This window comes from Lepus europaeus, chromosome 18, assembly GCF_033115175.1.
Source record: "Lepus europaeus isolate LE1 chromosome 18, mLepTim1.pri, whole genome shotgun sequence".
NCBI classification, from domain to species: Eukaryota; Metazoa; Chordata; class Mammalia; order Lagomorpha; family Leporidae; genus Lepus; species Lepus europaeus.
In genome coordinates this window covers 58746259-58884423 of record NC_084844.1, presented here as the reverse complement: position 1 = coordinate 58884423, position 138165 = coordinate 58746259, and the positions used below count along the sequence as shown (strand labels likewise).

Below are 138165 nucleotides of genomic sequence, written 5' to 3'. Positions count from 1 at the left end.
GTGCATAAAGCCAAATAAGAAAAGTATGTAAAAATACGACACATGATAGTGAAATCTAACTCTAAAAAAAAAAAAAAAAGGGCCGGCGCCATGGCTCACTTGGCTAATCCTCTGCCTGTGGCGCTGGCACCCTGGGTTCTAGTCCCGGTCTGGGCGCTGTATTCTGTCCCAGTTGCTCCTCTTCCAGTCCAGCTCTCTGCTGTGGCCCGGGAGTGCAGTGGAGGATGGCCCAGGTCCTTGGGCCCTGCACCTGCGTGGGAGACCAGGAGGAAGCACCTGGCTCCTGGCTTCAGATTGGCGCAGCGCGGCAGCCGCAACGCGCCTGCTGTGGCGGCCACTAGGGGTGTAAACCAACGGAAAAAGGAAGACCTTTCTCTCTGTCTCTCTCTCTCTCTCACTGTCTAACTCTGCCTGTCAAAAAAAGAAAGAAAAATAAAAGAAAAATTCAGAGACAGAACACAGATCATGTACAAAACAGAGGCTTGCAATTTTTTGAAAAAGAAATTGAATCTCTGTTGTCAAAAACGGTGCTTGACACTTTGTGGGCCCTCTACAAGGAATAATTGGAAAACATCTGATTTGTCAATATCAGCACCAACTACAAGGAGAAAAGGTAATGATACTTCAAAATTGTCAAAGAAAACATTTTGAATGCAGAATTTTGTATAGTTTTTACTTAAGGATCTTGCAAATGAGGCAAAATAAAGATAATCTTATGTTAAAACACCTTGGAAACACTATTGAAAGAAGTATTAGGGGGTTTCAGATAATCATGGAAAAAATGGAATTAAAAGATAATGTAAAGGGCAATTAGGAAAATTAAAGGCATTGAATTGGAAAGACAGTCAGAATATCCATGTTTGCAGGTGACATGATTTTACGTATGAAAAAATAAATAAATACTCTGTCCAAAAGCTGTGAGAACTGAGAGACCACTAAAGTTGTAGGATACAAAATCAACATACAAACAGCACTAGAATTTAAAAAACATATTTATTTATTTATTTATTTAAAAGGCAAAGGGGCAGACAGAGAGGGAGAGAGAGAGAGATCTTTCCTCTGCTGGTTCACTCTCCAAATTCCACACCAGCTCCAGCTGGGCCAGGCTGAAGCCAGGAGCCAGGAACTCCATCCAGGTGTCCCACATGGGCGGCAGGAACAATACTTGGGCCATCATCTGCTGCCTCTATGGTGCATTCGCAGGAAAGTGGATTGGAAGTGGAGTCAGGACTTGATCCCAAGCTCTTTGATGTAGGAGATAGGTGTCCCAAGTGACAACTTAACCTCCTGTGCCACAATGCCTGCCCTACAGTAGCATTTTTATACACCAATAATGATATTTCTTGAGAGGATGTCAAAGAAGCAATTTCATTCACAATAGCTACAAAACTCCAGAATATTTAGGAACACATTTAACCACAATGAAAGATCTCTGCAATGAAAATTATAAAACATGGATGAAAGAAATAATCAAGGACACAATCAATGAAAACATTTTCTGTGTTCATGAATTGAAAGGATTAACATTTTTTTAAAAAAAGATTTATTTATTTATTTGAAAGGCAAAGTTACAGAGAGGCAGAGGCAGAGGAGAAAGAGGTCTTCCATCCACTGGTTCACTCCCCAGATGGCCACAAAGGATGGAGCTGCGCTGATCCAAAGCCAAGAGCCAGGAGCTTCTTCCGGGTCACCCATGCAGGCTCAGGGGCCCAAGCACACTTGAGTCACCTTCCACTGCTTTACTAGGCCATTGCAGCGAGCTGGATTGGAAGTGGAGTAGGTGGGAATCGAACTGGTACCCATATGGGATGTCAGGATTACAGGTGGCAGCTTTACCTGCTACACCAAAGCGCTGACCCCAAGGACTAACAAAAAATATTTATGCTGCCTAAAGTGATTTACAGATTCAATGCAATCCCCATAAACATACCAATGATATTATTTACAGAACTGGGAAAACAATCCTAAAATGCATGTGGAACCACAGAAGCAATCCTAAGCGAAAAGCAAGCAATCCAGAGGCATCATAATACCTGAGTTCAAAGCAAACTACAGAGCTATAGTAATTAAAGCAGCATGGTACTGGCATGAAGACTGATGCCCAGGGGCCAGTTAAGCTGCCGCCTGTGATACCAGCATCCTATATTGGAAGGTCAGTTTGAGTCCCACTGCCCCACTCCTGATCCAGCTCCCTGCTAATGGGCCTGGGGAAGCTGCAGAAGATGGCCCAAGTACTTGGATCCCTACACCCATGTGGGAGACAAGAATGGCATTCCTGATTCCTGGCTTCAACCTGGCCCAGCTTTGGCCATTGCAACAATTTGGGGAGTAAACAGCAGATGGAAGAACTCTCTCTCTCTCTCTGTGTCTCCCTCTCTGTAATTCTGCTTTTCAAATCAATAAAAAAATCTTAAAAACAAAAGCTAACCCAGAGATCAATGGAACAGAATAGAAAACTCAGAAATTAATCTTTGCATGCACAGCCAACTGATTTTTTGGTAAAAGTGCCAGGAACATATAATAGGGAAAAGATAGTCTTTTAAATAAATGATGCTGGCAAAACTAGATATACGTAAGTATAAAAAATTAAATTAGGCCGGCGCCGTGGCTTAACAGGCTAATCCTCCGCCTTGCGGCACGGGCAGGCACACCGGGTTCTAGTCCTGGTCGGGGCGCCAGATTCTGTCCCGGTTGCCCCTCTTCCAGGCCAGCTCTCTGCTGTGGCCAGGGAAGGCAGTGGAGGATGGCCCAAGTGCTTGGGCCCTGCACCCGCATGGGAGACCAGGAGAAGCACCTGGCTCCTGGCTTCGGATCAGCGAGATGCGTCGGCCGCAGCGGCCATTGGAGGGTGAACCAACGGCAAAAGGAAGACCTTTCTCTCTGTCTCTCTCTCTCTCTCACTATCCACTCCTCCTGTCAAAAAAAAATTAAATTAGAACCCTATCTCTCACCATATATACATCAATTCAAGCTGGACCAAAGATCTAAGTGTAAGGCCTAATGAAACTGCTAGGAGAAAACACTTGAAGATATTGGTGTAAGCAATGGGTTTTTTTAGATAAGATCCCAAATGCACCAGCAACAAAAGCAAAACTAGACAAATGGGTTTATATCAAACTTACAAGCATCTGCACAGCAAAGGATATGATCAACAGAGTGAAGAGACAGGCCACAGAATGGGAGAAAATATGTGCAACCTACTTATCCGAGAAAGGATTAATATTCAGAATATATAAGGAACTCAAAAACTCAACAACAAAACAACAAATTCAGATAAGAAATGGGCAAAGGAGCAGAATAGATTTTTTTTTTTTTGACAGGCAGAGTGGACAGAGAGAGACAGAGAGAAAGGTCTTCCTTTGCCGTTGGTTCACCCTCCAATGGCCGCCACGGCAGGCGCATCGCGCTGATCTGAAGCCAGGAGCCAGGTGCTTCTCCTGGTCTCCCATGCGGGTGCAGGGCCCAAGCACTTGGGCCATTCTCCTCTGCCCTCCCAGGCCATAGCAGAGAGCTGGCCTGGAATGGGGCAACCAGGACAGAATCCAGCGCCCCAACTGGGACTAGAACCTGGTGTACCAGCACCGCAAGGCGGAGGATTAGCTTATTGAGCCGCAGCGCCGGCCAGAATAGACATTTCTTAAAAGAAATATAAATGGGGGCCAGTGCTGTGGCGTAGCAGGTAAAGCTGCCACCTGCAGTGCTGACATCCTATATGGGCACCGGTTCGAGTCCCAGCTCCTCTGCTATGGCCTGGGAAAGCAGTAGAAGATGGCAGGTTAAAGCACTGGCCTGAAGCGCCGGCATCCCATATGGGTGCTGGTTCTAGTCCCAGCTACTCTTCTTCCAATCCAGCTCTCTGCTATGGACTAGGAAAGCAGTAGAAGATGGCCCAAGTCCTTGGGCCCCTGTACCCACGTGGGAGACCCAGAAGAAGCTCCTGGCTTCTGCCTTCGGATTGGCCCAGCTTCAGCCATTGTGGCCATTTGGGGAGTGAACCAGCGGATGGAAGACCTCTCTCTTTCTCTTTCTCTCTCTCTCTCTGCCTCTCTGTAACTCTGCCTTTCAAAAAAAATCTTAAAAAAAAAAACAACACAATGAAATATTTATTATCTTACATCTGTCAGAATGGCTTTTATCCAAAAGAGAATGTAACAAATTCTGGCAAGGATATGGAGAAAGGGAAACTGTTATACACTGTTGGTGGACATGAAAATTAGTGCAGTCACTGTGGAAAACAGTGTGGCAATCCCTTAAAAAACTAGAAACAGGGGCTGGCACTTGTGGTGTAGTAGGTAAAGCCACCGCCTGCTGTGCTGGCATCCTATATGGGCGCTCGTTCGAGTCCTGGCTGCTCCACTTCTGATCCAGCTCTCTGCTATGGCCTGGGAAAACAGTAGAAGATGGCCCAAGTTCTTGTGCCCCTGCACCCGCGTGGGAGACCTGGAAGAAACTCCTGGCTCCAGGCTTTGGATCGGCATAGCTCTGGCCGTTGTGGCCATTTGGGGAGTAAACCAGTGGATGGAAAACCTCTCTCTCTCTCCTCTGCCTCTGCCTCTCTGAAACTCTGCCTTTCAAATAAAAAATAAATCTTTTATAAAAAATAAAAAAAAACCCCTAGAAACAGAACTGCCTTATGATCTGGCAATCTCACTTCTGTGAATATATCCAAAATACATGAAATGATTGTATCAAAGAGATACCTGCTCCACCATATCCATTGCAGCACTATTCATCATAGGTAAAATACAGAATCAACCAAGGTGTCTATCATCAGATGAATGGCCTGAGAAAATCTGTGATATATATATATATATATATATATACACACACATATGTGATATATACACACACAATCTGTGATTATACACACACATAAATGGAATATTATTTAGCCATAAAAAGAATGACATTCTGTAATTTAAAAGCAAAAGGAATGGAATTAGAGCACAGGATGTTAAGTGTTGTAGGTCAGACACAGTAAAGCAAGTACTATGTATTCTGCCTCATATGTGAAAGCTAAAAGGAACTCAATCTGAACACAGAATCCATTTGCTAGAGGCTGGGATGGTGGAGGGTTGGATGTAGAGGGAATTTGTTATTTCTATTTCCAGGTTACTGTGCAGGAAGGAACAGAGAAAAAATTGTGTGTGATCTTGTTGGAGACCCATTACAAGACATACTTATAAAAGGAATGAGCGATCAAAAAGATTTAATGACAGAGATAAGTCAGTAATTGTGGTAGGGAAGTTTTGCATACTCCCCAGAGAAACTGATATATCAAGTAGATCAAAGGCAGGAAAGCTTTAATAACAGGATTTAAGTTTTAATAACAGGATGTTTTAATAACAAGGTTAAGATTATCCAGGTAATAGATCTACATGCAACCTTACAGGCAACATAGAATAAACATTATTTTTAGTGTATGTGCAATAGTCACAAAAATTGACTATGTGCTAAAATATAGAAGATACCTAATAAATTTAAAATATTGATATCAAATATCTGTCTCTATATATTATAGGCTATTGAAACACAATGCAAGCCAGATATATACTTTAAAAAGTTTAAAGATTAAAAAATATGTTTGATAGAGAGAAAGAGAAAGAGAACTATCATATTCTGCCTGCAAATGCCTGCAGTGGCTGGGACTGAGCTGGGCTGAAGTCGAAAATTGGGAACTCAATCCAGGTCTCCCACATGTGCAGCAGGAACACAATTATTTGAGCCATCATCATTGTCTCCCTGAGTCAGCATTAATTTATTTAATTTTGCTTTGAGAGAGAAAGGAAAAGAAAGAAAAAAAGAAGAAAGAAAAAGGAGGAAGGGAAGAAAGAGAGAGAGAGAGAGAGAGAGAGAGAGATGGAGGGAGGGAGGGAGGGAGGGAAAGAATCTTCTATCTGCTGGCTCACTTCCCAGACTGGACCAAACCAAAGCCAGGATCCCTGAACTCCATCCTTTTGAGCAATCATGTGCTGCCTCCCAAAATGAACTGTAACAGGAAGTTGGATTGGAAGTGGAGGCGGAACTCAGAACCAGGCACTCCGGTATGGGATGCAGACATCTCAAGTGGTGTGGTGTCTTAACTGCTATGCCAAACACCTGCCTCCGGATTTAAATATTTTAGCAGCTATATTTAAAAAAAATTTTAAAGTTGTGAAACAATTACATATACTTATTTAAGCCAATTTTTTAAACTTGTAATCAATACTAACCTTAACGAGATACTTCATAATTCTTGCATGTCTTCAAAACCATTTGTGTATTTAACACTTATAGCTCTTCCCCATTTATCTTTTTTTAAAATTAAGAATAAATTATTTGAGAGACACAGAGAGAGATGGCTCTCCCATCTCTTGGTTCATTCCCCAAATGCCCACAACAGTCAGGGCTGGCCTGGGTGGGAGCCAGGAGCTGGGAATGCGATTCAGGTCTCCCATGTTGGTCCCTGCCCAGAGACCCGGATCAGTCGGACTACATTTCCCAGGAGCCTCGCCGCGCACTTCCGCTTCCGGTATCTTTGAATGGACGCGCTCTGAGCGCCTCCAATCGGTAACCTCAGGAGGTGTGTGTCCAGTAGGGGATTAGCAGATTTGAAGGCCTGGTATCGCCCGCCCTGGGGTCTCTGCCTAGTCTCTCAGATCTGACCGTGATCCCCTCTGCTGAAGCATGAGTTGGCCACCGTCTGGCATGGCCACCTTGACCCCGACCCTGACCCTAGGAGTGTGCCTCTGGTTTGTGTGTGTGCCTCACAGCGCCGTGTGTGCTTTCATGCCTGAGAACCTCTGGGAGTTTTTGCTCTGGTAACGAGCTGAGGGCCCGCAGAGCCTGAAGCACTTGGCTGGAAGGTGCAGCAGGTGGGGGCACAAGGCTCCCAGTGCTCGGGTCGGGTCAGAGAGAATGCGCGCGGGTCCGTGTGTCCGCACAGCCTACAGTGCGGTGGAACTGTGCACCAGGCTGACAGTGGTAACGTGGGAGGGGGTGGATGTGAGCGATGCCTTCCTTCATCCCTATTTAGACAAAGTCCTATGGCTCCGTGATGTGACCGTAAGGCAAGTTAATGAACACCATGCCTTATCTATAAAATAAAGTTTATGGTGCCCTGCCTTATCTGTAAAAATCTATGTTCCTTATCTGTAAAGTGAAGTTTATTGGACCTGCTTTTTAATTGTGGTCACAAGGATTATGTGGGATTTTGATATGAAAGAGATGACACTGGGCCACTCACCAAGTAAGGGTTCAGTCACTGGTACCCAATCATTAATGGTAGGCATCCATATCCCCCATTGTACGTGAAGAATAACTGGAACCCAGGAAGGAAAACGGACCTGTTCTGGGTCATCCAGCCCACTGGCACTTAGTAGAGGCTAGAATTCAGGTGCCCTTCCTCCCATCCCTACAGTTGTGTGTATGTAAGACATGTAAGAAGAGTATCTTTACCATTGTTTGTAATTGTCTGTGTTCATGGATCTTGACCTGTGCAGGCTCCTGGGGTAGAGGTATTGAGGCTTGCCTGTGTGTAGGACTTCTGAAGATGGAGCGACTACTGAAATTGTTGACTTTAGCCTCCATGAAGCCTCCTTCATGACCTTATGAGTAGAGTTCCAGAGAATAAAAAAAAATACAATGACAAAGAAAAGAAATTCAAAGCAGAACCTCTTGCCAGAGTTCCAGTTGCTGGGAAGAGACCTGAAGGACTTGGGAGAGGTTGCTATACACAAATGGTGATGCAAAAGCTGTGCTAATGGAGGACTGAGGCCGCAGATTTCATAACAAGGGTAAGAAGCGAGAGCGAGAGCGAGAGCAAGAGTGAGAGAGAGAGGATTCTGCCATTAAACCCAGAGCCTACAGTCTGCACACTTAGCCTCATTCACGTTTTTCTTCACAGCCGTTTTAAGATGTGTGTGGGCAGCTCTGAGACCTTGGGCAAGCTGTCAGTTCCATCATCTGTAAAAAGTGATTTGTGGAAAACTCCTCGCCCGTGGTAAGTGCTCGATAAGTAGTAGTAGTGATTTTGCTCTAAAAGTTTTACTTGAAGCTCTGAGAACATGAGATGCTTCCCTCTCCGTTCTCTTCCCCTTGTGCTAGCTGCCTCTCTGAATGAGGAGGGAGGGGGCAAGTCAGCCCCCCTGGAAGGAGAAAAGGATATGGGCACGGAGAAGTTGATGGTTTGATTTGGTGTCAGGGCACACGGGAGACTGGTCCGTTGAGCTTTCTCTGAACTCAGATGTGAAGCTGGGGCCGGCATTTGCAGGATCCATGGTCCTGTTGTCCTGTTCTGGTTCAGTTAAGAACCTTTCTCCCTGGCCTCCTTTCAGGTCCCTCTTTAAAGTTTCCTCTTGGCCGGCGCCATGGCTTAACAGGCTAATCCTCTGCCTTGCGGCACCGGCACACCGGGTTCTAGTCCCGGTTGGGGCGTCGGATTCTATCCCGGTTGCCCCTCTTCCAGGCCAGCTCTCTGCTATGGCCCAGGAAGGCAGTGGAGGATGGCCCAAGTGCTTGGGCCCTGCACCTGCGTGGGAGACCAGGAGAAGCACCTGGCTCCTGGCTTCGGATCAGCGTGATGCGCCGTCTGCAGCGGCCATTGGAGGGTGAACCAACGGCAAAAAGGAAGACCTGTCTCTCTCTCTCTCTCTCTCACTATCCACTCTGCCCGTCAAAATAAATAAATAAATAAAGTTTCCTCTTTATTAATGGATGACCTGGATTAGAAGGGACTCCATAGTCTATATTTAATTTCTCTGGATTTTCCATAATATCCTACTCTCAACCCCTCTGATTTCCCAAGGCCCTGGAACTTATCATTTCTGTCTCTACCTTATCCCCAACAGATTATCAGTAGTGAGTGCAGAGAGGAGGTGGGAATTTTATGGTGAAGTGTAGATTTGGGAGTATGACCACAATATTGATTTCACACTTTGTTTTTGTAAAAATAAAGTGTAGAAAGAAAGCACTATAAAATCTTGGTTAGTGTTGGTGTGAAGAACATATTGAGAATAACAAACTGAAAATGAAATTATCTTTATTGAGTGTTCTGTATCAGGTACTAGTTTGGGCCCTTCCTTTACACAATGCTTCAAGTTAGGTACCATTTTTTTTTTTAATAGAGAAACTGAAGCACAGGAAAAAAAACTTGCCTGTGGTCATTAAGAGCCAGGATTAAAATGTAGACAGGCAGACTCCAGAGCCAGTGTTCCAGTGGGAAGGAATTAGAGGAGGCATGGATTTTTAAAAAACTATGAAGCCCAGAATTGTATATAATGTCTGAGAGCTAGAAATATCTACCTTTCCCCCCAAATACACAAAGGACTGTTAAGTTTTGGTTTTTGGAGACTGAGGGGAGAGAGGACTAAAGAAATTATAAACTGCAGAGTATTGGGAAAATGTAGAATTATACATGGAGTAGCATGTAACCCTAGTATCCAGAGAGAAGCTCAAAGGAATGCTCAAAATTTATGTGATCAGTTGTTTTCTCTTCATGGGCTAAATGTCAGAGGGTTGCTTCTGATGGGCATGGAATCAGACAAAGGACGTTGGGATAGATCTTTCATTAATTCATTCACAATATTTTGGGTCTGCTGTCTGCCGGGTACTAGGTGTTTAGGATGTAGGGGTAAGTGGATGACACCCTGTAACTTAGTGGTGTGTGTGTGTGTGTGTGTGTGATGGAATAGACCTAAGACCGTATCTTAGTGTGTTTTCTGTTGCCCTAACAGAACGCCTCTTATAATGAACAGAAATTTATTTGGTCTTGGATCTAGAGGTTGGGAAGTTCAAGGACATGACATCTACTTAGCATCTGGTGAGGGTCTTCTCGTGGTGGAAGGTCTAAAGGCAAGAGAGTACGCAAGACAGACAGAAGATGGGGGCCAAATTTATCCTTTTGTCAGGAGCCCACTCCCTCAATAACTCACTCCTCTGATAACAGCATTAATCCATTTCCTGTGGGCGGAGTCTCAAAGGACCTTCAGGCCATAGCAGGTAGCCAGAGACTTCTGAGAGCCCAGAATCGTCACCATGGTGGCTAAAGGTCTCTGACTTTGATGAGCACTGCTGCCTGTTTGCCTCTGTGACTCTTTATCTTATTCTGTAAAGTGGGCAAGTTTCTCCATTTGTGAATAAGGAGTTGAGGCTAGAGGTCTTTTAGCTTTTCTCCATCCCTAACACTGAGTATTTCTTTCTTTCTTTTTTTTTCTTAAATCATAGGGAAGCTCATTCTCAGAACAGTGGCTTATGTAGATATTGAACCCAGTTAACGGTCTGAGGTTATCTTTCAGCCTTGTTACGTAGATATCTTCAAAATCCTCCAAACCCGACGCCAGCCATGGCCAAAGGCAGATTTTGTCATAAATATCTGGTTCTAATATATTAGGTCTGAGATACATAAACAGGATTCTTTTATAATGCGTTCCTCCCAGCTTTGCTGCCTAGGGACCACGCCTGTTCCCAAGAAAGTATGGCTGTTTGTTGCCAGGCAACAAAAGTCCCAGGGGAGCTGGGGGTTCCCCTCTTTGAGATCTCATTTTAATTCCTGAAGTAAATAGATTTCTGTCTTGTAGCATGAAGCTTTTCAGCCCCCTTAACAGCAGCAGTTTGAAAAGATAGAATCAAGTGTGTGGGATGGAATGCCAACGAGAGGGTGTTTTGGTGTTTCGCAGTTGTGTGAAAGTAGCGGGAAGGTCAGAAGACTTGGCGGCCTCTTTAGCACATCGCTGGGGAGGATGCTTCACAGAACATGGTTGGATGAGACCCCAGCTTCTGTTTGTTCACTGGGGACATTTGGTGCACAGATGAAAAGGCACACGGGGCATTTCATGTCCATCTGCTTAGAATCCTTTGGGGGAGGAAAAGCATGCATAAATCTATGTGTAACACATCAGCAAAATCGCTGAAGTCCTGCTCAACAATGGAGTGCTATAGAGGAAATGCTGTATGTATGAATTCAGAGGAGAGTGAACAGGTGTTTCTGGCAGAGAGAGATTTGGGAAGGCGTGGTTTATTCAATTAGTATCGTTGAGTCCCTTCAAACAGCTCCCAATGAAAAGCAGTGAAAGCAGTGAGACTTGGAGTGGGACTTGAAGGATGATTTGATTTTTAAGAAGAAAAATTTATAGAAAGTCAGTGACACAAATGACTTAGACTTGAGGAGAGAGACTGCATCCTTTGATACAGAGAAAAAGAAAGTACATGGAAATCAGGGGTACTATTCCACAGAAACGTAAAAGGCTTCTGATCGTTTGCCTTCAGTCTGTTATGTGCTAAGAATCATGTTCAAGTACCTTCCTATATAGAATTCCCTAACTTTCTACAATGCTTAGATCCTTACTTGCCACATCTTCTTCGTAACTTAATTGAGATAACCTAACGCCAGTTGAGCAAAAGGTTTGGGTGGGAAGGCCACATCCTTAATTATACCACTCCTACCTCCCTCCCCTTTTTTTCAGGACCATGTTCCTTTATTTAGCTTAAGTGTTTTAATGTGCCTTTGTTCTGCAAAACCTTGTTTCCCACTCTTTGAGATGTAGAAAATTAATTTTCCCAACCATGTGAAATCCAAAATTCCTGGATCCTGTAACCCATCTTAATTTGGCTTGAATACTGCCAAGTTCTTTCCTGAGGTCAACTTTAAAAAAAAAAAGATTTATTTACTTATTTGAAAGGCAGAGTTACAGAGGTAGAGGTAGAGGAAGAGAACTCCCCAGTTGGTTGCAACTGCTGGAGCTGTGCTGTGCCGATCCAAAGCCGGGAGCCAGGAGCTTCTTCTGGGTCTCCCATGCATGTACAGGGGCCCAAGGAATTGGGACATCTTCCACTGCTTTCCCAGGCCATAGCAGAGAGCTGGATAGGAAGAGGAGCAGCTGGGACTCCAACCATCACCCATATGGGATACTGGCATTATAGGCAGTGGCTTTACCCACTATGCCATTGCACCGGCCCCTCAACTTTTTATTTACCAAATGTATCCAGGAGCATACTGTACAAACTGACATTCTGGATTTTTCTAACCTATTTGCCTAAAGCCATTAGACTCAGTGAACCTTCATGTCTGCTGTCACGGTTACTAATTATTTTGCCTGTGTGTAACAAGAATCAATATCTGAACAGCCTTAAATATCCATTTCCTTGAAACCTGTCAAAGTCAATGCCATCTGTATATTTTACATGTCAGTTATAATACTTCCTACTTTAAGGTGCTAATTTCTGAATTGGTTAATGTTGCTAATGTCTGAATTGGTTAGAATTGCTGTAACCAATATGGCCCTCGCTCAACAGAAGTGTATTTCTTGGTCTTGTAACCATGTGATTGGGTGAGCAGGGACTTGAGCTATCTGAAGCTCTAGCATTTTTATCACATGACTTCCAAAGGAATCATGTCCATGCCAGCCAGCCAGCTGGAGAAACCAATATGGAGGAATAAATGTGAGTCAAGACTGGAAATAGGGCATATCCCTTTGCTTTTATTCCATTGGATGGAATGCAGTCACATGGCCACATCTACTATAAAGGAACTAGGGGAATGTTCAAATACCTAAAGGAGAGGAGTAAGTGTATTTTGGTGAATAGTTGGCAGTCTTCAACACTTTCTTTGAATACTTAGGATTTTTAGAACTATTTTGTTGTCATAAGTTATAGATATTGTTATTTCTTTAACTCTTTGCCCATATTTCTTTTTTAAAAAATTTATTTATTCATTTGAAAGTCAGAGCTACACAGAGAGAAGAGAGGCAGAGAGAGAGAGAGAGAGAGAGAGAGCGAGGTCTTCCATCCGATGGTTCACTTCCCAGATAGCCGCAATGGCTGGAGCTGCGCCTATCTGAAGCCAGGAGCCAGGAGCCTCCTCTGGGTCTCCCACGTGGGTGCAGGGGCCCAAGGACTTGGCCCATCCTCTACTGCCTTCCCAGGCCATAGCAGAGAGCTGGACTGGAAGTGGGGCAGCCAGGACCAGAACTGGCACCCATATGGGATGCTGGCACTTCAGGCCAGGGCGTTAACCTGCTGTGCCAAAGTGCCGGCCCCTTCTTTGCCCATATTGCTAATAATTTTCTTTATAAATGAGTTTAAGATATAAAATTACTACCAAGTTAAATTGCTATCAAATACAATTATGTCAAAAGGGTTATATACATTTTAAGTCAATGAAATCTTGCCTTTGATACTGTGAACGTGGTTAGACCCATTTCCTTTTCATCTTATCAATCTCCTCTAATTCCTCCTTATTCAATCTTTTCTTCAGAGCCCCCTGAGGGCATTTCAGGGCTTTGTGTCATTTGAGGATGTGGCTGAGTTAGAGAGAGAGGGAAAGGGATCTTCCTTCTGCTGGTTTACTCCCCAAATGGCTGCAATGGCTAAGGCTGTACCAGACCAAAGCCAGGAGCCTAGAACTCCATCTGGGTCTCCCATGTGGGTGCCATGGCCCCAAGCATTCGGGTCATCTTCTGCTCTTTCCCAGGTGCATTAGCAGGAAGCTGGATTGGAAGTGGAACAGCTGGGACTCAAACTGCTGTTTAAACCACTGTTTCACAATGGTGTCACCAAATCTATTTCTCATCCTACTTGAGTAGAAAATATTCAATTGCTTTTGACAATTAGCTATCCTATTTTCTGTTCTCTAAAATGCACAAAGTAAGCTTATAATGGGGTGTTTCTTTGTCTTTTGTACTTTAAAAAAATCATATCTTACTTTTGTCCCTTGAGTAGGATTTCTATTTTCTAAACCTGATATTGTCTCCCAGTTGGAACAAGCACTAAACCCACAAATACAAATACATGAGAGAGAGGTGCTAAGAAGCAGCTATACACGTAAGTGAGAAAAAGGTAGATATCATCCTTTGAAATATGAGTTAGAGGTTCTGTATCAGATATGCTAAGCCTGTGGAAAATGTTGGAACTCCCTGTAGACTCATATTCCCTTGACCATATCAGAGTCCTCTTATCTTAGCTCTGTACTTCTTCACAGATTCAAGGGTTACAACCCTAATCCAGATATCAATTTGTGTCTGGTACCCAGGAATTTCGTAGATCACTCCTCTCCTGTTTAGTAGGCAGAGTTTCTCCTTCGTTTACTTTATCCTCTTCATAGCTTTCTTTGGGTACCCCCAACTTATGAAAAGAATGAAAGAATTTGAAGAATTTTAAGGACGTGAAATTGTTTATAATTTGCTGATTAGATGTGAGAGGTGAGGGAGTAACACATAAAATTATTTCTCGGGTTTCTGGTGATGATGTGTAGGTGGATAGAAGTTCTTTTCCCTGGGATGGAAAGCACGGGAGAAGTAACAGGTTTGGGAGGAGAAAGATGAGCAGTGTGTCCTAAGTTGCTGGAAGTGTCCATAGCAGATCTAAACCAGTGATTCTCAACCAAAGGCATTTGTACTCACAGGAGGACATTTGGCAATATCCGTAGGCTGGGAGGTGTTATGGGAAGCTAGTGGATAGACACCATGTATGCTGATACACATCACACAGTGCCCAAGACTTCCCCCCACAGCCAAAATGTCAGTAGTGCTGCACTTGAGAAACTGGTGTAAGTGGAGGGTAGATGAGAATAAGAAGGATATATTAAGTGGATCCTAGTGAAGGAAAGAGAGCGTCACTGACAGTACAGATTTGTGAATCATCTGAGAACAGACGGTAATGGAGCCATGAGAAGAGACCAGATCTCCCAAAGAGCATGGAAAGACTTTCAAGAGAGCCTAGGACCCCAATGAACACAAACATTCAAATATCTTCTAAAAAAGTTATATGTAGATATCACTTGTGTAGTATGTCAAGTGTAAATACACAGGATAAAAACTGGTGGCAAAAATAACAAAATAGCAGTAATTTTAATGATAGGCCATGGCAATAGAATTGTGTTATATAACTTTTTAAAAATATTCTCAATATAAGTAAAGGAAAGGGAATCTAAAAGGCATACTCAGAGTGGACAGAGGAAGGAAGAGAATCAGGTTGGATTAATTGTCATGGAACCAATAATAGAGAGTATTTTAAGGAGAGAAGGGGCTTGTAGTTGTTATATACTAGAGAATAAAAATACAAGACTGGAAAATGTCCATTAGACCTAATGTTAATGGCCTGTTCCTTCTTTTTGGAACTTTAGCTTTATAGTGAATTATCACCCTGGTACCACTTCTGTTTACTTTTCATTACCTTTTAACTTTTACTTTCCTACATTATGTACACAAGGTTGTCAAATCCCCATACTAAGATTACTTGCAAAATAATTCTGAAAATAGTTTTCAACTTACAGTGACATATGGCTTATTTGTTTTATCCATAAGATTGAAAGAGTACTTACAGGATCCCCACCGTACAAAGCCCTACTTCACAACAATGCAAAGTCACGTGTGATTTGTCCATATTAAAGCTGACCTAGTATTCATAGGCGTCCTGATTCCCAATCCACTGAAAATTTCTATTACTTCCTGAACTTTGGCCCCCTTTAAGCCTTTGACTGGGGTGTGGGTATTTGTGTGTGGGTTGGTATGTGTGTGTTTTGAGAAACTCGGAAAAAATGTGGAGCCTGAGCAAACTCTTCATCAAATGGATAGCACACACGGTAGCAAAGGAAGTTACCAAAAAATGTTTTATTTTTATTTTTTTAAAGATTTATTTATTTACTTGAAAGTCAGAGTTACACAGAGAGAGAGGAGAGGCAGAGAGAGAGGTCTTCCATCCGATGGTTCACTCCCCAGATGGTCGCAACGGCCAAAGCTGCACCAATCTGAAGCCAGGAGCCAGGAGCTTCTTCCAGGTCTCCCACGCAGGTGCAGGGGCCCAAGAACTTGAACTATCTTCCACTGCTTTTCCAGGCCATAGCAGAGGGCTGGATCAGAAGAGGAGCAGCCAGGACTAAAACCAGCGCCCATATGGGATGCCGGTGCTTCAGGCCAGGGCATTAACCCACTGCGCCACAACGCCAGCCCCCAAAAAAGGTTTTCTTGAGTTAAATAGAAATCTTGGCAGTAATTATAGAATTTCTGGAGGATTTTATCAGTGGGAGTGGAAGATGCAGGCCTTAAAGGATGACCTTAGTTTGGATGAACTGTAGACAAAGGGGATGAAGAAGTGGTTTCAAAAGCCAGAAAAGATTCTAGAGATTCAGAAGCTAGGGTTACTTGCATTGCTATGTATGGTAATGATCATTCCCCAACTGAGATCTCCCTAATACCTTGCTTTATAACATTCATCATGCTTGAAATGATTTGATTGACACCTGTCTTCAATAGATTGCAAATTTCAAAAGAGCAGGTGCCGTATCTGTTTTGTTCATCACTGACTCTTAGTGAATAACACGATGCTTAGTCCATGATAGGAATTCAATCAATTACTTCTTGACTGATTGGATTACATTTTTGACTAATGGTATTTATAGAATGATTACTGCATTGTCACTGTAGCCATGTCCTCCTTCTAGCAGGAAAAGTTTATACTTTTTTTCCCAAGACTTGGAAAACCAGAAAGTCAAAACCAAACAAAGTATTTTTTGAAGAAGAATCACATTGTGAGATAGCTGTGGAGAGAAACACAATGGCTGTTACAAGAACCTCTAGTTTGAAAGAAGCCAGGGGATATGATAGTTACTCAGAGATCACACAGAAAACTCAAGCGAAAGAGACTTGGGAGACAAAAAAACTAATAGTTGTTAGAAAATAATTTCTTTTTTTTTAAAAGATTTATTTTATTTATTTGAAAGACAGAGTTACAGAGAGAGGTAGCGATAGAGAGGTCTTCCATCTGCTGGTTCACTCCCCAGTTGGCTGCAATGGCCAGAGCTGCGCCGATCTGAAGCCAGGAGCCAGGAGCTTCTTCCAGGTCTCCCATGCGGGTGCCGGGGCCCAAGGACTTGGACCATCTTATACTGCTTTCCTGGGCCAAAGCAGAGAGCTGGATCAGAAGAGGGGCAGCTGGGACTAGAACCAGCATCCATATGGGATGCCAGCACTTCAGGCCAGGGCTTTAACCTGTTGCACCACAGCGCCGGCCCCAGAAAAGCATTTCTGTAGTAGATAGTAACCCAAAACCTGCTGAATTTGGCAGATATGTTAATCTGAAGTCAGATTTAGTTATACAACCAAGGTGTCCTAAAGAAGAGAGACCTTATATGTATAATGCTTAGAGGAGGTGCTTCCAAATGAATGCAAAATTAACAAGAAATCAGAAAGACAGCACGCATGAGAAAGTTGTTCCACACAATGTGTGTGGTCAAATGTCCAACGATTATTCAGTTAATGTTCAACATTGTATAGTTCATACAGGAAAGAAAAATCTGGAATGTAATCAATATAAGATGGCAATTGGTCATAATGTTCACAACACTAGACATCAGAAAATCAATACTGGAGAGAAGTCTTTTGAAGGCAGAAAAGCCTCACAGCATAGTAAATATCACCAAAGTGTTCTCAGCAAGGAGGAATATAATGTGCATAAACGAGCCACCATTTGTTCAACATCAAATAATCCGTAATGGAGAGAAGCGACATGTATGTGGTGAATATCGAAAAGCGTTCAGTAATCATTTAGCCCTTATGGTACATCAGAGAATTCATACTGGAGAAAAACCCTATGAACGCCGTGACTGTGGCATTCACAGCTCATCTCTTCACCAACAGCAGAGAATCCATACTGGAGAGAAACCCTACGCATGTAATGACTGTGGGAGAGCCTTTACTCACAATTCAGCCCGTATTGAGCATATGTTTATTCATACTGGAGAGAAACCCTGTAAAGACAGTAAATGCGGGAAAGCCTTCCATCACTACTCTTCTCTTATTGTCCATCAGTTTATTCACACCAGAGAGAAACCCTATGAATGTAATGATGGTGGCAAGGTCCTCAGAGCTCACACCTCTGTCAGCATCAGAGAACTCGCGCTGGAGAGAAGCCTTACATCTGTACTGACTGTGGGAAAGCCTTTAGTGACGATCAGCTCTTACTTGACGTCACAGAACTCAGACAGGAGATAAGCCCTACAAATGTAAAGAATGTGGTAAAGCCTTCAGTCACAAGACGTGTAAAAATCCACACTGGAGAGGAACCCTACAGCTGTAAAGATTGTGGGAAAGCCTTCAGACAGAGCTCCGCTCCTCCCTTTCCCAATGTCAAAGGCTTCCTACTAGAGAGAAACCGTTCCAACGTTCTGTGTGGGAAAGCCTTCCATAGAAGTGGCCATCTTAGTCAACACCGGAGGATCTACACTGGAGAGAAACGCCGGGGTCTAATGAATGTGGCAGTTTTTGGGTGTAGTTCAGCACTTTGGGGTCTAATGAATGTGGCAGAGTTTTTGGGTATAGTTTATCCCTCCTCAGGCATCAGAGATTTCACAGTGGAGAAGCACCCTGAATATGTGGACAGATCCAATCAAGACTCTTCATTTTGTTACATACCCAAGAATCCCACATTCATACGTTGTTATACTTGTGAATTTTTTAAGATACGAAAATCTGCCTGTCTCCCATTTTCTCCTACAAAGTATTAGCTGCCAGAATATCATACATTCAAGTGAAGAAACAGATCTGAAATCTGGAATAGCCTAATAGACTCTAAACATCATTCTGTGTGTATATGTTTATTTTTATCTGCACCTAAAAATGCCCTGTGTCACCATACAACAATCTCCCCCCAATTCCTCCCTAGTTTTCAGGAATAGGCCAAAGAATTCCATTTGTTCAGAATTGAGTTAATTGCCCCTTCTTGCATGGATGCAAATAGTGCCATTCCCAAACAAAATAGAGGAACTCATGGTTAATTATATATCCTACTATCACCTTCGTGTAAATATTTGCTCTCATGTACAGTCATTCCTATCCCCAGCACATACCATTCCTCTGGGCAGCTGTTTGCTTTACCTTGTTCTGGTTTGTGACCACCCCTCAGAGGAGGATGCCTCCCCCCCCCCCAAGTAATACACTAGATTTCAAGACATGATAATTCACACGAGAAAATTTGAAAGCAATTTTACTACTCATTCAAAGGAGTTCTAGGGATAACAGGATCCAGAATGACCAAGAGCAAAGAGTAGATTGGGCCTGCTTAGTGGCTAGGGGCAGAGAGGGGATTACATCACCATGTACAGGCTAAGGTGGCAAGAGCTCAGAGGATGTACTTTCACTTATCTCAAAACTGTGTTTATCATTACTGTGTTTTCTGTTGGGGAAGAATCTGTTTTGCTTTTTCTACCTCCCATTTCTTAGAATTTTCTTTCTTTTCTTTCTCCTCAAGGCTGAAATAAACACCCAGGAAAGCGACAGCCTTTCACAGTAACTACTGTCTCATGCATGCTTGATGGAAGAGTTTGGAGGACCGAGGCAGCACTTCTAGAAAACATTTTAAGGGCAAAAAAATTAGCTTGTGGATTTGTATCAAACTATCATCAGATTAAATCACTTGTGGTTGGTCTGATGAACATTTCTTTTTTCTTTTTAAGATCTTTATTTTATTTATTTGAAAGGCAGAGTTATAGAGAGAGGTAGAGATGGAGAGAGGTCTTCCATCTGCTGGTTCACTCCCCAGATGGCTGCAACGGCCAGAGCTACACCAATCCATAGCCAGGAGCCAGAATTTTTTCCGGGTCTCCCACATGGGTGCAGGGGCCCAAGGACTTGGGCCATCTTCTACAGCTTTCTCAGGCCACCAGCAGGGGGTTGGATAGGAATTGGAGCAGCTGGGACTTGAACTGATGCCCATGTGGGATGCTGGTGCCACAAGTGGAGGCTTAGCTTACTCTGCCACAGTGCCGGCCCTGGAGATAATTTTTGAAATAACTCTAAATTCTTAACTTTCAGAAATTGAGAAGGGTTAGGGGGAAGAGTCATCCATGAGTGTCATTAGAAAGAGACCTCTTAAAATAATGTTTGTTAACAATTTAGGTAGCAGAGTCAGTTCGCTCAGAACATTTCTTTCCTGGAACTAGTTAGCTTCGGTGGGGAGAAATCTGCCCTTTCTTCAGTGGCCTCATCTGTGGTAACCATTTTTAGATCTAAAAACTCATGAAAGATGTCCTTGAACAGAAGCCCTGTCCTGGAATTGGCGGACTACATTGAGTTCGTAGATTTCACCTGAGTGAATTGGTTCAATTCTGTTGTACTCTAAATATAAATTGGATCCTGAAATATTAGATTTCTAGGACATTTGGGAATGAAATATTTGAAATCAGGACGGTTCTAGAAGTTTTATGATTTTTGGACTTGTAGAGGCTATTTTGTCTTGTCTGGTTTACTCTGTAGCCTTAGTAGTGTGGTTCTATGCATCTGCTTCTTGGATATTTCTAGTGGAATCTACTCTCCCTTGTTATACTGTAGACCACACTTGCCCTTCTTGACTATTGAGGTAAACTTGCATTAGAACTCGACTACAAAATCCAGAGGCTCAGCCTGTCTATTTGTATCTTGGTTTATTCTTCCTCAGTATTGTTGGCTTGGCAAAACTGACTATATCAGAAGATATGCCAATTCATCATAGTAGGAAGTTTGCCACATGGAAAAATTAAGAAGCACTTCTCTTAATCCAGTACCTCTACTCTACTTCTACCCAAAGTGAATTTCCCCAAATAAACCTGGGCTTGGGTATCGAGATAATTGCCTCAGTTTATAAGATATACCTAGCTTAATTCTCTTCTTTCCTAAACATAACAAAGAAAAGCTGCTGGGCTTTCATCCTTATCCAAGAATTACAACTTGGGATGCAGGCATTCATATTATATGTCTTTCATTTTTGTTTGTGAAGCAAGGCAAAATTCAGTGTATAGATGGCCTTTAAAAGAAAAACAAGGGGGCTGGTGCTTTGGTGCAGTGGGTTAACACTGTGGCCTGCAGTGCTGGCATCCCATATGGGCACCAGTTCTAGTCCCAGCTGCTCTTCTTCCGATCCAGCTCTCTGCTGTGGCCTGGGAAAGCAGTAGAAGATTGCCTAAGTCCTTGGGCCCCTGCATCCACGTGGGAGACCCGGAAGAAGCTCCTGGCTCCTGGCTTCGGATCGGCGCAGCTCCAGCAGTTGTGGCCATCTTCGGGGTGAACCAGCGGATGGAAGACCTCTCTGTCACTACCTCTCTCTGTAACTCTGTATTTCAAATAAATAAAATCAATCTGAAAAAAAAAAAAAAAAGAACTAAAGCTTTCCCCAACCCCTTGCCAGGAGCTTTTCCTGACATAATAATAGCTAACATTTACAAAGCATTTAATATGTCTCAGATACTATTCCAATCCTTTATATGCACCAGCTCATTCTTTTTTTTTTTTTTTAAGATTTTTATTTATTTATTTTATAGGTAGAGTTACAGACAGTGAGAGAGAGACAGAGAGAAAGGTCTTCCTTCCATTGGTTCACTCCTCAAATGGCTGCTACGCTGGAGCTGTGCCGATTCGAAGCCAGGAGCCAGGTGCTTCTTCCCAGTCTCCCACATGGGTGCAGGGGCCCAAGGACTTGGGCCATCCTCCACTGCCTTCCCAGGCCACAGCAGAGAGCTGGACTGGAAGAGGAGCTACCGGGACTAGAACCCAGTGCCATATGGGATGCTGGCGCTGCAGGCAGAGGATTAAACTAGTGCACCATGGTGCCAGCCCCCAGCTCATTAATTCTTTACAATCCTCTTAAGTAGGTACTCTTACATTTTCTAGACAAGGAAACCAAGGCCCAGAAAGGTTGTTACTGGCCTCCCTGTAAGCAACGTGCAGCTGAGATTTAAACCCAAACAGTCCATCTCAAGTCCTTGTTCTCAACCTTTTTGCTGTACTGCCGTTTTGCACATGGTGCATCTGTGTGCATGTGTGACCCCGTGACACGTGTTGAGTATTGTGTAGGCTCAAGTCTTTAGCGTCTGTTGTTTATTCCAGAGGCATAAGGTCTTCAGTAGAGGGAGAAAGTATTTGAAAGTCACAGGTAACTTGGGGGATTGGTGGCCTTACCTCCAAAGCTTATCTGAGTACAGCTGTCGCAGACACTGCCCTGTGACGCCTTGGTTCACTCTCATCCTGGGCACACTTGCCTTTCCCTTCACAACAGGCTCTTTGCATTTTAATTTGGTTACGAGGTACAAATTTGTCCACCTTTTCAGATGCTTGTGGGGGGCTTTTTTTTTTTTGTATTCTTAGCTCAATTTCTTCCTGGACTCTGAAAAAGGGTTCCCACTGGTTATTTTCGCTTAAAAAAGGTGTTCTTGGGGGGCCAGCACTGTGATACAGTGGTAGTTAAAGCCCTGGCCTGTGACGACAGCATCCTATATGCATGCTGGTTCGAGTCCCGGCTGCTCCACTTCCTGTCCAGCTCTCTGCTGTGGCCTGGGAAAGCAGTAGAAGATGGCCCAAGTCCTTGGGCCCCTGCACCCATATGGGAGACCTGGAAGAAACTCCTGACTCCTGGCTTCGGATGGGAGCTCAACTCCGGCCCTTGCACGGCCATTTGGGGAGGGAACCAGCGGATGGAAAAATCTCTGTCTCTACCACTCTATGTAACTCTGTCTTTCAAGTAAATAAAATAGTCTTTTTTTTTTTTTTTAAGTGTTCTCTGATTTTACTCCTACGGAATGTCCACGCACCCTTAGTTCCTGCACGTGTATTTCCGGCTTCCGTGGTACTTCTGATCCCACAGTAACCTCCTGTCCACTAATCCAGCGCCGACTTGAAAACCTTTACCTCTTAGCTGATGGAGGCATCCGAACGAGTCAGCTTTCTCCTGCCTCTCTCGTCTCTTGGCCCAGCCCCTTTTTGAGATTGACTGTGACGGCAGGAGGAGCGACGCTCTGGAGTTGTCATGGAGACCATTTGGGGGCGGGATGAAGAAAGGCTCTCGCTGCTGATTGGCTAGGCAGCCGCCCACCTGGCTACGCGCAGGCGCACTGCTTCCCGGGTCGAGCCCTCTGCGGCGCCGCTTGGCGGAGTGTGTGGTTCTGTAATGCCGGCTTAGGCTCCCCGGTGGTCGTCGACCCCAGGTTCGGGCCCGGCAGCCCTCTCCGGAACCCCCGGGCGAGGAAGAGCGGAGGCGGCGCGGCTTCACAGCCTTGTGGCCTGTGGGTCCCGGGTGGGCTGAGCGGCCCAGGGCTCATTTCCCGAGGAAATGCGTTCCGAGACCGAGCCGAGAGGGACCGCCTGACCCAGTGACTCGATCGGCCGCGGGACGCTGTGCTCTGTGAGGGAGCGGGGTGGCGGGAGCGAGCCGGCGTTTTGGCGCTCACGGCTTGCTGCCTGCTCTGGACGCCACGCGGGAGCCAGTCTTGAACCGATGTGTGGAAAATTCAGAGTGGTTCGGGCGCCTCCCGGCCAGGACCCCGCTCAGGACACAGGTGTGCCGTGCGCCACAATGAGATACTTCTTGACCATCCGTCAAGACATTTCACCTCAAAAAATAAAAATGGGAATCTTTTCTTTTGTCCCTCTCCCCACTTTTTTTTTTAAATTTTGGTCAAATATATAGGCTACTTTTTTTTAAAATAAGCTAATTCTTTAAATGACATTATGTAGCAGGAGGAAAATGTTTTCGAACCAGTATTTTTGGCATGAAAAATACTGCTACATTAATCCTTAGGATGATGGTCTCTAAATTTTTAAAAAAGATTTATTTATTTTATTTGAAAGTCAGAGAGAGGAGAGGCAGAGAGAGAGGTCTTCCATCCGCTGGTTCACTCCTCAATTGGCCATAACGGCCAGAGCTGTGCTGATCGGAAGCCAGGAGCCAGGAGCTTCTTCTGAGTCTCCCACGTGGGTGCAGGAGCCCAAGCACTTGGGCCATCTTCTACTGCTTTCCCAGGCCATAGCAGAGAGCTGGATTGGAAGAGGAGCAGCCAGGACTCGAACCGGCGCCTATATGGGATGCTGGCACTTCAGGCCAGGGCGTTAACCCGCTGTGCCACAGCACCAGCCCCAAAGGTTTCTAAATTTGATTTGAAACCTTCCGTCTCACGATCATGTTTGTTGAATGAACTGAGCTGGTTTATGAAACCGTTAAGGGTCTTGTTACTGAATCAGGATGTGTCAGTTCTTCCCCTGCCAAACCCAGAAGCCAAGGCCTTTTTGCACAGAGAAGCTTGATTGTGAGGTGGGAGTAGTGCTCAGATCTTAATGTTTGGGGATCTGGGAAGATTGTTTTTTATGAAATCGGGAAAGAGAAGTCGAGATGTGGAAGTCAGGATGTGGGCACACTAGGACAGTGCAATTTCTGGCTATTGGGGACCCCCAGGACCAGTTAAGGGTTAGGAGGAGGAGGTGTTGGGTCAGCTGATGTTATCTTTGGATGCCCCTTGCTTCCCAAAGCTCTCTGGCTCTTGTGTTTCTGTTCATTCTCCAGTTTTGGGTTTCTTGGTGGGGACAACTTTGGGTCTGACTGGTAGGTCATTGGGGCTCAGCTGGTCAATTTCCATCTAGTTGAAACTGATGGGGCTGGCGTTGTGGTATATCGGTAAAGCCCCCACTTTTTATGGGCGCCGGTTCGGGTCTCTCTCTCTCTCTCTCTCTCTGTCTCTCTGCCTCTCCTCTCTCTGTGTAACTCTGACTTTCAAGTAAATAAATAAATCTTTAAAAAAACTGATTTAGACCAGCTGGGTGCTGAAATCTGTAAAGCCAACTTCGAAAAAATAGTGATTTACTAACCAGTCCTTTATGGCTGGGACCTACTGTTAAAGAATAGGGTGAGGGCAGTTTTGGGGGAAGCAAGACAAAAACACCATGGGAGTATTGTGAATTTCTGGGGTATCAAGAGGAGACCTGGTTAAGGAGCCAACAACGTGGTTTCCCTTCTAATAGAAGCATGGAACTTGGTTTAAGGAATCAGTTTCAAGAAGGGTGCTCACCATGACCTCCAAGACTGAGTGTCTGACATCACAGAACTTACTTTGGGGAAAGTCACACTTACTGTCTTGGAAAATGACCCTCATTGTTTCCTTCTTTCTTCTCTTGCGAGAGGGGATTGTGGAGGGAGGGAGAAATCCATGTGAGGATCATTGATAATGTATAAATTTGGGCTTAAGCACCCCCCTCACCATACACACACACACACACACAGTATTAGCATGGGCTTCCCCAAAGACAATGGCGTGATCGATCGCCTCTTCAGGCAGAGGCAAGAGTTGAGTGCAAGTTAATTTGGAAGTAATCTGAGGAAGCTTGGTGAAGGAGTGGTGGAAGGGAGTTAATCGGCTCAGTGTTTCCAGGACCCCCCGAGAGAGACTGTGCCCAGTATATCTCAGAATCGACCCACTAGCGGCAAGGAAGCTGGGTGTCACCAACTCCCATTCCTCACCGGTTGAGGCTGGCACGTGGACTATTAGCTGCGGTGTGACTGATGATTTGCCTAAGCTGAAGGCCCCGAAGTAGAACTGCTAGGTCAAATAACGTGCATATATAGCGTCAGATTGCCTGCTGAAGGGGGCAGAAAATGGGAGGTAATATGGCCACAGCACGGAGGGCCATGCGGTGCTGCCCGGAGTCTGGGAGTGAGTGCGGGGCAAGTGTGTCAGGACTGCACCGTTCTTGCTTCTGCCAGAGACAACGGGAGATGCATTAGAGAAACATGGGTTTTCTTGTTACTAAATTTGAGCCTTGGAGTATTCAAAAGCTGTTCCATGGGAGAGCACCCTAGGGTTAGAGATCGCTCATTCCAACGGACATTAGAAAGTTATCCCGTAAAGGCTTTGCCTAGGTTTTATGAATGAATGAATGAACACGTTTTGTTTACATACTTTGCACCCAGGAGATGGTCAATCTCTTAGATCCGTGTTTCCCCACCATCGACAGTTTTACCAATGGTTGTGAGCAGCTGCCAGCATCTGAGGACATGTTTGGTTGTCACAACTTGGGAAGATACTGCTGCAGTCTGGAGGAGAACAGGGGATACTGTCAACATCCCACAATGCCTGGCATAGGACAGCCCCACAAGGGAAGATGTCCTGCCCCAAATGCCAGAGGTGGTGAGGTCTCCAAACCCCAGGATGAGGAATTTACACATGGCGGTGTGTCGCCACAAGATGGCGCTAACGCCTCCTGCTGAGATGTTGACTCAGGCTCCTGGATGGGTTTTCATGAACGGTTGATTGTAATCATTCTGTTTATAACACACACACACACATACACACACACCCCATGAAATATTCCTTGGGGCAGATTCAAATAATATAGAAGTGTATAAAGTAAGAGTTCCTCTGTCCCCTCTTCAAATCCTACCCTTTAGAGTTGATTGCTTTGTACGGGTACTGATGGTTTCCTTATGTATATGTGTGTATATTGTGTGCACATATGTATACACACACTAACTGCTAGTATGCTGTTCTTTGTCCTTCAACTCACTTTAACTCTCAGCGTATGCTGCAGATATTTAGTAATTTAGAGCTACCTCATTTTTAAAATGGTGATGTAGTATTCTGATGTGTAGATGCACTAAAATTTATATATTTTCTCATTGATGGATATTTGGGCTTCTTCCATTTTTTTCTGATACAAACAATTCTATGATCAGGCTGTTATTTCTGTAGGATAGATTCCTGGAAATGTGAAATCAGCGTTAGAGGGTACATAAATTTAAAATATTGATGAATTGGCTATGCTAATCTGTACTCCAACAGTTTAGGAAGGTGCCTATTTGCCCATACTCTCCCCAACATTTTATAATATCTATATTATTTTAATCTATGTTATAGTTAATTCTTAATGAAGTTGAATACCTCTTTATATGTTTAGCAGTTATTTGCACTTCTTTGAATTGTCTCCCTTTTCCAATTATATTGAATTATTTTCTTTTTATAAGTTTGGCTCTTTATACATTTTTTAAAGATTTATTTTTATTTATTTGAAAGAGTTACAGAGAGATGGAAACAGAAAGAGAGAGATCATCCATCCGCTGGTTCACTCCCCAAATGGCTGCAATCACCAGGACTGGGGCAGGCCGAAGCCCGGAGCCAGGAACTTCTTCTGGGCCTGCCAAGAGGGTGCTGGGGCACAAGGACTTGCACCATCCTCTACTGCTTTTCTAGGCACATTAGCTGGATCAGAATTGGAGCGGCCAGGACTCAACCTAGCGCCCATATGGGATACCAGTGCTGCAGGCCAAGGCTTTAACCTGCTGTGCCATAGCATCGGCCCCTCTTTATACATTTTGTTTACTAATCTTTGAAGTTTCTCCTTGGATATGAAGTGAATTTGGGATCACAATATTTTCTGAAATAGGTAGCCAGTGGATCTAACAGCCTTTGTTAGATAATTCCTCCCTTTCTCACTGAATTGAATTGCATGAGTACATGGATTTTTGTTGTTGTTGTTGTTCTGTATAAATATGTCAGTTCCACAGTGTTTTCTTTATTGTGAGAGCTGTGAAGATGGGCTGAATGTTAGGCTGTGGACTTTCATGTGCACAAGCCTAGTGATGGAGGAAGCATGGCCAGAGGCTGAGGAAGGAATTAGGCAAGAGGTGAATGGGCAATCATGATGTAGTGTAGGTGAGGCTCAGATCATATCCAAGACCCTGTAGGCCAGTTGAAAATTTGTGTCTTTAACCTTAAAGCCACGGAAGGATTTTAGCCAGATAAGTACCATGAGCAGATCTATGTTTTCAAAGCTTTCTTGAACCCCTGCTTCCAGCCATGATGGAGTAGTAGGTACCAGGCTAACCCTCCCACCAGAAGCTGCTGTGAAACATGACTGTCTTCAGGCAGTGAAGGACAGGCCGCAAGGGCTAGAGCTAGGGTCTGCTATTTGGCATCTTTCCTGGCACTTGGGGAGAGTGGGTCATGTAAGGTGCTTCTGGCTGGTAGGACAAGGGTAATTATACTAATTTGTATGACCTGAAGCCGAAAAGCAAGCAGCTTTAGAGTGAAACAGCTCCACAGTGTCGCCGAGGCGCTCTCCATCTTCTCTTCCACTATGCTCAGCCTAATGACTTGGTCCTTGCATAAGAATGTCGCTGCATGGGGCCAGACCTGTGGCATAGTGGGTGGGGCCACTGGCTGCAGTGCCAGCATCCCATGTGAGCACCGATTCTAGTCCTGGCTGCTTCACTTCCAATCCGGCTCTCTGCTATGGCCTGGGAAAGCAGTGGAAGATGGCCCCTGCGCCCTCATGGGAGACCTAGAAGAAGCTCCTGGCTTCGGATAGGCGCAGCTCCAGCTGTTGCAGCCAGTTGGGGATGGAGGACCTCTCTCTCTCTCTCTCTCTCTCTCCCCCTCCTCCTCTCTCTGTATAACTCTGACTTTCAAATAAATAAATAAATCCTTAAAAAAAAAATGTTGCTGCAACACAGAGATATCCACCAAGCTAGGAAGGTGGGAATCCAGAGACATCGTAAATATCTGTGGTCCTGGCAACTGTCTTTGTGGGCCGACAGTGTCACATCTTGTACTCTGTGTCCTACGTAGTATCTAGCATTCAGTGTCTACTGAAAGTAGAATAAATACTTAACAAATGGATAGAGGAATCCTGTGTGGAAATGTTTTCCAAGTTATCTCATCAAGCCAGACCCAGCTCTGGGACAGATGGATGCATCCCAGGGGGGTACTTGGGTGGCTATGAAAGAGTTAAACCGAGGACAGATGTTTGAGGAACTAGAGGAAGTCCCAGTTATTGGGGAGTGTTGTGTCCATTTCCTCCTCTCTCCTGGGGCAGGGCAGGGGTGGGGGGAGCTCCTGAGAACACAGTAGAAGGGTGGACAAGGGCAGCCCTGCTGTTTTACTGCTGGCCAAGTCAAAAGAAGCTTTTACAAAGCTTCAGTGAAGGGCCACTTCACTCTACACTGTGAGACAGAGATACCCAGGAGTGGCCCTGTCTTACCCAGGCATCAGCAAGAACGGTGCCCATAGCATCCACCCGGGATGAGTCATTTCCTGGCTTTGCAGTAACAAGTATGCATTGAAATTCTGACTCCATCATATATAAAATGTAGGGCTTTGGGCCCTTACTCGATCTTATTTTTTTAAAAGATTTATTTTTTTTTGTTTTTTATTTTTTAAAGATTTATTTATTTGAAAGTCAGAGTTACACAGAGAGAGGAGAGGCAGAGAGAGAGGTCTTCCATCCACTGGTTTACTCCCAAATTGGCTGCAATGGCCGGAGCTGCGCCAATCCAAAGCCAGGAGCCAGGAGCTTCCTCCTGGTCACCCATGTGGGCCATCTTCTACTGCTTTCCCAGGCCATAGCAGAGAGCTGGATCAGAAGTGGAGCAGCTGGGACCCAAACCGGTGCCCATGTGGGATGCCAGTACCTCAGGCAGAGACCTACTAAACCCTGGCGCCGGCTGCAACAGCTGACTCTTGCAGGAGTTATCAGAGTCTCAGAGGAACAAACCTTAATCCCTACTGAGGGTGATGTCGCCAGTGACCCACCATCTCCCATCATCTCCCGCCACCCCCACCTCTTAAAGCTTCCGTTGTGGGAGTTGAGGGTGGGAAGGTGAGGACCAGGTACAGGTTGTTTTGAATTCAGAGAATAAATTGAACAAAGCGCACCCTGGCAAGAAGTATAACAGCAAAGAGTTATTATAGGAAAAGAAAGTGCACCTCTCAGGAGAGTAGAAGCAGACCAACAATCAACGCTCAGATTAAGGCTGAGACTCAGGGCCCCAAAGATAACTGGGCTGTGATTTCACAGGAGTTGGTCTTGGGTGAGGGGCCTCAGTACGTTTTGGAAGTCACCAGGCGTGTAGGCCTCTCGGCCATTGTCAAATCTATATTCAGCTTCTGACTGGAGGTTTTTCAAGTGTGCCATTTCTTTTTCTCAGCTTCCTCAAGTAGCCTCTCTCTCTCTTTTAAAGATATATTTTTATTTATTTGAAAGGCAGAGTTACAGAGAAGCAGAGGCAGAGAGAAAGAGAGAGAGAGGTCTTCCATCTGCTGGTTCACAACCCAGATGGCCATATAACTGCCGGAGCTGCAGTGATCCAAAGCCAGGAGCCAGGAGCTTCCTCTGGGTCTCCCATGTGGGTGCAGAGGCCCAAGGACTTGAGCCATCTTCCACTGCTTTCCCAGGCTATAGCAGAGAGTTGGATCAGATGAAGCAGCCGGGCCTCGAACCGGCATCCATATGGGATGCCGGCACTGCAGGTGGCAGCTTTATCCACTATGCCACAGTGCCGGCCCCCCTTCTCTGTTTCTTGCCTCAGTGTGGAGGATAAGGACAGGGAGGCAGAGGCAGAGGAAAGGAGAAGCAGACTGAGACTAGAGGGAGTTTTGGAATTTGCTTTTCTCAGCTTCCCTGGTTAACACATAGCTGTCTTCTGCCTTGGTTCTCTCATCTCTTAATACTGCACATGGCAAACCAAGTTTCCACACATGCAGCTTTGGGGAACACACATAAACTGTTTCAGCCACTATTTGCATTGTGCTAAGTACTCCAGCAATAGTTATACCAACAGCTTGCTTATCAAAAGGGATGGCTGTGAATGAACATGGATGATATAGATCCACCTGCTCCACAACCTTGTGCGATCCAGCATCCTACATGGGCACTGGTTCAAGTCCCAGATGCTCCACTTCGGATCCAGCTCTCTGCTATGGCCTGGGAAAGCAATGAAGGATGGTCCAGGTCCTTGGGCCTCTTCACCTGCATGGGAGACCCGGAAGAAGCTCCTGGCTTCGGATCAGCACAACTCCTGTCGTTGCGGCCAATTGAGGAGTGAACCAGCAGATGGAAGACTTTCTCTCTCTCTCTCTCTGCCTCTGCCTCTCTGTAACTCTCCCTTTCAAATAAATAAATGAATCTTTCAAAAAAAAAAAAAAAAAGAGCAAAAGAGCAGAAAGGAAAATCATCCTCTGAACTTGACCATAAACAGTTCCCGGAGGGAGGGGCACTTTGTTGGCCTTACAATGAAAAATATTTTTTCCTTCCTTTATTTGATGATCTGGGTCTGTTGCTACTCATTAAAAAAAAGTAAGCCATAGGTTCCTTCTTTATAAATAAATATTGGGAAGGAGGAGTTTGGAGGGGCTGATTCCTTAAGGCTCCGAAGTCCCCTACTTTGCTACAGAACACAGAAGCCTGATCTGCCTGGCCGTGTGCCTTGCTAAGCTGCTTAACTGCCTCTTTTAACACCCGGGTGTGACAGTCCCACCCTGGCTGGGCTAGGCTGGCCCCAGAGAATTCTTTCCTTCTTGAAGGTGAAGTCAGGCTCCCTGGAACGTGTGATATCCCAGCAAACACCAAGATTAGAGGTGCTCATTTAGCTGCTCCAGTTCCTGGAAACCAGACAAGCAATGATTGACTTAGGGCTTCTGGGGCCAGCTGCCCTTGGAAACCATCTTCTGTTCCTGGGCAAGAGAGAACATTTGTTATGTGATTTAAAAGATTTATTTCCTTTGTTATATTTTAGGCATAAACTGTTGGATAAACAGTTTACTATGTGTAATTCCTTTAGCATTTATTATAGCATAGTTCTTAAGAGTTGTTACAGAGGTTGATATGGAGATTCAATAACACTCAGAGCTAATGTTCTGACCATGTGCTGTAAGCGTCATGCCCTTCCATCTGGAATGTTTTAAGAAGATTTATTTATTTTCATTTGATGGAGTGGGGGAGGAGAGAGAGAGAGATATCTTCTATCCACTGGTACCCTCCCCAAATGGCTGCTATGGCGGGAGTGGGTCCAGGTTGAAGTCAGGAGCCTAGAAATCTGTCTGGTTCTCCCATGTGGGTGTGGGAGCCCAGACTTTTGGGCCATCTCCTGCTGCTTCCCCAGGTGCATTATCAGAGAGCTGGAGTGGAAGTGGAGCAGCTGGGACTTGATCAGGCACTCTGACATGGGATGCCGGCGTCACAGGCAGCAGCTTAGCAATCTGTGCCACAATATCGGCCCCTGCATCTGGAATTGATTAAGAATGATGGAAACATGTGGTCAAATTCCCGAGCTCTCTATTTCCAGGGCACTGCAGACTCCCCCGGTAGGTTCCTGGGTGGTCTTCCTGCTAATTCTGGTCCAGTGGGCTTGGGTGGTTTGGAAAGAAGCAGTCAAGGTTATGCCTGGGCCCTATGGCCCTACCTCGCTGTCAAACAAAAGGGAACCTGGGAACAACGCTGGGCTGGACCCTGTGGCATCAGGAGGAAGGGATCCTTGTGCACCCTCTTACACAGCAGGTGCCTACAGCTGAAGTCACAGTTGAACCTGGTTCTGGCCACGTTTTTCTTCATCCAGCGTCAGGCACCCGTTAGGCTCTGAGTTCAGTGGTGAGACAGGTCTTTCCATCTTTCTGTGGAGCTGGCAGTCTGTCTTGTCTTCTGCAGCAAGGTGTGTGTCCTCCTGTCTTTGTGAAGGATTGGCAAGGTCTGCCTCTACCGCCATACAGAGATGTTGGAGGCCTGGGAGACAGGGTGCAGTCTTTTTTTTTTTTTTTTTTTTTTTACAGGCAGAGTTAGACAATAATAGAGAGAGACAGAGAAAGGTCTTCCTTCCGCTGGTTCACTCCCCTAATGGCCGCCATGGCCAGTGCTACGCCGATCTGAAGCCTGGACCCAGGTGCTTCTCTCCTGGTCTCCCATGCGGGTGCAGGGACCCAAGGACTTGGGCCATCCTCCACTGCCCTCCCGGGCCACAGCAGAGAGCTGGACTGTAAGAGGAGCAACCTGGACAGAACCGGCACCCCAACTGGGACTAGAACCCGGGGTGCCAGCGCCGCAGGCGGAGGATTAGCCTAGTGAGCCATGGCGCCGACCTAGGGGTGCAGTCTTGATGGTGTTCTGAGTTTAGCAATGATCCCTCTGAGTCTGTAATGTCCCATTCTCCTCACCTTCCTTTTCTAGCAATCATTAATTGCTAAAGCAATCCAAGAGTCCATCATCAGATTTTCGAAGAAAAACCAGGGCTGGGGATCTGTTTGCTGGCAGTGAACCCGGGTCAGGAAGTCTAAGGGGCCCGTGCCACAAGGCGAACCTGGAAAATTCTGGGCTGCTTTCCAGAAGAGTGAGGCAGCTGCAGTCCAGTGGTTGTCAAAGCTCGGGATTTCACCAGAAACAGCACAGAGTGAGGTGGAGGGCTGACTCAGATGAGACTTCCAGACAGCCCGCTCCTGCAGTTTCACTATTATGTCATAAAAGGCGAGGCTTTCATTCCAGAAAAGGAGGAAGCTTATGATCTCTATAAAATGCGATCCTCTTAATCAAATCAGCGTCAAGACTAGTTTATTATGTAATTTTATTTTCCTCAGTCTGGGTGGACTGATTTTTTTCCCTTCGTTTCTGCAGTCTGATGGGGAAATGGTAACCTGTATTTGTGAGTCACAGCTCTGTGTGACTCAGCAGAGAGAGAAATGAAAAAAAAAAAAATCCAGAGAGGTTTTGAGAAGGCAACCTGAAGGCTCTTGGTGTAGGAGAAAAGCTTTGGGGAGCCTCTTCAGCCAGGAAATGCCGGGTCAAGTCTTCGGATTAAGAAAGTTCTTTTCCTGAGTTAATCTAGATTCTTTTTTTAAGATATATTTATTTATTTATTTTTGAAACAGTTACAGAGAGAGAGAGGGGCATGCACACACAAGCGCGTGTGCACACACACACATATACACATACACACACATACACACAATCTCTTCTGTCTGCTAGTTCACTCCCCGGATTACCACAACGGCCAGCATTGGGCCAGGTCGAAGCCAGGGGCCAGGAGCTGCATCTGAGTTTCTCATGTAGGTGACAGGGGCCCAAACACTTGGGTCATGTTTTGTTGCTTCTCCCAGGCAATTAGCCAGAGAGCGATCGGGACAGGAACTGGCTCTGATGCTGGCATCACAGGCAGTGACATTATCTACTATGCCTCAAAGCTGGCCTCTAATCTAGATTCTGTGGTGTGATGGCCTTAAACTTCTAAACCAGGAGGGGATCTGGTAGCATGCATTTTCCTTAAAGGTCAACTAGAAAACAAACAAACAAAAAAAAAACAAATCAAGAGTCAGAGAGGGAGAGAGAGAGAGAGAGAGAGAGAGAAACCCCCCCATCTTCTGGTTTACTCCCCAAATGCTTGCAATGGGGCTGGGCCAGGCCAGGAACTCAATCCAGATCTCTCACATGGGTGGCAGAAATTTAATTACTTGAGCCAACACTGCTTGCTCTCAGGGTCCACATGAGCAGCAAACAATAGTCAGAAGCCAGATCTGGGTAAGGAACTCAGGCTCTCCATATAAGATGCTCAATTCTCACTCTGGCTTGTATGGGTTATATATGACTGCATTAGCCTTTTGTAACTGTAGCCAAATACCTAAAATGAGCTATTTGTGAAGGAAAGAGGTTTGCTTCGGCTCACTGTTTTGGAGGTTCACAGTCGAAGATTGGGTGGCTCCATTTGTTGTGCATCTCTCTGGTGAGACCACAGGAGGGCAGTGGCAGAATGGGTGGAGAAGGAAGCTCACGTGGTGAACCAGGAGGCTGTGAGAGAGAACGCTGGGCTAACTCATGCTTATGTGACAACCCTCTCTTGAGACCCCTCTTCCAATGGCACATCCCCAGTGACCTTCTGAACACCATAATTGGATCAAACCCCCATCTTCCTAGCACCACCAGCCCACAGCTTTGGAATTTAAACTTCTGCATGATAAGGCAGCAAAACCCCCTTCAAGCCATAGCCATCACTTTGATAGTTTATCAGCTATGAGATTATTTGTCACAAATTCAACTGGGTGGAAGACTAATAGTTATTTGTCTATCTATGTATCAATTACTTACCCCAAGTCTTTATTTTTTTTTTAACTTCAGGGCTTATTTATTGAATATCTTCCTCAGAAACCTTCTATTTAAGGAATATAAGCTTCATATATTTCTTTTTTTTTAAAGATTTATTTTATTTATTTGAAAGACAGAGTTACATTGAGAGGTAGAGACAGAGAGAGAGGTCTTCCATCTACTGGTTCACTTCTCAGATGGCTGCAACAGCTGGAGCTGTGCTGATCCGAAGCCAGGACCCAGGAGCTTCCTCCAGGTCTCCCACACGGGTGCAGTGGCCCAGGGACTTGTGCCATTTTCTACTTCTATTCCAGGCCAAAGCAGAGAGCTGGATCAGAAGAGGAGCAGCCGGGACTCGAACTGGTGTCCATATGGGATGCCGGCATTTCAGGCCAGGGCTTTAACCCACTGCGCCACATTGCCAGCCCCTCATATATTTCATAATTACAACTTTAGGAACATGGTGATTCTTCCCACTGTACCCGCCCTCCCACTCTCCTACCCCCTTCCTCCTCCCTCTCCTATTTCTACTCTTATTTTTTTTACTATGATCTATTTTGTTTTCTTTTTTTAAAATATTTATTTGTGTATTTGAAAGAGTTACAAAGAGAAGGAGAGAGAGAGAGAGAGAGAGAGAGAGAGAGAGGTCTTCCATCTGCTGGTTCACTCCCCAGTTGGCCACAATGCCCAGAGCTGCGCCGATCCGAAGCCAGGAGCCAGGAGCTTGGGCCATCTTCTACTGCTTTTCCAGGCCATAGCAGAGAGCTGCATCGGAATTGGAACAGCCAGGTCTCAAACTGGCACCCATATGGGATTCAGGCACTGCAGGCGCACAGCACTAGCCCCCAAGATCTATTTTCAATTAACTTTATACACATATGATTAACTCTATGTTAAGTAAAGAGTTTAATAAATAGTATAAAAAAACTGTTTCTTGAAAGTTGAGACAAGGGCTGTTCAAAGTCATTGCTTCTCAAAATGTCAATTTCACTTCTACAGATTACCTTTATGTGCTCTATTAGTTATCACAGGTCAAGGAGAACATATGATATTTGTCCCTTTGGAATTGGCTTATTTCACTAAATATGATGTTTTCCTGTTTCACCAATTTTGTTACAAATGACTGGCTTTCAAGTTTTTTTTTTTTTTAACTATGTGTAGTATTCCATGGTGTGCATATCCCATATCCCATATCCCATAATTTCTTTATCTAGTCTTCAATTGACTGGCATTTGAATTGATTCCATACCTTAGCTATCCTGAATTGAACTGCAATAAACATGGGGGTACAGATAACTCTTTCATATACAGATTTCATTCCTCTGGGGTAAATTCCCAGTAGTGGGATGGCTGGGTCATATGGTAGGTCTATTTGCAGATTTCTGAGGTATCTACATACTGTCTTCCATAGTGGCTATAGCAGTTTACATTCATACCAACAATGGATTAGGGTACCCTTTTTCTCACATCCTTGCCAGCATTTGTTGTTTGTTGATTTCTGTATGAAAGCCATTCTAACTGGGGCGAGGTGACACCTCATTGTGGTTTTGATTTGCATTTCCCTGACAGCTGGTAATCCTGAGCATTTTTTCATGAGTCCGTTGGCCATTTGGACTTCCTTTTTTGAAAAATGCCTGTTTAAGTCTTTTGCCCATTTCTTAACTGGGTTTTTTGCTTTGTTGTTGTGGAGTTTCTTGATTTACCCCAAGTCTTTCCATCAGTTCTGGAAAGGAATAACAAATCACAGTTTGGCCTACAGTTCCTGGTGACAGGGTTGACTTAGGAAAAAAAATACCTAGGTGAAAATGTTTTGGTTTGGAGAAGATGAGAGAGGCACTGCATTTCATGCAAGGCTGATTCCTTGGGGATAGATTAAGCTAGTGGTGCCCAGTTAACATCTGAGGAACTTGAAGCATTTTTCCCAAGGGGCATTTAAACAAATGGGTGATGAGTAGGGTAATAGAGATTTCTGGTGAATAAAGAACCCAGGTGTGAGGACATGAATGAAACAGAAGGGCATTATTGGGGCCAGTGCTGTGGCACAGTGGGTTAAAGCCCTGGCCTGAAGCACCGGCATCCCATATGGGAGCTGCTTTGAGACTTGGCTGCTCCACTTCCTGTCCAGCTCTCTGCTATGGCCCGGGAAAGCAGTAGAAGATGGCCCAAGTCCTTGGGCCCCTGCACCCATGTGGGAGACCGGCCGGGAAGAGGCTCCTGGCTCCTGGCTTCGGATTGGCACAGCTCCAGCTGTTGCAGCCATCTGTGGAGTGAACCATCGGATGGAAGACACCCCCCCCCCCACCTCTCTGCCTCTCCTCTCTCTGTGTAACTCTGACTTTAAATAAATAAATAAATCTTTAAAAAAAAGAGGGCATTATGGCTAGTAAAATAAGCCCATCACAGTGCTGGTTTGATCCAGTTCTCTGCGAGTGTGCATGGGAGGCAGTAGATGATAGCCCTAGTGCTTGGATCCCTGCCACCCATGTGAGACACCAGGATGGCGCTCCTGGCTTTGGCCTGGCCCAGTCCTGGCTATTGTGGCCATTTAGGGGGATGAGCTAGCAGATGGAAGATCTCTCTCTTTCTCCCTTTCTCTCTCTTGCTCTTTCTTTCAAGTAAATAAATACATCTAAAGAAAAAAATGGTTACAATGGTATATTTTGTTATATGTGTATATGTGCATTTTACAATTAAAAGTCAAATGAAATTTAGGCATATCATAGGGTGGGTGGCAGGAGCGTTTGGAAGGAGAAATTCTGAGAATGAAAACAGAGTTGGGGATTGGAAGGGGTGGGGCTGTGGTGCAGGAGCTTGGCTCTTCCATCACTAAAGTGAGTGACCCAGAGGCTGGTAGAAGATAGCCAGGTTGGAGGAGAGGGCAGTGTGAGCTGGGGTGGGGGACTCTGGGTGTTTCCACAGGGTGTGGGGAGGACTCCCTTACCCCTAGTCTGGGCTCTGAGATATGGAGGAGGTGAGAAAAGGAACAGCCCCAGTTGGGAGTGAAAGGAGAACCTGTGTCTGTAGGGGACAGTCAAGTTTCAGATTAGGCACAAGGCACCACAAAGCACCCAGGTAGAGACTAAGACCACCACAAGGATGCGCCAGGGCCCTGGTTGCGGGGGGTGGGAGGTGGGGTCGGGGGTGGGTGGTTGTGGAGTGCTTGCATCAGCAGGGAATTGGGTTGAAACTTGCCAAAGTACCCTCCTGTATCCTCCATCCAGGAGGCATGCCTTGGCTCTCCTTTCAAAGAGTCAGAAGCTACCCATCTCACCCTGGCCATGCCCAGCTCACCCCGGCCATGCCCATCTCAGATCCCCCTAGCCATACCCACCTCACCCTGGCCCTGCCTGACGAGCTGAATTGTGTCCCTTCCACCTCTCAGCCTCCTGTGTTAAGGTCCTCACCTCCAACGCCTCAGCATGTGACTTGGAGAGAGAGAGTCTTATTTTATTTTTAAAGATTTATTTATTTATTTGGGAGACAGAGTCACATATGGGGGGTGGGGGGGGAGATCTTCCAACCGCTGGTTCACTCCCCAAAAGGCCACAACAGCTGGAGCTGGGCTGATCTGAAGCCAGGAGACAGGAGCTTCTTCCAGATCTCCCACGTGGGTGCAGGGGCCAAGCACTGCTTTCCCAGGCCAGTAGCAGAGAGGTGGACCAGGAGAGGAGAAGCTGGACATGAAACAGTGCCCAACAGGGGATGCTGGCACTGCAGGCAGAGGCTTAGCCTACTATACCACAGCACTGGCCAGGAGACAGGGTCTCTAAACAGGCTAGTAAGGTGAAATGAGGTCTTTGAGGGCGCGCCTTAACCCAGTCTCCTGGGTGTTCATGTAAGAAGAGATTAGGATACTGACAGGTGCAGAGGGAAGCAAGTGTGAAGACACAGGAACAGCCACCTGCAGGCCAAGAAGGGGAACTCTCAGGAGAAAGCAACCCTGCTGACACCTTGGTCTCAGATTTCCAGCCTGCAGGAACGTGAGAAAGTAAGTTTCTGCTGTCAAACCAACCAGTCTGTGTTACTGTGTCCCGGCCGCTGGAACAAAGGAACCCCACTGAATAGCCAGGGAAAGGCTGATCCTGGAATGCTCACGGGAAGCTCAATGCAGGGGAAAGTCAAGGCCAGAGGCAGGCATCCTGTGCACACCCACTTCTAGGAGACAGGAAGGGGCAAATAAACGTCTGCCCGGAGGCTGGAGCCCTGGCATCTTGGATCCCTTTGAAAGAGGGAAAACGAAACCTTTCACCTCGTGTCAGCCCACAGGGAGCCTCGCAGGCTCACAGCAGAGCTCAGGAATCTCCAGTCCTTTCTGGAGCAGCCACAGACGCACAAAGTTGTCGGCAGCGCTGATGGGCGGATCCCCAGAAGAGAAGTTTCAGGGGGTGGGTGGACCGGAGGAGGGGCCTGAGCCAGGGAGCCGGACTTCCTGAGCCGCCGTCCGTCCCGAGCAGGAGCGGTACAGCCGCCTCGTCACTGCAGCTGGCTGCCGTCCCAGCCCCGTGCACGCTCCTAACTCACTGGGCTTCCTTAGGGAGGGGGAAACAGTTAAGCTCTCCGGGCGGCTGCAGTCATCTGGGCGTGGTTCTCTTGGCAGACCTGAGCCGCACAGATTCCTGGTGCCAGAGGGGCAGAGGAAGGCGCTCGGGCAGCAGAGCCTCCCAGATGGCAGAGTTGGATCTGATGACTCCGGGGCCCCTACCGGGGGCCACCGCTCACCCTCTGGTCCCCGTCAGCCCAGACTCTGGATCGGCCAGTCCCGAAGAAGAGGAGGATGTGGGCTGTCCGGAGGAGGTGGACAGCAGCCCTGGGGAGCAGGGGGCTCCTGGCGGCGAGAGCGAGGAGGGGATCCTGTGTGACTTCTGCCTTGGGGACCGTAGGGTGAGAGCGGTGAAGTCCTGCCTGACCTGCATGGTGAATTATTGTGAGGAGCACCTGCGGCCGCACCAGGAGAACAGCAAACTGCACAGCCACCAGCTGACCGAGCCGGCCAAGGACCGCGACCTGCACACTTGCCCTGCCCACCGCAGCCCGATAGTCGCCTTCTGCTGCCCGGATCAGCAGTGCATCTGCCAGGAGTGCATCCAGGACCAGCACAGGGACCATGCCAGCGTGTCCCTGGACGCAGCCCGCAGGGACAAGGAGGCAAGTGCTTGGGGTCCGTCCACTGGGGAGAGGGTGGACGGAGATGGGGTCCCCAGCGGGAGGCCAGCCATGCTGCCACTCCTGCGTCTGCTAATGTCACTTCTGCGTCCTGGCCTGTGGAACTATCTGTGACCCTAGGCTGTGGAAGCTGGTTAAAAGTGGGTCACTCTGGCCCTACCTCTGTCCCACTGTCCCTGTTGCGTCTGTCTCTCCTCCTGCTGTTTTCCCATGAAGTGCACACTTGAGCAGACATTCAGGAGAAAAGACAAAAGCTCTCCCTTCATCTCTTGGTGCTAGAGATAAGTGGTGTGGAATTCCAGAGCTTTTGAGCAAGGCTAAGATGACACAGAACTTGAGACTCACCTCCAGGCGTAATGCCACGGACTGTTTAACTTAGGGAAAATAGAACTCCCAGGTATCAGGAGAGCCTGTGGTTTTCTTTCTAGCAGATAAGGAAATGGAGTCTAGAACAGCCAGCTTGTCTCTGCCCTTAAGCTGAGAGCCTCAAGGAGTCTTGGGAATTCATGTGGCCACTCCCTGGGTTGGCACTTTGTGTTTTCCAGAGGGACCGGCTGCTGACATTTGTCCCACATTCCTTTTATTCTCTCTCTCTCTCTCTCTCTCTCTCTCTCTCACACACACACACACACACACACACACACACACGGCAGCTTCCTGCTGGCCCTGCGCACTCACTCCCGCACTCCCCCGGCTCACTCACAGCAGCTGCTTGACAAATGTTCTGGGAAGAGGGGTTTCCTCTCCCGGGGCTGCCCGTGCATGCCTATCCCTGGATGCGGGTGCCAGCCGGTGCGGGTGGGAGTTGTTCTAGAAAGCTCTGTATTCCAGATGCCAGGGAGCCACCAGGTCTGGCCCAAGAAGCCACTTGGCTAGCTGCTTCCCGCATTTCTGGTGTGAGGGAGCGTCCCCGTCAGGAGAGAAGACAGGTCAGCAAATAGATCGGGGACAAAGCTCCACGTCGCTGAGGAAAGCAGCCGTCCTTGACCATGGCTGTGAGCGCTATGCTTTTTGTGCATTTCCTCGTCCAACCCTGGAATAACTTATAATCTCCACTATGCTTATCCAAGCTCACGCTGTCCACTGAATCACGGAATGAGCCATGGAAGTCTCTAGAAGAAAGATCTCCAAACTCCCAGTATCTAACTTCTTTTTTTTTTTTTTTTTTTGACAGGCAGAGTGGATAGTGAGAGAGAGAGACAGAGAGGAAGTTCTTCATTTTTGCCGTTGGTTCACCCTCCAATGGCCGCTGCGGCCGGCGCATCATGCTGATCCGAAGCTTGGAGCCAGGTGCTTCTCCTGGTCTCCCATGCGGGTGCAGGGCCCAAGCACTTGGGCCATCCTCCACTGCCTTCCCGGGCCATAGCAGAGAGCTGGCCTGGAAGAGGAGCAACCGGGATAGAATCTGGCGCCCCAACCGGGACTAGAACCCGGTGTGCCGGCGCCGCAAGGCGGAGGATTAGCCTGTTGAGCCACGGCGCCGGCCAAACTTCTTTGTTTTTTAACACCAGAGATATTAAGACAAATGTATTGCTATTCCCTTTTATCCACTTTGGGTGTCGTATCTGAATTTCGCATTTTTTAACTGCAAAAGGGATACACCAAGATGTTGAAAAACAGCCACAGAACAGCATGATAAATTTTCCTAGGAAAAGAGCGTCTGCTGCCCACCCTGGCTCCCTGCATTTCCCTGCTCTCGTCAGGGGTGGGCGCTGTGGACACTTTCCTGGCTCCTTTCAGAAATGATCTGTGCTTGTGCCAATATAGACGCGGCGCGACTTTTAAAGGAGCGATTGTCGTTCTGAGCAGGGGGAGCTGTGTGTGGAGCAGGCGCAGCACCCCAAATGCAGATGTCCTCGCAGACAGCTGTGCACCGTAAAGTAAGGACACCGGGAGAGGGACTTGAGGGCAGCATCAGGGCTGAGATGCAGCCACCAGCAGATACAGCACCACAGCCCCGAAGCCCACACTCCCCAACCTCAGCTCAGGGAGCACCCGAGTTCCGGAAGTGCAGCCGTATCCCAGGGAGCGCCACCACATCTTAGGCATCAAAACACTCCTTGCAAGGGGCCCGAGCTGAGAAGGCACAGCCCTGTTTTCAAAGTGTCGTCAACAGAGCCAAGGCCCCAGAAGCCCTCGTTCCCTTCAGCTAGCCCCTGCCTGCTGTGGTTTCTTGCTGAAGGTCACTTTGGAGCGTGTTAAGGGCTGATTATTTAGGTAGGCACGTTGTGTAGCGGAAACTGGACACGGCAAGGTCAGCCACAGGAGCACAAGGCAGCTGAGGCTCAGCTGAGCGCCACAGAGTGACTTACAAATTATTTCTCAGCTCCCACGGTCTCTAGCCAGGCCTGGGGACAAGACTCTGGGCTTCGAGAGGAGGCAGGTGTTCTTGACGATTTGTTCTACGCAGCTGACATCCCAGAATTCCTTACTGGGACCTGTTCAACCCTTCCCCTTAGCCCAGCTCCTGAAGCCCCCTTTGGTCATTTTAAATTTAATTTAATTTTAAAAAAGATTTATTTGTTTATTTGAAAGGCAGAGTTATGGGGTGGGGGGGAAGGTGGGAGCAGATTGAGAGAGAGAGAGAGAGAGAGAGAGAGAGAGAAATCTTCCAATTACTGGTTCATTCCCCAAATGGCAGCAATGGTCATTGCTGGGCCAGGCCAAAGCTAGTAGCCAGGAGCATCATCATCCGGGTCTCCCGTGTGGGTGGCAGGGATCTAAGTACTCAGGCCATCTTTTGCTGCTTTCCCATACGCGCTAGCAGGGAACTGGACCAGAAGTGGAGCAGTAGAACCCACTTTGTTCTTAACAGCAGCTGGTCTGACCTGCAGCTGTTTACTCCTCCCACCTTCTCTGAATCCCAAGAAATGAGGTCTTGGGGGCCTGCACTGTGGTGTACTAGGTAAAGTCGCTGCTTGCAGCACCGGCATCCAATATGGGCATTGGTTCGAGTCCCAGCTGCTCCACTTCTGATCCAGATTCCTGCTAATGTGCCTGGGAAAAAGCAGTAGAAGATGGCCCAAATCCTTGGGTCCCTGTACCCACATGGGAGACCCAGAAGAAGCTCCTGGCTCCTGGCTTCAGATCGGCCCAGCTCCAGCCACTGCATCCATTTGAGGAGTGAATCAACAGATGAATGATTCTCTCATTCTCTCTGTCTGTAACTCTGCCTTTCAAGTAAATCTTTTAAACAAAAAATGAGATCTTGTACACGTGGGGTGTGTGTAGTAAAATTTGGGCTCCCTCTGTGACCCCCTTTCCCGTTTGTTCTGACCCACGAAATTCTTCATTATTGAGGGCTCAGTGTCCGCCCTCTGGGAGTCTCCCTGTAGTAAGGACACTAAAGCGCGTACCCTGCTCCTTGGGGGTGTCCGAGAGCCGGGGTAGCACAACGGTCACGTGGTCAGAGGAGGGAGCTGTCTGTGGGAGTGAGGTCAGGACAAGGTTCTCAGAGAAGGGAAGACCTGCGCTGGCCTTGTCGAAGGTCTTTGGGAGGAGCACTTGTGCCAGCCTACCACCTTCAACCTCAGCGTTGGTTCCAGAACCAGACTTGGCACTGGCATCTGGAGTGGGCTGATCCGAACTGGATGCTGGCTGTGTGGACACTTTTTTTTTTTTTTAAATGTAGAGCCAAGGGTCTCCATTCTTGTCTGGGGCACAGTTAGCCAGCATCACTCCCGGTCCCTTTGCTGGCGACCAAAAGGCACATCAGTGTGGCCACTTCGGGAAGGAAGTTCTTGCAGAAATTCAGAGGAATGTATATAGCTTTTTTCTTCTTTTTCTTAAATGCTTGACCAGACTCTAAGCATCTCAAGAGCAGGGAGTGTGTGTCTTATTTGACTGATATGGCCAATTCATCAGGAACGGTGTCAGGGTGTGGGTGGAGCTGGATGCCACCAGCTCTCCAGGAGGGTTAACCTCACATGGTTGGAAATATACGACAACTGCAGGTGGATGGTTAGCCTCGCTGTTAAGGCTCCCGTGCCTCCCATCAGAGTACCTGGGACACATAATGAATATATATATATATATATATATATATAAAATATATATATAATTGACATAATCTGGGATTTTCTTATCTCTTCTCTTTCCCTCTGACCCCATGGCCACCAGGTCTTAAGTGCCCCCTAAGTTCCGTTGTCAGGCAAAAGAGCAGTTCTTTCAATGCATCCCTCAGCCTTGCACCAGACAGTTAAATTGTAAGGAAAAAGGGGCACAGAACAGAGAGGAGACAGGATACAAGCTCCAGGCCAAAATGAATTTATTCAAGGAAAATAAATTCGCAGAGGTGGGTGACCGACGACCAATGTGCACACAGACCAACCATGTGGCAGAGATGGGCTGGGGGTCTAGAGGGGAGGTAGGGAGTGAGGGATGGAGGTGAGTTTCTCCATATAGGTTTTGCAAGTTTGGCGCTGGCTTATGTCCTTGTTCCATCATAAACGATCAGACAAGAGCATACAAGAGCTAGTGACAGATCTTCAGATCCGAACATTGTGCCTTGTGCCCATTTCTCATCGCCTTGTGGCCATGGATGGAACTCCCTGAGCCCCTCCCTGCAGGGCTGGCCACACTCATGGGCACCACAGTCCGTGCTCCAGGCGGGGCTCACCCTGGCCTGAGATGTGCGTGGGACCGACATCGTGGGAAACCCTGAAGCCGGAGGCGGAGGCAACCCCCTCATTTTCTAGGGACTGGAATAACCGGAGAGTCGGGTCTCCCAGGGCGGCTCCACCTTGTGTGGTCACTGGGAGCGCCTGCCTGGGGGTGACTCACTCCAAGAGGTCCCCATTCAGTGCTCAGGAGGCCTTCTCTCCTTTTATGGTCATTTGCAGACAGAAGAGAGAAGGCTCCATGCTGGGTACCCTGGGTGCCTCCTGACCATTTGTCCTGGGGCCAACCACTTTCTTTAACTTGTTATTGAGTCTTTCTTGGGGCCAGATGAGTCCATTGGCCGGGCGTGTTCTTCTGTGCCCTAGGCCACCTTGAAACAAACAGTTCTTGTTTCTTCCTTCTCCCCAGGAGGCAGGGAAGCTGCATAAGATTCCAGCATGGCCAGCCCTTCCTCGTTGCTACTTCCTACCCCCAGGTGTCTGATCTCAAGTCTCACAGTGAGAGGTCCTTGGGGTTCCCTCAGCTCCAAGGAAGCAACCTAGAGCCTGAGCAAGGGCTGTCTGCCTTCTGCAGGGTGTCCTGGTGAAGCGAGTCCCTTACCCACAGCTCTGTCCCTCCCTGGGGGCCTGGAATCCCGCCAGGCTTCAGCAGGACAGTGGCCAGAGAATCTATGCCTTCTGAGGTCTCTTGGGGCGGAGTGACTCACAGCTTTAAATGGAGACAGAAGCTATGCAGAGCAGGGAAAGCTGCTTTGTGTTATTTGGCTATCTCCTGCCCTTGGGTAAGAGGGCCGTGGACTTTGGAGCTGCTAACGGTGAGGCTTCGTGCCTGGGCACACTGCTTGGCAGAAGTGGTTTAGTGAGTCCTAGGAGGCAGGACTGAAGCAAGGTCAGGGCAGGGAGACCCAGGGTTCTCAGGCAGGCACTTGCCTTGGCGGGGAAGGTTGGCTGTACCAGACTTCAGGAGCTAACACAGAGTGCGAATGGTCAGAAGGCATGCAGCAAGAATAATAATAAGAACCATGAGGGTGATGGCAGGTGCTGTCATTTGTGGAGCACTTACGATGTGGTTAATACTATACACAGTCCCTGTTAACCCCCATTATCTCATCCAGTCCACTACCTTGCAGCCCCAGGAAGGAGGCACAGTATTCATTCCCGTCTCTAATGTGTAGAGACATGCACTTGTGACAAGCTAAGACATCCTTGTTTGCTCTCTGGCTCCATTTGTTGGCACACAGCTCTCAAAGCCCTGGGAATCTCTAAAGTGGTGCGGTCTTCTTCTGGACGCCAATGACCTTGGGTTCCTGAATGGTGGCAGGATGGGGCTGGTGCCAGGAGGACTTCACCCTAGGTGAGAGGCTTGGGATGTTCAGCCTCACCACCAACCTCCAGGGAGGAGGACCTTCAGATGCTCACCAGTGGACAATGGTGTGTAACCAACTGTGACTGTATAATGGGGCTTCCATGGAGTCCCGAAGGATAGAGTGGAGGTTCCTGCAAGGAACCAGAGAGGGCACAGGAGCTCTGCAGCCCCTTCCCCAGGCCATGCTCTGTGCATCTCTCCACTGCCCAATCCCCCCGGCTGCTACAGAGTCCTGTCCTCTCGTAATAAACGGGTCACTGAAGTCTTGTAAAGTATTTCCCTGTGCATAGTCACACCCAAGGAGGTGGTGGTGGGAACCTGCACTTTATACCTGGTTGGGGTCAGAGGCACAGGTGGCCCCTGGACTTGGGACTGGCCTCCAGAGTGGGGGAGGGCACAGTGTTATTGGATTTAGTCCAAAACGGTGAGATCTGACCGTCTGACACCAGGTCGATGGTGTCAGAAGTGAGTTGCATTGTAGGACACCTAGTTGGTATCAGAGAACTTCTTTGTGTGGAGAAAAAAAAAAAACCTACACATTTTGGTCACAAAAGTATTCTATGTTGAGGTCTCAGTTACTGAGTATAGGGCCTGGGCTCCTGACCTATCCACCCATGCACCCACCCATTCATCCATCTACCCACCCATGCACCCACCTGTCTATCCATCCATCCATCCACCATCCATCCAGGTCTAACCCCACACTCATTGTTAGCCAGGTGCCCCAGGATCATCTCCATGGATGAGCTTTGTGACCTTGGACAAGTGGCTCTATTTTGGCATCTCTCATAGGGTGATAATAAACTTTTTTTTTAGTGAGGATAATATTATAATATTATAATTATAATATTTAAAATCCTTGTAAATACTATACTAAAATGATGACCAGCACCAGGTATGTGATCACTACATTTTAGCTGACTCATGCTGAGTGTAGCCCCAGGAGGGCGCTGGCACAAAGCCCACCCTTTGCATGTCTAGACTGGCCTCTGAGATCAGCTTCAGAGGTCAGACTCTCCTTTTCAGGAAAGAAGGGTGGGGACCTACAGGTTGGGAAGTACCCTTGTCCTTGGGGACCTTCTGGGTACATTGGGCTACCTCCTTAACTCTCTCTCCTTTCTGTTCTTAGGCTGAACTTCGGTGCACCCAGTTAGACCTGGAGCAGAAACTCAAGTTGAATGACAACGCCATTGCCAGGCTTCAAGCCAACCACAAATCTGTTTTGGTAAGGCTGGTTTGGGGCACCTCTCAGGTGTTGGCACACATGGCTATTTATCTGGAGTCATAGGACACAGCGCTTCAGATCCAGCTTCCATGTCCCTTGGGACTTCTCAGCAAGTGAGAACTGCAGGTGCAATTGGCTACACCATGGGGTAGCCTCACCTTGATGCCAGAATTTGTTATGAAATTAGTTTAAATTTCACAACTGGCAAGTGAGTTTTTAAAAATTAATATAGAGTAGAACCCAGACTAGTTGTGTAATAATAATCTTTTATTTTTACATTTACATATGCATTCTTAGCCAGGATATGTATGTGTTTTTGGAGGATATTTAGTATGTATTGGGGATGTTTTGTATGTTTGTGTGTGTGTGTGTTGAGTGTTATAATAATGTCTGGGAGTATTTAGTTAGAGCTTCAGGAAATATACATAACCTTGGTTTCTTCTTGGGAAGGTGTTTTGCATGTTGAGTTTCAGCAGTCTGAAGTCATGAAAAAAAAAAAAGAGTTGACAACTGCTGGGTTAGTGGATGATATTTGATAAAGTTAATGTTGTGCCAGGCTGCTTAACTTTAGTCTTTCTGGTTTATGGCCACTTTCCAAATAGGCTCTAAGAAGGCTCATGCAATTCCATACATGCTTCTCATTAGTGGCCAGAAAATAGCCACCATCTAGAGGAGTATGTAAAACACCTAGCCCATGGCAGTGAGTCCACAGCATTATCTTTGTGCACTGAGAAAGAATGACTCCATTCATCCACTCACCTATGAACCCATGTGCTCACCTGTTCATCCATCTACTCACCCATGCACCTACCCTTCTATCCATGCATCTACCCATCCATCCCTCTATCCACTCACCTGTCCTTCCACCCATCCACCCACCTACCACCCATCCATCCATCTATCCACTCACCTGTCCATCCATCCATCCACCCACCTACCACCCATCCATCCATCTATCCACTCACCTGTCCATCCATCCATCCACCCACCTACCACCCATCCATCCATCTATCCACTCACCTGTCCTTCCACCCACCCACCCACCTACCACCCATCCATCTGTATCTAATACTTATATCCATTTCATCCTATTTTCTATCTCCTTGGTGTTTACAACAAACTGGCTACTGAAAGCTGAAACTTCTTCCTTACCCACAATATCGGTTAAAGGATGAAAAAGAATTATCCCTGTAAAGCCTTCTAAACCTTCAGAGATTGTTGGTTTCCCCCATCCAGATGACCTAAAGGACTGCATGAAATGTCATCCTTTCTCCAGCTCTTTAATATTCAGGCCCTTAGATCACTACTCAGCTCTCATAACGACATGGCGCCCAGGAGAAGTAGTTGTTATGATGACTGCCATCCATGTACAAGGGATATGAAGCTACAGAGAGATAATGAGACTTGTCTAGGGCCCTCTGGATTGATGGAACAAGAGATCCTAAGAATGTCGCTGCCTTGACCTAAGAATGACTCAGTACATCGACAGGCATGTGCACCATCCTCATAGCTACTTTGATGTGTTTACTGCCCCTCCTCTCTGTACTATTTGCATGTCATAACATGCGCCTGAATGAAATCCTCTGCACATTCCATTTGTATGCAAGAAAGAAGTAGCTCTCAGTGGGCAGGTTTAGGAATGACAGGTCACAGCAGAAGTCAGTCAATCTACCAGCATCACTTGAGGCCTCCCTTCCTCCATCCTTCTTCAGGATGTCCTCAGTGTAGGGGGGAAGGGATTTGGACCCTAAATTTTGTCTTTACACTCATGGTCTCATATCCCTACAGGAACCTACATTGAACTATAGAGAGCAGATGGGTCCTGATCCTTTCCCATGGCACCCTCATGTTCCCATGCTTGTTCTGTCCTTGTTTGCTGGGAGTGATCGGGAGTGGGCAGGGCAGGAAGCACCTGCTGGCCCGAGTGACTCATGGAGCCAGAAGGGAAGGAAGGGTGAGCCAGCCCGGGTGCCAGAATGCATCACTTAGCACAGAGCCCTGGTAAAACACGAGCAACAGTACTTGCCCCTGGGGTGACTGTAACCCAAACTGGCCTGCCTTCTGAGACTGCTTTCTCCATCTTTACTTCTTCTTCTTCTTCTTTTTTTAACAGGCAGAGTTAGTCAGTGAGAGAGAGAGAGAGAGAGACAGAGAGAAAGGTCTTCCTTCCGTTGGTTCACCCCTAAAATGGCCGCTACAGCCGATCCAAAGCCAGGAGCCAGGTGCTTCTTCCTGGTCTTCCATGGGGTGCAGGGCCCAAGCACCTGGGCCATCCTCCACTGCCTTCCCGGGCCACAGCAGAGAGATGGACTGGAAGAGGAGCAACCAGGACAGAATCTGGTGCCCCAACTGGGTCTAGAACCCGGGGTGCCGGCACCGCAGGCAGAGGATTAGCCTAGTGAGCCGCGGCGCCGGCCTCTCCGTCTTTACTTCTTTGCCACGTGGAAATACAATGACTTAAGCCCACTGAGGATGCATTGCCTCAGAATTGGCAGTATGTACAATGACAATTACTTCTTTGCAACTGGAAGATATAATTTTATGTGTAGATTTCAATCCACTTGGTTGTTCTCTCAGAGTCTCTACAAGGACAAGGAGGTGACACATGTAAACACCTGGTGCAGGAATTGCTGGCGAGGCTTGGTGACTGTTTCATCTGGTCACCTGCTCAGCTGCAGGCTGAGTATTTGGTCCAGGATGGGCGTAGGTGGTGCCCCTTACCTGGTACCCCCAGTGACCACGAGGCTGAGTTCTGTCAACCCCCTGGTTCTGGGAGGGCTTCATGTTAATGGCTGAGTCCCAAGGTCCTTCTTGGAACCCTCACCTGCAGGCTGAAAGCTCAGCTGAGCTACCCAGTTGCCCCTGGGGCTTGGCCCAAGTTGCCAGTGTCCCTAGGGGGAGGGTTGGGCCCTGCCTGCTGAGCTGCTGGACAGCAGCATTGTGGGATCCCCAGTCTCTGGCCTTTCCTTGAGGCAATGGAGAATGGTGGCCGAAGGGATGACCTGGCAGACCGGCTGATCTCAAGGCTTAGCAGGCTTGTAGGCGGCCCCATTTCCATAGCTAAGAACTGGGGATCATTATGTTACTTAGCTTTTAGGGTTGCTAGGAGGTAACTGAGTAATGTTTAGAATAGTGCCAACTCTTACGTTGGTTGTTACAATGATTATTATGTGATATCATTAAAAAGTGACTGTTCCCGGAATTGGCGTGGGGGTGCAGTGGGTTAAGCTGCTCCATATGGGTGCTGGTTCGAGTCCTGGCTGCTCCACTCCTGATCCAGCTCCTTGCTAATGCAACTGAGAAAGCAGTGGAAGGTGGCCCAAGTGTTTGAGCCCCTGCACACACATGGGAGACCTGGATGAAGCTCCTGACTCCTGGCTTTGGACTGGCCCAGCTCCAGCCATTGGGGAGTGGCCATTTGGGGAGTGAACCAGTGGATGGAAGATGTCTCTCTGTCTCTCCCTCTCTCTCCATAACATCTGCCTTTCACATACATAAAATAATTTTTTTGCTTCCATCACGTTGGCCAGTGGCTAACAGGCTCTCGGCTTCCTCCCAGGTGTCAGTGTCAGAGGTAAAGGTGGTGGCGGAAGAGCAGTTCGGGGAGCTCCTCGCTGCTGTGAGGAAGGCCCAGGCTGACGTGATGCTGTTCTTGGAGGAGAAGGAGCAAGCAGCCCTGAACCAGGCCAATGGCATCAAGACCCACCTGGAGTTCAGGAGCGCGGAGATGGAGAAGAGCAGGCAGGAGCTGGAGAGGCTGGCAGCCATCGGCAACACAGTCCTGTTCCTGGAGGTAAAGGGGCCCAGGCCAGGCGGGGTGTCCACCCAGCTGACCGAGGAGCTTCTTGGCTCCACTGGGCCACAGGCAGACCTGTGAATGGGACTGCTCTTCAATGAATGGGGCTCCCGGGAACAGCGAGAAGCAGGTCTTGGTTCAACAGAGTTCAGGAACACGGGAAGGGGAGGGCAGCAGGGCCGCTCAGGCCAGGGAAGCTTGGAGCAGACTCTGGAAGAGAAGTCAAGTTCAAGGTGCAGGATGTTCCAGGTAGAGGCAACAGCATGTGCAGAGACAGAGGCCTGAGGAAGCAAGGCACAGAGATGGAGCACAGGGTACTGGGTGTGTGGCGGTGGGAGATCAAGGCCTCTGGCTGTGGGGGATTTCAGCTGGGGCGGTGCTGAGAGCAGATGAGGGTATCTGAGGAGCGCACTGGCAGTGGTGTGAGGGCCACTGGAGCCAGGGCCGCAGGGTGCCTCACCAGGCAGGGAGGGAGCAGGAGGCTGGGGGGGAAATGCCTTCACCCTGCATCTTCCACTAAACAGCTGTATCGTTTTTCGCAAGTCACGCAAGCTCTCTGTGTCTCAGATCCCTCCTTTATCAGGTTGACAGATTAGAGAGGATCACTGTCGAGGCTCCTTCCAGCTCTTGTATTCCGAAGAAGAAATCATTTTTCTTATTTGCAATGTCGACACATTTCCTTTTAGTTTCCACAAACAAAAATGTTTACTGTGAAAAATCTTGGAAAAGACAGAAATGAAGACAAAAATCCATAATGCCAGCATCCAAAGACAGCCATAGATAAGTTTTAAAAAAATATATATTTTAGACCGGCGCCGTGGCTCAATAGGCTAATCCTCCGCCTTGCGGCGCTGGCACCCTGGGTTCTAGTCCTGGTCGGGGCACTGGATTCTGTCCCGGTTGCCCCTCTTCCAGGCCAGCTCTCTGCTGTGGCCCGGGACTGCAGTGGAGGATGGCCCAAGTGGTTGGGCCCTGGGAGACCAGGAGAAGCACCTGCCTCCTGGCTTCGGATCAGCACAGTGCGCCGGCCACAGCAGCCATTGGAGGGTGAACCAATGGCAAAGGAAGACCTTTCTCTCTGTCTCTCTCTCTCTCACTGTCCACTCTGCCTGTCAAAAAAAAAATATGTATTTTATTTATTTGAGAGAGAGTGACAGAGGAGAGGCAGAATTTTTGCACCGGAATAAACTTATGGTTTAAATTCCATTTTCCATAAAATTGTTTAAGTACCCTCATATATATATATATATATATATATATATATATATATATATATGCATTCAATGGATAAAGTTGTGCTGCCTTTCGGGTAACTACAGATTTTTCTTCTGGAGTTGTGTGAGTTTTTTTCTCTACAAATTTTTTTTTTTTTAAATATTTCTTTATTTACTTGAAAGGCAGATTTACAGAGAAAAGGAGAGAGAGAGAGATTGAGATTGTTCACCTGCTGTTCACTCTCCCAGATGGCTGCAGCAGCAGGAGCCCAGGACTCCATCTAGGTCTCCCATGTGGGTGGAAGGGACTTCATTACTTAAGCTGTCTTCCACTGCCTTCCCAGGCTCATTCCCAGGCAGCTGGATTGGAAAGTGGAATAGTTGAGACTCAAACCAGAGCTCCAATATGGGATGCTGGTGTCACAGGACCAGGGTTAATCCACTGTGCCACAATGTCAGTCCTTCTTTTTTTTTTTTTTTAAAAAAATTTAAGACTCATTTATTTACTGCTTTATTTGGAAGGCAGAGTGACAGAGAGAGGGAGAGACAGAGACAGAGAAAGAGAGCAAGTGAGTGGGCGAGAGGGATCTTTCATCCACTGGTTCACTCCTCAAATGGCAGCAATGGCCAAGGCTGGGTCCAGCTGAAGCCAAGAACCTGGAACTCCATCAGGTCTTCCACATGGGTGCAGGGAACCAGGCACTTGGGCCGTCTTCCGTTTCCTCCTGAGGCGCATTGGCTGGGAGCTGGATCGGAAATGGAGCAGCTGGGACACGAACTGGTGCCTATATGGGATGCTGGCATGGCCAGCTGCTTAACCAGCTGCACCCCAGTGCTGGCCCCTTTAGCTGTATTTCGATACCCATTATCCACTGTGTCTCTAACCCTACTCTGAGAGGAGCGCTTAGGTCACTGGAAGCTAAAAAATGCCTTCTTTGCTGTAAGTCCCCGAGCCGGGCACTTTTCGGGCATTTTCTGCGAATGACAAGTCACTCTCAGCTCGTTTCACACGTGCTGCAAGTGTCCTGATGAGCAGAGCAGCCCGCCGTAAGAAACACAGACACCCAAGGCAGCTCTGCTGCTTCCTCTTCTGCAGGAGTACGGCAAGTTCAAGAGCACCGAAGACAACGCCTTCCCCAGCGTGTACATAGGGCTGAAGGATAAGCTCTCGGGCATCCGCAAGGTCATCGCCCACTCCACTGTGCACTTGGTCCAGCTGCTGCAGAGCTACAAGGAGAAGCTCCAGGCGTTCGCCACGGAAGGTGAGGAGGTTTCAGGGCTGTGGGCTTTGGTAGGGGTGGCTGATGGCGAATGCGGGAGAGGATTGGGGAGGGAGGGAAACTCAGGGGGAAGCTCCGATTTTCAAAGCCTCGCTTCTGGTTAGGCCATACTAGCAACGAGCCCTTATCCTCATGGTTTGATTTTACGTCTGTGACTCGGTGAGGGTAAGACCGTCATGTTGTGCTATTGGCCGGTCTTTCTGTGAGCAGCTTCTCAGGGTTGCTGATAGTTGTACATTTCAAGTGAACTCCAAATCAGCCTGGGATCTCTGCCAGCCCCTTCTGCCTCCTGGATTGGACGTGCTTCTCTGAGATGTCCCCGGGCCCTGGTCCCTTCTTGCCCCAGGAAGCCCAAGGAAGGGTGGCTGTGGGAATGGTGGCAGTGGGGTTGGGGGGGGGGTGGTGTTCCTACCCCCCAGGTTCCCCAGAACACCCGGGCAGGTGTGCATTCCCAACTCTCCGATTTTCCAGAGGAGTATGACATCAGAACTCAAGTGTCCGCCATCGTCCAGCGCCAGCATCGGACCTCCAAACCTGAGCCCAGCACCAGGGAACAGTTCCTCCTGTGTGAGTACTGAAGGGCTTCCCTGCTTGCCGATATCAGAGAAATGTTTTTGCTCAAGCAGGAGCCATCATGTCCTGTATGGTATCCAGGTTCTTGTAGCTACTTTTCTAGCCCCAGACGATCTATTTTTTTTTTTTTTTTTGGACAGGCAGAGTGGATAGTGAGAGAGAGACAGAGAGGAAGGTCTTCCTTTTTGCCGTTGGTTCACCCTCCAATGGCCGCTGCGGCCGGCGCATCTCGCTGATCCGAAGCCAGGAGCCAGGTGCTTCTCCTGGTCTCCCAGGCGGGTGCAGGACCCAAGGACTTGGGCCATCCTCCACTGCCTTCCCGGGCCATAGCAGAGAGCTGGCCTGGAAGAGGGGCAACCGGGATAGAATCCGGCGCCCCAACCGGGACTAGAACCCGGTGTGCCGGCGCCGCAAGGCGGAGGATTAGCCTGTTAAGCCACGACGCCGGCCGACGATCTACTTTTTAACAATTTAATTTAAAAAGATTTCAGGTTCACATTCTGAAATAATAGAAAGCTTACAACCACATGGCAAAAATAGACAAAGGATTCCCATATACCTTTCATCCAGCCTCTCTCAATGTTAACGCTTCCCACAGTCACAACACATGGATCAAAACCTGGAAATTAACCTTGCGATAATGCTATCGCCCAATCCGTGGACCTGATTCTGGTTTCAGTAACTGTCCCTCCAACGCCATTCATTGTAGTCAGCCATGAGTGTCATCTCCTAGGAGAGCAAAGATCACATCTGGGCAGTCAGGACTCATTTTTGTGACACACTTTTGGGGTATGTCACTGAACACTACATATCCCTGTTTTCTGGGGAGACCACTGACTTTTTTTAAAGGCCTTATTTTTATTTATTTGAGAGATAGATTTACAGACAGTGAGAGGGAGAGACAGAGAGAGAGGTCTTCCATCTGCTGGTTTACTCCCCAAATGGCCACAACGGCCAGAGCTGCGCCAACCCGAAGCCAGGAGCCAGGAGCTTCTTCCAGGTCTCCCACATGGGTGCAGGGGCCCAAGAGCTCAGACCATCTTCTACTGCTTTCCCAGGCCATAGCAGAGAGCTGGATTGGAAGAGGAGTAGCCGGGACTAGAACCAGAGCCCATAAGGGATGCCGGTACTGCAGGCGGAGAATTAACCTACAGTGCCACAGCACCGGCTCCAAGACCACTGACTGTTGAACTCTTGGGCCCGCTTGGTCTCTGGTTTTCATGTGGAGCAGATTCTTATCACTATCTGCTGATCTTCCATGTTTCTATGTAGCCTCAGTACCTCCACTCTGGGTCAGTTCCCCAGTCTGTCTTTGTCTTTCTTGACCTTGATACTTTGAAGAGTCCTGGCCCAGGTACGAAATGAATGGCTCAACCCGAAGTCTGGCTTGGCCAGAATCACATCACTCATTGTCCTGTCATTAGGTGGTACTGATGTGGTCTGGTAGCATCTTTACAAGCATTGTATTTTCAATCAATTCTCCATTATAGAATCAACTCAGGGGGTCTTGTGTATGACATGGTGACTATAGTTAGTAACAATGTGTGGCATAGTTGAAAACTGCTAAGAGAGTAGTTTCTAAGTGTAGTCATAAAGAATGATATGTATGTGAAGCAATGCATGTCTTTCTTTTTTAAAGATGTATTTATTTATTTGAAAGGCAGAGTTCAGAGGCAGAGAGAGAGAGAGAGCAAGTGAGAGAGTCTTCCATCTGCTGGCTCACTCCTCAGATGGCTGCAATGGCTGGAGCTGCACTGATCCGAAGCCAGGAGCCAGGAGCTTCTTCCAGGTCTCCCATCCAGGTGCAGGGGCCCAAGGACTTGGGCCATCTTTAATGCTTTCCCAGGCCATAGCAGAGAGCTGGATCGGAAGTGGAGTAGGCGGGTCTTGAACCAGCACCCATATGGGATGCCAGCACTGCAGATGGTGGCTTTACCTGCTATGCCACAGTGCCAGCCCCAAGCAATGCGTGTCTTAATCAGCTTGATTTAACCATTCTTCAACGTGTCTGAGGGCACTTCAAAAGGTTAGTGGACAAAATGGAATGAAAAGATAAGTTTATTTTGGTGCAAATATTTTTTGAGATCTACGGATAGTTTTTTTAATAAGACCCATTTTCTGTGAACTTTTTGAAGACCTTTGTTACATCAAAGCATCATGTTGTACACTGCAAATAGATAATGTTTTTTTTATTTATCAATTAAAAATTACATTTTAAAAATTCTTTATTATAGTCAGCAACTCCATGAGGATTTAATACCTCATAGAGGAAAGATCGCATCTGGGGGTCGATGCTCATTTTTTTTTAAAGATTTTATTTATTTATTTGAGAGGTAGAGTTACAGACAGTGAGAAGGAGAGACAGAGAGTTCTTCCATCCGCTGGTTTGCTCCCTGCTGGTTTACGGCTGCAACAGCCGTAGCTGAGCCAATAATCTGAAGCCAGGAGCCTAGAGCTTCCAGGTCTCCCAAGCAGGTGCAGGGGCCCAAGCAATGGGACCATCTTCTACTGCTTTCTCAGGCAATAGCGGAGAGCTGGATAGGAAGAGGAGCAGCTGGGACTTGAACCAGCGCCCATATGGGATGCCAGTGCTGCAGGTAGATGATTAACTTACTGCATCACAGCGCCAGCCTCAATACCTTTTATTTTTAACATTCTAATAAAAATTAAACATATTATGGTTGATCTGCTTTTGCCTTATAAGTGTCCTTTTTTTTAAAAGATTTTACTTATTTATTTGAGAGTTAGAGTTACAGAGAGGCAGAAGCAGAAAGAGAGAGAGAGAGAAAAGGAGAGAGAGAGAGAGAGAGAGAGAGAGAGAGAGTCTTTCACCCACTGGTTCACTCCCCAGAGGGCCTCAATGGCTGGAACTGAACGATCCGAAGTCAGGAGCTAGGAGCTTCTTCCGGGTCTCCCACATGGGTGCAGGGCCCCAAACACTTGGGCCATCTTCCACTGCGTTCCCAGGCCACAGCACGGAGCTGGATTGGAAGAAGAACAGCCAGGACAGAACTGGCACCCATTTGGGATTCCGGCGCTGCAGGCAGAGGCTTAGCCCACTACGCCACAGCACTGCCCCCTCAAGATTTATTATTTGAAAGAGAGAGAGCTCTTCCATCTGCTGGTTCACTCCCTAAATGGCCACAATAGCCAGGGCTGGGCCAGGCTGAAGCCAGGAGCTTGGAATCCCACGTGGGTGCAGGGGCCCTAGGACTTGGATCAACTCTGTTGCTTTCCCAGGCACATTAGCAGGGAACTGGATCAGAAGTGGAGCAGCTGGGACTCAAACCCGCGCCCATATGGGATGCTGGCGCTGCAGGTGATGGCTTTACCTGCTGTACCTCGATGCCGGCCCTCAAGTATCTTTCTTATATGTGATATTAACTTCTCTCTTTTGAGTATTATCATGGAGGATAACGTACATTACAGTACCTGTTGAATCACTGCTATTGTTATGGACAGTCAGCAAGGAGTTAATTGCACTGGTCCAGGTGGGATGCAGTGGTGACTAGAGAGAGGTGCAGGCAGTCTACCACACTTGCTGCTGCCTGTGTGTGTTGGGGGGAGGGATGGGTCTGAAGATGAAGGCAAAAGAAATGTCAAAAATGACAGATTTGAGCAACTGGGTGCATGAAAGGTAATATTATTCTCTGGGTCTGGAGGAGAAAATGTTCAAGTATTTGAAAGCATATCTACTATAAGTTACACATTTTTAGATGAATGGATAAATAAAATATGAGTATATGATACATGACCCTTGACAGCACTGGGAAGCATAGTAATTGGCTTTGTAGCTTTGGATCCATATTGGGGAGGGGAGGGGCTTTGGCATTTTTGTAATGGGACGTGCATTTGGCCTAGAGGTTAAAATGCCTGTTGAGATGTCTCATATTAGAGTACTCGGTGTTTGTCCTGGCTCCACTCCTCACTCCAGCTTCCTGCTACTGCACACCTTGGGAGGAAGCAGGTGATGGCCCAAGTCCGTGGTTCCCTGGCACCCACGTGGGAGACCCAGAATGAGTCCCATTTCCCGGCTTTGGCCTGGCTCAGCCCCAGACATTGTGAACATCTAGGGAGTGAACCAGCGGATGAGAGCTCTGTCTATTTGTCTGCCTCTCCATTTTTTTTTTCCAGTTTTTGACAGGCAGGCAGAGTGGACAGTGAGAGAGAGAGAGACAGAGAGAGAAAGGTCTTCCCTTGCCGTTGGTTCACCCTCCAATGGCCGCCGCAGTTGGCGCGCTGTGGCCGGCGCACCGCGCTGATCCGATGGCAGGAGCCAGGTGTTTATCCTGGTCTCCCATGGGGTGCAGGGCCCAAGGACTTGGGCCATCCTCCACTGCACTCCCGGGCCACAGCAGAGAGCTGGCCTGGAAGAGGGGCAACCGGGATAGAATCCGGTGCCCTGATGGGGACTAGAACCCGGTGTGCCGGCGCCGCAAGGCGGAGGATTAGCCTATTGAGCCACGGCGCTGGCCTGCCTCTCCATTTTTAAAACAGTTCCTGGAAAATGGGATTTTTTAAAGTTCTGTTAAAACATAAGTTTATTTTGGTGCAAACATTTTTTTTTTTTTTGAAATCCATGCATTGCTTTCCCGTGGTACAGATTTTCCATGAACTTGTTGAAGACCTTCTTCCTGTGTGTTGAATGAATGAATGAGTAAGCGAATGTATTTCTTGATTCCATTCAGCATCGGAGGAAGGAAGTGGGGATGATTTGTGTGTTCACCCACCCTGGTTTAGGGGGAGCCAGGGCTTTGGGGAGACAGAACAGGGAGATGTCTGATTCCTCATGCATGCTGGGGAAGGGGGCTGGGTTCAGAGCTTTCTGTGTGAACCACTCTCCCTGCCTTCCGTGTCTGCCCAGATGCCTGTGACATCACCTTTGACCCGGACACCGCACACAGGTATCTCCGGCTGCAGGAAGACAACCGCAAGGTCGCCAACACGGCGCCCTGGGAGCATCCCTACCCGGACCTCCCCAGCAGGTTCCTGCACTGGCGGCAGGTGCTGTCCCAGCAGAGCCTCTACCTGCGCAGGTACTATTTCGAGGTGGAGATCTCCGGGGCAGGCATCTACGTGGGGCTCACCTGCAAAGGCATTGACCGGCAAGGAGAGGCACGCAACAGCTGCATTTCCGGAAACAACTTCTCCTGGAGCCTCCATTGGAACGGGAAGGGGTTCACAGCCTGGCACAGTGACACGGAGACCCCACTCAAAGCCGGCCCCTTCCGCAGGCTCGGGGTCTACGTGGACTTCCCAGGGGGGACCCTTTCCTTCTATGGTGTAGAGCATGACGCCATGACTCGGATACACAAATTTGACTGCAAGTTTTCCGAGCCAGTCTACGCTGCCTTCTGGCTTTCCAAGAAGGAAAACACCATCCGGATTGTGGATCTGGGAGAGGAACCTGAGAAGCCGGCACCGGCCCCAGCAGGAACTGCTCCCTAGATGTCTGTTCCAGACCTTTCACTAACCACCACCATGGGGCAGCAGTTTGCATTTTAAGGGTGCCTGGAGAGGGGAGCAGTGTAGCTGGCTTCAGTGTGTGGTTCTGTGACCGGGAGGTTCTTTGGCTGCTCACTTGGCGCCCTGGCAGCTCTGTTCTCTGTGTCTTTGCCGTAATCCTTAGATACCAGTCCCCCCCGTCATCCTCTAGCGACTTTCTCCCATCTGCTCAGGTGAACATCATGCTATGCCCAGAACTTGTGACCAGGAATCTAAAGAGGCCTAAAAAGTTTGCAGAGAAATCATGATCAGTTGCTAGCTTGACTGTGCATTTTCCATGTGCCGGACATGGCCCTGAGTGCTTTGTAGCAGATCCATGGGGTGGATATCATTATATCCATTATATCATTCCCATCTTGCATATGGAAAAACTGTGGTCCGTGCAGGTCCAAGAGAGCTAGAAAGTTACTCAAGGTCACTCAAGGTCACTCAGGTCACTCAGCGAGCAGCAGAGCTGGGCTTCAAGTCCCAGTGGGTAGGCAATGAACTTTGAGCCACCACATACCTAGTATCTTCCTGGTTAGATCATGATTGTCATGTACAAGAGAATTGACCAGATGATGAACCACAAAGCAGAGACGTTGAGCCCCTTACACCCGCCTCTTGTGGACTGCCTTGCATGCCTGGAGTCTGACCTGGTCATCCAGCCATGCATTGGCTGCAAGCTCACCACCTCACACAGCAGCTCTTTCTGTTCTGGGCCAGCAAGGATTAGGAAAAACAACTTCATGGAGCCCAAGTGTTAGACTCTGTGACCTCTGGGAAGGGGGTCACGCTTTTCTCTTCCAAAGCCATCTGGCCCACGTGGACTTGTCTGATCTCATTCAAGGGACAGTCAATCAAGTGTCTGAGGCCAGCTCGCACGGCCCCGTCCCCTTCTCCACACTGAACTTGACAATTCCCACTCCTTCCCCTTGCTCCTGACCATTTCATCCTTCCTTTGACAAAGACGCTCACTAAGGTTAATGGAGGGCCAGCACTGTGGCTCACTAGGCTAATCCTCCACCTGTGGCGCTGGCACCCCGGGTTCTAGTCCCGGTCGGGGTGCTGGATTCTGTCCCGGTTGCTCCTCTTCCAGTCCAGCTCTCTGCTGTGGCCCAGGAGAAGCACCTGGCTCCTGGCTTCGGATCGGCGCAACGTGCTGGCCTCAACGCACCGGCCATGGTGGCCACTTCGGGGGTGAACCGGTGGAAAAGGGAAGACCTTTTTCTCTGTCTCTCTCTCACTGTCTAACTCTATCAAAAATAAATAAATGAATAAATAAATAAATAAAGTACTGATACTTCTCCTCCTCTCTCCTTCACCCTCTTCCTCTCCCTCTCTCCCTTTCTCTCTCTTTCTCTCTCTTTAAAAATAAAAAAAGATTAATGGAGAACAGTTGTTAAACCTGGGAACAAATAACAAACTGTCTTTAAGTGGGTTTCCAAGGACATAACCTGAAGTCCTAGGTAGGAGTCCCCAGAAATATTTGCATAACTTCCGGGTCATTCTCCATGACCTGTGGGAAGGCAGATCTCTTCCTTGTTGGTCATCTGATGGGCCTATCTCAAGAGTGCATTACTTAAGCATTGTTTGTCTTGTTTCTGGTTCTCCCATGTGGGTGCAGGGGCCCGAGGACTTGGGCATCTTCTGCTGCTTTCCCAGGCCACAGCAGAGAGCTGGATTGGAAGTGGAACAGCTGGGTCTTGAACTGGTGCCCATATGGATGCTGGTGCTTCAGGACAGAGCGTGTGTCTCTCCAAGGTTTATATAGGAGGATTTAATGTTATTTTGATTTCTGCATGCTAGGGTAGTTTATCTTCAGGATTCTGTATCTAGTCGATCAGCTCTCCTTCCCAGCCTGGTGATCACCCACAGAATCGAAAACCTTTTCTTCTTAAATCTTTTCTTTTTTTAAAGATTTATTTATTTATTTGAAAGGCAGAGTTAGAGAGAGAGAGAGAGAGAGGGAGACACAGAGAGAGATCTTCCATCTGCTGGTTCACTCCCCAAATGGCCATAATAGCCAAAGTTGGGCTGATCTGAGGCCAGGAGCCAGGAGTTTCTTCCAGGTCTCCCATGTGGATGGCAGGGGCTCAAACACTTGGACCATCTTCCGCTGCTTTCCCAGGCACATTAGCAGGGAGCTGGATGGGAAGTGGAGCAGCTGGGACATGAACCGGCACCCATGTAGGATGCCGGCACTGCCGGTGGCAGCTTTACCTGCTGTGCCACAGCTCTAGCTCCTTCTTAAATCTTAACTTTGTTGATTTGGACTAGGCTAGCACCCAGCCCAGAGTCATGCAGCTCTCAGTCAATACCTACTGAGTTTAGTTAGCCACAAGCTATGCTTAGGGAACCATAGAAAACGGCAGCCTGCCCTTTGCAGGAAGGACTTTTTCAAAGGCAAAAATAAACATACATTATGTCTGAATTTGACCTCCCAGCCTAACAATGCTCTCAAGTGAGAAAACTGAGATCAACTCATCTTGCCTTATTTTTACTGAATGCGGGTTGTTTGTGATTTTCACTTTTATTTCTAAATGCTTACGAAATAATAATTTTAGGATTGTCTTGTGGGTTAGTATCAAGTTGATTAGCTTGTTATTTCTGGAATCTACCTTCTTTTTCTTCTTCAAAAAACTATTTTCAAAGATTCCTGCCCAATTTGCAGTCACCTTGTTGAGATGTGACTTGGTTAGACAAGCATTGAGACTGAGCGCATGTAAAAGGAACTCTTTAGGTGTGTCTTAGGAGCCTTGAACCCCACTCCCCTGTTAGCTACTGTTGTCTATTACTTTTCAGGTTGAATACCTTTCTTCTTGAAAGACCCAAAGCTGGCGGGGTCCTTGGTAGCACCCTGGGGACCCAGAAATTCGGACTCCGGACACTGGCGATGCAAACAGCAAGAGGCGGTTTATTTACGTTTTGCGCAAAACGGACCCCTCCCTCCTGAGAGAGTGAGGTGCTGGACGAGGGTTACAGGCAGTATTTAAAGGCAAAAACCACAAAATTATCTTAAGCAAGTGAATACAGAGAGGAAGGGGGTTTTTGTTTACAGTAATTTTACTTATCTCAGTATACAGCAGTTTTACTTATCTCAGTACACATCAGTTTTACTTATCTTAACCATTGCACAAGGGGGGTTTCCAAACTGCTATTCCCTGTTATCTGCTAAGTTGCAGTTTCCCAGAAACTGACCTTTCTTGAAACTTTCTAACTGACCTTTCTTGAAACTTCCTAGTTTTTTTAGCAGGTAAATTTTCAGAAGTCCTTCATTCTTAATATAAAAGATCAATACCACATGCAAATGGGCTGTTTTTGCTTTATTTCGTGTGATAAACCTATCATTTTTCTTCTTCTTGGCCTGTAAGCTAAAAATTGCCTAAAACAAATGACTAACAAATAATGAAAGGAAAAAAAGAGAACAAAAACCTATTATATATTTTTCTGGTATTTTCCCCAAGCTTTTGCGTGCAGCTCTTTTGTATTTACCCATCCTTAAAAAAACAGCGAAACAATAAAATCCCAAACCTGAACTCATCAAGAGCTCATTTCCCTGCCAGATCACTTTGTTCCATTCGAACATTTGTGTCTGCAGAGGCAGAATGTAATTTTAGCCACTATGTAATTTATTTTTGTCTCCGTGTTTTGAAATTCAAGGGCACACGGCATTCTCTTCCGGGATTCGGGCTATGAAATTGCCGCATTCTCCCAAGGTTCACGATGAAATGATGTGAGAGCAATATTGGCTCTCATCTCTTTGTCTCAGTCCACTTTATATTGCTATAACGGAATCCTACAGACTGGGCAAATTACCAAGGAGATACATCTATTTTTACAGTTCCAGGGGCTGGGGAATCCAAGGCCGAGGAGCCCCCGTCTGCCTTCTTGCTGCAACATCCCATGGAGGGAGGGCCGGAGAGCACATGAGGGGTGGGGGTAGGGAAACTCTGCAGCTGGAAGCCATAAGTCCTCTTCTGCTCAGCATTCATTTATCCATGAAGGAAGAATCCTCATGCCCTAAACACTTTCCATTAGTCCCCACCTCCCAAACTGTTCGGGATTAGGTTTTCAACACAGAGGGGTCAGACTCAGACCATAACACTCTTAGAGGGCTGGGGCTGTGGCACAGCAGGTTAATGCCCTGGCCTGAAGCACCCGCATCCCATATGGGCGCCGGTTGGAGACCCGGCTGCTCCACTTACAATCCAGCTCTCTGCGGTAGCCTGGGAAAGCAGGAGAAGATGGCCTAAGTCCTTGGGTCCCTGCACCTGCATGGGAGACCTGGAAGAAGCTCCTGGCTCCTGGTTTCGGATCGGCGCAACCACCCCCTCTCCTCCCTCCTCTCTCTGTGTAACTCTGACTTTCAAATAAATAAATAAATCTTTAAAAAAATAAAACACTCTTGGACTTGGACCTGGCTTAGCATGTTTTTGGAATGACTGTCCTTCAATCTGCATGGGACTTTTTTTTTTTTTAAGATTTATTTATTTACTTGAGAGGCAGGGTTACAGAGAGAGGGAGATTCAGAGAGGTCTTCTATCTGTTGGCCAAATGGCCTCAATAGCTGGAGCTAAGCTGATCTGAAGCCAGGAGCCAGGAGCTTCTTCCTGGTCTCCCACATGGATGCAGGGGCCCAAGGACTTGGGCCATCTTCTACTGCTTTCCCAGGCCATAGCAGAGAGCTGGATGGGAAGTGGAGCAGCCGGGACTCTAACGGTGCCCATGTGGGATGGCAGTGCTGCAGGAGGATGCTTAACCTACTACGCCACAGCTCTGGCCCCTCTACATGGCATTTCTAACATGTGAGGAGCTGTGCTAGGCCCAAAATAGAATAAGCCAGAAGATAGCTAGTTGTGTCTTTTGATCATGAAGGGGTGATTTATTTAGTTATAGGATAATGTTATTTATTTGAAAGGCAGAGAGAGAGAGAGAGAGAGAGAGAGAGAGAGAGAGAGAATTGTTCTACTGGTTCACTCCTCAATTCTAAAATACCTGTAACAGCTGCGGCTGGGCCAGGGCAGAAGCCAGGAGCCTCGAACTCAATCCAGGTCTCCCATGTGGGTGGCAGGGACCTGACTACTTGAACCATCATCTGCTGCCTCCCAGGGTGCTCATCAGCAGAACGCTGGAATGAGGAGTGCAGCTGGGACTTGGACCCAGGCACTCTGATATGAGATGTGTGCATTCCAAGTGTCGTGACTACTAGAACGAATGTCCATCCCTTGCTGTAAGCTATTTTAAAAGGCACGATGAGCCCCTGGTCTCTTTCTAGGGGTCGTAACTCTCAGCAGAAGGAAGCCTTCTGTTTGGGACTCCCCCAGGGGTCAGGAGTTTGTCTCTTATGGCTCCTGAATGTGTCAGGAGCCATAACTGAAGGGTAAAGATTTCAGGAAACAGGTAAGACTTTCATTTTCATGTCAGTTTTCTTTGAAAGACTACACACACACACACACACATACACACACACCCCTATACATGCATGTCAACATAAATATTGTAGTAGGCATTGTTTGTCCAAAACAGTCTTCCCAATGACTACAGGAGTTCCTGCCTATCTCTGGTTTTGCTTTAGAGATTTTTATGACCCAAAGTCAACCGTGGTCCAAACCGTGTCACGTGATTACAGGAAGGAGGCGAGCACGGTATAGCAAGGTGTTTTGAGACCAAGAGAGGACACAGCCACTTAACGTCTACTCCTAGTGTTACAATGGTTCTGTTTCACTATTAGATATTGCTGTATCTTACTGTGCCTACCTTATAAATCACCCAAATACCTTTTCCCATACACAGGTATGTATAGGAAAAAAATCACAGATACAGGATTCAATACTGTCTGAGGTTCCAGGCATCCTCTGGGGGTCTTGTAACATATCCCCCCCCAGGTAGGCGGGGACTGTCATAATGATGATGATTGGAACTGGCACGTGGTACGGAGGGTTAAGCTGCCCCTTGTGATCTTGGCATCTCACATTGGAGTGTCTGTTGGAGTCCTGGCTGCTTGGCTTCAGATGCAGCTCCAGGCAGCTCCTGGAAAGGCAGCAGAAGATGGGTCAAGTGCTTGGGCTCCTGCACTCACATGGATGACTTGGACGGAGTTCCTGGCTTTGGCCTGGCCCATACTGGCTGTTGGGGCCATTTGGAAGAGTGAACCAGCAGATGGAAGATTCTCCCTCTCTCTGTCTCTCTGTCTCTCCTTTTCAATCAAATTTAAAAAATGATGATGATGATGCTAGGACAGTAGTCAGCGTATGTTGAGAGCTGTATATGTATCAGGAAATTTTGTAAGTGCCTTGTATATAGTATCTCAATTAATCACACAACTCTGATTTAGGAGCTATTATTATGTCCACTGTACAGATAAGGAAACTGATGCACAGAGGATTAAGAAAACTGCCCGTATCCTCACAGCCTTGCAGGCAGCATGGCTGGGATCCAAAGCAAGGATTCTGGCTCCAGACCCCAGGCTCCTTGCTGCTAAGCCTGGGCACATTGGGGCATGTGTCACTGTGGCTGGAAGCTGACCACAGTATATACTCAGCAGAGGGAAATTTTCTCTACCAGAGAGTGGCTTCCTGGGGCCAGTGCAGCAGGTGAAAGTCCTGGCCTGAAGCACTGGCATCCCATATGGGTGCTGGTTCTAGTCCTGGCTGCTCCACTTCTGATCCAGCTCTCTAAGCTGTGGTCTGGGAAAGCAGTAGAAGATGACCCAGGTCCTTGGGCCCCTACACCCACATGGGAGACCCGGAAGAAGCTCCTGGTTCCTGGCTTCGGATCGGTGCAGCTCTGGCCGTTGCGGCCACCTGGGGAGTGAACCAGTGGAAGGAAAACTTCTCTCTCTGTCCCTACTTCTCTCTATAACTCTGTCTTTCAAATAAATAAAATAAATTTTTTTAAAGAGAGTGACTTCCTGCAGAGATTTCTGGTTAGCCTTCTGAAGCAATGACATACATTTATATTCAACAATTGCATTTTTACTATGATGATTACTTCAGAAAATGAATACCGACATATTCAGGATTATTGGGATGGCCGCCTTGTAACCGCACAGTTTACATCTAACTTATGTTCATGAACATTTGAAAGTCACGAACAACGACAACAACTGCAGCTCAACACCATGCTCCACATTATTTTATTTCCTTTCCAGAAGGCTCGTAGATTACTTCGACTCCACTCATGGAAGTCTTGTTCTAGAAATGTGATGACCGGCTCTTTCAGTATATACAGCAACTGCCTCCCCTGTCCTCCGCAGTGCTTGGTTTAGGAGATTTACGGTAAAGCCTTGTTTCCAAGGAGGTCGGGACAAAAAAAAAAAAAAAAAAAAAAAAAACAACCAACCAGACTTCTACCGGCAGTTAAGCTTTCCAACCATTCCAGCAATTTGTTCTCCGGGAGATGTTTATACCAGAAAAGGCTCAGCCGGGGGATCTATCCGTTTCCCCTGTGCCTCGGGTCTTTGGTGGGGTTGCTAAATGGCCCAGGCTAAGATGAGCTGCTCCTCTCCGGATCATGGAAAACCTGGAATCAAGGCTCAAGAATGCCCCCTATTTCCGCTGTGAGAAGGGCAGCGATCTGGTCCCCGTGTGCCAGAAGTGCGAGACGTGCGTGCTGGCGTGGAAGATCTTTTCCACCAAGGAGTGGTTCCAGAGGATCAGCGAGACGTGGCAGAGGAGGTTCCTCGTCAGCATCCTGCAGCAGCTTAATCACCTGCACCTGCTCCACTACTTCCAAACCATCCTTCAGAGCACCCAGGGCAAGGACTTCATCTACCACAGGGCCCGGGTCTCGCACAGCCGCAAGGAAGGCAAGGTGGTGAGGTCGTCCTTGAACCAGATGTTGGACAAGACAGTGGAGCAGAAGATGAAGGAGATCTTGTACTGGTTTGGGAACAGCACGCACCGGACCAAGGCGAATTTCACCCTTCTTCTGCTGCAGATATGCAACCACAAACTGCTGCTCACTGCTGCCAATGTGATCAGAGTCCTGTTTGCCAGGGAGTGGAAGAGGGTCTCAGGTAAACAAGGACCAGGGCGCCCCCTAAAGACCAGAAAGCGAGACTTCAGGAGCCTGCGGGTGTGTAGACAAGCGTAGGAAGAGGATTGTCCAGAGCACAGCACAGGGCTCTTTGAACTGGCACCCAACCCTGTTTGCCCAAGGTTCTGACTTCCTCCTAGTAGACTGTAAAATGATAGATGTACAAGGCAGAACAGAACCTTTAACCGTGGGGCATTTTAGTGAATTTCTGTACCCCTTTGCCCAGAAATGACTGGTCCCCCGCCTGTGGCTGGCTATGCAATGCTGGTGCCATTCCCGCAGTGGGGACTGCGCTGGGCTGGGCAGGAATCGGGTAAGGAAGAAGCCGCTCAGGCATTTTGTTCTTCAGCTGTCCTGCGTGGGAACCAGGCTAATACACATAGTCATTCCACCGAATTTCTTACCCATAAAATCAGACCTTGAAGTAGAGTTGATCCAACACTGGAGCTCAAGGGCAAAAATTAGCCCAAGGCAGTAGTTCCCAAGCTAAAGTTTGTATCAGGAGAATGGGTTAAATCGCAGATCTTTAGGCTCCAGCCTCAGGACTTCGGATTCTGCAGGTCTTAGATGGGTCCCGAGATCCTGTATTACTTTCTTTTTAAAATATTTTATTTTTTTACTTGAAAGGCTGAGAGAGAGAGAGAGAGAGAGAGAGAGAGAGAGAATCTTGCATCTGCTGGCTCACTCTCCAAATGGCCACAGGGCTGAAGCTAGGCCAGGCCAAAGCCAGCAGCCCGGAACTCCTTCCAGTTCTCCCATGTCTGGGGCAGGGACCCAAGTGCCTGGGCCATCTTCTGCTGCTTTCCCAGGCACAATACCAGGGAGCTGGACTGAGATCCTGTATTTCTAACAGCTTTCCAGATGATGTCGCTGGTCTGGAGAACCTCACTGATTGAGGGTGTTGGTGAGATCATCCTGGAAGTTGGTAGGCTTGTTTGAGAAAGCACAAGAAACCAGAGGCAGAAGCAAGAGGCCTGGGGTTAGGACTTGGGAGTGGAGGGTAGGCGTGGGGAAGCACAGGGTTAGCTGGGAATGGGAGAAGGCAGAAAGGGGGAGGTCCCATGGAGGAGTGCTCAGAATTTGATGGCTTGAAGCCGGGCAATTCCTATCACGAATGAGACTTGAGTTGTGGTCAGATATGTAGGAGGTGGGGTTGTGGCACAGCTCGTTAAACCTCCGCTGGTGACACTGGCATCCCACATCGGAGTGCCAGTTTGAATCCTGGCTACTCTGCTTCCAATCTAGCTTCCTGCTTATGTGCCTGGGAAGGCAGCAGAAGATGGCCTAGGTATTTGGGCTCCTGCCACCCATGTGAAGACCAGGATGGAGTTTATGGTTCCTGGCTTTGGCCTGGTCCAGATTTGCTCGAACCTAGATGTTACTGCTATTTGGAGAGCGAACCAGCAGATGGACGCTCTCTCTCTAGCTCTCGCCTCTCTCTGTTATTCTACCTTTCAAGTAAGCAAATCCTTTAAAAATAAAGGGTAAAAAATGAAAAAATGTATAGAAAATGGAATGAAAACTACAATTATTTTGCTGGAAAACATCTTTAAAATCCATGCATAGTTTTTTCATAATACACATTTCCCCTGAATACTTTGAAGAATTTTTTAAGAAAGCTTTTATTTAATGAATACAAATTTCATAAGTACAGCTTTAGGAATATAGCAGTTCTTCCCCGCATACCCACCCTCCCACCCCTACTCCCGTTCCACCTCCTACTCCCTCTCCCATCGCATTGAAGAATTTTTTTTTTTCTAAACTTTGAAACCCATTCATCCGAGAAGTCTTCAAAATATTCATGGAAAATGTGCATGATGAACAAATCCATGTACGGATTTCAAAATAAACCGATCTTTTAATTCTGTTTTTTTCCCCATGAACTTGTGGAAGGACCCTCGTGTATAGAACTCTCCTACCTTTTGCATCATAGGTGGGCTGCCAAACCTAACAGGGGGTTTTCTGAGATTTTTGCATGGAAACTTAGAGGCCCCAGATCAACACAGACATAACTGCGCTGGTCCCTTTTGTGTATATTTCAAAGAAGCAAGGAAAATGGAAACCATTCCTCTCCCTTTCAATTTCACCCACACACCTGTCTTGGTCTTTTGTCCATCAGGGTTCAGTCCAGACTCTTCTGATGTGCTTTTCTCCCCTGAGAAAGACTACAACTCCAAGTCTGAGACCTCACACGTCTACTGGGCTGCCAGACCCAGGCCTGTATCCTTCCCTTTGTCGAAAGGCTCAGGAAATCAACACACCCCCTCGGAGAATACAGTAAAAGCATTGGACACTGGTACGTCAGCTTTTAGCAAGAATGCTAACATAGGTTATCCTCAACTTAGATGGTTTGACTAACAGTTTTCTTGACTTCAGGCTGAGCATGTCTGAATATAATCCCATCATCAGTTGAGGCGTGTATGGACTTATGGACTTAAGTTGGTTTCTGATTTTTTTTTTTTAATCTAAAATTGGTTTATCAGGGTACTAAATTCATTCATGACTTAGCAGTACTTTTGACGTAACAGTGGGTTTTCTGGGGAGATATAACCCCTCGTAAGTTAAGGAGCATCTGTCTATATAAGATTGGGAATTCCCAAGAGCTTTGGAGGGGCTGGCAGGGCAGCAGCACCTGGGGATGGAGGATTTGGGGAACTAACATCCATTTAGCACCTACAATGTCAGGCTTTTTGATAGATATTTTCTCCTTCATTGACTCCTGAAGATTGACAACAGGAAGAGCCAAGATTAACATTGGTCAGTACTGCCCCCAAATCCATGTTTTAACATCTCTGCCGTGGTGCCTCCAAGAGACGCTGGAGAGAGGTAGAGATCTGAAGTCTCCCCTGCCCCAGGCCACAGTTCTGCCTCTAGCCTTTAAGCTCTGACAGGTGGGCACCTTTAGGTTCAGCCTACTGGTGTCTACTTTGACAGCATCGGATTCAGTCCCGAGGATGAGACTGAAGCATTTGGGGCATTTGGTCCCTGCCTTCAAGGCCCTCCTGAGTTTTTGAAGCAACAGATAGATGAAGGGTCTTCAAAAAGTCCCTGAGAAATACTCATTATGAAAAAAGCTATGCACAGACTTCACAATTCTTTGCACCAAAAGTAACCTTATCTTTTAATTCTAGTTTTCCCAGAGCTCGATGTATCACGACAAGAATGCCTTCTGAGAAACATGTCACTAGACAATTTTTAAAAAGATTTATTTATTTCCTTAAAGTCAGAGTTACACAGAGAGAAGGTGAGGTAGAGAGAGAGAGAGAGGTGTCTTCCATCCGATGGTTCACTCCCCAATTGGCTGCAATGGGTGGAGCTGTGCTGATCCAAAGTCAGGAGCCTGGAGCTTCTTCTGGGTCTCCCACATGGGTGCAGGAGCTCAAGGACTTGGGCCATCCTCCACTGCTTTCCCAGGCCATAGCAGAGACTAGTGGAGCAGCCGGGACTCGAACTGGCGTCCATATGGGATGCCAGCACTGCAGGTGGCGGCTTTACCAGCAACGCCACAGCGCCGTCCTAGACAATTTTGTTGTACTGTGAACAGCATGGAGTTGACTTACCGAAGCGTGTGTAGCATAGCCTTCAACCCATTTAGGCGGATGGATGCCATTGTAGATGCAGTCCAACATTGACTAAAACGTTACACGGTGCTTAACTGCACACGGAGTGACCACAGAAAACACAAAGCATAGACTGTAAGCCACTTAGGGACAATTTCAAATTCCCAAGATACAGCAGTATGATAAATACCCACACGGTCATCACCCAGCTTCCACAGTTACCAATATTTTACTCATTCTCCCTTGAAAAATTTGTCTAACATTCTTTCTTCCTGGAAACTCCAGACGATACCATTCCCTTTCAGACTTTGATGCTACTGAGCTGAAGAATCTGAAAAGAACTTGCGTGCCTGGCTCAGCAGTTTCCGCTTCTCACAGAGCCGAGGAGGTGGACTGTGATGAGTTTTATTTTGGGGGCTAGCTTTGCACGAGGGCTGATTCTTGGCCTGGAGTGACGGCAGGGACCACTCAAACATGCACCCTTCTCTGGCTTCACTCTAGCGGGACCATGGAGGAGTTCACTCCAGTGTATCTCGGAGATGAATAGGCTGTTTACTGGAAAAGCAAGCATATCCAAGCCAGGGTTCGACCCCTATAATCTGCTCATGAGCGTGGACGACATCAGAGACCTGTCTTCTGGGTGCAGCAAATACCGGGACTTTATCCGCTACTTGCCCATCCACCTTTCCAAGTACATTCTAAGTATGTGGGGGTGTCGTAGGGGGCTTCTCAGAGACCTCTAATCTGGACCCAGTTCTGGGGTTTCCGGGTCCATCTGTATCTCCCTTCCCTCTCCCCCAGGAATGCTGGATAAAAATACCCTGAACAAGTGTGCCTCTGTGAGCCAGCACTGGGCCGCCATGGCTCAGCAGGTCAAGATGGAGTTGGCCATGCATACTTTCATTCAGAACCAGGTTGCCGTGTTGCAGGTACTTGCTGGCTGGGAGGGGAACAGTGGGACACCAGCCTCATCCCCATGTTGAGGTTGACCTGAACCTGAACTTTTCTGTCTCCCTGGTAGACCCCTGGCTGTCCTCCGGCTCCACATGTGGCCTTTGTACCTTCTTTGGCTTCTGCAATCACTTTTAAATTCTTAGTCTGGACTGGACTTCCCGTGGATCCCCCTGTACTCTCCCTTTGTCATTGCATCTAGCAGGGACAACATGTATGGAAACCTCACGGGCACAGAGTGGCAGAGTCTTTCCAACACTTCACACAGCGGGGAATTACATCCCCACTCTCCCAGGATTTATATTACTATTTACACAATAAGAAAGACACAAATATGCCTCTGGATCAGTCTGATAGGATACACAGAAGTTTACAAGGCCTCCAAGTACATGTTTGGGTTAAAATGCAATTTTCTCCCTAATAGTAATTATCTCAAACATTTTTACTTCTTGGTTTCTTGGTCTAAGGCTAACCCTACATCATAGATTCCTGATGGCTTGGATTTTTTCCCAGCAGAGCTAGCTGACAGGGGATGAGAAGAAGCAGGCGTGGCGAGGCAGACTGTCATCTGGAATCTGCTGACCATTTCTTGCTGGTCTTCCGCCAGGCATTTGGTATCCATTATCCTCTGCACGCAATGTCTGCGTAATTGGCCAGGTCTTGGCCTGCCTTCCTTAGCCAGGGCCTATCCATCTTTCAGTTTTTGCCAAGAAATATTTTTTTTTCCTTCCTCCTGGGGAGTAGGAACAAAGAGTAACCAATTTTCTGTCTATTTAAAACTAATGTAAAATTTTTTCTTTAATATCGTCTATAGTTATCAAGTATGATATGAGGTTTTGAAAGTATATACATAGTGGAATGGCTAATTAGATAACCAACAAATGTATCATGTCACATACTTCTCATTTTTGTGATGAGAACACTGACCATCCACTCTTGACCCTTTTCAAAAATAGAATATATTGTCATTAATTGTAGTCACCAGGGTTACAACAGATCTCTTAAATGTATGCCTCCTATCTGACTATAATTACATATCCTTTGACCAACATTCCCCCATCTTTCGCTCCGGACCCCAACTACCCCAGGAATCATCATTATACTCTCTACTTGTGTGAGCTCAATGTTTTTAGTTTCAGCATGTAAATAAGATCACGCATTTTTTACTTCCTGTGCCTTGTTTATTTCAACTTAATATCCTCCAGGAACACCCGTATTGCAAATGATAGCATTTCCTTCTTTTTCAAGGCAGACTAGTGTTCTGTTGTGTGTCCACATCACATTTTCTTTATCCAGTCACCCACAGATGGGCTCTTTTTTTTTTTTTTTTTTTTGACAGGCAGAGTGGACAGTGAGAGAGAGAGAGACAGAGAGAAAGGTCTTCCTTTTTGCCATTGGTTCACCCTCCAATGGCCGCCGCGGCCAGTACACTGCGGCTGGTGCGCCGGCGCCGCTAGGCGGAGAATTAGCCTGTTGAGCCACGGCGCGGGCCCCAGATGGGCTCTTAAGTTGATTCCCTATCTTGGGTATTGTGAATGATGCTGTGATGAACACGGGAGTGCAGGTATCCAAAAGTAGCATTTTCTGTTTTTCGTTTCTTTCCAGGGATGCTTCATGAGAGGAGTAGATCGTAATTATGCCAACAGACTGTCTATCCCAGTTCCTAAAATGGTAGAGGATGGCAAGCGCACGCATACGAAAAATCCAAAATTGAAACTGAGGACAAAGGTGCGTCCCAGTGGGATCCAGGGCAAATTGCGGCGAAAGTCACATTTTTATGAGCCATTGGAAGCCTGGATTTCAGACTCAGCCTGCAGGGAAGGGCAGAGGATCCTAGCGAGGATTCCTTGTTCCCGAAAGGAGACCAGAAGTTCTTCCGTGTTGCTCTTCACTTGCAAGTCACTTCCGTTCCTTAAGTTTTGATTTCCTCATCCGGTAAATGAATGGATGGATTTCGCGTCCTCTCACGGTTTTCCCTTCCTTCAAACCCCATGGCCATGTCCCGTGTCTATGGCACCGGGTCATCCAGTGCAGAGTTCAGAGGCCAGGAGCAATGTCATCAGAGCTGGGATCCCGTAACCCCTGTCAGCCCACACATCTCATGCTACCCCAGTCTGTTTCTCAGGAATGAGCACAACATGGGGGCAGGATCAGGGTTTGGAATGAATTCAACCTCCTCAATTCTCACGGTCAGGTTCATCCTCTGGGATGGAAGAAGAGGAGACCTCCCCACCAATTTGGGGGCAATAACGACTACATTTGAGCTCCATGCTACGCCTATCTAGGAATGGTTGTTATTCCTAAAATAATCAGATTCCTGCTCCCTTTTCCCTGTTCAAATTCCTTCTGTTTTGAAGTCTATTTAAATGGCTGAAAAATGATACTGAGGGGTGGTCTGACTGTGGCTTTCCATAAGGTAACTGTATGGGATAAAATTTGAATTTGAGAAGTAGGAGCATCCAAGGAGACCTTCTATTTCATATGTCTGTACAGAATGGACAGCTCACACAAATGAGGGCGGGGCCATTGTGGGTAAAGGATGGTGAGATGGTGACGAACTGGAGACCTCACTCTCCAGCTGAAGGGGCTACTTGCTACTTAGGTGTAGCTAATTATTTCAATCAGGGACTATAGATCCTGACCTGTCAAAGCATACAATTATGCCTTCAAGAGAAGAGAAAAAAAATCTGAATTATCAAGTGAAATCATTTCTGAGATGCAGGAAACAAACTAAAACCATCAAGGAGGAAAAAAAACCAAAAACCCACAGGCACCAAAGAAAGCACAAGTTTGCATCTCATTTGACCTTCAATTTTTCATCTCAGACCTGGTCCATGATCTGATTTTACAGCTAGAACCTGAAGCTCAAACAGGCTGAGCTCTCCCAGCTAGTCAAGTGACAGATGTACAGGAGACCTGCTCGTTCCAATCTTGTTGCTGCTTTATGTATGACAAAAACGAACATCTGTCTTCCATAGGGGATGTAGTTCATAATGGCCCAACAACAACAAAAAACTACACAGGTGGGGTTGACATTCCAGGAACTTAGAACTTAAGAAAAGGAAGCAAAAGAGGCAAAGCAGTAGGGAGACTAGAAGAAAGCAGGTGAAGTAGCAAGACGGAAGCAGTGATGGGGTCTTTTAGAAAAGGGTGAGGCTGGATGCTTCTGAGGGGCGATACTCACAGTAGGCGCTCCACTGAGCCCACACGCTATGCCTGGAACAATGCTGAGATATTTGTATGCACCACTTACTTGATTTGACCACAAGCCAAGTAGATATCATTGCTCCCAGTTTATGAATATGGAAATGAGGGCCATGGTCTTAGAAGACTTGCTCAGGTTCATTAGCAGAGCTGGGACTTGAAACCAGGTCCTTTTCCTCTCAATGACTCCACCGCTCATAAAACTTAGGAGAGAAGCAAGAGCCAAGGGATTCTCACCAGCGAAGCCTCATTTAATTCCAGTGGGGGCTATGGGAAGCTTCCTGGACACTGGCGAGGAGGAAGACCGGCAGATCTTTCTGGGGAGAGAATTCTAGGTGGGCAGCACTCCTTACTTAAAGTTTGAGAAAGAGAGAGAGAGAGTGAAGGGCAGCGGTCTCTCCTGGGGGAAGAGTCTAAAGGCATGGAGGAGACTTCAGGGGTGTGTCCAGGGGGACTCTCAGATGCAAAGGTGGTGCCCTGGTTGGCTCTGCCTTCATGATAAGCTCAGGTTGCGCTTTATCTCCTGCTAGTCTAGTGGGAGTGTGCCTTGCTGCTGTTCGAGGGTGGACTATGCTTGGGCAGCACCTAGGCCAGAGTTTAGCATGGCTGGCGTGCCTTAGCTGCGCAGAAGGTGTGTGAGGGAGCAAGGCGGGTATGGAGGGAGCGTGGGAGGGAGTGAAAGAAGAAAGGAAAGAAGGGAGGAAGGATTGGGAAGCCAAGAAAAGCACCCCGATTGAGATGTGATAACACGTACTTCTCTGCCCCGAGTCCCAGACACCTCATCCGTAAAATGATGAGCACACTTTGTGGGTAAATGGTTTGTTTTGTGAGGCAGCTGTGGAGATCAGTGGCAACTGTGGATGCACAGGTGCACGACATTGTTGAAGCTCAAGTGTGCAGAGTGTGTGGCAGTCATTTCTCATGTGGCTGAAGTTCCTGTGAGCATGTTTTGTACCGTCAGGTGCACGCCTATAAATGTGAAATCTCAGCTTCACTGAATTGGCTTGTCGAAGGCCACCTATGACTTTGTTCCGTGAGCAAATCCCGGACAAGCTCATGTTCAAAAAGGCTGGGAGTGGGATTCAGCCTTGAAAATTCATGGAATCAGAGCGCATAGGAAATAGAGATGGGAGAAGAGCTAGGGCCTTTGACTCAATGTTTTCTAACTCGGGGATTACTTTGCTGCCTCGTCATTGGTCCTGTCCCATCACCACGTGGCGGCAGCCACCCTCTTCAGAGAACCATCCTTGTATCTTTGCCAGGGGAGATTCTAGGGGGCATGCAGACCCTGATAAATTTCCTACCATACTCTAACTCCACAAATTCACTTGTTAGAATGACTACAACCTGTGGACTGCGTACCAGAACCAAGAAACTCAGCAGATCCAGATGGAGGAGAGAAATGTGTTCTGCGGGACCTACAATATCCGCATTCTCTTTGACACGTAGGTACTGGGGTCACGATCTCCATCTTCAGGGGGCTCATAAATTACCCAACCCTTGTAGACATGGAAAGGTGGTCCTTGTCTCACCTCCAGCTCCATCCTCAAACTTGCATGAGATCTCATTTGGACAACAGGTATTTGATTTTGCATCATTCAGGTAGTGGGCAGAAGACACTTCCCTTTTATAAATTTTGGGGTATACTAACCAAGTCTTGTGATTGAGATCCTTTGTTGGAATACAAGGGCACTTCAAAATGCTCATGAAAAAATGGAATTGGAAGATAAGTTTATTTTGGTGTAAATTTTTTTGAAATCCATGCATACCTTTCTCATAACATGTACTTTCCATGAATTTTTTAAAACCCATTGTATATACCCACTAGATATTGGTTAAGATGGGAAATGCAATATGTATAGGGCTTTATAATTGTTCTTCTGACTTTTTAAAACAGATTTATTTATTTGAAAGGAAGAGTGACAGGGAGAGGAGAGAAAGAGACAGAGATCTTCCATCAGCTCTGTCTCTCCCAGATGGCTGCAACAGCCAAGCTTTCGTCATATCAAAGCCAGGAGCTGGGAACTCCATCTGGGTCTCCTATATGGGTGGCAGGGGCCCAAGTACTTGGACCATCTTCCACTACCTTCCCAGGAGCCTTAGCTGGGAGTTGAATTGGAAGTGGAGCAGCCAGGATTCAAACAAGAGCTCCTGTATGGGATGCTGGCATTGGAAGCAGCAGCTTAGCCTGCTGTGCCACATCCCTGGCTCCTCGTCTGAGCTCTTCCATGATAAAAGGTTTCCATGGCCAACCAAGTTTGGGAAACGCCACACATACTAGTCTCTCTCTTGGGAATTTAGCACACACGAGCAGATTAAGAAAACTTTTGTCCTGTATCTTTAGGCTTTAAATCCACCTGAAATGGAAGTTTGTTATGGGGTGAGATAGGGATCCACTGGGTCCAACTGAGACTGGACTTTGCCTTCTCTGGTTGAAAGGCCCTGCATTTTCCTTTATACCAGCGCTGTTGGTGAAGGTCACGATGCTAAGTTCCAGGAAGGATACTAACTCTTCTTTCGTGTTTAATTCTCCTCCTCTCCCCTGGCAACTCAGGTGGGACCAGAACAGAGTCATCCACTACTCTGGGGGAGATTTAGTTGCTGTGTCATCTAATCGGAAGATCCATCTTCTGGATATCGTACACGTTAAAGAGGTACCCGTCGAGTTCCGAGGCCACGCAGGGAGCATTCGGTCTCTTTTCTTGTGTGAGGAGGAAAACTTTCTCCTGAGCGGCAGCTATGACCTAAGTATCAGGTGAGCAGCCTAAGGAGATCACGAACCCCACGTGTCACCTAGGGCCTAACCTTCACAGCATAGTCTTTGCCTAATGGTCAACACTATCTTGGACATGTTTAAGATCCTCCCTACAGTACAGCCATGATGACTGTCCCCTGTGGCGCCTTTTTAAAGTTTCACTTTACACTCATTATTTCTAGTTTTACCTGTCATCCTTAGGTCTGAAATCTACCTAATACTGAGTTTTGTTATGGCATGAAGTAGGAATCCAGTTCCTTCTTTTTTTTTATAAGATTTATTTTATTTGTTTGAAAGGCAGAGAGACACAGAGTGAGAGGAAGACAGGAAGAGGGGGATCTTCCATTCACTGGTTCACTCCCAAAATGGTCACAACAACCGGAGCTGAACCAGGCTGAAGCCAGGAGGCAGGGACTCCATCTGGGTCTCCCATGTGGGTGGCAGGTGTCCAAGCACTTGGACCATCATTTGCTACATCAGTAGGGAGCTGGATCAGAAACAGAACATCCAAGACTGAAAACGGTGTTGTGACTTGGGATGCTGGAGTCACAAGTAGCAACTTAACCCACTGCACAACACTGGCCCCTTCCTTGGCTCCTACCTTGTGCATCCGCCTTATGTTTCCTTGAACATCCACGCTACCATCTAGTTGGGGGCTTCTAGGTCTGGGCACGCATTTTACTACTTGCTTCTCTACCAATGGATACTTCGTCCCCTACGCATGATGTTGGCTGAACATCTTCCTATTTGTCTCTGATTGCAGAGACTAAGATGTTCTCTAGGGATGTGCTCCCAGGAGTGGGCTAGCTGAGGCACAGGTTAGGCAGCACCTAACCTAACTAACAAGTCCAGAATGACCCACAGGTCTGCACTGTCTCGCAGCAGGTCTCCTGTGTCTGTGCGTCCAGACCTCATCCAGCTTTCACATTGCTGCCAGATGAATACGTGCACAATCATTTCTGTTGCTCTGATGCTGAAGAGCTTGCTCCTTTCCTGCACCATTATCTTCTTTTGTAATGTTTCATTTTTTAAAGATTTATTTATTTATTTGAAAGTCACAGTTACTCAGAGAGAGAAGGAGAGGCAGAGAGAGAGAAAGAGAGAGGTCTTCCATCTGCGGGTTTACTCCCCAGATGGCCACAATGGTCAGAGCTGTGCTGATCCGAAGCCAGGAGCCAGGAGCTTCTTCCGGGTCTCCCACGCAGGTGCAGAGGCCCAAGGACTTGGACCATCTTCTACTGCTTTCCCAGGCCACAGCAGAGAGCTGGATCTGAAGTGGGGCAGCTGGGACATGAACCAGTCCCCATATGGGATGCCGGCACTGCAGGTGGTGGCTTTACTTGCTACGCCTCAGCGCTGGCCCCGCAGTTATCTTCTTTTGTAAACTGCCCACTGTGTCCTCTGTCAAGTTTTCTACCCAGACCACTCAGTTTTCTTATCCATTTGCAGTTCCTTGCATTTCCTTATAGATCTTGGTCCCTTGTCAGTTTTAAAATATCATCTCTCGCTCTTCCATCTGTTAACTTTGTGATTGAGCCAGAGGGTTGTTTTGTTTTTTTTTTTTTTTTTGACAGGCAGAGTGGACAGTAGAGGGAGACAGAGAGAAAGGTCTTCCTTTTTGCCATTGGTTCACCTTCCAGTGGCCGCCGCGGTAGGCGCGCTGTGGCCGGCGCACCGCGCTATTCCGATGGCAGGAGCCAGGTGCTTCTCCTGGTCTCCCAGGGGGTGCAGGGCCCAAGGACTTGGGCCATCCTCCACTGCACTCCCTGGCCACAGCAGAGAGCTGGCCTGGAAGAGGGGCAACCGGGACAGGATCGGTGCCCCGACCGGGACTAGAACCCGGTGTGCCGGCGCCGCAAGGCGGAGGATTAGCCTAGTGAGCCGCGGCGCCGGCCAAGCCAGAGTTTTTACTACTGATGTAAGAAAATGGATGAGTTGATTAAACTAGTCCCCCTCCCCCCACCCTGCCAAACTCACATCTTCTCATTTCCAAGTCCCAGAGATCCTTTCCGATGTTTTCTTCTATTGGCTTTATAGTTTTGCCTTTTGCATTCAGTTCTCAATCCACTTGGAGTTCATCTTTGTCTGTCGTGTTAGTTAGGGTCTCCATTTTATCTGTTTACTTTTCAATAAAGTGAGCAGTTTCCCCACTCCATAGCAGCCGGCCGTGTCTCCCACTGCTTTGGGTAATCCCCTGACAATTTCCTATATGTGCATCAGCATGTCTGAGCTCTCCATTCTGGTCCATTGATCTGTTTCTGGTCCATTTTCTGTTCTTGCATCAAAACTATTTAAAAAATATTTTAGAATACTTATTTATTTATTTTGGAAGTCAGAGTTACAGAGAGAGGGAGAGACAGAGAGAGATCTTCCATCTACTGGTTCACTACCCAGATGGACACAACAGCTAGTGCTGGGCCAGGCTGAAGCCAGGATCCAGGAACTTCCTCCAGGTTTCCCATGTAGGTAGCAGAGGCCCAGATCCCTGGGCCATCATCACTGCTTTCCCGGGCCATTACCAGGGAGTTGGATTGGAAGTGGAACAGCCTATAAACTTTGTAATTCTATTGCTATTATTTTTTTTCCCACAGGCAGATTTAGACAGTGAGAGAGAGAGGGACAGACAGAAAGGTCCTCCTCCTTCTGTTGGTTCACCCCCAAAATGGCCACCACGGCTGGCATGCTGTGCTGATCTGAAGCCAGGAGCCAGGTGCTTCCTCCTGGTCTCCTATGTGGGTGCAGGGCCCAAGCACTTGGACCATCCTCCAGGCCACAGCAGAGAGCTGGACTTGAAGAGGAGCAACCGGGACAGAATCCGGCGCCCCAACCGGGACTAGAACCCCGGGGTGTCGGTGCTGCAGGCAGAGGACTAGCCTAGTGAGCCGCGGTGTCAGCTTATTGCTATTATTAATGGCATCTTACTTTTCTTTCTATTTTCAGTTTGGTTATTCCTGGTATAGAGAAAATGTTACTGGTTATTGTAATATGATCTCGTGTCCAGTAACTTTGCAAACCTTGTCTCAGTAGTTTTAAAACCTTGGATGTTGATTTGGTTTTTCTGTGTAGATGGTCTCATTAACTGCGAATAATGGCAATCTGCCTTCTTTTCTAATGCCTTTACTGCTGTCTCTTATTTCCTTATATCTTTGCTTAGCTTTCCTGGGCCCTGGTAACCAGTAGTGGTAAGAGTGGGCATGCTTATCTCGCTCCCCTTGAAGAGAATTCAGCTATGGTTTCTCTGTTAAGCACAATAGCTTGCTGTTATCACTTTGGTTTACGGGTTTCATTAAGTCAAAGGAGTTTCTTCTATTCTTATTTTTCTTTCTTTTTAAGATTTACTTATCCATTTTGAAAATCAGAGGGGGTGGGGAGAGAGATTCCATCTGCAGGTTTACTCCCCAAATGGTTCAAATGGCTAGAGCTGGGCCAGGCCAAAACCAGGAACCAGGAACTCCATCCAGGTCTCCAACATGGGTGGCAGGGGCCTAAGCACTTGAACCATCTTCTGTTGCCTTCTCAGGTGCACTTGTAGGGAGTTGGATGGGACTTGGAGCAGCCAGGACTCAAACTGTACTGCTATATAGGATGCTGGTGTTGTATATACACAGGAGAATATTTACTAATCATTTATTATGTGCCAAGCCTCATGATAACTCTACAAGTACTGTTATTATACCCAATTTGCAGATGAAGAAACTGAGGCACAGAGTAGTTCAGTAAGTTATCCAGGATTGCACAGCTAGTGAGTGATGGGACTGGACCTCCAGCAGCTGGTTCTAGAATCTTATTAGCGTACCACTGTCAAAAGACCCAGGCAAGCTCAAGTGGAAGTCTGTGTTAATGACTTGAGACATGGCAGGCATGTTTTCTTACTGAAAAACAGCACAGCTCATGTGTGTTCCCATGTGCCCCTTAGCTAGGTTTTAGATGCACATAAAGTATTTTCCATCTAAGTGACTGTTGTCACTCATTTGAGAACCAGCTCAGCCACTGAATCGGAGCCATGGATTCTAAGCCTGGTGGTCATCCAAGGCGGTGACGAGGGTCATCAGGGACCCTTCCCCCTGAAACCAACTGACACCTGTCAGGCATTGTCTATGTGCTGGGTATTGTTCTATTGCCACGTGCATTAGTGCAGGCCTTCTCTGCCTCAGCACCACTGACCGACACGTGGGGCTGGCGGGGTCTTCATCATGGGGGCTGACCCGGGTGTTGTAGGGGGTGCAGCAGCCCCCTTGGGCTCTATGCACTTCCTTCCTCACCTATGATCACAAAAAAGTCTCCAGACATTTCCAAAAGGCCCCCGGGGGTAGAAGTCACCCCTGGCTTACAATTGTGATATTGAATTCTACACAAAAACCCCTATGAGGTAGCTCTTATGACCATAATTCCCATTTTCTCAGGAGGAAATGAAGCTTACACAGGAATTAAGTAACTCTCCCAAAATTACGCCAAACAGATGTTGCAACTGAGATCCAAACCCAGGTCTCTGAGTTTAACCATGAAACTGCTGCCTTCCAGCTACCTACTGACCTAATGGGCCTCCATGTAGAATGATCTGCAAGTCCCTTGTAAAATCTCAAGAAACTTTTATTTTATTTTATTTTATTTTTTGCCCGATTCCTGCAGATACTGGGATCTGAAAAGTGGGGCTTGCCTCCGAATCTTCAATGGCCACCAGGGGACAGTCACGTGCATGGATTTATTTAAGAACAAGCTCGTGTCTGGAGCAAAAGATTGCCAGGTGAAAGGTGAGAGAAAGCAATGCCTTAGATTTTCAAAGAAGTTTCTCCAAACCCATGCGTTACCAAAATACTTGTGTCTACAGTTATAGGCAATCATTTATTCTTCCATCCACCCACCCATCCATCCATCTTTGCATATATCAATCTAGCCCATCAACAACTATTTGTTGAATACTTACAATATGTTAGTTAGACACTGTGTTAGATGTTAAAGAGAAAAAAATATGATATGGTTATTTAGATGTGTTTTTAAAAAAAATTTCACTAGGCTCGTAGTCTCCTAATGGAAGCATATATATATATATATATATATTTTTTTTTTTTTTGACAGGCAGAGTGGACAGTACAGTAGAGGGAGACAGAGAGAAAGGTCTTCCTTTTTGCCGTTGGTTCACCTTCCAATGGCCGCTGCGGTAGGCGCGCTGTGGCCGGCACACCGCGCTGTTCTGAAGGCAGGAGCCAGGTGCTTATCCTGGTCTCCCATGGGGTGCAGGGACCAAGAACTTGGGCCATCCTCCACTGTACTCCCTGGCCACAGCAGAGAGCTGGCCTGGAAGAGGGGCAACCGGGACAGGATCGGTGCCCCGACCGGGACTAGAACCCGGTGTGCCGGCGCCGCAAGGCGGAGGATTAGCCTACTGAGCCGTGGCACCGGCTTGGAAGCAGATATATTAATATATAATGGGGGACACAGTAAGTCCCTGTGAGGACAGCTACCATTTACTGAGCACCCATCACGGGATAGGCACTGGGCCAGGTGCTTTACTATCACTTTAATTCTCCCACGAATCCCATGAGGTGGCTATGGATGTGAAATCCAGAACCCAGAGAGCAAAACAACTGGCCCCCAATCAAAGATGTTGTATGGTGGAGAGGATTTGAACCCACGGCTGGCTGGCTTTCAGTCAGGGGTCCTAACTGTAGGCAGAGTTCTAAGGGACCACAGAAATAAGAGTCCATTAGGGGAGGCTCCATGTAGAAGTGTGGTCTTGAGATTGGGTAGTTTCACAGGCAGGGTGTTTCCAGAGGAGAGAACAGCAAAGGCAAATGATTGGAGTAGGAAGTGTAGTCAGGGAATTTCTCCCTGTGTGAAGTGGCTGGACTGCAGTGTGTGGTGTTGGCACTAAGGCAGGTGTGTGTGTGTGTGTGTGTGTGTGTGTCTGGGGCCATTCAGGATCATGGCACTAAACTAGACTTCACCCTGTGGGACATGGAAAAGCCATCAGTGCATTTGAGGGTGGGAATGGACACAATGGAGTGTGTATTTTCCAAAGATGACTCTAGTGAGAGTTGGGAAGAGGATTTGGAGACCGGGTGACCCACGTGGGGGAAGAGGGGACAAGGTAAGACACTACTCAGTCTAGAGAACTGTTGTGATGTCTCCTGAATTCCCGAGAGCAAACAAACAAACAAACCTCAGAGGGATGTGACTTAACGTTTGATCGCCCAGCCAGAGGAGAATTGGCAGAACTTAGCCACCAGCTGGATGGGAAAAGTGAGGAAGATAGGGGAGAAGATAGTTAGTCCAGGGGTTGGTTTTTATTTTTATTTATTTTTTTAAGATTTATTTTATTTATTTGAAAGGGTTACAGAGCAAGGTAGAGCCAGAGAGAGAGATAGAGAGAGGTCTTCTATCCGCTGGTTCACTCCCCAAATGGCTGCAATGGCCAGAGCTGAGCTGATCTGAAGCCAGAAGCCAGGAGCTTCTTCCCGGTCTCCCACATGGGTGCAGGGGCCCAAGGACTTGGGCCATCTTCCACTGTTTTCCCAGGCCATAGCAGAGAGCTGGATGGGAAGTGGAGCAGCTGGGACTTGAACTAGTGCCCATATGGGATGCCGGTGCTGCAGGCTACAGCTTTAACCCGCTGCACCACAGCACTGGCCCCAGACCAGGGGTTGGTTTTTAAAATGCTGGCCACTGGGTGTATGGAAATCCCATATTGGAAATAGAGTCTGCAGGGAAAGAGCAGGGTAGGGCAAGGAATGGGGGAGGAGGTCACAGGTTCGATTCTGGACATGCTGAGTGTGGTAGACAAGATACTGGCCAAAGATGATCCCATGTTAATGCTTGAAACCTGCGACTGTGCTACTGTGCCTGGCAAAGGAGCCCTTGCAGATGTGATCAAGGACCTTAAAATGGGGAGATTATCCTGGATTAGTGGGGTGGGGCCACTGTAATGGGCACATGAGCCCTTACAAACAAAGAAATGCTCCTGGCTGTGAGCAAAGGGAGCTGCGACCATGGAAGAACGGTCAGAGAGATGCAGCGTTGCTGGCTCTGGAGGTGGAGGAAGCCAAGGAAAGTGTGTGGCCTGCAGAAGCCTACACAGAGGGCGAGGAAATGGATTCCTCCAGAGTGTCCGTCCGTGGAGGAGCCCATCCCAGCCGACACCTTGATGTGTGACATCTTGGACTTCTGCAGGAGAATCGGCTCCTGCTGTTACAGCTGCTCAGCTTTAGGAGTTTGTTTTAGCAGCTGTAGGAAGCTGGCGTGTGTGGCTGACATTCCTGAAGACACTCAGGAGGCAGATGCGGGTGTGCTCATACTAGACTGGGGCTCTGCACCTGCGGATTTGGTACTTATCAATTCTGATTGATCTGGTTCCAGGACACGCCCCCCAAGCCCCTCAGATGCTAAATCCTCCAATGCTCTAGTCTTTTAACATAAAATAGCATATTATTTAAAAAAATTTTTTTTGTTTATTTATTTGAAAAGCAGAGTGACAGAGAGGGAGAGGGGAGATGAGAGAAGGGAGAAGGGAGAGAGGAGAGGGGAGAGGGGAGAGGGGAGGGGGAGAGGGGAGAGGGAGAGATATCTTCCATCTGCTGGTTCATGCCCCAAAAGGCCTCAACAGCAAGGTTTGGACCAGGCTGAAGCCAGGAGCCAAGAACTTCATCCAGGTCTCCCATACAGGTGGCAGGGGCCCAAGTACTTGAGCCATCATCTATTACTCTCCAAGGTGCTTTAGCAGGGAGCTGGATCGGAAGCAGAGGAGCAGGGACTTGAACCAGCATCTGACAGGTGTTCCCCACAATGCTGACTCTGCATAATATTTACATATAACCTATGCACACCCTCCTGTGTACTTTAAACCATCTTAATTACTCATAAGACCTAATGCATGTAAATAGTTGTTATACTGTGTTGTTCAGAGAGTAATGACAAGGAAAAAAGTCTATGCGTTAAGAACAGGTGCAATTTTTTTTTAAAAAAAGGTATTTTCAATTTAGGGTTGGTTGAATTGCATGCAGAAGGTCTGACTTATGATGAAAGGTGGAAGCCCCAGCTGTGGATGAGATTTCTCCAGCAAAGCAGGGAAAAGTGAGCAGAGAACAGAAGCAAGGAACCTGGATCGCACAGCACCTTAGAGGCTGCAGGAGGGAAAGGTGTGGGAAAAGGACAGTGGAGTGGGCTTACAAATGCAAAGACTCAGAACTAGGGCAGGAATATTGCTCCTCCCTGCCCATCTTCCTCCATTTGACCCAATATTGCCAGGATTACTTTGAGGAGTGCACCGGGTTGAGGGGGGGCACTGTCCAGGTGAGGGTTTGAAGATGGAATGGAGCCCAGGCTAGGAGAGTCTTTGAGACTCCATGGGGCCAGGACTTGGAAGAGAGGATTTTGCTTCAGGTGTAAAATTTAAGGGAGTACCAAACCAAACCAAACCAAAACCCCCAACACCAACTTAGTGGTAAAGATACTTCCATCTAGGGGCTGGTGCTGTGGCATAGTGGGCTAAGCCTCCACCTGCTGTCCCGGCATCCTTTATGAGTGCCAGTTTGTGTCCCAGCTGCTCCTCTTCCAATCCAGCTCTCTTCTATGGCCTGGGAAAGCAGTGGAAGATGGCTCAAGTGCTTTGCACCCCTGTGGGAGACCTGGAAGAAGCTCCTGGCTCCTGGCTTTGAATCAGTCCAGCTCCGGCCATTGCGGCCATTTGGGATGTGAACCAGTGGATAGAAGACCTCTCTCTGTGTCTTTCCATCTCTCTGTCTGTAACTCCACCTCTCAATAAATAAATAAATCTTCAAAAAATAATAGTACCTGTCTTTTGAAGGTGAGTTAATGCATGACAAACACTTTGAATGTTACTGTTAGTGCTATATGTCAGTGATGGCCATTATTCTGTTTGTTTTATGGCCTGCAGGAAAAGGTATTTTGGGGGTTGATGAAGCCGAATTCAATGTTTTCATCTCTGAAATTGTGATGCCCACCTATCTACTCTCCTCCCCACCCAACACCTATGGTACCCAGGCTGCTGCTCTCACACGAGCTGTGCTGAGCAGCATCAACCCACCCTGGCCATGACAATTCCCCCATAAGATCCAACATTCAGATTCAGAGATCCTGAAACATCTAAGTGAGGATAGGCAGCTTTCTTCTCCTTCGAGCCTAGATGGTACGGACCAGAGAGACAATAGCAGGGAGGAGTGGTGACATGAAACACGTGTCATGATTTGCGTGAAATCTACTCAGTAGCAAGCATTTTGCAAGCGTGAAGAGTAGGCTTCTTGGAGGTGAACTGTCTAGCACTTGGACTCCAAGGCTAAGTTCCAGGTTCATGGCCAAAGCCTTCTGCGTTGTCAGTTCTCCCCAGGGGTCAGGGAGCACCGCGTGGGAAGTACCTGAAGCTGCTACCAGGCCTGGTGCAGGCCTTCTGGGGTCTGGCTAGATGGGCTCAGTGGGACTTTGCTCCTGTGATGGGGAGTACAACTCCACTGAAAACCTCCTCCCATTCTCTCTGTCCCCTTCAGAATGGGATGTAGACACAGGAAAGTGCCTGAGGACGTATAAACACAAAGACCCCATCTTGGCCATCAGGATCAACGACACCTACATCGTGAGCAGCTGCGAGCGAGGGCTAGTCAAAGTGTGGCATGTTGACACGGCCCAGCTGGTAAAGGTGAGAGGGCAGTGGGCTGGAAGCGGGGAAGGTGAGGTGGTGCTGGTGGGGACTAGATCATCCCACAGCAGTTGGCTGAAGCAGGGAAGGCTCCATGGTGGGGGAGGGGTGTCATTCTGGCCCAGTATAGGGATCTACTCTCCACATCATAACCCACGCTGTCATGGGGTTGGTGGAAGAAGGCTTAGCTTGGCTTACGTGGGCCTTTTAACAGTAGCAGAGTATGTTGACTCCTTCTGGGTTATTCTACCTTGACTCTGGCATGTGTTGAGTAGGTGAACATAGCACCCTGCCCCCCTGGAAGGAAACACTGGAGGATGCATCAATGAGCAAACATTTTCCTCTCCTTATTCTCTAATGAAGTAAGAACACCAGCTGTCTTGGAAGTGACTTGGAGGTGTCTTAGCCCACTTTCTGTTGTTGTACCAGAATACCTGACATCTGATAACTTATAAAGAAATGAAGCTTACTTGGCTCAGTTCTGGAAGCTGGGCAGTCCCAGAGCACGGTGCCAGCATGTGCTTGTATGTGGTGAAGGCCCTCTGGCTGGGCCATGACATGGCAAGAGCATCATATAGGGAGATGGAGCCAGCGAGCCCGAGAGAGCTAACAAGACCATTCCATGAATCTATGAGTGGATTAATCTGTGATCATGGTTCATTCATGGAGGCAGAGCACTGCCAACCCAACCACCTCCCAAAGATGCCACCTCAAAATATCATTAACGTTTGACTCGGAGGATTGAGTCTCCAACAGCGTCAATTCTGGGGCACACACTTAAACCACAGCCGGCGTTCACAAAGCATGTTCTTGCCGGACTTGAAAGCCCTGGTCTGAGTGGGTGGTAGTGAGAAAGCATTTTGTGCCAGGAATACAGGATCACTGTGAGAAGGGGCTGACCTGGCTTCCCACCAATCTTGAGACTGCTGTAGAACCAGCATTTGCAGGCACAGGGATGGCCCTGGTGCCCTCCATCCAGGTCAAGTCCTGGTGAGGAGCTGGGTTGGAGTAGTTTACCCTTAAAGCAGGGGCAGTGGCAGCTGATCCTCCTGGGTTCTCTGGGTTGATAGGGCCTGCCCTAGCCACAGACCCAGCAAGAATAAGGCCTCTCTGATTTCCTTCTTCCTTAAATAGGGGGAGAACGATAGGGATAGGGATAGGGATAGGGATAGGGATAGGGAGAGGGAGAGGGAGAGGGAGGGGGAGAGGGAGGGGGAGGGGGAGGGGGAGGGGGAGGGGGAGAGGGAGAGGGAGAGGGAGAGGGAGAGGGGAGGGTCTTCACTTGCCTTGAAGAACAGGAGGAGAGGAGTCAGCTCAGGGACAGACTGAGTGATGGAATCAAGAACTGGCAGAGAGTGGCTTTGGGGTTCCCCTACAGAAGCCTCTAGCCTTGACTCCTTGTAGGAGTCAGTCTGAGTTGCAGAGGGGCTGAGAACGGTGGCATTGTTTTCTTGCAGACTCTCATAGGCCACGAGGGAGCCGTGAAGTGCTTGTTCTTTGACCAGTGGCATCTCGTCTCGGGAGGCAGCGACGGCCTGGTCATGGCCTGGAGCATGGTGGGGAAGTACGAGCGGTGCCTGATGGCCTTCAAGCATCCAAAGTAGGTGTTGGTGATGCCAAGTCCACCAACGCGGCATGGCCGCCTTCCACCGCCAGAGCTTAGCCGGCCACCTTTGGCACAGCTGTCCCTTCTGCTGCCCGCTGACCCCATGTTCTCTCTGCCCCTTTCTCATTTCATCCATCTGTTACCCACATTCTGCCTCCCCCATCTCCTCTATTTGGCCTTTCCCCTCTTCTACCCTCTCTTGATTCTCTTAAGAAATAACCACATTAGATTTGAGGGCCAGTGTTGTGCAGCCAGTTAAACAGTGGCTTGTGATGCCGGCATCCCACGTGCATGCTGGTTTGAGTCCTGGCTGCTCTACTCCCAATCTAGCTCCCTGCTAATGTGCATGGGATAGCAGCAGAAGATGATCCAAGTGCTTGGGCCCCTGCTACTCATGTGGGAGACATGGATGGAGTTCCTGGATCTTGGCTTTGGCTGGGCTCAATCCTGGCTGTTGCAGCCACTTGGAAAGTGAATCAGTGGATGGAAGATCTCTCTCTCTCTCTCTCTCTCTCTCTCTCTCTCTCTGTCTTTCCCTCTCTTTCACACTATCACTCAGCCTTTCAAATAAAGGAAATAAATCTTTAAATGGACTTAGAAAAGTTACTGAAATCTTATTCCTAAGCTACCCGTGATAAAGTCATCTCTTTTACTTATTAGACTTACAAAACATCTCAAATAATACCAATTCCAGTAAAATTAAAATTCTTGGGATTGGTCTTTATCTTAGGAAGCTAGTGCTCAGAGAAGCTTAAAATGGTCCAAAGGGTTTAAAAATAAAAATAATAATAAAAAAAAATGAAGGGTTTTTTTTTTTAAAGGAGCCTATACTTCCAAGTCTGTGGGTCGAATTCTATTCCAGTTCTATTCCAGGATAGCAAATGGACTTCATTTTACAGGGCAGTTCAAATTTAGTGGTGGTGGCTGCTTGGAGGCAATGAAGTATTCTGAGGTCACAAAGGGGCTTGTTTGGAAAGGGCATTGTGGCCAGTTAATGGTTCTGCCATGGTCATGGTCAGTTAATGGTTCTGCCATGGTCACGGTGTCCTAGGCTGCTCCCGCACAGTCCTAGGCAATTCCAACAACGCTTCTTCCCTTGAGTGTGTTACAACTAAATGCTGATCTTGATTGATTAAAAGAGCAAGTACATTTTCCAGGGGACTTATCTGAGGATACTTGTTTCGTAAGTTATGGCCATAGATTTCCTTATAACCTCATGGGAAGCTTCTAAAAATTTATTTGAAAGGGAGAGAGAGAGAGATACCTCTTCCATCAATGGGATCATTCCCCACCTGCCCACAATAGTCAGGGCTAGATCAGGCTGAAGCCAGGAACCAGGGCCTTCATCCAGGTCTCCTATGTGGGTGGCAAGAACTTAAGTGCCATATGCCATCACCTGCTGCCTGCCAGGTACATTAGCAGGAAGTTGGATTAGAGGCACAGAGTAGCTGAGACTCAAACCAGCACTCTTATATGGGATGTGTGTGTCCCAAGGGGTCGCTTAACTCATTGTGCCACAAGTCCCATCCCCCTCATAGGAGCCTTTTCTGCAGGCACACTGGTCTTGAGGGAGGATATGTGAATACTGTTTATATTTGGCATGTGACTGCCTTATTGATAGGCACTTGGGCCATCGTCTTCTACTTTACAGGCTCATCAGCAGGGAGTTGGATTGGAAGTAGGGCACTTGGGACTCGAACTGGTGTTTATATGGGATGCTGGCATTGTAGGCCTTGGCTTAACCCACCGCACCACAACTGTCACATAAAGACAACTGTCACAACTGTTACATAAAGAGGAAAACTCTTCTACCACAGAACCTCTGTCTCAGAGTTGGGGTACCCAATAAGCCGACTAACTTATGCTTAGGGTAGCAAGGTTATTGTATTTCTATCTTGGAAAAAAAATAGAATGTTGTTGGACTTTTCAAATGTCTGTTAGGACCTGGAAAAGTCTTCATCTGGCCCTAGGATCTGACAGAGGCTAAAGCCTAATGGTATGGCATGGACGTCATCCTTTTAAAGAATTTTTTTTTTTTTTTTTTGACAGGCAGAGTGGATAGTGAGAGAGAGAGAGAGACAGAGAGAAGGGTCTTCCTTTTTGCCGTTGGTTCACCCTCCAATGGCTGCTGTGGCCGGCGCATCGTGCTGATCCGAAGCCAGGAGCCAGGTGCTTCTCCTGGCCTCCCATGTGGGTGCAGGGCCCAAGGACTTAGGCCATCCTCCACTGCCTTCCCGGGCCATAGCAGAGAGCAGGCCTGGAAGAGGGGCGACCGGGATAGAATCCGGCACCCCAACCGGGACTAGAACCTGGTGTGCCGGCGCCACCAGGTGGAGGATTAGCCTGTTAAGCCACGGTGCTGGCCAGATGTCATCCTTTTAAACAACTGTAGCAATGACCACACTCTGAAGACATGAGCACTTGCCTTCCCAACAAATACATATTGAGGACACACTATGCCCTAGGTGCTGTGTGAGGTTTTGGGCATGCGATGACAAATAAGATGTGAGTTGTGCCCAAGAGAAAGAGACAGTATACCTGAAGGTTGTATATGAGTGTGGGTGGGAGAAGATAGAGATAAGCAATGGTCTTTTTGGAGATTGGAGCTCATGAACTAGACTGTAGATGGACTTTATCTTAGTCTGTTTTCTGTTGTTATAATGAAATACCTGAAGCTGAGTAATCTGTCAAGTGGTTTATTTAGCTCACAGTTTTGGAGGCTGAAAGGCAAGCAGTCTCATCTGGTGGGCCTCTGGTGAGGACCTCATGGCTGCATCACAACGTGGTGGAGAAATGGAAAGGGAACCAAGTGTCTGAAGAAGAGGCCAAGTGCATGGGGGTGGCCTTGCTTTGTAAGAACTCATGCATGCAGGGACTAACTGGAGTCCTGAGGAAACTACATGAACCCCAGTGATCTAACTACCTACTACTAGGCCCCCCCCTTCTTCTTCCTCTTCCTCTCCCTCCTCTTCCTCTTCCTCTTTTTCTTCTTCTCCTTTTTAAGATTTATTTATTTATTTGAAATGCAAAGTTGCAGAGAGAGGAAGAGATACAGAAAGAGGTATTTCATCCAATGGCCATAATGGTCAAGGCTTGGCCAGCCTGAAACCAGGAACCTGGAACTCCATCTGGGTCTCCCATATGGGTTGCAGGGGTCTAAGTACTTGGGCCATCATCTGCTGCTTTCCCAGGCACATCAGCATGGAGCTAGATTGGAAGTTTAGCAGCCAGAACTCCAATAGGAAGCCATATGGAATGCCATTATCACAAGTAGTGGCTTAGTCTGCTACACCACAATGCTGGCCCTGGGCCCCACTTCTTAATGGCCTACCGCCTACTCAACACTGCTTCACAGGGGATTGAGCTTCTAGCACAAGAACTCAACACTATATCCAAGCCATAGCAGACTTGATTGGATGAGTAAGGCAGGATCATTGTACTGGCTTTGCAGATAGAATCTAACAAATTGGTGGCATCAAATTCAGTTTTTCAGTGTCATGAAGAGGAATGGGGTAATTACACTTTTCTGAATTGAACACAGGAAGATTTTATTGGAGGCCTCTACCTGGGAATACTCATGTCACCCATGGCTGCAATTCTGCTGGAAGCTGTAAAGCTTGTTCGTTTACTTAGATAAAGCCACTAATTTAATAACAAAAAGAAACTGTCAAAATGTAAGGTTTTTGCTTTATGTAAAGATAACTCTTTCCTCCTTAATTTATTTTTTACATGATTTTTAAGAGAAATGAAAACATTAAATAAACCTCAGCAAGACTTGTAGAAGCAAACAGCCAGGAATCAAACTGCAAGAGAGAAACATGATCATCTATACATTGGGCCTCCCTGGCTCCTAAAAAAATTCATGACATCAGTCTTTCTGTTCTGTTCCCTTGTGCCTCTGTGACCAAATTGCAGGAAACGTAAATACAGAACGGGAAGAGATGTCTTGAGTGTTAGTGGCTTACATTCAGAATTATTAAATGGTGGCAAACCCCACTTCAAGGATAGCTATGGCCCCAGGCACCCAACCACACACAAAACACCCCAACCACCAAGAAACCCAAGGCAGAAGGCGGGCACTCCCTGTCGCTCTGTTCCCTTCCAGGGAGGTGCTCCACGTGTCTCTCCTCTACCTCCGAGTCATCAGCGCCTGTGCAGACGGCAAGATCCGCATTTATAACTTCCTCAACGGGAACTGTCTGAAGGTGATCAAAGCCAACGGCAGAGGTGATCCTGTGCTGTCCTTCTTTATTCAGGGCAACAGGTGGGTGGTAGGTGTGGAGGTCAGAGAGTGTACAATGCTTCCCACTGTTTAGAAGTAACGATCTTGTGGGGAACCAATTGAGCTTTACACAACACTTAGCAATCAGAGTTCGTTTTGATTATTAACCTGTTCTAGGTGTTTGGGGGAATTATCCAGTGGTGCCCCATAGCTCTTCTAGGAGAGCCATGGTTTGGATAATATGCAGCCTCTGCTTGCTGGTTGCTCATGCGTCCAAGCTGCCTGAGAGTTCCATAAGCTGTCTCTGATGCCCGCTGCTGATGCTGAGACTTAGAGGAGGGTGGGGAACTGCAGTAGCTGGGGTGCTGCTGGGGAGAGTTGAGCAGGTGAGTTTATAGAAACCTGTACCATGACTGATCTCATTGCATGAAGGTCCTCAAGAAGTTCATGGACAATGCATATTGTCAAAAACTGTGCATGGACTTCAAATTGTTTTTGCACCCCCCCCCAAAAAAAAAACCTTTATAATTCCATTTTACAGGACTTTTTTTGGGAAATACTCTTATATATAGAATTGTGCTTGTTATATAGGAACAGGTTCAAGATGATATTATGTGGAAATAACCAAAGAGCATTAACTTATAAATTCTAACTTGGGCTCTCTGGAGACCACTTAATTTTTCTGAACCATATTGCCTTCCTTTAAATGAAACCTCATTAATACTATTTACCATCTAAAAAGAAAAAGGGTGGGGCTGGTAATAAGCTTGATAAAATAAAAGATTTCAGTTATGAAGCAATAATACTGTAAAACAAAATCCACTCTGATCTCTTCTCATTCATACAATCCAGAGAATGATTTCCTTTTGGTTTTGATAAAAATGTCTGAAAGAAATTTCTGATTGGAATGGTCCCCCTAAATTCCACTCTGGCATTTCCAGCCCAACTAAGTCACTTTTCTGGAGAATGTATGCTCACAGCTAAGGTCACAGTTAAGGTTTTTGCTCTGTTTTGGAGCAGAAAGGAACCTGAATCTTTTGCAAATGACAACAATCTGGAAAGCAGTGGATGCTAGGAGGCAGTGCTAGGGGACAGAGGGCAAGATCAGGAAGTTTGTCTACTTGGGCATAAAAGTGGGATTAAAAAAGATAGAAATCATCCTGTTCTGTAAAGTTCATAGGTTCTGCCTACATCTAGGCTATGTCAGGAGCCAGCGCAGTGACAGCATGAAGCAGTGTGGATTCTTTGTGTATGTGGGGTCAGTGGAGAAGGGGTGGTCTCCCCAGTAGAGAGTTTTCCTCATTCCCATCACATCAATAGAATCACTGGGTTTGGAAGCTGTGCTTTAAAAATAGGGAGTGAATTTCAAGACATCTACATGCAGAGTCCCTAAGCTTCTGCCTTGGGAACCTTAGGTACTTGAGACTCACTCCAGGAGCAGAAATTCGTTTGAAAGTATTTTAACTTGAGAAGCAGAACCACCAGAAGCCATGTACTGCATTTATGTTTATTTATTTATTTTTTAAAAGAAAACAGCTACAAAGCTAATGGCCCCTGCTGCATGGCTTGATACCCACCTGTCACTGCTCCTGACCCTCTGACACCTGGCCCTAGCCTGTTTGTGTAGTCATTACCTGGGCATGGCCTGAGGCTCGGCTGGGACAGTAACTACCCTGCCTCCTTTGGTGGCCTCCACACTCCTTTTGTGGGCAATCTTGTTGTTTTGGTTTCCAGGATGTTGATCAACACAGAGAGCAATATTCTCATGTTCCAGTTTGAGCCTGTGAAGTGGCAGTACTCCACGGAAAGAAGTAAGTCGAAGAAGAATAAGGATAGAGAGGAAGACAAGGAAGACAACGGTCTCATGGATGCCCTGTCCAAGTCAAGCACTCAGGTTCACAGCCTGCGGGAGTCTGCGTCCAGTAAACAAACTGTGGCCCAGGACACTCTCCTGAATAAGCCCCACAAGTCCCGTGTCCTTATGAAGGCAAACAAGGTATCTTCAGGTAAAGGAGCCAAACTTTTTCCAATAGCTAAAGGGAAATTTTCAAGACCTAGATTAGCAAACTTATTAGAACCTTTGTACAAAGAATATAAGACTGGTCTTCATACTTGCCATTGAAACAAACAGAACAAGCTACCCATACCTGCGTACCCCTCAAATCCAAACATATATGAGGGTATCTTCACATATTATAAAAAAAACTATGTATGATTTCAAAATTTTTTTTTCACCAAAATTTATCTTTTTATTCCATTTTCTACAAACTCTTTGAAGACTCCCTGCATTATATAACTGATTCCTCAGGACTCAAGACAAAAAGTTACTATAAGCAGAATAATGTTCTGTGCAGAATGCATTATCTTTAGGCCTCTGAGAGACAATATAGGCACCTGGAAAATATCAGTTACAAAGCAAATGTCTGTCTGTGCGTGTGTAAGTGGGCAAGCAGGCATGGCCTATACCATTTATATGCCATCCAAAGAATAAATTATATGTAGCAAGGCCGCTTCCTTTTTTATTATTTATTTATTTATTTTTTTTGACAGGCAGAGTGGACAGTGAGAGAGAGAGAGAGACAGAGAGAAAGGTCTTCCTTTTTTCCGTTGGTTCACCCTCCAATGGCTGCTGCGGCCGGTGCACCACGCTGGTCCGAAGCCAGGAGCCAGGCGCTTCTCCTGGTCTCCCATGCGGGTGCAGGGCCCAAGGACTTGGGCCATCCTCCACTGCCTTCCCGGGCCACAGCAGAGAGCTGGACTGGAAGAGGAGCAACCAGGATAGAATCCGGCACCCCGACTGGGACTAGAACCCGGTGTGCCGGCGCTGCAAGGCAGAGGATTAGCCTGTTGAGCCACGGCGCCGGCCCCTTTTTTATTTTTTAACTTGCCCTATATTTGTGAAATTGGGTCCACAGGTCTATAGAGAATACCAATAGATCATTCCCAAGCATGTCATACTACAAGTGGCCGGTTGTCTCTGGAGGAGAGGGAACCAAGAGTTTTCGGTAATGCTTCATGCTTGATGATCAGTGGGAAAAGAGGATGAGAGAGGGGAGTCAGGATGTAATCTAGGTCTTAGACTTTAGATGACCACTTAGTTTCACAGGACAATAAAAAATATGGTGATATTTTTGCATGAAAGCCAGCTAAATTATCAGTCGCATAACTACTGAATATAGAACCAGGATGCCCCTCCCCATTATTTAGACCTTGTTGAATTATATAATGACAGTCGTTTCTTTCTCATTCTTAATTCAGTCACGTTAGCAGAGGAACATCAAAGTCAAAGGAAGTCGAAATCACCCCGAAAAGATGTCAAGAAGAAAGCTTCTTCTGTTAACAAGGAAGCAAGTGTCCATGATGGTGGGCAAGAGAATGTGGAGGCAAAATCCGTGGCTGGAGAGAAGATGAATGGTGATGCTTTATTCTGAATTAGTGGCAAGATCCAACCTGTACTCCTTCCTACTTTTCCTTCCCCTCCTCTCCGTTTTGTTTTGCTTCCCAGTAGGCTGATACTCTTGCTTATTTTTGAGAATTCAGAATGAATAGACTGCCTGACTTCTAAGAACAACTGGTTTTTCTTAATTGTCTGCTTTCTCACTTAAGACCATAGGCAGGAATCTTTCTAAGATTTGGGTTTCCAGTCTTGGGCTCCCAGCCTGCCATTTGGCCTCCTCCTCACTTCCTGGGCTGTTGTGCCAGCAGTATGACTATGAGGACAGCAGAAGAGAGAAGAGGAATTTGGGGCTGGTTTCAGAGAGACTTTAGGGGGTCCCATAAGGGAGGAGAGAATGTTTGAGGTGGGTGCTATGTATGTGAGATGAGGAGATAAAGGAGAGAAAGATCCAGGGCTTTTGAGAAATGTTGCTGACAGGGCTTTTGAGAAATGTTGCTGAATATCATGCCATGACTGTCTCTTTGCTATTCTTGAAGGACACTGATAAAAATTGTAAATACCTTTCAAATATTTTTTGACTATTATACTAGTGTTTCTTTGAAACAAACTCCCTACAGACTGGTTTCAAGGTGAGGGAGAAACAGTGAAGTTGTATGAGGGCCATCCCAACACTGGGCATCCTTGTGTATACCCATATCTGTGTATCTGTACAGGTTCGCCTGCAGGGCATAGTCCTAGGACTGAGATAAAGAGAACTGCATTTAAAAACTAGAACGATATCCACAGGGTTGTCCTTAAAAATGCCATTGATTTTCATTCTCACTAATGATGTAGGAGAGTTTTCACCCCACCAATGCAAACTCTAAGTGTTGTCCATCATTTCGTACCTACTTATATGATAAGTACAAGTGGTGTTTGCATTTCTTTAAGGTTGGTCATTAACAAACTGAAAATGGCCAAGCACATAATAAAAAAATCCATACTATAGAATATTATTTCATAGCTAAAATTGTATAATGATGAGCCATATATTGACTTGGAAAGAGAGCCACAATATGAGGGTATTTCAAAAAGTTCATGGGAAAATGGAATTAGAAGATAAGTTTATTGGGGTGCAAAAAATGGAAATCCATGAAGTTTTTACATAGTATACATTTTCCATGAACTTTAAAAATTATTTACTTATTTGAGAGGCATAGAGAGAGAGAGAGAGAGAGAGAGAGAGAATGAGAGAGAGAAAGGAAGAAAGACACACAGAGAAAGATAAATCCATACATATATAGAGAGAGCTCCCATCTATTGATTCACTCCCTAAATACCAGCAACATTCTGGGCTGGGCTGGGCTGGGCTGAAGCAAGAAGCTGGAAACTCAATCTGGGTTTCCTTTGTGGGTGGCAGGGACCCAGTCACCTGAACCATGAGCGCTGCCTCCTAAGGTCTGCCTTTGTAGAAAGATGAGGTGGGAGGAGAGCCAGGTATTAAACCCAGGCATTCGGATATGGGACACAGGTGTCTTAACTGGTGTCTCAACCACTAGACCAAACACCTGCCCTGGGGGTTTCCATGAGCTTTTGAAGGCCCCTCTTATGCTAGGATGTCTCCCCTTCCCCCCGTGCACGCGCACACAGACACACACACACACACACACACACACTGGGGCTGGCACTGTCACACAGTGGTTAAGCCAATGTTTGTGATGCCAGCATCCCACATTGGAACTCTGTTTTGATTCCCAGCTACTCTCAGCTTGTGATCCAGCTCCCTGCTAATGTGCCAGGAAAGACCACAGATGATGGCCCAAGTGCTTGAGCCTGGCCACTGACATAGGAGAACCAGATGGAGTTCTTGGCTCTTGGCTTTGTCCTAGCCTAGCCCTGGTTGTTGTGGTCATTTGGGGAGTAGTTGGAAAAATCTCTCTTGCTTTCTCTCTCTTTAATGTTCTGCCTTTCAAATAAATACATCTTAAAGTTTTTTTTTTTTGCATCAAAATAAGCCTACCTTTTAATTCCATTTTTCCCTGTGAACTTTCTGAAGGCCCTTTGGATGTTATGTAAAAAGGGACAAGTTTGTGCACAGTGAGCTCATCACAACTCCTTTTTTTTAATAAGTGGAAAACATTCTGTGTTTTATGGGTTTGAAATGAGAGCAGGTTCTGACATCTAAATAGCACCTAATTTTTATATGTTATAATAAAATATAGTTTAAAAAAGTGAAAGGAAAAAATTTGAAGTTTCCACCCTAGTGTGTGAAGACACAAACATCTTTGAATAAGATATTTTATTTGCTGGTGTGGCTTGGTATAGAAACAGGGGTGGAGAATGTCCAGTCATGGGCCATATAACATCGAGAAATCATTTGATCCGGCCCTACCAAGGCAACTGCAGGCAGGACTCGGAATTCGATAAACCTACAGCAGGCTCATTTTTAAGTTGATACTTTTGTGTGGCCCGTGAGGGACATCATAAATACCCCAGGGGCCCTTGGCAGAGAACAGTTCCCCATCCCTGGTAGAGGGTTACCTGGCGGTCACTGAGGCAAATGACACCTACTTTTCACAACTCAGAAGAGGATGGTGCTTCTCATGTCTCTGTGAGTTGCAGGAACTGAAAAGCCCACATGGAAGAGAGAACAGATTGGCTCATTTGCAGAGATGTGTTCGTTAACTTCATGCACTCAGGCACCTGGGAGGTCTTAATGCTAAAGCAGGGAGCCTTTTACTCTTGTCAGTGGCTTTTGGACCTGCTGCTCCTGTTCAAAACAGTTGGGCCACTCTACTTTAGGAAGTTCCTTTTAGTCATGTGGTTGATATTTTTGTGTTACCCAATGGGTGACATATTCTTTGAAGGCACATTTGGTTTTGAGAAACAGCCAAGATCATTTGGGGTGAAATCCAGTTAACAAGGTGGAGATCAAACTTCGTGATACTGTTGTTGTTGAAAACGATAGCTATGTCACTAAAAATCAGGAGCTGTTTTGTGTCAGCCATAAATGAGATGTGAAGGTCATTCCCACAGGGACATTTCAGAAATGTGTAGAGTCCTGGAATCACAAGTGTCACCTTCAAAATATGCAAGTCCAGAGACTAACGCACATTTGCGACAAGTACTAGCATATTCATTAAAAAACTTGTCTTGTTAAATAATTTCTGGTATCATCATTTCTGATATCATCTTGCTACTGCTCACCCCGTAGCAAGCCCATTGGACCACAAAGACCCCAGTGTGGCTTCATCTGCATGCCAGTATACTTAATATTTTTCAAAGAATGCTGACTTTTTGTTTCCTTTTTTTTTTTTTTTTTGCAGAAGTAGATAATGTGCAGAAAGTACCAGAGCAAGGCCAAGTGACAACTCCTGTAGAACCAACCTATCTCCAGAAGAACAAGCCCTGGAAAACCCCCATGTCGCCTGATCGGTTCCTCCTGACTGTCAACGCTTTGCAGCAAGCCCACAGTTCCGGGAAATTTGCTTACCCCCACAGACCCCAAACACAAGTCATTGACGCCTGGGGACCTTCCATTCCATACCCGAGGAAGGTCTTGAATTTCAAAGGGAAATCAATCCAACATGCAGTAGATCAGCTGAGAGCCAGCAATCCTCCCATGGACATGCAACAAACCAACATTCCCCTGGAGATCCAGAAGCTGCAGCCCAACTTGAAACGATCTTTGCACAGCCCCCGAGTCCAGTCCACCATCCCCCAGCCCATGATTATCCGCTCCAAACTCTCCAGCAGCTCCCGGCACGAAGGTCAAGCGACCAGTTCAGCTGCCGGGCCAGCGAGCAGCGTGGGCCCCCTGAGCAGTAGGCAAGTTTATAAACCGAGCAGCATGGTAGTGCCTCAAGTGGGCACGGCCACCCTGTCCCTCAAGAAAGACCGGCCTCGCCTGTGCATGGCCCTCGATCCCCTTAGGATGAACACTGAGTTTATGCTGTTGACCGTGAAGGAGGAGGAAGAGTACAAGGAAGCCAAGATGAACGAGTATCAGACTTATGAGTCCATTGGAGTGGTTGATCTGGGAAAAGCCAGCAGAGCTGCGTGGATCAGGAAGATCAAAGGCCTGCCCATTGATAATTTCATAAAAGCAGGGAAAATCGCAGCCCCTGAACTTGGACACAACATATTTATCTAAACCAGCCTTGGGAAATGACAATGTCTTACAATAAACAGAAGGTCAAGTGGATTGGTTTTCTGCGGGTGTGTGTGTGTGTGTGTGTTTGTGTGACTGTTCCCTGCAGTTAATTAACCTGGAAACCCTTTGTTATCTTCTTAGAAGCCAAAAGGTTGATTTTCCCAAAGTAAGAAAACAAAAGGAGCCTGGGAGAGATTGGCATCTGTATTTCCACTGGGAACCATTCAGGGAGACTCAGGGAAGCCCATTTCATTCGTAGGGGAAGGGGAAGTAAGATACCACTCACTGCTACCATGCAGTGCTATCACTTCTTCCAGCAAACAAAGGGATATGGCTGCTTCAGGATCAGGCCTTGCAGTCTCCTGGGATTTTGGCATCGAAGCCTAATGAAGCTCACTAAGTTGTTAAGAGCCTAAAAGGGGAGCCGTCAAAGGACCTGACCTATTGCTTTGGAGAAATGCTTTTTGCATTTCTTCTTCTCAGGGCTAACTCCTGTGGGAGAAAATTAAATGCATTCATCCTCTCTACAAAGGAGGCTACTAATTTTTTTAAAAGATTTTATTTATTTATTTGAGAGATAGAGTTACAGACAGTGAGAGGGAAAGACAGAGAGAAAGGTCTTCCTCCACTGGGTCATTCCCCAATTGGCTACAATGGCCAGAGCTGTGCTGATCTGAAGCCAGGAGCCAGGTGCTTCTTCCTGGTCTCCTATGCAGGTGCAGGAGTCCAAGGACTTGGGCCATCTTCCACTGCTTTCCCAGGCCACAGCAGAGAGCTGGACTGGAAGTGGAGCAGCAAGGACTAGAACCCTGCACCCATATGGGACGCTGGTGCCACAGGCAGAGGATTAACCTACTGTGCCACGACGCCAGCCCCAAGGCTACTAATATTGCATGGGGTGAAGTCTCTACTTACACCTTTGGAAGGTGGAGTCAGGGACAAGGCGGGTAATTTCGAAGGGTTCCAAGGGGGAGGAACGAGGACTAGGGCCCATGGGACGACAGCTCAAGACCCATGCCAAGTAGAGCGCTCCTATTCAGTAGCTTTGCGTGGTCAGATTACTCCCTTCTTCAAGAAATGCCAGAAGTTCTGATTTTCCTGTGAAGTGCCCCACGTTTTAAAGGATGGTACACGGATTCAAACAGAATGCACAGCAAAGCCAAAACAACAAAGCGACAAGTCCACATAATCAGATGAGGCCGAGGCAGGCAGGGATGTAGGGGCTCTCTATCCATCTCTATCTATCTCTGCCCTCACAAAGGCAATAGCCTGGCCAAGCTTTCTCTTCTTGGAGAAATGCCCAACCCCCACCCCTTAGGATGCACCGTTTAAAACAGCACTGGCACCTAACCGTGGGAAGTTTGTAATTTGCATTCGAAGAATTCCTGGAACTAAGGAAATGTGCATTATCTCATGGGCCTTTCAACAGCAGCCTGACTTAGGCCTGGCAGATAGTTTGTTTTGTTTTGTTATTTTTGTTTTTTTTTTTTTTAATCATCACAGTTTCCAAGATGAACAAAAGCTTTAGTTTTTAGGTCCTTCCTCCGGGCAAGAAAACACACATCACGGTCTAGGCTTGCACTTAATGACTAAGGGACACCTGGAGTTTCGTTGTAAGAGCGTAATTGGTCATACAGGGCAGGGGCTGCCACCCAGGCCCCCACGCTCCAGGGGCTCAACACCTATGAGTAATGCCTGTTTCCTGCAGCCCAAAGTTTTCTTTTTCCCATCCTAACACCCTCTACTGCTTCCTCTAGAGTCCCCCTGCCTTGCTCTGAACAGCTTTTTTGCTCCTTTGCAAGAGCACATTTATATATATAAAAAAAAACCTGCTTTGAAAATTTAAAGCATAAGGGTAAAACTGAAAAGAAATTACGTCACGGTACAACACGTCAACAAAATTAAATTATGGAATAGTGAAGCCCCGCCCCCAGAACATCTACGCTAGGGGAGTGACTTTGCCGTGTAAGTGGCAAACATTTCCTTATAACAAACCACTAAGTTCTCCCAGCCTGTTTTCGCACCTACCTGACCTAGACTCCGCCCCCGTCGGCCCGCCCATCTCGCCCCGCCCCACAATCTCCCCGCCCACAGCCCCGCCCACGCACCCGCCCCCTTTTAAAAGCCCCGCCCTCGCGTTCCCCAGCCCGGGACTTGCGCTCCTCTCGCAACGCACCTCCAACCGGAAGTGTGCTTGTATATCGGCCCCCTCCGAGCCAGTGGGGACGGGGTTTGTGACAGTTCCGGCCCGGACCCGGTGCCTGACGCGCTGACGTGGCTCCCGGAAGTGGGGCCGGCGCTGCCTCGCCATGTTGTCACAGGTGAGGGGCTGTGGGCGCCTGGAGAGGGCAGCGGCATGGGAGGGCTGGACTTGGGGGCGCGAGTGGAGCGTACCGGGGCTGTGGTTTCCGCGTCTTCCCCCTGCCGCCTCCGCCGGAGCTCAGGGAGGAGCGGGGCGGACCGGCGGGAGTAGGGGGCCGTGGACAGTCGTTCGGCGAGGGCGTCTGGACGCCCTGAGGCCTCAGGCGGCGTTGAGCGGTGTCGGCCTGGGCCTGTGCAGAAGCCCATGGTCGGCAGACGCCGGGCGCTGTCGGGCGGCGTAGGCGTTAGTGCGCGGGTCCGGGTAACCAGGGGCGGCCCATCGAGCATCTCCGGCTCCCTCCGGGTCTGGCCCGGGGGTGGGGGTGCGCTCAGGTCCAGTACGAAGGCGAGCCCCTGCCGGAGCGGGATAATGACTAATTGAATCTCCTTTAAAGCAGTTGCTGTTTATAGTCCACTGTGCTGTAATTCTTCGTGTGTGTGTGTGTGTGTTCGTGTCACACGTAATTCACCGAGGGACCGCCCTGTCCCAGCAGTGCTCCAGGCCCAGGAATCGGGTCGTGAACTCTAGGGACAGACGGGTCCCCGAGGTCGGGGGCTGGTCCTAGGTAGGAGATAACGGGGTTGTAGAGGGGCTGGGGTGATGGATGATAAGTTAGCCAAACCAAAGACATTTTCATCCATCACTTACTTGTGCTCTGGTTTCCATCCCCTCTTAATTCAGGATATAAATATACTTTGCTTTTTTTTTTTTTTTCCCCTATGTGAAAAAATGAAAACTCCCGCCTGCCCTTTGATCTGTCACCCGCTCTCTGTTCCTGGAAAGACTCGTCTGTACTTGTTCTCCAGTGTGGTATTATTCTCGGCCATCCGAGTCAGAATTTCTCTCCCTTCTCCTGCCTTACTAAAACTGCTCTTACTGAGGTCACTGTGGACCTGTTAAAAAGAGTGGTCACTTGGGTTTGCAGCATTGGATGTAGTTCTTTGGATCCTTCTCCTGGGGACACTTCTTGGGGATTCCAGGGCACCACTCTCCTGTGTCACCTCCCACTCCGTGCCACTCATGTTTGTTCCGTCTCCCCTTTCTGACCTCTGCATATCCGAGTGCCCAGAGTCTGGCATTGGCATCTCTGTCCTGTTAGTTGTTGAGGACAAAAACCTCTTTCTTGACTCCTGTTCTCTTACCTCAGAGTCAAGTCAGCAAATCCTGTCACCTCGACCTTAAAAGCTGGTCTGAATCTCCACCTTCCACCACCTCCACTGCATCCACTGTGGACCAGGCTGTTGTTTCCAGGCTCCACCATTGGAGCAGCCCCCCAACCAGTCCCCTGATTTTGTGCCTTGGTCTCTCCCCTCCCTGCCCTCCAGAGTTTTAATGCAATGGCCAGACTTGTCTTGTGAGTCAGAACATGTCAGTCCTTTGTTCACAGTGTACTGATGGTTCTCACTCTCAACGTTTTTGAAAACAAAACAACAAAACCCACTTTTATTAACATTTTAAGTTCAGTACGTCCAAAACCAAGCTCCTGATACTGCTCTGATACTGGTTGTGCCCGTGGTCTTCCTCTTCTTAATAAACACAACTATGAGAGGACAGAGTTGTTTGTCTCCTTTTTCTTTGTGCTTGTAGCCTTACAACCGTGCCTGGCAGTTAGTAGGCATTCAGTGTTTATTGGATATGGAGAAGATTCCAGTCTTTTGAAGATCAGCGTAAGGGAGAAGAGTGTTCCTAGGTAGAAGAACCACAAGTATAGAGACCCAGTGGGCACATGTTGAATCAAAAAGGTGCTTGGTCCAGGGGCTTAGTTACTATATGAAAAGTTCCCTGTTGTTTTTGTAGCAAATTACTATAAACTTTGTAGCTTAGAACAAACTTACCCTCTTATAATTCTGGTGGTTTGAAGTCCAAAATGAATGTCAAATGTCAAGGATTAAAATCAAGGTGTGGGCAGTTTTGTTCCTTCTGGAGGCAACAGGAGGAGAATCTTGTCTTTTTTTTTTTTTTTTTGACAGGCAGAGTTAGAGAAAGGTCTTCCTTCCTCTGGTTCACCCCCCAAATGGCCGCCACGGCCGGTGCGCTGTGCTGATCCGAAGCCAGGAGCCAGGTGCTTCCTCCTGGTCTCTCACGTGGGTACAGGGGCCCAAGGACTTGGGCCATCCTCCACTGCCTTCCCGGGCCACAGCAGAGAGCTGGACTGGAGGAGGAGCAACTGGGACTAGAACCCCATATGGGTGCCGGCACTGCAGGCAGAGGATTAACCAAGCGAGCCACGGTGCTGGCCCCTTGAAAGTACACTTAGCTGAGTTGAGTGAGCAGGAGGCCTGCATCAAGGCCTAACTGATGACACTCTCCTGCAGAGCCCTCTAGTAGAAAGGAGTCTCTCCCTGTCCCGGGTTGTGTTTGCGTTTGTATTTCTCCTGGCTCTCGCCGTGACCGTCTGTGGTGTATTATAGGTAATTGCCTCCTTTGTTTACTCATGCCTTCAGCAGACACTGTAGCACTAGACCAGTGCTCTGTTATCTGGTAGGTCTTGGCACAGTGCAGACAGGCCTTGTTCCCCAGTGGCTTAAAATCTAAGTGGGGGTGGGAGTTGGGGACAGATTTGCAATAAGAATGCCCCATGGTAACTGTTCAGATGCAGAGTTGTCCAAGTGCTGTGGGGATAGCACAGTTTCTCAGCTGTGTCAGTATCTGATCTGGTGTGTGTCTGATGGCCAGCTAGGTAGGGGATGGGGAAGGAGGAGCAGAGAAAGCGCAGGAGAGGCATGAAGGTGGGAGAGACCAGGTAGTAACCGTGTTGCTGCAGGGCTGGGCAGGGCAAGTGTCAGAGGTGTGCGGTGGGGATCAGAGCATGCCATCACCCATGCTGTATGTGAAGGAGTTGACTTTATTCTGTTCATGGAGGGGCTCCTTTGACAGAATTGAGGAGGGGAGTAGCATGATATGATTTTCACATTGGGAAGAGTGCTCTGAGTAACACAGAGGAGAGGCTGGAGTAGACTGGGAGTGAGACCAGCGAGACAGGGAGACTGGCGGGTGGTACTGGGAGTAGGTTTGTTGTGGTTGAGGCTGAAGGGAATTACAGTGATTTGAGGTGTGAGCCCTTAGGAGCCTCTGGGTGGAAAAGGGAGGAATGCTGTGGGAAGGTAGAAGATAGAAGGGGAGATAATAGATCAGCTTTTCTTTTCTTTCTTTCTTTCTTTTTTCTTTTTTTAAGATTTATTTATTTGCAAGGCAGAGTTAGAGAGAGAGAGATACCTTCGGTCCACTGGTTCACTCTCCAAATGGCTGCAATGTCCAGGGCTGGGCCCTGCTGAAGCCAGGACCCTGGAACTCCATCTGGGTCTCCAACGTGAGTGGCAGGGGCCATCTTCTGCTGCCTTCTCAGGCGCATTAACAGGGAGTTGGATTGGAAATGGAACGGCCAGCACTCCCAACCTGCCCTCATATGGGATGCTGGCAATCACAGGTGGTGGCTTATCTTACTGTGCCACAATACTGGCCCCAGATCAGGGTTATAAATCTTCTTTGAGTAATAAGAGGCACTTGGAAATGTTTACATGCTGTTTAGAATATTTGAAAGTACAAAAAAGTAAAAATAAAAGGAAAATTGATGTAACAAGTCCCGAGGAGGCATGGAAAGAAGGAATTCTGAGCACAAATCATTACTTTAACCTTGGACAAGAAAAGAGTGTGAGAAGGAGTCAGGGAAGCCAGGGTGCAGTCAGATGGTCTGTGAAGGAGCTAAAACACTGAGTCTATCCCTGAGAGCCTCAGCTTTCTCTGAGTGCACCTGAAAATAGGTGTCAGCTCAAAGGAGCAGGTTCTGTACCCGTGTTCTTAGAGGCCTGAGCTGCCCAGGGGCAGGGATGGACACATTCCCATGTTGGCTTCTTGCCAGGTGTTGGGATGCACCTGTCTTTTCCCTAGGTTGTGAATTTCTTTTCTTAAGATTTACTTGAAAGGCAGAGTTAGGTGGTAGGAGATATCTTCCATCCGCTGGTTCACTCCCCAAATGGTCAGAGCTGGGCCGGTCTGAAGCCAGCAGCCAGGAGCTTCTTCCTGGTCTCCCACATAGGTACAGGGGCCCATCTTCTGCTGCTTTCCCAGGAGCATTAGCAAGGAGCTGGATTGGAAGTAGATTAGCTGGGACTTGAACCGGCGCCCATATGGGATGCTGGTGCCACAGGCGGCAGCTTTACCCATTATGCCACTGTGCCGGCCCTGAGTTTGTGATTTCTTGATGGCTGTGACTGTGTTGTAATTTTGCCTTCCATCCTGATAAATGTGCATATTTGCATGTAGGGAGCATGTAAATACTGCCTTTAATTTTGCTTCATGAATATTTAATTTTCCTACTAGGACAGTAATGATGACACTGAGGATGTTTCCCTGTTTGATACGGAAGAGGAGACAGCTAATAGACCAAGAAAATCCAAAATCAGGTATGCGGATAAGTTACGAGAGTTGTGTTAGTGTTCAGTGATGCCCTGTCCATAGATTAGTATCAGCTGATGGGACTCAAGGCCGAGTGATTTGGAGTTGCTTGTGAATATTCTGTGATGCTAGTTTGGTATTTGGTGTGAGACAAAATGAGCTTCAGTTTTTCTTGGGAATAATTGACAAATGGGATTTTATTCAATACTGAGTTTTCAAATCATCAAATCTGGTTATTTAAATACCTGTGCTTTTAATTGTATGCTAGCTACTATTTTCCAAGAATGATCTTTCTTGGTGTGCTTTCTATAGATAATGTTACATTTTGACTTATTGTGCAGATTTCAGATTCTTCTATAAAAAATAACATGAAATTGTGAAATGTACTTCTATTCCAAATTTAGTTCTCTGAAGAAATTTTCTTAAAGAAATCAAAATCTATCTGAGCCTCAAATATCATACTAAATGAAAGGTGCCAGTCACAAAGACCACATATAGTATGATTTTATTTATAGGAAATGTCCAGAGTAGACAAAAATGTATGTGACAGAAAATAGCTTAGTTGTTGCCTAGGGTTGAAGGAGTTGAAGGTAAATGGGGAATGATTGCTAATGGGTACAAAGTGTCATTTGGGGTGATCAAAAGTTGTAAAGTAGTGGCTAATTAGTGATTGAACACCTCTGTGAATATACTAAAAACCATTAAATTGTACACTTTAAATGATGAATTATTTGGTATACGAATTGTATCTTAACAAAGCTGTTAAAAACCAAAAATACTTTATCTGATGGTGACTTTGCTTTAATGCCTGAAGTGATTTTTAACTTTCCAAATTATTTTGGCATGATTTGAAAATAGGATTCAAATCATAAGACTGTAGTTTTCCTTATTTTTGAAAACTAGGTGCTCGTTATATATTTTGTGAAAATTTATATTCAATGTGATATTTTTTAAAGGGAGTGGGTTTATTGGGGGAAACAATGTGATGTTGTGTTTACATAATGAATTTTCTGTGACAACAGGGCCTAGTTAAATAATGGGACTTAAGAGAGATAGGCTGCTTCTTGCTCAGGTCATCTCTTTTGTTTTGCCAGATTCTTCATGGTTATGCCATGGCTAGCACATTTTTCATCTACATCTGCTGGTACCTGTAGTAAAATGTAATTGCATTTCTTTTATTTTGTTTTGGTTTTCAGACATCCAGTGGCATCATTTTTCCATTTGTTCTTTCGAGTCAGTGCAATTGTAGTCTATCTTCTCTGTGAATTACTCAGCAGCAGCTTTATTGCCTGTATGGTGACAATTATCTTGTTGTTGTCATGTGACTTTTGGGCAGTGAAGGTAGGTTTTGTTGTTTTTATTTTAAAATTGTATTTACTATGAGATTGAATGATGTACATACAGAAAAATGAGACTGGATTTTGGATTGGTGTTAATTTTAATTGATCTTGTTACATCAGGCCTCATGTATGTTAAACTGCTGGAATTGTCAGAACGCATGCAGGTTATTACAGTACTGAGTTACCCTGCTATATGTCAGCCTACGTCAGCTTTGCAATCAAACACACACACAATGTGACCAGCAGTCATAGACTGTACACACTGCTTCTAATCCCTTCAGCTGGTTTTGCTTTAGGGTCACTTCTAGGTGTGCCTTGTATAGTTTCCAGATTCTGCCCAGTATAGTTGTCCATAAATGCCTAAGAAGTATCCACTTTTTGTAAAGGTTCCTATTTGTGTGCTAGGGCAATATTTCTCTACCAGGGCAAAGTTGTTCCCCATGGAACATATTTGTCAATGTCTGAAAACATTTTTCATTGTCATACCTGGGGCAGGGGTGAGTGTGATCTAGTGTGTAGAGACCTGATGTGTTACTGAACAACTTAAGATGCACAGGATGGCCTCTACAATGAAGTACTGTCTGGTACAAAATGTCAGTTTTGTACCAGATGTACCAGATGTGGGGCCGGCGCCGTGGCTGACTTGGCTAATCCTCTGCCTGCGGTGCCGGCATCCCATATGGGCACCAGGTTCTAGTTCCAGCTGCTCCTCTTCCAGTCCGGCTCTCTGCTGTGGCCCGGGAAGGCAGTGGAAGATGGCCCAAGTGCTTGGGCGCCTGCACCTGTGTGGGAGACCGGGAGGAAGTACCTGGCTCCTGGCTTCGGATCAGCGTAGCTCCGGCCGTAGAGGCCATTTTGGGGAGTGAACCAACAGAAGGAAGACCTTTCTCTCTGTCTCTCTCTCTCACTGTCTAACTCTGTCTGTCAAAAAAAAAAAAAAAAGTGTGTTATGTCAAAGTTGAGGAACTCTGTTGTAGGGGAGAGAAAGGAGTGAAAGCAATGGTGTCAAACTCAAAAGTGATGGATAGAGAGATTAATGGATGCCCAGACAGGTAGGCAAATGTGTGATAAGTTACCATAATAAAATACTAAATGTAGACTTTGGTGGTAAATGTTTATGTATTTACTGTAAAATTTAACTTTCTTATGTGTTTTAAAATTTTTCTAGTAAAAAGTGATGGGGAGAAAAAATCAAAGGCTAATTTTGGAACTTCAGAGACCTGTGTACTGACTCAAGGACCAGGAAGATGTTTAAAGTCTGTTGACATGCCCCAACCTAGCCATTTTTAGACCTATTAATTAAAAACATCAGAAGTTGTTTGTTAAGTGGTGGCTAGTTTTCATAGGCTACATAATACTGAGAAGGAAGATCTCAAAGGTCGGTTCTCTTTTGCTTTATTTTCTTTTTTAGAAGATGTATTTATTTATTTATTTGAAAGGCAGAGTTACAGAGATTATCTTTCATCTGCTGGTTCACTCCCCAAATGGCCACAGTGGCCAGGATGTGACCAGGCTGAAACCAGGAGCCAAGAACTCCATCCAGGTCTCCCACATGGGTGGCAGGGGCCCATGTATTTGGGCCATCTGCTGCTGCTTTCCCAGGCATATTAGTAGGGAGCTGGATCGGCAGTGGTGCAGCCAGGACTCAAAGCAGTGCTCATATGGGATGCTGGCATCGTAGGTGGCTTAACCTGCCTTACCACAATGCCAGCCCATAGGTCTGTTTTCTGAAGACTTTTCTTTTGTACACTCTCTTTGGTTTGTGTTTCTTTGAATTTCTTCTGTTGCTTTTTGCTCTAGGGTGTATCCTGCTCACAGTTGTATTTGCATCCATGTTTCTTTTTGTTATCAAATTTCTGCTCAGCCAAATAAAACAGGGCCTTTAATCAGTTTTCCTTGTAATTTTTGAACTCTTAACATTAAATCCTTCTGTGCTTGGGGTTTTTGAAACTGTGACCAAAATAGTATATTTTCTGATAAGATTTAAAAAGGCTTAAAAAGTTGTCATTCATTTATCCTTGTCAAAATTAATTACAGCTATCCAAGCAATTAAGACCTGAAGCAAAATTAAGAAATTGAATGGAGAAATTATTAAATCCATTTGGGAACGCATGTAGCAGGGTTCTAAAACTAGTAGATTGGAAATGTGTCATAATTTTGATGTAGTTGTCAAAAGAGATATAATTATTTTGAAAAATAAAAATAATCTTCATCCAATTTCCTGATATTAATGAAGACCAAGAAGAGGTGAACACAGAAAATATTTAAAGAGTATGTTTAAATATGATTGTATAGGGTTTTGTTTTGTTCCTCATTTTGACAAATAGAGTAAAAGTTAAATAGTTTTAAAAATTTAATGGAAGTTATTAATAAAATTTAAGACATGTTCTGTATCTTTTTTTTTTTTTTTTTTTTTTTTGACAGGCAGAGTGGACAGAGAGAGAGAGACAGAGAGAAAGGTCTTCCTTTTGCCGTTGGTTCACCCTCCAATGGCTGCCGCGGTAGCGCGCTGTGGCCGGCGCACCGCGCTGTTCCGATGGCAGGAGCCAGGTGCTTCTCCTGGTCTCCCATGGGGTGCAGGACCCAAGGACTTGGGCCATCCTCCACTGCACTCCCTGGCCACAGCAGAGAGCTGGCCTGGAAGAGGGGCAACCGGGACAGGATCGGTGCCCCGACCGGGACTAAAACCCGGTGTGCCGGCGCCGCAAGGCGGAGGATTAGCCTAGTGAGCCACGGCGCCGGCCACATGTTCTGTATCTTGTTCAGCACTGGAGAAGATAGGAGCAACTGAAATATTTCCTATGGCCAAAGAAGGAGGACAAAGTAAATCTCAGAACTTAACTGTTACAGCACCCGTGTACTAGGTGACAGAAGTAATAGCAAATTTGTTATGACAGTAAATGGAATTTGATTAAGCTCTCTTTTAAAGACAAGAATTTGAAGACTGGGTCAGAAATTAAAGCCCAAGGGGCTGCCATTGTGGCACAGAAGGTTAAGCTACTGCTTGCTATGTGGGCATCCTACGTTAGAGTGCTGGTGCCCGGCTGCTTTACTTCCAATTCAGCTTCCTGTTGATATGTTTGGGAAAGCAGAGAATGATGGCCGAATTCTTTGGGTTCCTGCCACTCATGTTGGAGACCAACATGGAGTTCTGGACACCTGGCTTCAGCCTTGCCCAGCCCCAGCTGTTGTGGGCATTCGGGGAGTGAACCACTGGATGGAAGATCTCTCTGTTTCTGCCACTCTCTCTCCTATCTGTGTCTCTGCCTTTCAAAGAAATAAAATATATCTTAAAAAAAAAAAAAAAAGTCCAGGCAAAAGAACTAACTAAAATATTGACATTTATAAAAATAAAAGAAGGCAAAGATAACATCAAATCAATTCAGACAAAAAGAAACTTGGTGTTATTATCAGATGAAAGAGAAAACAGGGTAAGAAAACACTAAATGGAACCTCCCAAAAAGGTCATTTTATGAATCACAGTGACTTTCATTTGTAGAATAAAATTATATCAAAATGTATATAGTGAAGAACATAAAATACTAGGGAAAGATGGAGGCAACATTTTATTAGTAGCCTAACAAACCATTGTCTTTGATAGATTACAGCAACAAAAAATAAATAAGATCTGTACGATCTGAAAGAAATAATTAACAAGATCAATTTAAAAACACTATTTGGAACTTTGTATGTACAGAGATATGCCTGTGGATCATTAACAAAAACTAACTGAACGTTACTAAAGAAAATCCAAATAAATTGTAAAAAACATTTACATTTTAGTCTAAATTAGTATATAGAAATTAATAAAAATAGTTGTCAACATTAGCATTAAAAAAGCCAACTTGCTAAATAGCTTGGTGTAAAAGGAACCAAAAACTGTAAAGATAGATTGTTTATAGCTTAATGACAAAGTCAAACTCTGGCATGAATGTAGAAGAAAAACAATAGACTTCAGGCTTTTGATATTTGACAAGAAAATAAAAGTCTGGACTGCTCAGGTTTGAAAGTTTCAAAACCAAGAAAGCTAAGAGGAATTAGGACAAATAAATGATGAAGACAAATGCAGAAAGAGAACTGGGGCATGGGGACATGGAAGGGTTTGGGATTGGAGCTGTTCTTGTCACCTTTGCCAGCTTTTCTCTTCCACTTGGCCTTTCACTCTTAGCATTTCTAGGATAGAGTTTTGGGCTTTAAGGCCACCGCCTTCCTTTTCCTTCTGTGTTCCTTTCCTAGGCAGTGCCATCTCTGCTTCTGATTTCTGTTGCTTATCTGTAAGCTGCGTTGGTTCCCAGATCCAGATCTCTATCCAAGTTTGTCCTCGCAGCTGCTTCTCCATCTGTTTTACCATTTTTATGTGACTGTCTTGAAGGCACCTCAAATTAAGGATATATAAAATACTACTTGTCATCTTCCATTCCCAAAATGCTCCTTTTTCCATAGATGTTCCCTTCTGTAGGTCCTAGAATCATATTTTCACTTGAGCAAACCAGAATGTGTGTGTTGTCTCTTTCCTACTCCATATCCAGTTAGTCACCAAGTCTCTTTAAGTCCATAGGTTTCACTTTCTTCCTTGGGAGAGTCTACCTACTGCTCTGTCTGAAACGCTCTTCACACTTGCGTATCATGTTAATATAAGGATTTCTAATCCTTTTTGTGCCACAGACCTCTTATAGTCTCATAAAGCCATGAATAATGTTTTCAAATATACAAGAAAATAATAAGGCCTCAAAGAAAGTCATTTATATTGAAATACAGATAGCTCCCATATCCGTTGGTTTGGAAGCCAGGGAGTCAACCAGTCACAGATTGAAAATATTTGTGGAAAAAATTGTGCATCTGTACTAAACATGTATAGACTTTTCTTTCTTGTTAGCATTCTGTAAATAATATGGTAGAAAAGTATTTACCCAGCACATTGTTTGAGTATATTAAGTATTATAAGTAATCTAAGATGATTTAAAGTATTTGGGAGGATGTGTAGGTCATGTGTAATTATGTGCCATTTTCTATAAGGGACCTGAGCCTTATTTTGCATATTTTGATATCTGCAGGGGATCCTAGAACTGCTGCCCCAGTGATACCTGGAACGACTATGAGTATATAATTGAAAAATATTAAAAAGATAAATCTCTGACTTAGTATATGTATTTCTTTATGAATGTATTAATAGTAAGATCTACAGGGGCCGGTGCTGTGGCTCACTTGGTTGATCCTCCGCCTGCAGTGCCAGCATCCCATATAGGTGCTGGGTTCTAGTCCCAGTTGCTCCTCTTCCAGTCCAGCTCTCTGCTGTGGCTCAGGAGGGCAGTGGAGGATGGCCCAAGTGCTTGGGCCCATGCAGCAGCATGGGAGACCAGGAGGAAGCACCTGGCTCTTGGCTTTGGATTGGCGTAGCTCCAGCTGTAGCGGCCATTTGGGGAGTGAACCAACGGAAGGAAGACCTTTCTCTCTGTCTCTCTCTCTCTCTGTCTCTCTCTCTCTGTCTCACTGTCTAACTCTATCTGTCAAACAAAAAAATAGTAAAATCTACAATAGACCTAGTAAATTTCAAGACAGTGATAAGCATAACAATATTTTGTGATATTTGCAGCAAGTATAGTACAAAATGAAAATTATCTGTGGTTTTTATTGTGACAAAGTTTTGAGTACTGTTAATTCTACCCACATTCATGGTTTGTCATCTACTTTCATAATGTAATGATATGCCTGATTTTAGCCAGAGGTTAATGAAAATAAAGATAAAATTTCCTGCCCACTTGAATTCGCAGAATCCCTGAATCTTTTAGTGGATACCACTAATGAAACACACCCTGTATTATTGATTCCTGAAATTCCTTTAAGTTTCATGCCAAAATGTTGATTTTTGGGGGAGTTGGTCACATTTCCACATTGTACTCAAAGCATCCTGTACTTCTCCCTCACAATACTTGTTGCAGTTAGTGATGGTGCATTTGTATGTTGGTGGCCTCATATCTTCCCCTGACACTTGAAGCTCCTTAAGGACAAAGATGGTACCTCTTTTTGTTTTTTGACAGGCAGAGTGGACAGTGAGAGAGAGAGACAGGGAGAAAGGTCTTCCTTTTGCTGTTGGTTCAACCTCCAATGGCCGCCGTGGCTGGTGCACTGCGGCCGGCGCACCGCGCTGACCGAAGCCAGGAGCCAGGTGCTTCTCCTGGTCTCCCATGGGGATGTAGGGCTCAAGCACTTGGGCCATCCTCCACTGCACTCCCTGTCCACAGCAGAGAGCTGGCCTGGAAGAGGGGCAACCGGGACAGAATCCAGCACCCCGACCATGACTAGAACCCAGTGTGCCAGCGCCGCAAGGTGGAGGATTAGCCTATTGAGCCGTGGCGCCGGCCGATGGTACCTCTTAGTTACCACTTTAGTCCCCATGTTTAATAGTTGAGTACATATACATTAGGAAGGCTACCAAAGTAATTTGTTACTTTAATAAGAAGACAACTTGGTATATTTAAAGGATTGAATAAAGGCCATTGGCTGTTTTCATTTTTTAGGTATATACAACTGTAAAATGTAGGTAGCTACAGTTAGGATATATGGGAAAAGGTAGGCCACTGTAGCCGAAGATCAAGGGACTTAGGAAATTAGGAATTGGAGAAAGTGTGAGAGAAAGAAGGGGGTAATGTTTATGGGCACTTTATGGGCACACTTGTTGCCCACCCTGTCACTTGCTCCCCCTACTGGACCTACTATTGACATTTTATTTAATCTTTTAGCCAGGCCTGGTGTATAGCTGTCTTTGTTAACTGGGTATTATGTTAGAGGTAGAGATTCTTGTTGGGAAATGTAACATTAAGATGTGATGTTATGTATGGGTCTTTTAAATATGTATTATTTTTCTCAGAATGTCACAGGTAGACTGATGGTAGGCTTACGTTGGTGGAATCATATTGATGAAGATGGAAAGAGCCATTGGGTGTTTGAGTCCAGGAAGGTAAGCTGATATTTTTCCTGTTGAATAGTGTCATTTGATAAGTTATGTGTAGATTACGTTTCGTTGTTTAAGAATATTCAGGTCTAAAAACACTACTTCAAGTCACTTGGCATGTCAGTAATAAACCAAAACTTGATCTTTTTTTTTTTTTTGTTCTAGTTCAGAGCAGAAACAAAGCATAAGTGAGCACAGGACAGAATCCTTTGAGAGACGATGTTAGAGTATGCCAAGCTGCTGATAAAAGCGCTTTCTGATAGCCTCAACTTTCTTGCCTTTGCTGGGCATCTCCATGGCTCCCTCTCTGTCTAGCAGATAACTGCTGCCAGTACCTCGTTCTCTCTTTGTTCCCATGGTCGTCTGCCACTTGTGTGTGGAGAAAAGGAGAAGGATTGCAACTGGGTAGAAAATGTGGAACTGATCAATCATTCTTTAACCCTGTGCCTTCAGGAGTTCCGTGGCACCCTTGGTTTGGGTTGGCGTGCCGCTTGAGAGTAAACACTCTGTTTCCCTGTGGAAATCTGTGTGGGAGGCATTGGGCAGGGCTTTTGGAGACAGCACCAGTTATGTTGCTGCCCTTCTCACTGGAAGGCCCTTGACAAGTAATGCTTCTCAGAAGGCAGCTTTGTGCTCAGTGAGCCTGCAGTCCTTTATGTTATACAGTCTACTTTGTTAGCAACTCACTACCCCTGTAAGTTCCTGAGTATTGCAAAGACATTTTGGTTGTTGTCCAGCATCTCTTGATTGTTGGACCTTTCTTTGGACCCGACTTGACTTTTATATGCCAGGATGACTGTATAACCTTGATTTTTTTGATGCTCACTCAAAAAAGTATCATTCCACCCTTCCTTGTGAATAAACAGTGCTGGTGCAAGAATTTAGTACAAGCCTGTCAGGATCACTATTCTGTCTTGGATCCTGCTGAACTGTGTGTTCTGCCCTAAAACTGCAAAATTCTTGAGTTGAAACAAAGTACATTAAAATCATTTCCTTGAAATTATAACAGTAGAGGCATTAACTCTGTGTGTGTGTGTGTGTGTATTCATGTGTTCTGAATTGGGACTGGGGTTGTCTGTATTGATTGAATTGAAAGAAATATACTTTTTATTTAAAATGTTTTATTTAAAACTATTTACTGATACACATCTCAGTGATGATTGAAATTACTTCTTTGTTTTGTAGACATCCTCTGAAGAAAATAAAGCTGTTTCAGAAGCTGAATCAAGAATCTTTTGGTTAGGACTTATTGCCTGTCCAGTGCTATGGGTGATATTTGCCTTTAGTGCTCTCTTCTCCTTCAGAGTCAAATGGCTGGTGAGTGTCGTTGTGGAACTTTTGAATGATCCATTAAAATGTCTGATGGGAAATCCTAACAAGTAACCATCTGTGCCTTTAACATGGAGGACCTATCTTGAGTAGGCAGCTTCATCATGTATTACCCAAGTTGTTTCCCAACTCCACTTTTTTCTAAGTGCCTGCAACAGATGGGGCTGTACCAGGCTGAAGACAGTTGTTGGGAACTCAGCCCAGGTCTCCCATGTGGGTGACACCCTCAACTACTGGAGCTGTCACCTCTTGCTTTCCAAGGTGTGCATTAGTAGGAAGCTAGATTGGGAGAGCAGAGCCAGGACTTGAAGCAAGGCAAACTGATAGGGAAAGTGGGCGTCCCAAGTGGTGGTTTAACTGCTGTGTCAAACACTGCCACGTTTATTGGGTGATATTTTCAGAAAGAACATGTAGGTTTATTCTTCTGACCCTTTCACGTTTACGATGAGCCTGTTGAATGACTTGGCTAGGTTGCTCCCAGCCATTACTTGTATTGAGTGTTTTAGAAAAATTTGAGTCCAGGTATGTTTAACCTCCATGTAAGTAAGTGAATCATTTTTTTTTTTTCCTTGAAGAATTCTTCAGCACTTAAAATAAGGAGCCAGCATATGCCTGTATTCTCTTTTCTACATTGAGTTTTCTGGAACCATTTGCCTTTCTCATATGCAGACCCAGGTTTTACTTTGAGGCAGGAAAATTGGCCTTTCTTAAATATTTACATTTATTTATCATATATTTTTTCATTTCTTTAATTCTGAGTTATCAGTTCTGTCAATGTTGGATCACTTTTATCTGTTTTCATCTGCTGTCGTCTAATTGCTTTACTCTTTGATCTTTTTCTTTTCTATTTATTCAGTGGGTAAAATCACCATATGTCAGAGAGCTTAGGCACAGGCGACGTAACTGGGACCAGATAAGCAAGATAACTGACATTAGAGTATGTTAAACAGACAATAAAAATAACGTAGGGGATGTTAGAAAGGTGATGAAACAAGCAGTTGAGGTAGAGAGTGCACAGGAGAGAATAGCGGGTACTTCTTAGGTGACTAACGAAGACATCGCTCTGTGCTTCCTCAGCTTTGTCAGCTCCACTTTCATCTCCTGTTATTTTATCTTCATACTTTCCGCATTTGTATCTTTAGATTCTTCTATAGGGTGACTGTCTCCAGGAATGTTTTTATTTTGGTGGATTATATTTCTTTTGGAGTAGATTCTTTATCTGTCTATTGCATACTGTGTTCCTTTCTTACTGTTTTTGTTTTTGCTACAGTTTTGCATAGATGCCTTCCCCTTTCTCTTGTACGGATGCCAGCAGTGGCAGCTCTGCCATGCCTCCTCCTCTTGGTTTTAGTGAGGGTGAATTCTCCTGAACCTCCTTCCCACATTGTCTAAGGCCTGTGCTGCCATGAGCTAGTGTGAATGCTGCTTGTGGTGGCCTGAAGATGCAGGTGTGAGGAGAACTCAGCCAGATTCTGGCCGCTGTAGCTGGTTTGTTTGGGTTTTGCCTTCTGTTAGGGAATATTGTTGTCTCCTGGGTGGCTGTGAACTAATTTCTGATATTACTCTTGCCTTTGATTTTTGGTGAGCTTAAGTGTCCAGTCAGTAGAGTTAGCCCAGGCTTTCTCTCGGAGTATTTCTGCGTCCCTAAAACAGAACAGGGAAAGGTTATGTGGGAAGTAGTTTGGTTTTATTTTTAGGCCATAGGAAGGGAAGCAGGCTCCACTGAGGCCCGTCAGGAGCCTCCTCCCACCCTCTGAATTCTCGTAAGGTGGTCAGCTCTCATGATTGTTGGTCCTCCAGTGCCTCCTGTCCTGCCCCACTTCCCACCGGCGAAGGAGGCATCACCACAGCCAACCTCAGGATTTTCCTGCCTTTTAGGGTCATTGTCGGGTGGGAGGTTTATCTACTTTCATGACTCTTTCTTAGGGCTGTCTGTATCCTCTGGCGTCTGCTTCTGAGATGTTGGAGGTGATGGTGATGGTAATTATTAGTGAGACGTAACCTTCGAGCTTCTTTGAAGAATTAGGAGCTGTGTAGGGCTCCCCAAACCACATTAACTACCAGTCCTTTTTGATGTGTGTTGCTACTTGTTTATTTGCCTTTTGTTCTTGTTGTTGTTTAAACCTGTTGCTGTCTGCATCTTAAGGAGAGGTGTTGTGTATCTTTGTATCTGACTTTACTGTACCATCTTAAGTCAGAAGTCTATTTGTTTTAGCTTAGTACATTTTAAAATTTGTTGCCATTTAGTAAAATTGTTGCCTCAGCAGGACCCATGCTCAGTCTGAATTCAGGAACCCTCTGGCATGCTGGTATACACATACCCAGGAGTATTCCAGTTTGAGAATCCTGGGAAGTTAAGTGAGATTTATTTAGATAAAAAGATCGCTTTATGTTTACCTAGGTAACTAGTAGATTTGTATAACACTTAGATTTTTATTTCCATGAAACATGCATTCAGAACAGAATATACTTGTTCAACTTTAAACATTTAAATCTTCTTACCTTAAAATCATCTTACCTTTAAATCAGCTGTACAACTCATAAGGAGGTAAGGAGAATGAGTCTGGATTGAAAAAAAGATGTTCTGTTTAGGAGCTTTGCTTTTTACCCCTATAAAAGGTTTCTGGATAATCTGTTTCATAGTAGGAGAATTGATGAGCTGTTTGCTATAGAATGAGGGTTGGTGAACCATAACCTGTAGGCCATATCCCGCCCAACACCTGTGTTTGTAAATTTTTAAAAAAAGATTTATATATTTATTTGAAAGAGTTACAGAGTGAGAGGGAGGGAGGGAGAGAGGGAGTGAGAGAGAGAGAGCGAGAGAGCGAGAACGCAAGGGCTTCCATCTGCAGATTCACTCCCCAAATGCTGCAATGTCTTGGGCCAAGCCAGGCTGAAGCCAGGAGTCAGGAGCCTTTTCCAGGTCTCCTATATGGGTGGCAGGGGTCCAAGCACTTAGGCCACCTTCCACTACTTTTCCTAGGTCATTAGCAGGGAGCTGGATTGGAAGTAGAGCAGCTGGGACTAGAACCAATGTCCTATGGGATGGAATGCCGGTGTTGCAGGCTATGGCTTTACTTGCTACACCACAACACAGGCCCCCTGTGTTTGTAAATTTTTATTGGAGCACAGCCTTGTGCACTGAGGGACTTGGGCTTGTTCCAGCTAACTAAGGGGTCTCACTGGCACCGTTGTGCTTTTTAGAGTTTCCTTTTCTTCTCTGTCATGACAATCTGCTTGTCTCGTTTCTGGCATAGAGAAAGGTCAATTTTAGGTCATTAACCAGTGATTCTTTTTCTCCTGTTCCAGGCAGTGGTTATCATGGGTGTGGTGCTACAAGGTGCCAACTTGTATGGTTACATCAGGTGTAAAGTGGGCAACAGAAAGAATTTAACCAACATGGCAACCTCGTATCTTGGAAAGCAGTTTTTAAGACAAGTAAGTGTTTTCTGAATGTGATCAGTGACTAATGCAGTGATTGTTAATTCTTGTAGAGTTTAGCTTTCATGAAATACTTATTTTTTAAGTCATTGGATTGTATATTTATTTGAGAGGCAGAGAGGCAGATATCCTCTGGCTCACTCTCCAAATGTCCACAACACCTGGGGCTGGGCCAGATTGAAGGCAGAAGTCAGGAACTCAATCCAGGTCTTTTCTTAAAAATTTTTGAGGGACAGAGAGTGAGAGCAAGAGAGAGAGAGAGAGAGAGAGAGAGAGAACTGTCATCTGCTTGTTCACTCCCCAAATGCTTACAGGACCTGGATTGGGCCAGGCCAAAGGTAGGAGCTGGGAACTCAATCCAGGTTTCCTAGGTGCAGGTGGGATTTGACTACTTGAACCTTTACCTGCTGTTTCCTAGGGTGCACATTAGCAGCCAGCTGGAATTGGGAGTGGAGCTGGGATTTTAACCCAGGCACTCTGATACGGAATGCATGTATCTTAACCATAGGCTAAATGCCTGCCCATGACGTGTTTCCTAACAGAAGTTTTTTTTTTTTTTTAAAGGCATATAGTTATTTAAATATGATGTGATGATACAGATGTTTTAATGATTCTTTGGAGGCTTTTAGGACATTCTGAAAATGTATTATACCAATCCTAAAGTTATCTTAAAATCAGGAGAAATAAGCTGTCATTGATAATAATTTATTTTCTCCTTTTTTTTTTTTTGACAGGCAGAGTAGACAGTGAGAGGAGAGAGAGACAGAGAGAAAGGTCTTCCTTTGCCGTTGGTTCACCCTCCAATGGCCGCTGTGGCTGGTGCGCTCTCAACGCGCTGATCCGAAGGCAGGAGCCAGGTGCTTTTCCTGGTCTCCCATGCGGTTGCAGGGCCCAAGGACTTGGGCCATCCTCCACTGCACTCCAGGGCCACAGCAGAGAGCTGGCCTGGAAGAGGAGCAACCGGGACAGAATCTGGTGCCCCGACCGGGACTAGAACACAGTGTGCCGGCGCCGCAGGCGGAGGATTAGCCTATTGAGCTATGGCGGCACCAGCGATAATAATTTATTTTTTAAAATTACCTTAAGTTCAGTAGGTTTCTGTTAATATCATGGTGGCTTTAAGAGGCTGTTCTTGAAGAAAATATGTTGGATGGTTTTTAGGGTTTATAGCAAGAACAAGTAGAATAAGACCAGGTATTAGTCTATTTTCTGTTGCCATAACAAAAGAAGTTGCGTAATTTGTAAAGAAAAGAGGTTTATTTAGCTTGCAGTTTAAAGCTCTTGGAGGTCAAAGGGCATGGCACTGGGCCCTGATTGGTTCTGCTGAGAGCCTGCTGGTGGATGGCCTCCCGGTGGTGGGAGCAGGTATGGAAGAGTCACAGGATGAGCTAGGAAGCCAGAGGGCTTCAGGACTCAGGCTTATTATTTTCCTAACAACTCATTCTCAGGGGAACTACTCACTCAGTGAGACCAGCGTTAGTCCTTTCTGAGGGCTTTGCCCCCAGTGACCTAATTACCTCCTGCTAGGCCCCACATCTTAAAGGTGCCCCCACCTCACAGCGTCACCACATTGGGGTGATGTGAACCCTGGGGAGACAAACCGCATCCCAACCATAGCCGACCATATCATTGAAGATTGTACTTTAATTTTTCCTCCTAGAATGTAAAGGGTTTACTACAGTTCTCCCAGATGAGATTTTAAATCAGCGTTTTCAGAGGGTAAGCAGTAGTCATAGGTTAAAAAAATTTTTTTTGATTACATTTCTTGGGAACATTGACTAGGTCATATGAGTAACACCTCACATTTGTTTAGTGTGGTAGATTGGGCAGGTCGTGTTATGAAGGACAGTGATTCTTGGACTTGGAACATGCACAGAACCACCTAGTGGGCACAAGGTTGCTGGGCTGCACTGGCTAGGATTTCTTTTAGTGGATCTCATTATTTGCTAAGAAGTTTCTAGGTGGTTCTGATGCTGCTGGGCCGAGGTTTGCACTTAGATTCAACTGCTATGGTTTGGATGTGTGATTGAGCTCTCAGCTCATGTAGGTCTTTAAACCCCCAAGTCAGAAGTTAATGTCACTAACAGAGTGGAAACTTGGATCTAGTTATAACATTTCAGAGGTGGGCCTGGAGGGGAGGTCTTTAGGTCACTGGGGGCATGCCCCCAGAAGGTGGTTCTCATGAGAGGGTTGGTTATAAAGCCAAGCTGGGCACAGCCACTCTGTCTGCTTCCTGATTTGCTGTGTGATCTTCCTCTGCATGGACTCTGTCATTGGCTCCCACCACCCATGCTAGCCAGTGGGGCTGCCTGATCTTGGACATGGACCTCTAAATAAACTTTTTTTCTCTCTTTCTTTTAAAAAAGACTTATTTATTTGAAAGGCAGAGTGGCAGAGAGGGAGAGACAGATCTTCCATCCACTGATTTGCTCCCCAGATGCCTGCAACAGTGAGGCCAATGCCAGGAAGCAGTGTCCTGTGTAGGTGGCAGGAACCCAAGCCTTTGGGCCATCTGGTGCGTCCTTGCATCCTAGGCACAATAGCTGGAAGCTGGATCAGAAACATGGAGTAGCTGGGACTCAAACCAGGCTCTGAGTGGGATGTGGGCATCCCAAGTGGTAGCTTAGCCCACTGCACCAGAATGCCTGCCCCATAAACCTTTTCTCTTTATAAAGCTAGTTTCTTCAGGTATTTCGTTGTAGTAATGAAAAACTGACTAAGTAACTAAAACCCTCAGAGATTAAGTGACCTACTCAAGAATATACAGTAGGTGGTACAAAGATAGAGCTTGATCACAACCCTCTGTACTCCAAACTTACTGTTTCTGTTCTAATATACAGTTGCTTTTAAAGAAGATAAGAGAGAAAATGAGTATTCTTGTAGGAACATGATCTCATCCTGAAGAATTTTTGCATGGTGGCCAGTATAACTGCTGTGGTCCATCTTGGGAGAGTTTGCATGAACATGCTTGTTGGGTTTCTTCCTTAGATACAGTGTTTCTGAAGGTGGGGAGGGACATTGAATACAGCCATGTCTTACCTGGTACCTCGTGGTGCTCTGCTCACGTGGGACAAGCAGGGGTCTGGGTGGCTGGTGATGTCTGAGCGTTTCCTTCTCCAGCACGTCCTCTTTGTGGCGTGAATGTAAGGCTGCAGGAGCCGGCCCTGCTTACAGACAGGGCGTGTGCTCCAGGCCTGGTGCTTTCTGCTCCGCGGGCTGTGAAGGGAGACGACGTGGAGGACTGAGGAGTGCTTTTTTCTTTTCCTTGTTTTGCAGAACGCTGGAGGTGATCAGACTACCTGAGTAGAGAGGAAGCTTGTGTGTTTCTCTTACACTGGGGAGCCACGGAAGAGACTCTGGGCTGAGCCTTTTAGCACTCAGTCCATGTTGCAAAGAGGAGTGTTGGGTTTGTTTTTCCACTTAAAACTTTATTTGAAAAGAAGGTAGTTTTCATCTTCAGTTTTTATTTTCTTTCTAGCAGTTGGGGCTAGGCAGTGTGGTGTCGCTAGAAACACTGTCAGCATTTGTTTTATGGTGCATGTATGTAGTCGTGTAGTTCCATGTGTCCCAAATTAGTGAAGGGGTTTGTGTTCATTTATGTAACAGAAACCTTTGCATTTTGATCTGTAGAACGTGGGTGGATGTTTTTAGTCTGTCTCAAAGCTCTGTGTGTTTATATATTATTTCTGTAGATTATTTTCAGAAGTAAGTTTTGATTCCATGGTAAGAGTGGGCACTTTGACTTGTGTATAAGTTATATATAATTGTTAGTTTCTAGTATGTATTTCATAGTGAATTTTCTTATCTTAGACATAATACAAGCAAATAAAAATAAAATATGGGCTAGTGGTGTTAAACTAGTTAACTAGCTTGTGTTTTATTTGTAACAAGTCACTTACTTGTAAGGCCTGATTAATATGAATGGGATCTTCACAGTGTGTGTTAGGAGATACCCAGAGGTTGCTGCTGTTCTGTTTATTTTGTGGAAAGGAGAGCCAGAGTCCACTTGGGAATTTCCCAGATGCTCTTCAGTGGTCTAGGGCTAATAAAATCTGTCTTTTACCACTAAAGAGTATTATTCTTATGTCATAATGAGAATACTCATTTAAATACTGGGCATAATAAATGCCTAAAAGACATTTTATTTTATGAATCTATTTTGTTTTTCTTGCTACCATGGGGATATTGTAAATCATGCATTTGTATTAATGGTACTTCTTAAAACAATATATTTAAATTAAACCAAACTGTTCTACAAACTGTTGTAGGCATCTGTAAATTCTGTTGTAGGTACTGTAAACTTTATTGGAGTCTTTAGTCACCAGATTATGTTGTGAATGTGTTTGTATATTGGTAAACATTTTAAAAGATATTTTGTTTAATTGAGTGTCTTTATTAGAGTCGTGGCTTTGAAAGTACATAACTTTATGTTTGTATAAAACTGTACTGTTGGGGTTGGAGTTGTGGCACAGTGGGTTAAGCCAGTGGCTGCAACACTGGTATCCCATATCAGAGTACAAGTTTGAGACCCTGCTGCTCTGCTTCCGGTCCAGCTCCTTACAAATGCAGCGGGGGGTGGCCTAAGTACTTGGACTGCTGCCAGCCATGTGGCAGACCCAGACAAAGTTCTAGGCTTCTGGCTTCAGCCTAAACCAGTCTTGACCGTAGTGGCCATTTGGGGAGTGAACCATCAGATGGAAGATCTCTTTCTCTCTCTGTCTTCCTCTTTCTCTGTAACTCTGCTTTTAAAATAAATTATGAAAACAAACAAACAAACAAACATCTTTTTACAAGGTGTTTTACCCTCATGACAAATACGTTGATCCCTTAGATCTGGTGTAGGGAAGGCAAGAGCCATTGAATACTTCAACCTCATCCGTGGGTGGGCCATACACAATTGTCAGCCTGTTACAGGTTTATTGAATTTGGAGTCTCCCTTGTGTTGCCTTGGCAGGGCCAGACGGATGATTTCACCAGCCTTATACATCCTTAGACCGGCATCACCCATCCCTTTGATAATGGAGCTGAACTTCAAGGTTATTGGGTGAGTTGCTGAAGGAAACACAGATTACAGGATTACCTGTAGGATAAAAAACAAGAAATGTTACTGGTTTTAGAGGAAGTCTTTGTCTCTAAATGTCTTTTCCTTTTGAGGAGCTGTAATTTAAAGTAGATTACCGTTTTCCATATATTGATCTGTTGTTCTGTCTGGTGAGAGAAGTCAATGCCACACTGAGGATGTAGGACCTCTCAGTTGCAGAGATGCCCACTTGCTCGGGAGGACGCCCAAAGATCCAGACTCCAGACCAGTTGATGCAAAAAGCACGAGGTTTTTATTGAACGTTTGCGCAAACGGGCCCCCACCTCAGGCAGTGAGGAGCCCTGAGCGGCAGTTTCACACAGGTTATATAGGCAACGAATTAGCATATTCCTAATGCGCATGCATAGGATTGGTCAGTTCAGAGAGACCATTAGCATATGGGATGCAGTGGCAACACGGGATTGGCTGGTTCGGAGGGACAATTAGCATATGGGATGCAGTGGCAACACGGGATTGGCTGGTTCGGAGGGACAATTAGCATATCGGAGAGTGCTGAGGGAGAGTGCTGAGGAGAGTGCTGAGGAGAGTGCTGAGGGAGAGTGCTGAGGAGAGTGCTGAGGGGAGTGCTGAGGAGAGTGCTGAGGAGAGTGCTGAGGAGAGTGCTGAGGAGAGTGCTGAGGGAGAGTGCTGAGGGAGAGTGCTGAGGAGAGTGCTGAGGGGAGTGCTGAGGAGAGTGCTGAGGAGAGTGGCAGCTCTGCTCTGGGCATGCCTAGAGGTTCTCTGAAGGGGATTGACTTTTCCTTCCCAGAGAACGTCCTGCCCGCTGGACTCTGGGGAACATCTAACCTCTTAAGAAGCCCCTGATATCTGCCCAGGCCTAGTTTCTTGTCCCTCTCCCCCATAAGGGTCCTTCATTCCCTCCTTTTCTTTTTGCAAAGATTTTAATCCTAAAATCTATTGGACCGGCCTGGGGAGAGCCTGCCTCACTGGAGGGAGGGAACTCTGTTCTTGCTGGACTGGGTTGGGTTCCACGTTAACAATTGTGGAGCATGGGGATTGGAAAAACAATGGGGAAAGGCCAGGAACATCACAAATATTAAACAGTTTTTGAAAGTCTTAGCTTGAGTGGGTTCTGAGTGCGCTGGAGCTTCCATTTGGCTGGTCTGTCCGGATCCTCGGGGCCCTGGGGAGGTGGTGCTCGCTTCACGTGTGAGGCGTGGACCCAAGCAGCGATTCCGTCGACCTTGAGAGCGGTGGGAGTTGTCAACAGCACAGTGAAGGGGCCTTTCCACCGGGGCTCTAGAGTCTTAGATTGGTGCCTTCGGACATACACAGCATCACCGATTTGGAAAGGATGTGGGATGGTTGTCGTCTCGGGTTGGTAGGCTGCTGCAAGAGGTTTCCAGACCTGGTTCTGGATGATCTGGAGTGCTCTCAACCGGGCCTGTAACTTAGGGGCATCGGCAACAGAGTCACTGGCAAGGTCAAGCAAGCCTGCTACTGGTGGGGGCCCTCCATAAAGGATTTCGTACGGTGTCAGCCCGCAATGAGAGGGCGTGTTTCGGACCCGGAACAACACCATAGGGAGGAGTTGGACCCAGTCTTTAACACCAGTCTCCAACGCTAATTTGGTCAAGGTCTCTTTAATTGTTCTGTTCATTCTTTCTACCTGTCCTGAACTTTGGGGTCTATAGGCACAGTGCAATTTCCAATTTATGCCTAATGCTTTGGCCACCAACTGACTTACCTGGGAGACAAACGCTGGGCCATTGTCGGACCCGATTACCTTAGGCAAGCCGAACCGGGGGAAGATCTCCTCTATGATCTTCTTGACGACCACCTGGGCGGTTTCCCGTTTTGTGGGGAATGCCTCAGTCCATCCGGAGAAGGTGTCTACAAAAACTAGAAGATACTTATTCCCATAACTGCCCGGCCTTATCTCAGTGAAATCGACCTCCCAGTTGATTCCTGGTCGGTCTCCTCTTACCCTAGCTCCCTCCGGGAGCTTGAGGTGTCTGGCATTTACCTTGGCACACGGAACACAGGATTCAGTCACCTGCTGGACTAAAGAGTCAAGTCCGGGGATGTAATAAGACTGCCTATCTTCCTGTAAGGCTGCTTTTAGCTTTTTGTGTCCCAAATGAGTCCATTGATGGAGGCTGGTAATTATTTCTTTAGCCAATTGGTGTGGCAGGACTATTTTCTCTCCGAGCCTCCAAACCCTTATTTGTTCATCATACTCTGCACCGAGCCGCTGGATCGTATCTAAGTCTTGGTCCGAATAGAGGAAAGGTGGTTCCCTCGATACTTGGGTGGGCTCAATTGTCTTTAACGGGAGCACCTGTTGGCTCAGGGCTGCCGCCCTAGCGGCCTCGTCTGCCATCCTGTTTCCCCTTGCTACGGGGTCGTCTCCTCGTTGGTGCCCGGGGCAATGAATTATACTCAACATTTTGGGCAGGAACAGGGCCTGTAGAAGATCTAGGATTTCCTGCTTATTTTTAATGTCCTTGCCTGCTGAGGTTAAGAGGCCCCTTAGCCGGTATATCTCCCCATGTACATGGGCAGTGGCGAAAGCATACCGACTGTCTGTGTAAATGTTGACCTTTTTGTCTTGTGCCAGTTTTAAAGCTTGAGTTAAGGCTATGAGCTCGGCTTTTTGAGCAGAAGTTCCAGGCTTTAAGGCACTTGACCAGATAACAGTTTTTCCATCCACCACCGCTGCCCCAGCCCTCCGCTCACCGTTCTGTAGAAAGCTGCTCCCATCCGTGAACCAGGTCATTTCGGCATCCGGCAGAGGCTGGTCGGTTAGGTCTTTTCGGGTGCCGTGGGCCTCAGCCAGGATTTGATGACAGTTATGGATTACCTGGGCCTGGGGCCCCAGTTCCGGGAGCAGGGTGGCCGGGTTTAAGGAGGTGGCAGTCCCAAACCGGACCCGCTCTGAGTTTAATAACATAGTCTGGTAATGAGTTATCCGAGCATTTGAGAGCCACCGATCTGGTGGCTGGCGGATAACTGTCTCCACAGCATGAGGTGCCACTATGGTGAGAGGTTGGCCTAGAGTCAATTTATCCGAGTCTTTCACCAGAACTGCCACGGCCGCTATCATGCGGAGGCACGGAGGCCAGCCGGCCGCTACATTGTCTAGTTTTTTTGAAAAGTACGCCACCGGCTTTTTCCAGGGTCCAAGCATTTGTGTTAGCACTCCCTTCGCCACTCCCTTGTTCTCATCCACGTATAATGTGAAAGGCTTGGTCATATCAGGGAGGCTCAGGGCTGGGGCTGACAATAGGGCCTTTTTTATGTTGTCAAACGCCCGCTGTTGCTCTTCTTTCCATTGAAAGGGAGCATTGGACTTCGTGAGGGGGTACAATGGGGCTGCCAGCTCCGCAAACCCAGGAATCCAAAGGCGGCAGAATCCCGAACTCCCGAGGAATTCCCGCATCTTTCTGGCATCGGTGGGGGGTGGAATTAGAGCAACCACCCTTTTTCGGCTCTCTGTCAGCCACCGTTGCCCTCCTTCTAGGAGGTAGCCTAGGTAGGCCACCTGTTTCTGACATATTTGGGCCTTTTTCGCGGAGGCTCGATAGCCCAATTCCCCCAGTCTCTGTAGCAGGGCCCCGGTACCTTTTAGGCAGTCCTGCTCAGTTTCAGCGGCAAGGAGGAGGTCGTCCACATATTGCAGGAGGACCAGGTCCGGATGGTTAACTCGGAAGTCGGCCAAATCTAGGTGCAGAGCTTCGTCAAACAAGGTAGGCGAGTTTTTAAATCCTTGGGGCAACCTTGTCCAGGTGAGTTGTCCTGAAAACCCGGTCTCTGGGTCTTTCCACTCAAAAGCAAAGATGGATTGGCTCTGAGGGCTCAGTCTTAAACAAAAGAATGCATCTTTTAGATCTAACACAGTGTACCATACGTGGGTCGGAGGCAAGGTACTTAGCAGATTGTAGGGGTTGGGCACTGTGGGATGCATATCCTCCGTTCTCCTGTTAACCTCCCGCAAGTCCTGTACCGGGCGGTAGTCACCCGTACCAGGCTTCTTTACTGGTAGTAGGGGGGTGTTCCAAGGTGAACGACAAGGTTTTAAAATGCCTAGGTGTAACAGTCTCTGGATATGTGGCCGGATACCTTCCTTAGCTTCCTTGCCCATCGGATATTGACGAACTGACACGGGAATGGCCGTGGGCTTCAGATCTATGATCAAGGGAGGCCGGTTGACGGCCAGCCCTATTCCCGCAGTCTCTGCCCAGGCCTGAGGAAAATCTGTGAGCCACTTGGGGTCCAGGGGAGCCATGGTGGACGAGGGCCTCTCGAATAATCGGTGTTCGTCCTCCAAGCGTAGTGTTAATACCTGGAGGGGCCGCCCTCCTGAGTCTGTGATGGTAGCTCCTTTCTCATGGAAGTGAATTTGGGCTCCTACCTTCGAGAGTAGGTCCCTGCCCAGGAGGGGGTAGGGGCAGTCTGGCACTAGTAAGAACGAGTGTGTCACAAGTCCTGTACTTAACTGGACCTCTCGATTGGTTGTCCAGCGATATAACTTCCCTCCAGTTGCCCCCTGAACCCAGGAAGTCTTGGAGCTTAAAGGCCCTTTTTCTGAAGTCAGTACCGAGTGCTGGGCTCCCGTGTCAATCAGGAAGGTTACCGGTCTGCCCCCCACTTCAAGGGTTATCCTGGGCTCAGGGGGGGGCTCCTGGCCCTGACTCACCTAGTCGTCTTCTTCCAGGGACAGGATTGGAACTGGTCTCTTCTTTGGTCCCTGTGTTTTCTTCGGGCAGTCTTTGACCCAGTGTCCTCTTTCTTTACAATAGGCACATTGATCTCTTTCCACCCGAGGCTTTCGTTTGTCTCCCAAGTCCCTATTCTGTCCTGGTCTACTCCTTTCTGTATCCTGCACTACGGTGGCCAAAATTCTACTAAGCTCTCGATTATGTCTTTTGTCTCTTTTGTCTTCCCTTTCCTCCTGCTCCTTGCGGATCCTTTCCTCCTTCTCCTCTCGGGTCTCCCTTTTGTTGTAAATCTTTTCTGCCTCCTTCATTAAATCTTGTATAGTATACCCCTGAAGCCCCTCTAGCCGCTGCAATTTATTGCGGATGTCCGGTGCTGACTGTCCTATAAAGGACATGATTACATCTCCCTGCCGGTCCTCTGCCAGGGGGTCAAACGGGGTGTACATACGGTAGGCTTCCATTAATCTTTCTAGGAAGCCTGCCGGCGTTTCCTCAGCCCCCTGTACTACTGCACGTACCTTGGCCAAATTGGTGGGGCGCTTTCCAGCCCCTCTGAGACCCGCAAGGAGAATCTGGCGGTAAAGACGAAGTCGCTCCCTACCAGCAACGGTGGTGTAGTCCCAATCAGGACGGGTTAAGGGAAACGCCTACTCGATTTCGTTTGGCAGTAGGGTCGGTCGGCCATCTGCTCCAGGGACGTTTTTCCGTGCCTCAAGGTAGACACGCTGCTTTTCCTCAGTAGTGAGGAGGGTCTGCAGAAGCTGCTGACAATCATCCCAGGTGGGCTGATGAGTCAATAAAATTGACTCGATCAGCCCAGTCAGAGCCTGGGGGTCCTGAGAGAAAGAGGGGTTATGGGTTTTCCAATTGTAAAGATCGGAAGCAGAAAATGGCCAGTACTGCATCTGGCCAGCCACCGAGCGAAGAGGAAAGGCCTGCGAAGTCCAGACGCTTCCCGAGCCCCCTGCCTGCCCCCGACGGAGGCGCAGGCGGCTGGAGGGCGGGGAAGGCACTGAGACTTCTTCCCCTGCCCTCGTGGAATCAGGGGATGGTGCAGAAGGTTGCACATCCCGCTCTGGTTGTTGTGGGGGTTCCTGCGGGGGAGCAGGCTGGCCGGGAAGATAGGGTGGGGGAGAGTCAAAGAGCAGAAAGTCCTGATCAGCCGGAAGAACCGGTGGCTTGTCAGGTTTTGGATCTCGAATCTCCTTCAGAGGGTATAGGGAGGAGGTTGGCACAACCGGGATAGGAGGAGGGGGTAACGGGGTACGTATGGGCTCCGTCGGGAAGGAGAAGGGTTCTATCCAGGGAGGGGGGTTACGTGAAAGATCCTCCCACGTGGTAATGTAGGGCACCTGATCAGGGTGTCCATCGGATCCTGGCTGAAAGACTCGTTCCTTAATCTGTAAAATAATATCGAGGTTAAAAGTGCCGTTCCTTGGCCAGCCGACCTCGAAGGCCGGCCACTCTGAGGAACAGAATTTTGCCCATTGTTTCCTTTTAACCTCCAATGAGAGGTGGCGCGCGCGTTCTCGAACGTCCTTCCAGTGATCTAGAGTGAGACTTAAAGGGGTGGTTATTTGTTGACCCATGCGTACAAGGATTTCAGCCCAAACAAAAAGAACAGCCAATGCACAGACATATACAGTAAGCAAGACAAAACACATGGCTAGGACAAATCGAACGCTATTGCGCTATTTTTGGGAGCGGCTGCCTGACCAGCCCTCCCCGGGAAGGAGGGAGACTTGGTCTCCGACCCACCTCCAGACCACCCCGGTGCGTCTTCCGGGGGAACAGACCGAGGGTTTCCCCTCATAACCCGGAGCGTCCTCCGGGGAACGGACCAGGGGTTGCTGGGCACGCCTGCCTCCCCCACTGGTCCCACAGAGTCAGGTCAGATACTGGCCAGTCAGAATACTTCAGTCAGAATCCAGTCAGAATACTCAAGACAAAAAACAACAGACAGAAAACACTTAATTATACCTCCAACTGGTCCTGCAGAGAATGGGTCTGAGGGCGACCTCAAGCCCCACGTTGGGCGCCAAATGTAGGACCTCTCAGTTGCAGAGATGCCCACTTGCTCGGGAGGACGCCCAAAGATCCAGACTCCAGACCAGTTGATGCAAAAAGCACGAGGTTTTTATTGAACGTTTGCGCAAACGGGCCCCCACCTCAGGCAGTGAGGAGCCCTGAGCGGCAGTTTCACACAGGTTATATAGGCAACGAATTAGCATATTCCTAATGCGCATGCATAGGATTGGTCAGTTCAGAGAGACCATTAGCATATGGGATGCAGTGGCAACACGGGATTGGCTGGTTCGGAGGGACAATTAGCATATGGGATACAGTGGCAACACGGGATTGGCTGGTTCGGAGGGACAATTAGCATATCGGAGAGTGCTGAGGGAGAGTGCTGAGGAGAGTGCTGAGGAGAGTGCTGAGGGAGAGTGCTGAGGAGAGTGCTGAGGGGAGTGCTGAGGAGAGTGCTGAGGAGAGTGCTGAGGAGAGTGCTGAGGAGAGTGCTGAGGGAGAGTGCTGAGGGAGAGTGCTGAGGAGAGTGCTGAGGGGAGTGCTGAGGAGAGTGCTGAGGAGAGTGGCAGCTCTGCTCTGGGCATGCCTAGAGGTTCTCTGAAGGGGATTGACTTTTCCTTCCCAGAGAACGTCCTGCCCGCTGGACTCTGGGGAACATCTAACCTCTTAAGAAGCCCCTGATATCTGCCCAGGCCTAGTTTCTTGTCCCTCTCCCCCATAAGGGTCCTTCAAGGACACATTTTTATTTATGTGAACGATTGGAATCTTTCAGGTTGAGAGTCTAATGGGATGTATTGGTATAGTTTTTGAGGTAACTGTTTGAATCTGCAGTGTTAAACCAAATTGCAATTATGAAACATGCGTGTGGCAGAATCTACCACTTGTCCCCGTTTTCATTTTCATCTTCTACAGCATTTCCCACTGGGACATGACAACCTGGCTGGAATAAAGATAACTTTCCCTAGATTGCATCATGGTGTGGCCACGTGGCTAAGTTCTGACTGATGGATTCACTTCCAGGAAGTCAACTGAACAGGAAGGGGCATCCGCATCCCCTGCTCTTGTAAGAGAGGAACAAACTTCTGTTTTTTAAAAGGAGATTTATTTATTTATTTAAAAGAGTTACAGAGAGAGGAGAGACAGATAGGGAGCTTTCATCTGCTGCTTCACTCCCCAAATGGCTGCAACGGTCAGGGCCAGGCCAGGCTGAAGCCAGAGGCTTCATTAGGGTGTCCCTCCTGAGTGGCAGGGGTCCAAGCACTTGGGTCACCTTCTGCTGCTTTCCCAGGTGCACTAGCAGGAAGCTGGATCAGACGTGGAGAAGCCAGGACTTGAACCAGTGCCCACAGCCAGTGTCGTGGACTGTACCACCGTGCCAGCCCCATGAGCTTGTGTTTTACATTATTCTGGCTTTTCATTGGGTCATAGCCTAACTGAATACTTGCCTATACAATGCATTTTTATCATCACCCATACTTGTTTCCATTAGTACAGTGTTTGAGATGTAATAATTTACTAACTATGAATTTGCCTTTTTCTTAGTACTATAATTAAGTGAATATTAGCGGAGATAATGAATCACTCTATTCCAGATTTCTTGCCACTGGCTTTACTTTAATTATCTCACCGTGACTGACAAGTTTATTTGGGGGAGAGAGAGCAGAAAGTTATCTTTCCTTTATAGCCCCTAAAGTATCTTCTTTCACCCCCATCTCTGAATAAATAAGGGTTGTGTAGAGGTAAAGGCACATTAATTCTTTTTTTATAGAAAACTTTTATTTAATAAATGTAAATTTGGAAAGTACAACTTTTGGATTATAGTGGTTCTTTCCCCCTTAACCACCCTCCCACCCGCAAACCATCCCACCTCCTACTCCCTCTCCCATCCCATTCTTTATTAAGATTCATTTTTAATTATCTTTATATACAGAAGATCAACTGTTTACTAAGTAAAGATTTCAACAGTTTGCACCCACACAGACACCCAAAGTATAAAGTGCTGTTTGAAGACTATTTGTACCGTTGATTCTCATAGTACAACACATTAAGGACAGAGATCCTACATGGGGAGCAAGTGCACAGTGACTCCTGTTGTTGATTTAACAATTGACACTTATTTATGATGTCAGTAACCACCCGAGGCTCTTGTCATGAGCTTCCAAGGCTATGGAAGCCTCTTGAGTTCACAAACTCCAACATTATTTAGACAAGATCATAGTCAAAGTGGAAGTTCTCTCCTCCCTTCAGAGAAAGGTACCTTCTTCTTTGATGGCCCGTTCTTTCTGCTGGAATCTCATTCACAGAGATCTTTCATGTAGGTCATTTTTTGCCACAGTGTCTTGGCTTTCCATGCCTAAAAGACTCATGGGCTTTTTAGCCAGATCCAAATGAAAGGCACATTAATTCTGTGGTGTAGGTACTGTGGTCCATTTAAACCTGTGCAACTCTGAGAGCTTATTAAAGTCCTTTTACGGGGGCCAGCATTGTTCAGCAGGCCCCCCGCCACCTACTTGGGAGGCCCAGATGGAGTTGAGGCTCCTGGCTTACGCCTGGCCCTGCTCTAGCCCTTTGGGGGAGTAAACAGAGGATGGGAGATCTCTGTCTCTCTCTTTGTGTGTGTCTCCATCTCTCTCTGTTGCTCTGCTTTTCAAGTAAATAACCTTAAAAAAGAAAGTTATGTAGTATCTCATTTGATTCTCTCCATATCTTTAAGAGAGAGGAAGGACCCTTGTGTGCGTTTAACCTTGTATTATAGACATATCATAAAGTCTAAGAGGAGTACAATAATTTACTGAAAATCACATGATAGAGATAACGTTCACCAAATACTCCATTTGTTCTTCCTGTGTTTCCCAGCTCCCTTAATTAGTTGAGGCCACCCCATGTATTTAGATATGGCCAGTGGAAGGTGAGTAAAAGTGACTAGTGTGTTTCCGTGAGGAAGGGGGACTTCTGACATGAAAGCCCCCCAGCCTTTCTTCCCTCGTGTGGCAGCCAGTGGTGGTCAAGATGCAGGTGCCTCAGTCCACCCGTGTCTTGGGTGCCTGTTGTAGAACCATCACTCTGCTAACCCCTGTTGGACAGATAGTGTGAGTAAGAAGTAAACTTTTGGTGTGTTTTAGGCCAGTTTATTTCCTGGTTCATTTGTTCACATTGCCTCACATGTGACATGACATGACATAATGCAACATACACACCATGGCATTATGTGATAGCCTGTTGTGGTTAATCAGGTTGCATAACTGCTAAATGATGCTCAAAAAGCTTTTTTTCTTAAAGATTTTATTTATTTGAAAGAGTTACAGAGAGAGAGAGAGAGAGAGAGAGAGAGAGGGAAGGAGGGAGGGAGGGAGGGAGGGAGGGAGGGAGAGAGAGGTCTTCCATCTGCTGGTTCACACCCAAATGGCTGCAATAGCTGGAGCTGAGCTGATCTGAAGCCAGGAGCCAGGATCCTCCTTCAGGTCTCCTATGTAAGTGCAGGAGCCCTAGAACCTGGGCCATCTTCCACTGCCTTCCCAGACACATTAGCAGGAAGTTGGATCGGAAGTGGAGCAGCTAGGACTTGAACTGGTGTCTATATGGGATGCCAGTGCTGCAGGCTGGGGCTTTAACCTGTGTTGTCACAGTGCTGATCCCGCTCAGTATTTGTTAGAAAGGCAAGCAGAGATCACCCATCCTCTGGTTCATTCCTCAAATGCCTGCAACAGCAAAGGGTTAGACCAAGCTGAAGCCACGAGCAAGGAACTTAATCCAGGTCTCCCATGTGGGTGGCAGGCACCTAGCCACCTGGACCATCACCTGCTACCTCCTTGAATCTGCATTAGTAGGAGGCTGGAGTGATCTGGGTGTCTGATAGGGGATGCAGGTGTCTCTGAACTGCTATGCCAAGTGCCCATCCAGAAAACTTTTTAAAGTCCCAATTCACTATTCAGCCCTCTGCTCTATGCTGCTCCCTTGTCTCTGTGCAGGGTTACCAGTTCTGGGGTCAGGGGAGGAGGGCAAGCCGTCAGAAGGTGAAATTGACCCAGTGAAAGTCCCATCTGAAGAGTCCAGAAACTTCTCATCTTCCTCCATTGGTTGCCACTCACAAACGTGGTCCCTTTATTACCAGGTCTTCTTGTTTTTTCAAGAGAAATGGAAAATTAGAGTGTTTAATATAAAATCTGACCTTTAAATCCTTGTGAAATAAGATGAAAAGGAAAAAAAACATGCAAAGCAAAACTAGGTATGTTTGCAGGTCAAGTTGGGCTGTGTTAACCATGCAAAGCAAAACTAGGTATGTTTGCAGGTCAAGTTGGGCTGTGTTAACCATGCAAAGCAAAACTAGGTATGTTTGCAGGTCAAGTTGGGCTGTGTTAACCATGCAAAGCAAAACTAGGTATGTTTGCAGGTCAAGTTGGGCTGTGTTAACGTTTGCCGTAGCACCGTGATTTTCAAACTTTGCAAGCCAATGGGATGCTTTCTTCTGATTAAATCTATGTTGAAGTCTAGTATCTGTGATAGAGCAGAGCTGCTCCAGCAGAAGCAGGATTGGAGCTTCCAGAATCAGCCGCTCAGCCAGATCCTCCGGAGCCTGCTGGCAAACCTTTGTCAGAGAAATGAACCAGAGTCTGGGGCTTTGAAGATACATTCTAAAATAGTGTATGAAGTAGGCTTTTCCTGTAAAACTGACACCTAAATCATATCTCACTCTGTGAGAAGCAGGAAACACTCCTGAAAACCTGCTTATTGTCATTCTTAATAGGAAAGGAAAACATCATTTCCTTAAGAAGCCATGGTGCCAGGAATATGTGTAATCTCAGTTCTGATTTTTTCCTGCTATGGTTAAATAAAGAATCAAAAACACCCACGGTGAAAAAAATCAAGCAGTATTGGAAGGAAGGGCCTATATAGTAAAGCAGTCACATCCCACTCTCGGTTCTGCTTCCCAGAAGCAAACATCATTGGCTGCGTCTCTTTTTATATTTGGTGTAGTTACTCCCTACTATTAAATAACAAACCTGTAATGCCTGCAGTGTTTTTGGTTTGCCAACGTTATATATTAACTGTTGACTTACTGCTAAAAAAAAAAAAAAAAAGATTTAACCCAGTCCCTGCCCCACATATACTTTGAACTGTTAATTTTTTGTCCAGTTGGTTGAGGTGTTAAAGGTTTCACATAAACCTCTATGTTTTATTCCATCAGTTGTCTGTTGCACCCGTTGGTTTCCTCCACTGGTTAAAAATTAGTGTAACTGCAAGTAACAGAAAATCCTACAAACAGGAGTGGCTTAAACAAGAAAAGGCTGTATGTATTTTTCCATAAAGGAAGTCTGGAAGTAGGAGATCTCTGGTGTCGATGCTTCACCATCCTTACAGAGCTGGGTTTTGTCCCCCTGCTTGACACAGGGTCGTGAGATCACTGTCACAGCAGATGACACATCTTTTTCTTTTGGTAAAGATTTATTTATTTATTTGAAAGAGTTACACAGAGGGACAGAGCGAGTGAGCGAGTGAGCTTCCATCTGATGGTTCACTCTCCAGATGGCTGCAACGGCTGGAGCTGTGCTGGTCTGAAGCCAGGAGCTTCTTCCAGGTCTCCCACGTGGGTGCAGGGGCCCAAAGACTTAGACCATCTTCTACTGCTCTCCCAGGCCACAGCAGAGAGCGGGAATGGAAGAGGAGCAGCTGGGACCAGAACTGGCGCCCATATGGGATGTTGGTGCTTCAGGCCAGGGCGTTAACC

At 46.8% G+C, this 138165-nt stretch overlaps 3 protein-coding genes across 9 annotated transcripts; all 3 read left to right on the top strand.

Annotated features, from left to right (window-relative positions):
• Positions 1-39058: 39058 nt before the first annotated feature.
• TRIM16 (tripartite motif containing 16) lies at positions 39059-60678 on the top strand. The gene is made up of 6 exons (XM_062216555.1): positions 39059-39743; positions 46876-46971; positions 50531-50764; positions 53078-53243; positions 53733-53828; positions 58699-60678. Exons 1-6 carry the CDS (start codon positions 39264-39266, stop codon positions 59280-59282), a joined length of 1656 nt encoding a protein of 551 aa, XP_062072539.1. The 5' UTR covers positions 39059-39263; the 3' UTR covers positions 59283-60678.
• Positions 60679-66576: 5898 nt separating this feature from the next.
• On the top strand, positions 66577-100876 carry FBXW10B (F-box and WD repeat domain containing 10B). Of its 4 annotated transcripts, XM_062216801.1 has the most exons (14): positions 66582-67338; positions 69478-69654; positions 71420-71620; positions 71720-71847; positions 73475-73597; positions 76409-76518; positions 77628-77828; positions 82458-82579; positions 87326-87474; positions 88932-89074; positions 93186-93344; positions 95037-95308; positions 96561-96716; positions 100005-100876. In XM_062216801.1, the coding sequence occupies exons 1-14, from the start codon at positions 66834-66836 to the stop codon at positions 100829-100831; spliced, it is 3273 nt and encodes a 1090-aa protein (XP_062072785.1). In that variant the 5' UTR covers positions 66582-66833; the 3' UTR covers positions 100832-100876. The 4 variants fall into 4 exon arrangements, with proteins under 4 accessions (XP_062072788.1, XP_062072785.1, XP_062072787.1 ...); XM_062216803.1 differs by lacking the exon at positions 71420-71620; XM_062216802.1 differs by lacking the exon at positions 93186-93344 and having other exon boundaries at positions 66583-67338.
• Positions 100877-103044: 2168 nt separating this feature from the next.
• TVP23C (trans-golgi network vesicle protein 23 homolog C) lies at positions 103045-134234 on the top strand. Of its 4 annotated transcripts, none has more exons than XR_009864294.1 (8): positions 103045-103152; positions 107514-107596; positions 108785-108929; positions 115797-115886; positions 117066-117197; positions 120519-120647; positions 125605-125694; positions 133353-134234. XR_009864294.1 is itself a non-coding variant. In XM_062175504.1 (7 exons), exons 1-7 carry the CDS (start codon positions 103141-103143, stop codon positions 125641-125643), a joined length of 630 nt encoding a protein of 209 aa, XP_062031488.1. In that variant the 5' UTR covers positions 103045-103140; the 3' UTR covers positions 125644-125907. The 4 variants fall into 4 exon arrangements, 2 of the variants coding, with proteins under 2 accessions (XP_062031488.1, XP_062031489.1); XR_009864295.1 differs by having other exon boundaries at positions 133729-134227; XM_062175504.1 differs by lacking the exon at positions 133353-134234 and having other exon boundaries at positions 125605-125907.
• Positions 134235-138165: the final 3931 nt, after the last annotated feature.

Bases quoted from the DNA above. Each gene is read 5' to 3' on its own strand.
- TVP23C (XM_062175504.1), top strand. The intron at 107,597-108,784 runs GTATGCGGATAA...TTTGGTTTTCAG, and splicing joins CCAAGAAAATCCAAAATCAG to ACATCCAGTGGCATCATTTT. The intron at 115,887-117,065 runs GTAAGCTGATAT...TTTGTTTTGTAG, and splicing joins GGGTGTTTGAGTCCAGGAAG to ACATCCTCTGAAGAAAATAA.
- TRIM16 (XM_062216555.1), top strand. From the start codon at position 39,264: ATGGCAGAGTTGGATCTGATGACTCCGGGGCCCCTACCGGGGGCCACC. The intron at 53,244-53,732 runs GTGAGGAGGTTT...CCGATTTTCCAG, and splicing joins CCAGGCGTTCGCCACGGAAG to AGGAGTATGACATCAGAACT. The intron at 53,829-58,698 runs GTGAGTACTGAA...GTGTCTGCCCAG, and splicing joins CAGGGAACAGTTCCTCCTGT to ATGCCTGTGACATCACCTTT.
- FBXW10B (XM_062216801.1), top strand. From the start codon at position 66,834: ATGGAAAACCTGGAATCAAGGCTCAAGAATGCCCCCTATTTCCGCTGT. The intron at 73,598-76,408 runs GTGCGTCCCAGT...TTCACTTGTTAG, and splicing joins AATTGAAACTGAGGACAAAG to AATGACTACAACCTGTGGAC. The intron at 87,475-88,931 runs GTGAGAGGGCAG...GTTTTCTTGCAG, and splicing joins ACACGGCCCAGCTGGTAAAG to ACTCTCATAGGCCACGAGGG.